Source organism: Hippopotamus amphibius, chromosome 12, assembly GCF_030028045.1.
Source record: "Hippopotamus amphibius kiboko isolate mHipAmp2 chromosome 12, mHipAmp2.hap2, whole genome shotgun sequence".
NCBI lineage: Eukaryota > Metazoa > Chordata > Mammalia > Artiodactyla > Hippopotamidae > Hippopotamus > Hippopotamus amphibius.
In genome coordinates this window covers 23,035,276-23,141,475 of record NC_080197.1, presented here as the reverse complement: position 1 = coordinate 23,141,475, position 106,200 = coordinate 23,035,276, and the positions used below count along the sequence as shown (strand labels likewise).

The window sequence follows — 106,200 nt, the reverse complement described above, 5'->3', positions numbered from 1 at the left end:
TTTGAGCACTGGCTCTGCCTCTCACTCTGTGTGACCCTGTGTGTCGTGTTTAACTTCTATTTTCCAGGTGGAGCTAGAGGTTCAGAGAAGCAAAGTGATTTGTCTAAGATTACACAGCTTGTGCCTGACAGAACTGGAACTAGAAATTTTGTCTTCTGATTCCTATAGCTCCCTTTCCTCTCCATCCTTCTGCTTCAGGGAGCTCAAACTCTCACTAGGACAACTGGACAGGTAATTTTCATATCAGTTCAGTCCACTGTGAACTGTCTGTCCTCTGAACACCTTCAGCATTTATTATTTGCATCACTGAAACGTCTCTCTGAACATCATTCTCATCCATTTCCTGCCTCACTGCTCAAGTAACACAGTGCCTCTTCAATGCTGAGTACCCCTTTAACTATTTACCAGACAACAACATAGTCGTAGGGTTTTGTGGAGGGACCTCAATGCAGAATTAGGGTGGAGCCCCAAGCTGGCAGAGGAGGATTAAGAGGCACTAAGGACAAGTCTGGCTACATTAAAATTCTGTAACAGTAGGATTGGTGCCTGTGTCTGCTGTTGGCCAACAAAAGCACCTAAAAACCACACCCCTGGCCATTCTGCCATAGTTCAGGATGTACAACCCTGGGCTGGCATAGCCAGGTAGTAATTTACCAATCAAAGTCCCTACTTAACAGTTCTTTCTCTCAACCCTATTCATCACATCCTTTGAGGCTTAGATCAGGGGATCTATCTGGGTTAATTTCATTTAAATCTTATCATTACTTTATATCCCAGTTGTCCTTTTAGTTTTTTTCTATTAAGGTTCTCAACATATTACTTGCATCTTTTTTGATTTTGAGGTAATGGACACACGATAAACTGTACATGTTTAAAGTGTATAGTTTGATGATTTTGGACATATGTATGCATGCATGAAATCATCACCACAATCAAGACAGGGATCACTCCCCAAAGTTCTCTTGCACTACCTTGTAAATTCTCCCTCCTGCCTGACCCACTTGACTCCCACCTCGAGGAAACTATTGATGGGATGTTACTATAGATAAGTCTAAATTTTCTAGAATTTTATGTACATGGATTCACAGAGCATATCCTCTTTTTATCTGGCTTCTTTCACTCCGTATAATTATTTTGAGATTCATCCAAGTTGCACAGTGTATTAATAGTTCATTCCTTTTCATTGCTGAGTAGTATTCTACTGTGTGGATATACCAAAATTTGTTTATCCTTTCATCTGCTGACGGACCTTTGGGTTGTTTCCAGTGCTTAGTTATTACAAATAGAGCTGCTATGAAGCACTGGTATACAAGTCTTTGCATGGACATATGCTTCATTTTTACCTAGGAATGGAATTGCTCGGTCATGTGGTAAGTATATATTTAACTTTGTAAGAAACTGCCAAACTGTTTTCCAAAATGGTTGTGCCATTTTCCCACCAGTGGTGTAGGGCAGTTTTAGTTGTACCATATTCTCCTCCCCAACATCTGGTATTACCTTTTTATTTTAGCCATTCTAGTGGGTGTATATTTGAACCTCATTGCAGTTTCAATTTGCTTTTCCCTAATCACAATGATGGAGCATGTTTTCATGTGCTTATTTATTTAAAATATTTATTTATTTATTTATTTATTTAGGCTGCTCCAGGTCTTAGTTGTGGCATGTGGGATCTTAGTTGCAGCATTTGGGATCTAGTCCCCTGACCAGGGATTGAACCTGGGCCCCTGCACTGGGAGCGTGGAGTCTTAACTGCTGGACCACCAGGGAAGTCCCTTCATGCGCTTATTTATAAACCTTTGGTGAAGTGCTATCACAGATTTTCTCCCCCTTTCTTTCCACATTCTGTTCTCAGCTTCCTTAGCTCTTTTAATCTGGATATTGAAAAGCCATGCACTGGGATGGGTCATGAGAAGACTGGCAAATGCCTTAAAATTCTTCTTTCTTTATGATGAGGCTGGCTTTCTCCTCAGCAGAACTGCCTTTCCTCTCGGTTGTTGGGAGCAGCACTCCTTTAGCCCCTGCACATGGTCTCGTGGGGACTCTATAGACTTGTACAATGATGTACTGATCCCTGCAGTTTTCTCATGGACACCAGCTATCCTTAATTCTTCTAGGCTGAACCCCTTGCCAGACCAAACTTCAGTTGATACCTGACGGTGGGTATTTTACTACTAGCTGGACAGATCCAGGTGCAGGGCATGGGGGAATTCAGTGTGCTTTTGTTGTCTGAGACTTGCTTGTGGATCTTCTGAGCTGGTGGGTTGAACCATGTGGCAACCCACTGCTGCCAATTCTTGTGGAAGTGGGACTTTGGAATCATGCCATTTCAGCTGAGTGCTATGGCTGCGTGTAACCCTCTTCCCATGGAGCAGAGCCAAGCAGAAAGCTGCACTCATTCTCAAATCTGCATTATATTGTTCTGTTCTCCTTGATGTATTACTTGGAATCATTTTGAACCTATTTATGAGGTGTAGTCACTTCCAAACTAATTGTAAACTCTTGGAGGGCAAGGAATAGCACTTCCAGGAAATTTGTGTCCTTTTCAAAGCACCACAATGTTCTGTGTACAGAAGATCTTTGATACAGTCTATTGCTTAACAAACCTGTTAGCTGGTTAGCCTTCAATTCTGAAAACTAATCATAAATCTAATCAGCCTCACGGATCTGTGGGTTGACAGTGAGCTGCTCATTTTTCTGAAGTGTATAAGAAATCTCAGATTTGGAATTTTACAGAAACTGAAGGGAACATTACACAGATGAGAAAACCAACGCATCAAAAAGTTAAGTGCATGCCTGTGTTCATCACCTCTGTTCTAAAGGCCTTCTGTATCCTTTGACGTGGAATTGACCACTCACATAGCAACTCCTCTGTGCCCTTTCTATACCTATTTAAACTTTTGTTACAGCCCCTGTGACACTTGATTGGCTGCAGGAACAGGGATTATGTCTTTGTTGACCCAATTCCCAGGACACTGATTCAAACTGTTTAGCACTTAATAAGGCAATGAATGAATGAGTTAGTGGCAGAGGGTGGCTGGAGTTAAGTACAAATAGGACAAAATACAATAATAAAAAGGATACAATCATGCTTCTCAAATGCAAATACATGTTAGGTACTGTGTTATGTGGCTTAGCTTTGTGAAGTAGATACAGCTATTGTCATTTCAGTGATGAGGAAACTGAGGCACTGAGGAGTTAGGTACACTCCCAAGTCACACAGCTAGAAAGAGGCACAACTGGCGCCGGAACCTAGGCATTTGATTACAGAGTCTGCCTCAAAACTACTGCTTGGTTATGCAGCATTGTCTTTGCTGAGAAATTCAAATGCTGTTCCTCTCCTTTCTGTTCCTCTTTTAATCAGCTTTCAAGGGTGATTATATTTGCGGAGTACCCTCAGTATTTCTCCTCTTTGCAGAGCTACTGATATGAGAAGAGGTCGAGGGAATTGATATTATAGGTGAAGCCAGTAAAAATTTTGTTAGCCAAGTCACTGAATTTGCATGGTACCAATAATTTGTGTTAGGGTCACAATACTTACATTTAGCATATGCACAATGTCTGCTACATGGCTGTGAATGAATGATTCTGTGGTTTCATCATCACGTAAAGTTTGGCTGAGAGAAGACAAAGATCTTAGGAACGTCAGCTTCTCAAGTTCACTCTGAGTTTGTAGAAAAATGACAAAAACACAGTTATACATTATAATCTCATTTGATCATTGTAAAGGGCTTTTGAAAAGTTTCTCAGAATGTTGTAAACAACTGACATCTCATTCAATCCAAGTTTAGTTTTTATTATAAGGAATGAATATGTTACAGAGGAATAAAATTCTTTGTCCACTGGCTCTGCCTGGGTTTGGGACCTCATTTTCCCTCTCAGCTAGGTTTTACTACGAGCTCCATGATGTATCTCCCCACGTTGAGTCTTTGCTTCCCCACCTACCTGCCCTGTGAACTGCTGTCTGATTAAGTTCCTAAAGGTGACCTCTGATGCTGTTACTTCCAGCTCTCCTGATGTCATATAAAGATTCATTATTTTGAGTCTTTGTTTCCTATTAAAATGCAAGTTCTGATTTAAAGAACAAAATCTTTTGTATTATTCTCTTTTTCTATGAAAGCAATATCTATCATAGAAACTTTGAAAAAATAAAGAAGAAAATAAAAGACACCAATAATTGTACATATCTTGAGAAAGTTTCTTCCAGCCTTTCTTCCTCTGCACATAGATGGTGGAAACTGGTATAAGCTCTCTGGACAGCAAGTGACAAATATCGCAAGAAGCTGACTGCAACGGCCTGACTCTCTCTCACCTGGACTAGTATAATAAGCCAACACTGGGTTACTCTGCTCCAGTTTTTGCCCCCTTACAATGTATTTGCCCAGCTATTACCAGATTCGTCTTTATAAAATACAAATTTGATCAGGTAACTCCCTATTGAAACTCTTTTCGATAGCACCCATGGAAGTCAAGGCTCTTCTCAAAGTGACCGCAGCTAACTTCTTCAAATTCATCTTTTGCTTTGCCTGGTAGCATTCTGAGCTTTAGCGCAATTAAGTTTCATGCTGCCCTTTCTTGCTTCTGGGCCTTTCCACCTTTTGAATTCTCTATACTTTTTGTTTATGACTGAAATCCATATATGCTTTAAGACTTGGATCATGCATTTTCTCCTGAAGCAGGGTCAGGTACCCTTCTAAGTGTCTCCATAAACCACATGTGCATATTGCTAACATGGTATTTGTGATACTCTGATAAAATTACCTTCTTATTCATCTATTTCCCTGACGGGCTATGGATTTAATTCAAGGCCGAGAATGGACTTTTTTTTTTTTTTCAATTCACAGCAGCAATCTAAGCCCTTTATTAACTACAAAGAAATCCTTTATAAAGCCCTGCTGACATGAAGTATAAAGAATAGTTCAAGTTAAAAGTGAAGACTAACATTCTGGCTTTGAGTCTTTTTAAAAAAATTTTTATTGGCATTATACATAGAGAAAATGTAATGCTTGTTGAATTTGCACAAACCAAAAACATCTGTGTATATATATTCAAGGGAGATGAAACCTGGATAAAGAGGAATCTGCACTCCCATGTCCACTGCAGCACTATTCACAATCAAAAATGGAAACAACCTAAGTGTCTGCTGACAAATGACAGACAGCTTTGACACTGTGATTTAGATGTACCAGGCTTCTTTTTGTTCATCAGACATGCTCTGCTCCTTTCTACCACAAGGTTATTAAACATTTCATTTCCTGTTTCTGGAACACTCCCTCCAATTATAGCTTCCCCTAGTTTCTCCTATTCATTCCCTAGATTTGAGCACAAGGGCTACTTCCTCAGAAATGCCTTCCCTTACCCCCAAATCAAGATAAAGTCTTCTGTTATGTGGTCCCATGGAATGAATGACTGTTTCACCTAAACAATGAATGCTGCATTAAGTAGGATAATATAGATCTATAGTTATTGACCTACAAAAAATTTTTTCTCGCACCATCTCTGATGTGTGTTTTTTCTATAATTATATACGTTTGTATGCACAGAAGAAAGTCTGAAAATATATACAGCAAAATGTTAAGAGGAGTTATCTTAGGAGAGGGGGATTAGGAAAGATTAATCTGTAACTTTTATTATAGTTTTCTTGTTTTTATAGGAAATTTATAATTTTTATCAACATAAGTATAAACATAAATATAACTTATGAGGATGTATAAATATATTTATTATAAATATAAAAGTATTATGGACAAAGAATGTTGCCCTGCCATTTCAGTAAACAAAGGATGCTCAAGCCATCAGCCACTGCGGCTGCTCCACAGCTTCCCATACGTAGACGAGCACTAAAATCATTAACTTGAGATGTCTGTTTTTGTGATTAGCAGTAATCTTTTGATGTTTCACCACGTGTTTGTTTTTCCCAGCAAATACTCCTTTTTATCCTGGCTCCTCCCTTACCTCTTTGGAACAGTCCCTCAGAGCTGCCTGAGAGACTGTCATCCCAGGCTATAGTCCTCAGTAAGGCCTCCAAAAAAATCTAACTCTTAACTTTTATGTTGTGCATTTTTTTTCAGTTGACAGTATAAATATAAAAAAAATTATAGCCTATAGCATGTTATTTATATAATAAATGTTTAAAATATTTGTTAGAATAGAAGGATAATTTGGATGACTTGGAAGATTGCTGTGCATACCTTTAGTTCACCATTAAAACACTCCTGGATGGATTGGATCAACCTCTCAACAGTGACCTCACCGAGGGGGTCCTGGTGGGTCAGGTGTCTGAAGTTGTCTGTGAGGGATTCCTGAGGGAGTCCAGGGATGTCTGAGAAGTCCGAGCCTAACACATAAAGAAAGACATTGGATGACAACTCTGTACTATGTGAAGTCATACCGTTTAGTGGGGGGAACCATTGGACATCAGGATAGATAGGTCCTATTCTATCTAACAGGTCCTGTTACTATTTCCTCTGCAACTTTGGACAAGTCCCTCCCTCTCTTGAGTCTCAGTTTTCTCAATTACAAATTCAATGTTTTTTAAGGGTCTCCTAAGCTAGGAAAACCTTTAAGACTGAGCTGTAGGACTTCCTAGGTGGCACAGTGGGTAAGAATCCGCCTGTCAATGCAGGGGACATGGGTTTGATCCCTGCCCCAGGAAGATACCACATGCTACGGAGCAACTAGCCCGTGAGCCACAACTATTGAGCCTGTGCTCTAGAGCCCGTGAGCCACAAGTATTGAGCCCATGTGCCGCAACTACTGAAGCCCACGCACCTGGAGCCCGTGCTCTGCAACGAGAGGCCACCGCAATGAGAAGCCCGCGCACCACAAGGAAGAGTAGCCCCCACTTGCCGCAACTAGAGAAAGCCCGTGTGCAGCAACGAAGACCCAACACAGCCAATAAAATAAATAAACAAATAAATTTATTTAAAAAAAAAAAGGACAGCTGTAGCAGGCTGGTTAAAAGCAAGGACTTAGTTTGAGACTAGTTTGAATCCTGGCTCTACCACTTACTAGTTATATGACATTTATTAAATTAGTTTGCCTCTTGAAACCTTAGATTCCTCACCAGTAAAACAGGGTTATTGGAAGGATTAAATGAGATAATACATACAAAAGACTTACCCCAGTATGTGGCCTATAGTAAGCACTTAAATGGTAGATATTATCATTCAAACTCTAAAATCTTTGACCCTGTGGTGACTAGAGCTTAAAATATAGCAGCCCTTGGTGCTGATCTCTTCCCACTGGAGCAGGTCGCAGAGTAAGTGCTTGAGGTATCTCCTTCCCAACCTGGAATATACTTTGATTAAGGGCACAGGCTCCAGAGACTGCCAAGGTGCGGATCCTTGCTCTCCCTCTTTCTAGCATTCTGACCTTGTGCGACCTTACTTTCTCTGGGTCTATTTCTATGTTTCCAAAATGGGGATGATAACAGAATCTTCTTAATTTGGCTGATACAGAGCTGGCTCCACTAAAGTGCTGGTGGATATTGTTCTTTTGCTCACTGAGTGACAGTGATTATAGTGGCATCATTTTCCTCTTCGTGTAGCTTTACATCCTTGCTGCCTACATTTTCTAACAGGAAATTCTTATTCCTATTGTGCAGTCTTCCTAGTTCCTCCCTAACATACCTACCTCCTGAGGGTTTCTACCACTCTACTTTTGTACTCTTCCTGATTTCCTGAATGGCTTCCTCTGCAAATTGCTCCTACTCCCTGCCACATGCCTGTCATCCACTAGAAGCAATGTTCTCATTCACCTCTGATCTTTGCACAGGCTTTCCTTCTGCCTGTATCTTTCTTCTTCCTCTCCCCCGCCTTCCCTCACCTCGCTTTGCCTTGTTAACCCCTACTCATCCATCAGGACTCAGCTCCAGGATGCCTTTCCTGAATCCCCTCTTTGCCCATTTTAGTTAAGCATCCTCCTAGCTGCTAATAAACCTTTCTCCGTCTGCTCCCTACTCCCTCCCCAACCCTCAATCACGCACATTATATTGAGTTCCAATCATTTGTTTATTAAGTACATTGTGTCTGCTCTGCAGCTAGATCACTGTTAAGAGCACAGTAGGATGAATGTAACAGAGGAAGAACAGGACTAACACCATGTTGAAACTGCCTCCCTCACTCTTCAGCTTATATAATCTTATATATTACTTTAGCCCTGCACATAAAGAGTTAAATATTAGAAAAATGTTGCTTATGCCCAAATAGCTTATTAAGTTCCCTGAAGAATGTTCCCATCCCAAAGCCCCGGGTTAGTTACGGCTGCTACTTGCTGTAGACAAGTTTGCTGCCAGCCTAGAACCCTTGCTAATAAGCAGAGATAAGAATGGTGAAGGACAAATAACTGCTAACAACTTGAAGTTTTTGCAGGAGCCTTGTGATCCGGCCTATGGGAGCAAGCAGAACAACAAAGAAATGTTATGCTTCCCTTGAAGGCCAGGTGGCTCCAAGAGGTCTGACCGCTGCTTTCACCCTTTAATCTTGAACCCTCCCACTTCCCCTTTTCCCTCAGAATAAAAGAAGCCTGAGTTCTTTAAAAAAAAAAAAAAAGAGCACAGTAGGGCTTCAATAAATATTTGTTGAATGAATGTACAAGTGAATGAATGTAGCTCCTCAACACACTGTAGGCTTTGCTGTCTCATGCACATGCTGTTCCAACCACCTGAAATGTTCTTCCCCCTACTTCTCACCTGGATTGGTCTTTCATGGCCTTGAGGCCTCCTTTAGCTTTAAACATCACCATCTCAGACAGGTGTTCTCTGACAACCATAGTCTAAAGTAGGTTTCCATTGCCCTTATTTTTCGTCTCAGCCCCTTGTTCAATTTTTTCATAGTATTTACTATAATTTGTGATTACTTTATTGTCTGTTTACTTTTTTTGGTCCTTTTCAGCACTATACTGTATTCTATGAGGGCAGAGACCATGTCATTGTTTTATGCCCAGCAACTGGTCCTCAATAAATGTTTGTAGAATAAATGAAAGACAATTATTTTGTAGCCCCATCCAGCTTCCACCCACACCTACCTTTCCCTTCTCAGAATCCTAGCACTTAGACTCTGCACAATTCTTCAGGATTATCTGTCTCAGGGCCAAGTTTAGATTCCTATATGTCTAGAATAATGTATCTTATCTCATTTTGCCATATCCTAAGGTCTTAAAGTCAGGGACCAAATCTAGTCAAAGTCTAGTCAATGGCTGATCACCCGGCAACTTGACTTGAAAGGAGATTCCCTCTTTCCTGCCCCCTCCCATTTTATCCTTTCCCCTTTTCACCTGTAAGTTCAAGGCTACTTGGGCCTTTTTAAATATCTTCTAAGTTGCTCAGCTGCAAATCCACACTTCCTGAATCATTGTCAGAAGCACAAGGGATCACTACTTCTTCCTGACTACAGATCCTAGGAATGAAGAGGGGATTAGAAAAATCAGTCTTTCAGGACAGCTTCTATCGCATCACTCAAGTGAAAGCTTAAATGTCCCCTTCTCAGAGAGGCATTTATTGTGCCTTTTTTTTTTTTTTTTGGCACACGGGCTTAGTTGCTCCGCGGCATGTGGGATCTTCCTGGAGCTGGGATCGAACCCGTGACCTCTGCATTGGCAGGCAGATTCTTAACCACTGCGCCACCTAGGAAGCCCTCAGAGAGGCATTTATTGATCACCAATCTAGATTAAGTAGCTTCTCTCCACCCCAGTCCCACATTTATTTGTTTATTTTTTTATAGTATTTAACCATTACCAACAATTACCAAGTTCATTTGTGTTTGTTTACTGACTGTCTCCTATCAGAGTATAAGCTCCATGAGGGAAGAAACCTTGTCAACATGGTCACAGTTGTATCCCTGATAGGGACAGAGTAAAGGGACAAAGTAGGTGATTAAAATAGTTAATCCTGACAAGAGGGCAGACAGCAGTATCAAGCAGTATCAGCAGTATTTTGTCGTGTGGAACTGAAAACCACAGCCACAGAAAGACAGAGAAAATGAAAAAGCAGAGGACTTTGTACCAGATGAAGGGACAGGATAAAACCCCAGAAAAATAACCACATGAAGAGGAGATAGGCACCCTTACAGAAAAAGAATTCAGAATAATGATGGTGAAGATGATCCAGGACTTTGAAAAAAGACTGGATGCAAAGATCGAAAAGTTCACCAAAGACCTAGAAGAATTAAAGAGCAAACAAACAGACATATGCAACACAATAACTGAAATGAAAAATCCACTAGAAGGAACCAACAGCAGATTAACTGAGGCAGAAGGGTGAATAAGTGACCTGGAAGACAGAATGGTGATCATCACTGATGCGGAAAAGAATAAACAAAAAAGAATGAAAAGAACTGAAGACAGCCTAAGATTCCTCTGGGACAATGTTAAACGCGCCAACATTCGCATTATAGGGGTCCCAGAAGGAGAAGAGAGAGAGAAAGGACCCGAAAAAATATTGGAAGAGATTATAGTTGAAAACTTCCCTAACATGGGAAAGGAAAGAGCTACCCAAGTGCAGGAGGCACAGAGAGTCCCAGGCAGGATAAACCCAAGGAGAAACACACCAAGACATATAGTAGTCAAAGTGACAAAAATTAAAGACAGAGAAAAGTTATTAAAAGCAACAAGGGAGAAACAACAAATAACATACAAGGGAACTCCCATCAGGTTAACAGCTGATTTCTCAGCAGAAACTCTGCAAGCCAGAAGGGAGTGGCACGATATATTTAAAGTGATGACCAGGAAGAACCTACAACCAAGAATACTCTACCCAGCAAGGATCTCATTCAGATTCGAGGGAGAAATCAAAAGCTTTACAGACAAGCAACAGCTAAGAGAATTCAGCACCACCAAACCAGCCCTACAACAAATGCTAAAGGAACTTCTCTAAGCAGGGAACATAAGGGAAGAAAAGGACCTACAAAAACAAAAACAAAACAATTAAGAAAATGGTAGTAGGAACATACATATCAATAATTACCTTGAATGTAAATGGACTAAATGCCCCAACCAAAAGACACAGGCTGGCTGAATGGATATAAAAACAAGACCCATATATATGCTGTCTCCAAGAGACCCACTTCAGACCTAGGGACACATACAGACAGAAAGTGAGGGGATGGAAAAAGATATTCCATGCAAATGGAAATCAAAAGAAAGCTGGAGTGGCAATAGTCACATCAGATAAAATAGACTTTAAAATAAAAAATGTTACAAGAGACAAGAAAGGACATTACATAAAGATCAAGGGATCCATCCAAGAAGAGGAGATACCAATTATAAATATATATGCACCCAATATAGGAGCACCTCAATACATAAGGCAAATGCTAACAACTATGAAAGAGGAAATGCAAGGCAGAAATAGAGACAGAGATGTAGAGAACAAACACATGGACACCAAGTGGGGAAAGCGGGGTGGGTTGGGGGGGAATGAATTGGGAGATTGGGATACCAAATTGTACACTCTAAATATATACTGTTTATTGTCTGTTAATTGTATCTCAATAAAAGTTCTTAAAAAAAATAGTTAATCCCACGAAGGGATCACTAGTCAAGGAAAAAGTATGAAAGACCCATAAGTTAATGATCACTCAAGAAAGCAGGTTTGCTTAACCACAAAACCAAGCAGGCTTGCTTAGCAACAAAACCATGCAACAGAAGCATGAGATATGCCCCCAAACAATAAAATGATGGTGGGATGAGACCCATATCCTGCCCAGTGAGCTCAGAAAGTTAATGATTCTTAGGACATGCTCCTCTGAGCACACTAAAGACAAAAATGTAAGGACAGGTGACAGTATACTGAAACCTGAGATGATTTACCATTATTAATATGTGTTACTGCCTTTTTGCTCATTTTCACTGCACCATGACAGTCCCAGTTTGACTTTGTAGGGACAAGAAAACTCCCCTGCCTGATGTGGAGGAGGAGGAGGAGCTGATGATGGAAGCTTGCCGTCTACCCAAGAATGAGGAAGAAGGTGGTCTCCTCCCCCTCCCCACTTTTCCTTTGATTATAAAACTGTAGCCCACTAAGTTCTGAGTATGGCACCCTTCTGCCCACCCACTTGTAAATCTCATAAGCGTCCTATTCTAATAAATCACTTCATATCTATCATGTTGGCACTCACTGAATTCTTTCTGCATTGAGACATAAAGAACCAGAGCTCCTTGGAACTCCCCAAGAAATGCATTTCTGTGGCTTCATCCCCAGTACCTATCATACTGTCAGCCTCATGAGGAGTGAATGAAGATGCTATACCACTGCTAAAGAGACTGAGGTAGAACACCACCCCCAAACTTTCTCAATCCCCTTTACTCTTTCTTTTTTCTTTTTGCTATAGCACACAACACCTTCTAATACATCATTCACTTATTAACAATATTATTTATCATCTCTTTCCTCCTGCTAAAATGTAAGCTCCATGAGGGCAAGGATCTTTGGCTATTTTTAAGATTTTTTTAGTTTTTCTTTCTTTTTTTTTTTTTTGCTTTAGTTTTTTAAATATATTTTTTCTTTTCTTTTTTACTTTTTATTTTTTTAAATTTATTTTATTTTATTGTTTGTATGTTTGGGTATTTTGTTCATGAATGTATTCTAAGAGACTGGAATCGTGCCTGGCACATGGTAATGTTCAATAAATACTGGTGCAGTGAATGACTGAATAGATATATATTTGCTGAATGTTTAGCACAGATTAGTGAATGAAAAAGCAAGTTGCCAATCTGTTTTCCAAAATAGCTGCAGCACTTTACATTTCTTGCAGCAGTACACGAGAGTTTCAGTTGCTCCACATAATTGCCATTATTTGGTATTGTTGGTCTTTTTAATATTAACCATTCCAGTGGATGTGTAGCAATATTTCACTGTGGTTTAATCTGCAGTGCTGTTTGGTCATCTTTTTATGTGCTTATTTGCTATTTGTATATCTTTGATGAAGTGCCTACTCAAATCTTTTGCCCATGTTTTTTACTGGATTGTTTGCAAGGGTATGCTGGTATATGTTTAAAACAGACTCTCTAAGTGTAGTTCTAAAGTTTGATATTTTCATTTATATTGATGAATAAGATGTAATTGAAACTCTAGAAGTGACTTCTTTTCTGAATTGGAGAAGAGTTTTCAAACACAAGAAGAATACTTCCTCAAGTTTTGTGCTATTCACAATGTAAAATCAATAGATGCGATATACTAAGTTTAATCTCTATTAACGTTTTCTCCAACATTAACTTTACACAATAGCAAAGCAATAAGTCAAATTCTGGTTTGTAGCATTTGCTGATTGTATGGTGTGAATACTTCCACTGCAGCCAAAATTAACCTATCAACGTTACTGGGAAGAGATGTGTAGCTGCACAACATGATATAATATTTTCACCATTCAGATACAACAGATATAAGCTACCACAAAAGCATAAACAATGATAAAATATAACAAAACAACTAGGAAATGATGAATTTGGTTTTCAATATAACATTTCATTGTGTGTATAATTTAATTTTTCTAAATAGCTGTATCTAATAACCAATTTGCAAAATTCCTTTTATTTATATATATATGTTTATTGAAGTACAGTTGATCTGCAATTGTGTGTTAGTTTCTGGTGTACAGCAAAGTGATTCAGTTATTTTACATATATTTGTATGTATATGTACATGTGTGCATATATATATAAAACACACACACACATATATTCTTTTTTATATTTCTTTCCATTATACTTTATTACAGGATATTGAATATAGTTCCCTGTGCTATACACACATTTGATATCAAAATTCCTGATAAATTTAACAGTTGACTCTTGCAAGCCAGTATGAGGTTTTAGCACATCACTGGTTGTCTTATTATTGAGTTGAAAGAGTTCTTTATATATTCTAGATCAGTGTAGTCCAAGAGCATTTTCTGTGGTAATGGAAACGTTCTATAATTCTGCACAGGCCTATATGATCTCCACCAGCCACATGCAGCTACTGAGTGCTTGAGATGTGGTTAGCACAACTGACAAACTGAATTTTTTTATTTAAGATTTTTTTTTTTAATGTGGACCATATTTTTTTTTTAAGTCTTTATTGAATTTGTTATAATATTGCTTCTGTTTTATGTTTTACTTTTTGGCCACGAGGCATGTGAGATCTTAGCTCCCTGACCAGGGATCGAACATGCACTCCCTGCATTGGAAGGTGAAGTCTTAACCACTGGACGACCAACTCCCCTGAATTTTTAATTTTAATTAATTTAAATTCAAATAAAAATATCCACATATTTAATGGCTGGTATACCATATCCAACAGCACAGTACCAAACATAGAAAGAACTGACTCTCCCCTATATCCCGATAACAATATCTGGGACACTAACGACAGAAAGAGCTATCACATTGTGAATACTTTATGTGTTCAAAATAGTTACAAGCAGATTATGGAGTGAGACTGTTGGGGTTCAAAGCTATTACTGAGTTCTTAGATGAATCACTTCCAATCTTGAGCCTGTTACCTTGTCTGCAAAATTGGCCTAATAGTCTCCTCACACAAATGCTTTGCAAATCAGTTAAAAAGTCACTCACAGGTCAGTTTTTAACAACCAAAGAAACAATTTTTGAAGAAAATGGCCATAATTTTCTAATAAAAAGCAAAACGCCAAACCCCTCCAATGTTGCTTGCCCCTCCCTACTGGCTCCTTCCCATTCCTTTAAAACCGGCCGGGCTGCAGAGACAACTGAGTGACGGTGCTACCGGCCAATCATAGGAGGCCCCGTCTCGGGCCCACCCTGAGGTCTCATCCAACCGCGTGCCGGTAGCGCCCGGAGTGGGACCGTTTCGAGGCGGTCGGTTCCAAGTGGGCCAGCGCGGGGGAGAAAGCGGGCCTGTACGCGAGGACCGCGGCGCACTTTGCACGCGAGGACTGGGATTCCGGCCGCGGCTGCTGGGACAGGTCTGGCCCAGCGCGACGACGGGGACTGACCTGTGCCTAGAGCCCATCCCAGCACGCGGGGTCTGCCGCGAGTCCCCGGCGTCCCCTCCGGCGCGCTCTTGGAGCCACTTTCCCGAGCGGAAGTCCGCCTGCGGCTCGGGCCTTGGTGGGACCTGCTCGGAGGAATGGCGCCGCCGGGTGAGGCGTTGCGCATGGCTCGACAACGGGGTCCCGCGGCCCGCACGCCTTGGCGAGTGGGCCGTCGCCCGCGGGAGGCTGGTGCTCGCCACTCGGGAGCCGGCCAGACGGGATTCCCTTCTCCTGCGGGGCACGGGCACGGGCTCGGGCTGTTTTGGGGGTCGAGGGTCTGACGGAGGACCGGTCAGCGGGTGGGAAGGTCCGCGAACGGAGGAGGGGGTGGGGGTGGGTGCGACGCGGAGCTACGGGTCCCCCCGAGGCCCAGCCGGGGACCGCGGCCGCGGAAAACGCTCGGTCTGGCTTCAGTCATTCATTTAACTCTCGCGGGCTTCCGAGCCAGGCGGCCTAAGAGTCAGCTTTTGGCCAGATCCTCCTTCTTTGGACCGTCGTTTCATCTGTAGTGAAAGGGGCAAGAAAACCAGTCACCTGACTTTGGGAGCTTAGAACATGAGTTCTGAAGTTAGAGTTTCTGGGTACAAACTTGCAGTCTGCCACGTATTCATTATGGGACCCTGGGCAAATTACTTAACTGCTCTGCACATCGGTTTCTCCTCTGTTAAATAGGTTAGTCACATTATCTGTCTCATAAATTACGGTGAGAGTTAAATGAGATAATCTCCCTGCATAGGGTAGAACGGTGCGCGGCACTCAGTAAGCTTAACTTTATTGCTAGGTATTGAGTGGACACTGTGCGGGATGGAACCTCACGTAGTCTCACACAACTTGGGAAATGTGTACTATTGTTATTTCCATTTGGCAGACGGAATCCCAGAGAAGGCCAGTAACTTGCCCGAAGTGACAATGAATAAGTCAGTGAGCGCCCTGCCCCATTATTTGAGAGGTTGAGGATAATAGAATTCCTGAAGTTTGATTCTCAGCTAGTTAGGTGTCTTGGGCAGGTGGTTATTTCTGAGACTCAATTTCGTGGTCTGTAAACAGCACTCACTTGAATGTTGTGAGGACTTAAAGGCTAAATGCATGCAAAATACTTTGCGTAGTGTGGGCGTACCGACACATGTTAAGGGCTCACATTTTAGCCCCCAAAGTTGTTATGATAATATGAGATGAGAAGATCAGGATGCTGGCACAGGTGCTGTGTTAGGGGAACTTACAGTCTAGCTGGGAAAATGCTAGTCATAGTTACTTGCTAGATCTTAATGTGAGTATATTGCATATATTCAAGGCACTGGCGATTCAGCATTAGTATTTTGATTCTTCTTTTACATCTTTCCACCCCTTAGCAATTCTAATTAACTTTGAATTCTAGCCAGACTCCGACCACTTCTCACCACCTCCATTGCTGGCACCCTGGCTTAGACCACCACCATCTTTTTTCTTGAGTTATGGCAGTAGTTTCCTAACTGGTGTCCCTTTTTCTGTCCTTGCGCCTCTGTAGTCTCAACACAGTATTGTTTATTCTCAACACAAAGTTCCTGTTAAAATGTAAGTCAAATCACTCCTCTGCTCAAAATTTTACTGTGGCTCCCATCTCACTTATGAAAGCCAACATGCCTATAAGGCCCTCCGGATTTGGCCTCTGCTATGTCTGTCACCTCATCCCTATTTCTTACCCCTTGCTTAATCCTCTCCAGCTATATTGTCCGCTTTGCTAATGCAAAAAACACCATCTGCACTCCTGATTCAGGGTCTTTGCACTTGCTTTCCTTCTTGGGATAGTTTCCCTTCATATATCTTCATGACCTGCTCCTTTTCCTTCAGGTTTATACACAGTGTCTGTTTCTTAGTGAGGCCTTCATAGGCTACAGTACTTAAAATTGCAGCTCTTGCCAGATATCCCTTCTGTTCTTTATTTTCTCCATAGCACTTTTCACCTTCTAGGATGATAAATAATGTTTCTTTATTTTTGTGTAATGTTTTTCTTTTCCCACTAGAATGTAAGCTCCATGAGGTTAGGGGGTTTTATTCTATTTCCTGTTATATTTTTAACACCCAAAATAGCACCTGGTACCTAGTAGGTATTCAATAAATATCCAATGAATGATGATCCCTATTATAGATTTCTTTCTAGTTTTTTCAAGAGCTTTCACATTCTTTAGGTTATTTAACACACACGAGGCCTTAAATAGCACTAACACTCATACCCCTAGTGTAGGCATGCCTTCTACAACATTCTCCAAAAAATAGTGGCGTGTGAACTCTATAGACCTGGGTTTGAGTCCAAGATTGTCTATGTCCAAGTTGTTCTGGCCCTCAGTTTTCTTATTTGTAAAATGCCTTTCTTAAGGGATTGTAGTTCAAACTAAATTTGATACTACAGGCAAAGGAGCATTAATCATTAATGTTAGTCTTATGATTACTGTTACTTGGAAGGCAGGTAGTTCATGAAGCTACCCATTTGGAAGTGTTTTTTTTTCCAAATGAAAAGTAGAAATGTTGTACTCCTGTCATTTCTCTCCGTCCCCTGGGACATGGTAGATGAGGATTGATTTTTCTTTTCCTCTATTAAGCAAATATTAATTCAGTACTACTATGTGTCAAGCAGTGTGCAAGACTTGGGAATACTGGGTTGGATAAAAATAACAGTCTATATCCTTGTGGAGCTTACAGTTGAGCAGAGAAATCAGACAGTACACTGCTAATTTTAGTTGTGAAAAATACTACATAGAAGTACAGGTTGCTGTGAGCAGATATAGGAACAGCAATAGTAATGTAATAGAAGGAGTCTCTAACATTTATATAGCACTTGTTCTGTGCCAGTTACCGCATCTTTCTGTATCAACACATGTAATCCTGCAACCCTGAGGCGGATACTGTTATTAACCCCTTTTACACTTGAGGAAACTGAAGCACAGGCTGGTCACATCGTAACTGCCACAGCCACCTTGTTAAGTGACAGAGCTGGGATTTAAAGCTGGCCCCAGAGGCCTCATTCTTCATTACTTTGTAGTACTGGAACCTCATCCAAAGGAGGGCCATTGGGGGCTTCTTAAGGAAGAGATACTTGAACTGAAATCTGAAAGTACAAGTTAAGCAAAGTTGAAGTAGGGGAAGGCATGCAGAAACTGGGTAAGAAAGAGTAGGACTCTAGAGGAACAGAGAGGAGGGCAGAGAGCCACAGATGAGCGAGTGGCGGAAGAGATCCGGTTGGGAGACGGGCAAGGCCACGGTGAGGGTTCAGGATTGCGTTTGTCCTAAGAGGCATAGGAGTTTGTAAACATACTTGAGATGGGGATGACATGATGAGTCCCTTGCTTTAGATGCACAGAGGCTGCTGGGTGGACTCTTGTCCAGGTAGTTGAAGACCGTGCCCACCACTTCCCCAAGACTTCTCTCCAGGTTGAACCTCCCAGTTCCCTCACTCTTCTTCATATGATTTGGCTCCCAGACCTTGGTGCGCCTCATCGTGGAACTTTATATAGAACTTTGGACTAGTGTGGAGTATATTTATTTAATAGTCATTTCCCCCTAAGGTTCAAGCACTGTCTTCCTGTTGGCCCTGACAATCATAGCCAGCGCCCAGGCTCTAACGCCCACTCACTACCTCACCAAGCATGACGTGGAGAGACTGAAAGCCTCACTGGACCGCCCTTTCACAAGTTTGGAATCTGCCTTCTACTCCATCGTGGGACTCAGCAGCCTTGGTGCCCAGGTGCCGGATGTAAAGGTAAGACCACTTTTCACTTTTGTCTTGGTGGCCTCATCCCTTCCCTAGGTTCCTTTCGTATACGTCAGAACTAACTCTTGCTCATTTGAGAACAACCAAGGCTGATCCAATATAGTAAATATTTATATAAATCTGACAGATCCTTTTTTTTTTCTTTTCTGAGTGCCTAATATATGTTAGGACCATGCCAGGTGTTTTAGTAGAATATAAAGAAAAGCAAGTCATGGGTTCTGTAGAAATTTTTTCTCTAGCTTTTACTAAAACTTTTACGGTGGGACTGTGCTTGTTAAGTGTGCTATGTGTGTGGTTAATAAATAATAAAGGAGGTCAAGATGGGGAGCATTCACCTGTATTGAACACTGACAGTCACAGCATCAGGCATATATTTTTTTAAATTAAATTAAATTAATTAATTAATTTTTTATTTTTGGTTGCGTTGGGTCTTTATTGTGGCACGCGGGATCTTTTGTTGCGGCACACAGGCTCTTCGCAGCAATGCGTGAGCTTCTCTCTAGTTGTGGCACGTGGGTTTTTTCTCTGTGGCGCGTGGGCTCCTGGGCGCGTGGGCTGTGTAGTTTGCGGCACGCACGCTCTCTAGTTAAGGTGTGTGAGCTCAGTGGTTGTGGTGTGTGGGCTTAGTTGCCCTGTGGCATCTTAGTTCCCCAGTCGGGGATAGAACCCACATCCCTTGCATTGTAGGACGGATTCTTTAGCACTGAACCACCAGGGAAATCCCAGTATCAGGCATTTTAATATACTTTTTGGACCTTTGATGAGGAAAATGCATCATGACTGAAACCTTTCCTGGATTTCTGAACAGTCTTAAACTGTGAATTTACATTTGTTCATTATAGCAGCTTGGAGAGCTAGGGTAAGGAATTAGGGCTAGGTTTCTCCCATAAGCCTTGTTTATTAGTTTTCTATGGTTGTGTAACAAATTACTATAAACTTAGTGATTTAAAACAACACTCGTTTATGAGCATATAGTTCCATAGGTCAGAAGTTCAGACAGGCTTGGCTGGGCTCTCTGCTTAGTGTCTCATAGGTTGAAATGAAGGTGCTGGCCAGGCTGGGCTCTTACCTGGAGGCTCTGGGGAAGAATCTGCTTCACGCTCCTTCAGGTTGTTGGCAGAATCCACTTCCTTTCAGTTGTAGGTCTGAGGTCCCTGTTTTCTTGCTGGCTGTCAAGCCAAGGACTGCTCTCTGCTCCTTAAGGCCACTGTGTTTCTTCTTGTCTTGCTCCCTCCTCATTTGTCAGTAATGGTAGGTCGAGTCCTTATTCTTCAGATCTCTCTAACCCCCTCTTCTGCTACCAGTCGGAAAAACTCTGCTGTTAAAGGACTTACCTGCTTGGATCAGGCCTACCTGGATAATCTCTAAATTTGAAGGTCAGCTGATTTGGGACTTTAATTACACCTGCAAAATCCCTTCATAACAGTTCTCTGTTAGTTTAAATAAATAATCAGTAGATGGATATCTAAAGATGGCATCTTTAGAATTCTGCCTATCTTTTCTTGTATTAGTTTAGAAATGACCCCAGATCTGAATGCCTTATGACTAGAGTTTAGTTTTTGCTCTTACTTTATGGCCATCAAAGGTCAGCTGGGGCTTTGCTTCATGTTTCTTTAGTCTAAGATTTAGCCTGGGGACTTCCCTGGTCTTCCAGTTTTTAAGACTCCGTGCTCCCAATGCAGGGGGCATGGGTTCAATCCCTGGTAGGGAAACTAAGGCCCCACATATGGCAAGGCACAGCCCCCCTCCCCACCCTCATCCCCCCTCAGAAAAAAAAGATTTAGCCTGATGGAGCAGTCTCTTTCTGGAGTGCAAATGAAAGCATGGCTTTTAGAACTTCTGCTCAGAAGAGATACTTGCCGCTTCTTTTATCTTTCTCAGTTCTTTGCCCAAAGCAAGTCCCATGGCCATGTCTGGGTTCAACAGATTAGGGAAATGTAATCTTCTTCAGAGGACAGTGCATCTTGGTGAGTGGTAATTTGTCCAATTAGCTGCTTAGTCCCTTTGCCCCAAGCTTGTCCTGGCATCCTCCCTGGCTCTCAGAGCTTCTGCTCTTTGCTTCCTTCAAGACCAGTGGTTCCTCTTGTGAGGAGGGTGGTGAGCACCTGACCCATTGGATTGACAGTTTAGTTCACTTTTTTTTTTTTTTCTTGCTTGATCTTTTTATTATTATTTTATTGACGTATAGTTGATTTACAGTGTTGTGTCTATTTCTTCCATACAGCAAAGTGATTCAGTTATACATATATGTATATTCTTTTTCATATTCTTTTCCATTATGGTCCACCACAGCAACCAGATAGTCCTCGAGTTCTCCAGTCCATTCTCTGTATCTGTGTCCTTGTTCTTGTCACTGAGTTCATCAGTACCATTTTTAGATTCCGTATATGTGAGTTAGCATACAATATTTGTCCTTCTCTTTCTGACTTACTTCACTATGTATGACAGATTGTAGTTCTATCCACCTCATTACATATAGCTCCATCTCATCCCTTTTTATAGCTGAGTAATATTCCATTGTATATATATATGCCACATCTTCTGTATCCATTCATTTGTTGATGGGCATTTCAGTTGCTTCCATGTCCTGGCTATTGTAAATAGTGCTGCAATAAACATTATGGTACAAGTTTCTTTTGGGATTATGGTTTTCTTTGGGTATATGCCCAGTAATGGGATGACTGGATCATATGGTAGTTCTATTTGTAGTTTTTTAAGGAACCTCCAAATTGTTTTCCATAGTGGCTGTACCAACTTACAGTCCCACCAACAGTGCAGGAGAGTTCCCTTTTCTCCACACCCTCTCCAACATTTGTGGTTTCCAGACTTTGTGATGATGGCCATTCTGATTGGTGTGAGGTGATACCTCATTGTGGCTTTGACTTGCATTTCTCTGATGATGAGTGATGTTGAGCATCTTTTCATGTGTTTGTTGGCCATCTGTATGTCTTCTTTGGAGAAATGTCTATTTCAGTCTTCTGCGCATTTGTGGATTGGGTTATTTGCTTTTTTGGTATGAAGCTGCATGAGCTGCTTGTATATTTTGGAGGTTAATCCTTTGTCCGTTGTTTCATAGGCAATTATTTTTTCCCATTCTGAGGGTTGCCTTCTAGTCTTGTTTATGGTTTCTTTTGCTGTGCAAAAGCTTTTAAGTTTCATGAGGTCCCATTCGTTTATTCTTGATTTTATTTCCATGATTCTAGGAGGTGGGTCAAAAAGGATCTTGCTTTGATGTATGTCATAGAGTGTTCTGCCTATGTTTTCCTCTAGGAGTTTTATAGTGTCTGGCCTTACATGTAGGTCTTTAATCCATTTGGAGTTTATTTTTGTGTATGGTGTTAGGAAGTGTTCTAATTTCATTCTTTGACATGTTGCTGTCCAATTTTCCCAGCACCACTTATTGAAGAGGCTGTCTTTTTTCCATTGTATACTCGTGCCTCCTTTGTCAAAGATAAGGTGCCCATATGTGTTTGGGCTTACTTCTGAGTTCTCTATTCTATTCCATTGATCTTCCTTTCTATTTTTGTGCCAGTACCATACTGTCTTGATCACTATGGCCTTGTAGTATAGTTTGAAGTCAGGAAGCCTGATTCCACCAACTCCATTTTTCCTTCTCAAGATTGCTTTGGCTATTCGGGGTCTTTTGCGTTTCCATACAAATCGTAAGATTTCTTGTTCTAGTTCTGTGAAAAATGCCATTGGTAATTTGATTAGGATTGCATTGAATCTGTAAATTGCTTTGGGTAGTACAGTCATTTTCACAATGTTGATTCTTCCAATCCAGGAACATGGTATGTCCCTCCATCTGTTTGTGTCGTCTTTGATTTCTTTCATCAATGTCTTAAAGTTTTCTGCATACAGGTCTTTGCCTCCTTAGGCAGGTTTATTTCTAGGTATTTTATTCTTTTGGTTGCAATGGTGAATGGGAGAGTTTCCTTAATTTCTCTTTCTGCTCTTCCGTTGTTAGTGTATAGGAATGCAAGAGATTTCTGTGCATTAATTTTGTATCCTGCTACTTTCCTAAACTCATCAGTTAGTGCTAGCAGTTTTCTGGTAGAGTCTTTAGGGTTTTCTATATATAATATCATGTCATCTGCAAAGAGTGACAATTTTACTTCTTCTTTTCCAATTTGGATTCCTTTGATTTCTTTTTCTTCTCTAATTGCTGTGGCTAACACTTCCAAAACTATGTTGAATAACAGTGGTGAGAGTGGACACCCTTGTCTTGTTCCTGTTCTTAGAGGGAATTCTTCCAGTTTTTCTCCATTGAGAACGATGTTGGCTTTTGGTTTGTCACATATGGCTTTTATTATGTTGAGGTAATTTCCTTCTATGCCCATTTTCTGGAGAGCTTTTATCATAAATGGATGTTGAACTTTGTCAAAAGCTTTTTCTGCATCTATTGAAATGATCATATGGTTTTTATCCTTCAGTTTGTTGATATGATGTATCACGTTGATTGATTTGCGTATATTGAAGAATCCTTGCATCCCAGGGATAAACCCCACTTGATCATGGTGTATGATTTTTTTAATGTGCTGTTGCAGTCTGTTAGCTAGTATTTTGTTGAGGATTTTTGCATCTATATTCATCAGTGATATTGGTCTGTAGTTTTCTTTTTTTGTGACATCTTTGCCTGGTTTTGGTATCAGGGTGATGGTAGCCTCGTAGAATGAGTTTGGGAGTGCTCCGCCTTCTGCAATATTTTGGAAGAGTTTGAGAAGGATAGGTGTTAACTCTTCTCGAAATGTTTGATAGAATTCGCCTGTGAATCCATCTGGTCCTGGGCTTTTGTGTGTTGGGAGATTTTTAATCACTGCCTCAATTTTTGTACTTGTGATTGGTCTGTTCATGGTTTCTATTTCTTCCTGGTTCAGTCTTGGAAGATTGTATTTTTCTAAGAATGTATCCATTTCTTCCAGGTTATCCAATTGATTGGCATATAGTTGCTTGTAGTAGTCTCTCATGATGTTTTGTATTTCTGAGGTGTCCGTTGTGACTTCTCCTTTTTCATTTCTAATTCTGTTGATTTGCATCTTCTCCCTTTTTTTCTTGATGAGTCTGGCTAATGGTTTATCAATTTTGTTAATCTTCTCAAAGAACCAGCTTTTAGTTTTATTTATTTTTCTTATGGTTTCTTTTCTTTCTTTTTCATTTATTTCTGCTCTGACCTTTATGATTTCTTTCCTTCTGCTCACTTTGGGGTTTCTTTGTTCTTCTTTCTCTAGTTGTTTGAGGTGTAAGGTTAGGTTGTTTATTCGATCATTTTCTTGTTTCTTAAGGTAGGACTGTATTGCTATAAACTTCCCTCTTAGAACTGCTTTTGCTGCATCCCATAGGTTTTGGGTTGTTGTGTTTTCATTGTCATTTGTTTCTAGATATTTTTTGATTTCCTCTTTGATTTCTTTAGTGATTCCTTGGTTGTTTAAGAGTGAATTGTTTAGCCTCCATGTGTTTGTATTTTTTGCAGTTTTTTTCCTGTAATTGATATCTAGTCTCATGGCATTGTGGTCTGAGAAGATGCTTGATATGATTTCAATTTTCTTGAATTTGCTGAGGTTTGATTTGTGACCCAAGATGTGATCCATCCTGGAGAATGTTCTATGTGCACTTGAGAAGAAAGTGTAGTCTGTCGTTTTTGGATGGAATGTCCTATAAATATCAATGAAGTCGAGATGGTCTAATGTGTCATTTAACGCTTGTGTGTCTTTATTGATTTTCTGTTTGGATGATCTGTCCATTGATGTAAGTGGGGTGTTCAAGTCTCCCACTATTATTGTGTTACTGTCGATGAGAGGAGGGTGGTGAGCACCTGACCCATTGGATTGACAGTTTAGTTCACTTTTGTATGAACTCCATTGCTAGGTTGTTTACTGCCCTGGGCTAGGTCCCGGGCATGCAGTGGTGGGCCAACCAGTCAAAATTACTGCCTTCGGAGGGCTTACAGTCTAGTGCGAGTTAAAAGAACAGCAAGCCTTTTTGTTTCAGTCTTTTATTATGGAAGTTTGCAAACATTCACAAAAGTGGTGGGAACATATAATGAGCCCTCCTTGTACCATTTGCCAGCTCAAAGAAGTATTCACATTTTGCCGTTTTTATTATGTTTACTCTCTCTCTGCTTATTTTGTTTTATTTTTTTGCTGGTGTGTTTTATAGCAAATACCAGACTTATCATTTGACTTGCATCTATACTTTTTTTCAACATGACAGTCCTTTCATTGCACCTAGTATGATTAATTCTTTAATGTCATTTAATTCCCAGCCTCTTTAGTCATCTTGAGCTAACAAAAAATGTTGCTTTGAATTAGGGTCTAAACAAGGGTCCACACATTGCATTTGTTGATGTTTCTCAAGACCCTTGTCATCTATAACAGTCTTCGTCCCCCCCCCATTGGTGCCCCCCCATCTTTTATTTATGGAACAAGCCAGGTCACTTGTCCTGGAGAATTTTCCATATTCTACCTTTGGTTGATTGCATCCTCATGCTGTTTTTGAACATATTTCCTTATCTCTTTAATTCTTGTAAACTGATAGCTGGTTCTTGAGGCTTAATTATAATCAGGGTCAGTTTTCTTGGCAGAAATAGTTCATAGGCAGTGCTGTGTGCTTCCTTTCAGTGGATGCATAATATCTGATTGTTTCATTTTTAGTTATGATAAGGTTGAATCAGTGGATTCAGGTGCTGTCACACTAATCTATCTCTTGTACACAGTATATAGTAGGGACTTGTTTTTTATCCATTCTGACAATCTTTGTCTTTTAATTGGGGATTTAGTTCATTTATATTTTTTGTAACTATGTTGTTGAGTTTAAGTCTACCATCTTGTTTTCTATTTGTTTATCCATTCTTTCCTTCTCCTTTCCTGTTTTAGATTGAATCTTTTTTTTAATATTCTGGTTTATCTCTTCTATTGGCTTTTTAGCTTACTTATTTTTGAGATTGCTCTAGAGATTGTAACATGCATCTTAACACAGTATACTTTGAATTATTTTGCCACATCACAAATAAGGAAAGGACCTTATAACCATATATTTCTCTTTTAACTCCCATCATTTGTACTACTGTGATACTTTTTAGTTTCTTTCAAGGGTCACAGCCTTCTGCTCTCTGTTGTCCAACATCTCAACGTCATCTGTTTTGTTCAGTTTTATAGTTATTTATGACAGGCTGGTAAGTGCAATACATTTAATTCTGTTGTGGTCAGAATTGGTAGCCCCCGTTGATGTCTTGCAGTCCACTGCAGTTGTTACTCTTTTTGATGCTTAAAATGTCCCCCTTTTTGCCAGTGGGCCAGAATGTCTCTCTGTGTATTTTGTTTGTTTTTATGTAATCCAGTAGTCTTTGAGAGTTTCTGATGTCCTTCTGTGACTTGTCTTTTATATTTTCTGGCTGAGACTAGAATCAGTAATTGCTGTTATTTATTGAATGTCTTATATGTGCCAGGTACACTGGATATGTTATCTTGGGTTGTCTTAATTCTTTTTGGCCAGAAATATTATCCTGTGATAGAGGAGGAAATGTAGGCTCAGAAGAGTTAAGAAAATTGTCCAATGTCTGCCAACCATCATCTGAATAATGGGCCCCAGGATCAAATCCAGCTTGAAGCCTGTTTTTGTAAATAAAAGTTTACTGGCACACAGCCACGCCCATCACTTACATATTGCTTATGGCTGCTTTTGCAGTTTAACAATAGAGTTGAGTAATTACTAAAGAGACTTATTTGGCTCCAAAAGCCTGATATTCACTCTCTGGCCCTTTATAGAAAGTGTGCTAATCCCTGCTATATAAGAGCTGTGCTTATTCAGATTTCTTCTTGACAGCTATCTGTTGTTCCTGCCCAGTGTTTCCTTCCTGTGTGTGACTGTTAATGAAACAGACTTTCCTCATGTTGTTGTAAACCCTCCAGGTCAATGTACCTCCTAATAAAATTAGTTTTGCTCAAGAGAAAACGTACAGGCAGCAGAGTCAGTTAGCCCAGTTTTTAATTCTGGCACCATCTTGCTGTAAAATGGGAGTTGTGATGCCTTCCTCATAGGATCATTGTAAAGATAAAGTGAAATCATGTTATGCCTAGCAAGTGCCCCACAAAAGGCCCTTTGAATGGTAGCTGTTATTATAATTAATATAATTATAATTAATACATTTGAAAAGTTTTGCTTCTATTTATAATATAGTCAGGTGAGCTCAAACAGTGCTGGTGCAGATACTATATGGAAGGCCGACAGTGTCTGTAAAGGGCTTGGGGAAGAGAAAGAATAAACAATTGGAAGACATAGGGTGGAGCAGTCTTGACCAGTAGAGGTTTTGTACTGTAAGGTGTAGGAGATAAAATTGAAATATTACGGTAATGTTCAATTTTGGTGGATTTGAATGCAGGATGAGAGGTTTCTGCTGGTCAGTTTCAAATTTTTGTGGGACCATAGGGTTCAGTCCAGGGGTTTCCTGGAGAGTGAGGAGTGAGGTGCTTTCACTCTAACTGAAATGATACCTTTTTTATGTGTCTCATGATTTGGAGGTGGACATGGATTTAGGTTGAACTCATGCCCCTGCAGGTGTTCTCTGCTTATGTCATGAACTTGAGGGGACATTGGTCAGGGCTGAAGATGTAAGCTGAAACCACCCAGACAGCTGCAGTGCAATGTGATTTGGGGATAATTGTGTGATTAGCTGTGGCTTTTTGTTCCTAATACCGGCTCTGAAGTCACACTTGTTGGCTTCAAGATCTTGACTTAACAACTGCACTATTGAGTAACCTGTACAGCTTACCAAACCTTTCAGAATGTTTGTTTTCTCATCTGTAGGATGGAGATAATTATAATACTCAGCTCACAGGTGATAGATGTAGGGTGGTTAGCATGGTAATGGCATGTAGTACGTGTGTAAACAGCATTAGCTCTTAGTAGTACTATCATATAGTAGTAGTGGTTAGTGTACATTAATTGACGTTTTATTTTTTCTCACACCGTCACCCCCATTGCTTAATGCCTAATGAACAGAGGGTGTTCCACAAATATTTGTTGAATGAATGAATTGTAAACTTTAGCTTAATAGAAATGAAAGCTCTCTAAATGTGCCTCTTGATTGGAAAGTAAACGGGTTAATCACATACTTCATTCTAATCACTTATGAAATGTGCTGTGGTGATGATGTGATGTGTGCATTGTAAGCAATGGAAGGAAGGAAGTTGTATGGACGTTTCAGAGCTGGTGAATTTCCTTATTAGAGGTGCACACTAAAGAAATCCACTGAGAGGACTTCCTAGGTGGCGCAGTGGTTAAGAATCCGCCTGACAATGCAGAGGTCACGGGTTCGATCCCAGCTCCAGGAAGATCCCACATGCCACGGAGCAACTAAGCCCGTGTGCCAAAAAAAAAAAAAAGAAATCCACTGAGAGAGTCTCCATCACTGCCGCTTCTGTGTAGTGGCATGTGTCCTGCTCAGCTGTTGTTGCTTTCAGCTGAGTAGAGAAAACTCCCCCCCAGCTCTGCTAGATGCACTAAGTTGGTTGCTCTCACAGATAGATCCTTAGGGGAGATTTTGGTTTTTTTGTCATAAGAGATTCAGCAGCAAAACTGAGAGGAATAGGGTTTAATAAGAATATGAGAGTAGAGCGCAGCTCTGGGAACAGTGGAGTGTGGAATGAGAGTTGATTTTAGGTGTTATGAAGACTGAACATCTTTCGTTTTGGTATCAGGTACTGTGTATGTATATTTTAAAAACATAAGCACATGAGAATGGCAATTTTATAGATATTATTGCTTAGCTTTTTATAAGACTTTAGAACATTGAGGGTTAATTTGTATTCATTTTAATGAAAATATTAAGTAAATGGGAGACATACTATGCAAAAATCGTGATGGTAGATTTAATTCGAATGACTGAAATCAGGACACATTAGACAGTGTTCACAGGTTGTTGGTCAGTCAGGCACTTTCCTGATCTGTGAAAGGGGAGAAGAATACCTACCTTATAGAGTTGTTGTGGGAATTAAATGAGATAATAAGTGTAAGTGCTTAGCTCAATATCTGGCATGCGGTGAGTGCATGCAAAGGTAAGTATATCTGTATCCATTCAGCAGGTACTGAGTGCTTGTTGAGGGCCAGGCGCTCAGCCAGTTACTGGGAATAGAGGAGAATCAGGAACTCCTTCAGGCAGTAATCATTTTATGGAGCATCTGCTATGTGTGAGGGCTTGTGCTAAGTGCAGAGGAGCTTGTTATCTAGTGAGACAGGAGCCTTAACAGAGAGACCAGGTGTGAGTACAGACATGTGTAAGATGCAGTGTGTGGAAAGTACCTGGGGAGTCCAGCAGAGGGAGCTATTCACTCACCCTGTCTGCTGAGAACACTTACTCTCTCAGTCCCAACTCTCTAGAGGGGGAATTGCCCTCTGTGCTGGCTACTGTAGGATTCCTTTAGTCATTCATCACATATCTAGTGAGTTTCTGCTGTGTGCTGAGCCTGGTGCTAGGCACTGGGGATTCAGTGTTGAACAGAAAAGAGAGCCTCTGCCTCTTGGAATGTATCCTCTAATAGTGGAGACAAGTGTTAGTCACATAGTAAATATATATGTGAATATTTGTAACAGTGGTAAGTTTTATGAAGGTGAAGTGTTATGGTGTTATAGGTGTGAAATATGGGACTTTGACCTGGTTAGGGAAGGCTTTTCTAAAGAAATCTCTGAGCTTAAAGTCTCACTCTATAGCCCCTTCAATTACTGCTCCTTGAGGGCAGGAACTTTGTTCATTTTATTTGTTTTGTATCTCCAGTACCTAGAGAGCACCTGGCATGTGGTGTAGTACTCAGTAGCTGTGTATTAAATGAAGGAAGGTATGATGAATCTAAATTCTAAAGGGAAAGTAGGAGTTAACCAGGAGATGGAAGGGACTTCAGCCAGAGGAAATAGCATGTGCAGGTAGGGAGCAGATTACATTTGAGAGACTGAGAGGAGGTTGTGTAAGAGCAGAGAATGGGAGACAGCCTTTGGCAGGGGAATATGGGGCAAGGTTGAATGCTGGAGGGGTGCAAAAGATAACACCTGGCCTTCTGATTTTTGCCACATGGATGGATGGTTGGGCTGTTCCTTAAGATAGGAACACAGGAAAAGAGTTAGATTTGTGCAGGAAAGATCATAAATTTGGTCTCAAAGATGTTGAGCTTAAAGCCTTTGAGTCATGTAAGTAGCCTTGAGAGAAGTCTGGGCCAGGGGTACAAACCTGAGAGCTACCTGCATCGTTGTTCTAGATGAAGCCATGGGTGGATGAGATCGCCTAGGAAGAGAGGGGATGCTTGAGAAGTGGGCCTAGGAGATGAAAAACTCCAGTGTTGAATGGTCAGGCAGAAGATGAAACTTGAGGAGCAGCCGAGAAGGAGAAAGAGAGCCAGGGGAGGGCAGGGGAATCCTGAAAGTGACAGGAAATGAGTGTTTTAGAACAAGGAAGGTTCTGTCCGGTGTTGAGGGCATAAACACTGGAAAATGTCCTTTGACTTCCATAATTTGGAGGTCACTGGTGAGAAGAGGGAAGGTAGCAGCTGGAGGGGAGAGGAGGATCAAGGAAAGTTTTACTTTAAAATCAGTTGAGGGACTTCTCTGGTGGTGCAGTGGGTAAGAATCTGCCTGCCAGTGCAGGAGACACAGGTTCGATCCCTGGTCTGGGAAGATCCCACATGCTGCAGAGGAACTAAGCCTATATGCCACAACTACTGAGACTTCGCTGTAGAGCCCATGAGCCACAACTACTGAGCCCATGTGCCACAGCTACTGAAGCCCATGCGCCTAGAGCCCGTGCTCCACAACAGGAGAAGCCACCTCAGTGAGAAGCCCGTGCACCATAACTAGAGAAAGCCAGCACACAGCAATGAAGACCCAAAGCAGCCAATAAATACATTTGTTGATACATTAGCAGTTACCAGTTGAGAGGGAGAAGCTGAACTGATGAGATGAATGGGCTTCCTCTTGGAGGGAACAGCCTATATACTAAGTCTGGAGGCTTAGAAGTGCTTGTGTTTTGGGGGCCATGAGTCCAGGGCAGCTGGAGCAGAGGGGTGGTAAGAAGTGCACCTGAAAAAAATGGGCCCAGTTACCAAGACCTGGTGTGAGGTTTGTGGCCAGGGTATGTATGCCTCAGTAGGCTGACACATAGCAGAGTCTGGCGAGATTACAGAGCCTAGGCTGAGAGGAGACAAGAGTTGGGAGCTGTTGCTGGAGAGGAAAGGGCAGATGGGAGAGAGAGATTTACTGTTCTTTCTTGGTTCCTGATTCGGTTCAGGGAGTTGTAGGGAAGAATGGACTGAGAAAAGCACTGATGTTCTTCACTCAGGAGGATATTTAGATAATTGGGCACAGAAAGTTGGAGGGGAACAGATAGGGGATGGATGTTTAGGAGGTAATTTTCAGCCTTCAGTTGGGAAGGTGAGTGTGGACCTAGGGCGAGGCGAGGTGCAGTTACTGATCCCCTGCAGGTGGCCAGCTGAAGCCTCAGATCTAGGTGGGCTTCCTGAGGGTCCAGAGCGTGTTTTGTAACGTCCCTACTCTTGCTGCTATTAAAACCAAGGTGTTGACTTTTTTGAGCTTTGAAACCTCTGACCACAGGTACCATTTACCTAAATCTGTGCAGAGAATTAGAATAGGCATGATGCTGGTTTTATTCAGGAACAGGTTGTTTTTGGTAGTCTCTTGAGAGAGATAGAGGTTGTGTAGCTCAGACTCTGGAGCCAGGCTGCCTGGGTTTGAATTCTAGCTCCTCCATTAAGAGCTGAGTGACCTTGGACAAGTCACTGTCCTCTCTGATGCCCCAGTTTTCTTGTCTGTAAACTTAAGGTAATAGGAGGACCTAATGCATAGATCCCCTTATTAAAAGAGAAATGCATATACAGCACTTGTCAGCAGTGCTTGACACATTTTACGTGCTCGCAAGGTGTAACAATGACCATAATCATTGTTTGGGGCCCCGGGTGTTGTTCTATTGTGAAAGCACCAGATGGCGACAAAGCACACGTCTTAAGCTTGCCAACCGTCTGGGGAAAGGTTTCTCTGAATAGGTTTTCTTCAGATCCCTAATTGGTGCAGTGTGAGGTATTTTCTTTCTTGTCTTTTTCTTTTTGCTTTCTTTCAGACTTCTGGTTGAAACTCATTTGTTTGAGACTCTTATTTAAATGTTATTCATAAAATTAAATACAAAAGTTTTTTGGTTGAAGCAGCCCATGTCTGCAGTAAAATACCACGTAACACGAAACAGCTATTAGTGAAAAGCAACCATCCATCCCGTGGCTCACCTGTCCTACTCCCTGGGAAGCACCCACCCTGCTTTTAACTGTTTTTATTACCATTTAATTTTGAATAGCTGAATTTTGTGTTACCTCAACCAAAGTGTTTAGAGCTATAACTAGCTATTAAATGATATTCCTTGATACAGTAGGAATAGCATGGGTTTCCTTATGTGCCCACTCTGTGCCAGGCAGTGTGTTGGGAGCCTCTCAGAGTCTCCGCTCTCAAGTAACTAGTCCCTGGGGGAAGTAGTTAGTACAGTGTGATAAGTGCTTCGGGGGAGTGCTCAGGAGGGAGGGCGCCTGACCTGTCCTGGGATGAATGTCAGTGAAGGTTCTCTGGAAGAGGTGACATCTGAGCACAGATGAAGATGGGACCTGGTTTGGCAGACAAGAAGGACAAGGGAAGGGTGCTCCTGGCACCGGGTGGAGGGTAGCAGGGTCAGGAACGTAAATGGTGAGGGCCTGGTATGTCTGGGGAGCTGCGGTGAGGTGGAGGGTAAGATATTGGAGTTAGAGGTCGGGCTGTGATGAGGAAGCTGGCACAGAGAGTGAGCTCCAGTCATGAAGGCATTTTATGCTGGATCAGAAACTTTGAGTCTTTGTTCTGAGAAGGATAAGGAACCATCCAAGAGTTTTAATAGCAGAGTAAGGTGGGTGTACTTGTTACCATGTCTAAGCTCGTACTTTCTCGCCGCATGACAGGCCAGTAATCAAGAGACAGTTGTTGGGGCAGGGACTTTGTTTGGAAAGCTGGCAGACCAAGAAGATGGTGGCTCCTTTTATACTAATAGGGGAGGGAGTAGTCAGATACTTCCTGGTTCCCATGGTGGGGGGGTGGATATGTTAAGTTCTTCCTCCCTGCAGTTATTCACAGGTGGGCCTGGTCAGGATGTTTCCTGTGAGCTAAACAAAAATATGTAGGCTCACTGCTCATTACCTGGGAGGCAGGGTTCCCAGAGCAGGGTCATTATGTATAATTTAAGCTTATAGGCAGTATCCCTTTAGTGATTAACTTGTAATAGGATACAAAAGATTCTTCCCTATTACACATTTGCATCTTGTAAAGATCACCCTTGAAGCAGTATGCAGAATGGATTGCATGGCTTGAGACCAGTTAGGAGTTGTCTAACGGTCTCCATGAGAAATGGCAGGGGCCTGAAATAAGGCAGGGAGGGAAGCCAGAGGGTGGGATTGGGTTTGAGAACCTAAAAGGAGATAGACTCAATAGGCTTGGAGGGCGAGGGGAAAGTCGAGAATGAGTCCTAGGTTTCTGCTTTAGGTAGTAGGTACATGGTGATGCCTGTACATGAGCCAGAAGGTCCAGATGGAGAAACAGAAGGTTCCCAGCTCACGTTAGATGTGTTGAACCTGACTTAGCTTTGGGGACATCTAAGTGGAGACACTGCCATTTATTAGCTTTGTCACCTCTGTTGTATTACTTACCAACTCCAAGCCTCAGTTTCTTACTCTGTGAAATGGGGATGATAATATCTACCACAGGGTCTTTGTATTCATTCAAAGAGGATCGTAAATACCCCACACAGGTTATGGCCAGAGCAGTTGATCAGTGGAAGTGGTTTCTTTCCTTCCTTTCTAGGGTCAGAAGGACTAGAGGGCCTTCAAGTGTGTTGCTCTTTCTATGAAGTTAGCATTTTGGGGTAATACAGTGTCCTGTGGAAATTACCTGTTTGATAAGTCATCATAGATTGCTGAGAATTCTGTCATCCGAAAACACGTGCTTTTCCTAATCGCTGTGTATATCACCACTTATCGTTGACTTTTCCCCCCCCATTTAGCAAGCATGCACCTTCATTAAATCAAACCTTGATCCCAGCAACGTGGATTCCCTTTTCTACGCTGCCCAGTCCAGCCAGGCCCTCTCAGGGTGTGAGGTGAGTCCAGCTTCTTACATTTACATTAAACTGTAAAGTGTATTTTTTAAAATGGAAGGTCATATCAGAATATTTTTTTCCCTTATTTTTTTTTTCTTTTTCACTACATGGCTTGTAAAATCCTAATTACCCTACCAGGGATTGAACCTGGGACCCCTGCAGTGGAAGCGTGGAGTCCTAACCACTGGACCACCAGGGAATTCAGAATTTTATTTTATTTTATTTTATTTTATTTTATTTTATTTTATTTTATTTTTATTTTATTTTATTTATTTTTTTAGCAATGAAACCCCATTAAGTGTGGGTAGGAATTCCATTCTTGTGATTTTTTTTTTCTTTAAATAAACAGACTTTATTTTTCCCAAATTTTCACTTTTCATGGATTTTAAGTAACTTTTTCCTATAGTTGCCTCAACTCTGGGGAGTCTTATTTTTTTCTTTCAGTCTCCCTTTAACATTTAAAAATGTTTAAAGTGAGGGAAGAATGCCTCCACACCAGATTTATAGAAATCCATTTTTTTGAACACAGGAGAACCAGATTAGTAGATGAGTGACTTGCCAGAATCTTTTCAAAAGTGTTGTGCTGAGGTTTTACAGATATTTAATTCTGGCATCTGAGATGTCGAAGAGGGGTGATCATAGCCCCGGCGGGTGGTGTGACCTTGGCAGTTGCTCTGCCTGCCATCTGTGGTGTGCCTGCCACTGGCTACCAGCCCCTGTTCTAAACTCTGTGTCTGCCCGTCCTTTCTTAGATCTCTATTTCAAATGAGACCAAAGATCTGCTTCTGGCAGCCGTCAGTGAAGACTCCTCTGTGGCCCAGATCTACCATGCAGTTGCAGCGCTAAGTGGCTTTGGCCTTCCTTTGGCTTCCCAAGAAGCACTCGGTGCCCTTACCGCTCGCCTCAGCAAGGAGGAGACTGTGCTAGCGTAAGTCACCATCTTGAGCGCTTCTCAGGCTCCTATCCTGAGAGGCTTCATCCATTGGTTCTGCAGATATTTTCTGGGGACCTGCTGTGTGCCAGGGGCTCTGCTGGTACTGCAGACGTCATATTGTGCTAAGGCAGGTGAGGTCCATGTCCTCGTGCAGCTCACTGAGACACAGTCTCCCTTAAGCTGTCCCGGCAGAGGCAAATCCTGAGTCCGAGCATAAACACACTGCCACAGAGACACGGCTGCCTTTGAGGTTAGGGACTGGAGCAAGGGTAGGAGTGACCTAGGGAGAGTGAGGCCAGGGAGCCACGTATATCTCTTAGTGAGGTCTGGCCAGGCCACGGTGAGATGTTGGCAGTGGAGGCTCTGCCCTGGAGGGGGGCTTATGGGGTCCATTTGAGGTGTGGGAGACAGCAGTTGGTGGGGGAAGTAGGGTCTTAGAGGGGAGAGTGTTCTAGGGATCAGCCCCTGCTCCTTTGCAGAAGGCTCAGTCGAAGGAGAAGGACCCTATAGGAAGCGACGCTGAGCAGCTTACCTGCTTATTATACGTTTAAATGTTGTAACTGACTTAAGGATGTTTACTAAACTTAAAAGTAATAGTATATTTAGTTTTTTTTCCTTTGACACTGAAACTCCCCATTTAACACAGTATATTTATTTTTTTGTTTTCTATGTGTCCCCCATTTAATTGCAACCCAGAGAGAGATTGGAGCACCTGGACTCCTGTTCATCATTCAGCAAGACATTAGTGACGCTGGTTCCCTGCTGCAGAATAGTTCAGTTGTTTCCCAGAGTTTCTGTTTATTTGTTTGTTTGTTTTTGCTAAAACCGAAATGTTTCTAAACTTGAAGTTTTGTTAAGGGCAAGGTTCACAGTCAGTTGACATTCTCCCTGTCACTGTCACACCCTGCTCACAATCATGTAGTCATTAATCAGTGACTCTGTGGCTAGTCGTTTTCCCAGGAATGACGTTTTATGCACACTTTGCCCAGTGCTTGGCCATTGTGGTCCTCCAGTTTCAGGTCACATCACTTTGATCTCTTCTTGTAATCCCTTGTAGAATGCCTCTCCAGTCACCACCGTATCTCCTGGCATGAAACCACTGTCAGTGCCTCACTCTGATGCCACCCTTCCACAGAGAAATCTTTCCATGTCCCTCTGAGCAAAAAGGAAAATCTCCCTCCTCTAAACCCCAGAACAAAAAGAAGTACAAAGAAAGTACATCCATTTTGGAGTCAGTTAGACTTGAGTTTGAACACCATCTCTGTTTCTTCCTTGCTGAGTAACTTTAGGCAAGTTACTAACCTCTCTGAGCCTCATCTGTAAAATGAGACCAATAATCCTTACATCAGAGAACAAATGTCAAGGTTAAGTAAGATAGTACGTGTGATGAGCCTAGTGTAGTGCCTGGTCTTTGTGGGCACGGGACAGATGGAGTCCCTGCTCTCTAGAGCATTTCCTTCTTAGGTCCCTTTCTTAGGGAGCTAGTTACTTCCTTGGTTGTATTAGAGTTTTTTCAGTATCTGATTGTAAGCTTCTTCATTTGTAGAGCTCACAGAACCTGGCACATGGTAGGTGCCAAGGAAGAGTTAGTAAAGGCTGAAACTATACTTTTGTGTTTCTATTTTATCCTCTTGTAAAAAGCTTCAGGTAGAAAGACCAGGTGCTTGGGATGAGAGAGCTCTGTTCAGTTCCAGACTCTTCTACTCCATACCTCTATGACCATGAGCAGGGTGTTTAACCTCCCTAAACCTCAGTGTTTCTGTATGTAAAATAGGGAGAATGATATCTGTCTCATAGTGTTGTTGTGAAGATCAAACTGGCAGGATGCCTTGTATAATGTTATTACTAATTTGCCCTCTTTAAGGAAATTGGATGTAAATAAGGACTCTTCTAAATGGGCCTTCTACATTTAACTGGACTTATTCTAGGAAATTAATGTTCATAAACTTGTCTAGAATGGAAAAAAACACTTGTAGGTTTGAATGAACAATCTGAAAAGATGCTATTGTGGTATCTCATAACCCAGTTTCTTTGAATCATCTGCTATATATTAGCAAGACAGGATCTGCTTTCTTAGGGTTTGAATACAGTGCTCCAGAGGGAGAGAAATTGCTGACTGGGGAATAAGTAATTAAAGCCAATGACAAAACTTTTCAAAAGCTAAGTGGGTTAATTTCATTCTGAAAACTTCTGAGGTCATTGCCAGCATGACACTCACTGGTTCCAAGGAAGAGAAAAATGATATCTTAATTGAAAGGTTCTTTCTAGGCTATTCTAGCAGCCTCTTCTGGGCTCAGCATTTATCATGCGAAGATGTGGGATTTTTATCTTGTTTGGAAATTCGGGTTTCATTTTCTCAAGTGCATTCTACCAACAAGCATCCCAGAGGGGTCATTGAGCACTCCAGGGCTTCCCTCTCGGTGAATTGTGACTCCCCTGTTCTCCAGCTTGCCACCTTAATGGAATTCGTTTTCCATGGAGAGAATCTAAATTGTTGTGATCGCTACGAAAGCAGACAAATTCTTGCTCTACCTTCCCCAACACAGACTTGATAAATGGTGGTTTTACACAAAGGCCTGGTCATCTTTTGGGAATTAGGGAACCTTTCTGGGGTTGAGCAGCAGTCGGCTTAACCACCGGGGGTCCTCAGCTTTCTCCATTGCACCCCGAAAAGCACCGTTCCTATTTTCCAAGTTATCCACATTAAGAGGATGGAACCTGATAAAAAGACTTCCGTGAACACACTACATTCTGCCTTGAAAAGTTTATCTTACAGAAATACGCTCACAAGTGGATAAAAATATATGAATAAACCATAAAAAAGAATGAAGTACTGATACACGTTACAGAATGGATGAGCCTTGAAAACGTTATGCTAAGTGGAAGAAGCCAGACACAGAGGACCACATTTGTATGATTCCATGCATATTAGACATCCAGAGTGGGTCAGTCCATGGAGACAGAGCACAGGTCACCGGGGGGCGGGGAGAGGGCAGGGGTCAGACACGGAATGAAACTGTTTAATGGATATGGGGTTTTATTTTGGACCGATGGGAATGTTTTAGGACTGGACAGAGGTGGTGATTGCACAACATTGTGAAATACACTAAATGCCGCTGAACTGTGCACTTTCAAATGGCTCATTTTATGTGAATTTCACTTTAATAAATTAAAATGTATATATACAGTCATGAGTAAGGGTTAACAGTTACAGCATTGTATGACCTAGTAAAACATCACCAGTTGGAGACTGAGTAAATTTGGGTTCATCTAAGTCGTGCAGTGCTATGTCGTTTGTAAGGATGAGATCCACTTACATGCACTCATGGAGAGGTGTGTGCAGTCTATTAAGAAGAAATTGGAGAACAGTTATCTTCTAGGCATAGGCATTACAGGAATTTTAACTTTCTTCTTTAGTAATGTATTTGTGTTTTTGACAAATATGGCTTTCAGGTCTCCGAGCAGGATGATGACAGCACAGGCATTAGCTGTGTGTTTACTGAATGCTTGCTGTTTATATTGTATTAATAATCTGGTTTCAGAAAAGTTGCTACAAATTCTACCCAGCGACCTACACATGTGGATTTCACAGTGTTTCTTTGGTCTTGGAGTAAGAAAAGTAGAAAATTAACAGGCAGCCAACTTCTGCCTAGCACAGTGCCTCGTACAACACGGGGATGCCAAATATACCTTGGTCAAATCAACTCCTGTTCTCCCTCAAAGTATATCTCTTCTAAATCTAATTAAGTCTTAGTCTACTGTTCTATATGTGATGCTGTTAGGAACCAAACAGATTTTCAGAGTGGGGTGAACCGGTGTGCCCTATCTTCTGTCTGCCCTCAGTACTCCTGTAGATTCTGTTGCCCAGATTGCCTTCTCTCTAGCTGTAGTGAACTTTGTAATGTAATGGTCTTTGTTGCATCTTTCCCAACTAGACTGTAAACCAGCTTCTTTGGGGCCAAGACTGTCTTATATTTCTAAAGAACAAGAGTGGGATATTTGTGCAGGTATCCTGATATAGGAAGGGGTGAGTTTGGGAACTGGAGACTTGCCATTCATTGGGGTTCTACTCTCTACCTTCCAGAACAGTCCAGGCTCTACAGACGGCCTCCTACCTGTCCCAGCAGGCTGACCTGAGAAGCATCGTGGAGGAGATTGAGGTACACATTTATTTTGCTAAACGAATTTCCCAGTTCCTGTCTTTGAAACCCTTTAGAAGAGTCTTGCAGATGGAGAGGGATGATTTGCTGTGGCCAGTTACCTTTCTTTTCATATCCATGGCACACTTTTGTTCTTTGTATCAGAGCAATATTTCCTAGGGAATATTTGTTAGGCTAGTATAGTTACACCATCATGTAGGCAACAAACTACTTCAGCCTTTTGTAGGTGTGGTCTCATAGTCCACAGATTTTAGAGCCTTAACAAACCTGAAATTAAAAATTTTTTCTGCTTCTTACTACTTTGTCATCTCAGGCAAATTATTAATGTCTAAGCCTCAGTTTCCTTCCATGGCAGTGGTTAGGAACAAGTGACGTTCTAAAGTGCCTGATACAGAATTGGTGCTCAGTAAGTGGTCACTGTGGTTTTTGTTATCCCTCTATCCTCTCCTTTGCTCAGGACCTCCTGCTACTCAGAGGCTGCTCTTAGGGACCGAAGAGCCAGTGATGACAGGCAGTCTGACAGTGTCATCACTGGATGCCCCACAGGCACATTAGCTGCCTCGTCATATTGCCCAGGAGAGCAGTGTGTCTCTTCATCCTTTAGAGCATTGAATAAGAAAGAGAAATGCTCTGCTCTGGAGGTTGTATCCAAATGGATGGCCATCAAATCCATCTGTGTCACGATGCTTCCTGGGTGCACTGCAGCTGGGCCCACTGGCCTTTTGCCCAGAGCAGTTGCTGCCTTCAGTGCCATGACTCCCGGGCTTAGGCTTGGGCTTGAGTGGAAGGGGTCAGGGAAGGAGCACTCCCAGAGCTGCGAAAGATACTGTTCTCTTCAAGTGCCTGTATGATGTACTTTACTCTCTGCCTGAGCACCTTTTTTGAGAAAGCAGTAAGTGACTGAGGTGGTCTGCAGACTTAGAGTGAGATTTCTGGAAACCGTGTCTGCCCTGGGGTGATGGTGGTTTATACATCTCATCTCTGTCATCGCTTGACTTCCATCCTGCCTCTGTTTTGTTGTGACAGGACCTTGTTGCTCGCCTGGATGAACTGGGAGGTGTGTATCTCCAGTTTGAAGAAGGACTGGAAACAACAGCATTGTTTGTGGCTGCCACCTACAAGCTCATGGACCATGTGGGGACTGAGCCATCCATGAAGGAGGTGCCTGTCTATATACCAGTTCTCGGGCGTGAAACCCAAAGGCATCATTGGCTTTATTTGCTAAGGATAGATTTTTTTCAGAGAGGGCAATTCAGTTAGCTTTGGGGTGTCTTGGCTTAGGCATTGAGAATGAGAAACAGAAAAATGTAAAGCCTGTTCTTGAGAAACTGGCTGTCCTTGGGAAAGGCATGTAAACAAATTGTTACACTTGCTTTAAATGGGGTAGGACATGTCATGAGGTAGGGGCAAGAAGGTAAAGTGTATTACTCTCGATCCACCTCCCTTTCCTCCCTGATGCTCCTCACTGCTTGTCTCATGAATGCTTTCCATGCTGGTGGCCTGTGCAAATCCTTTTTCTCTGGAGAAGTGCCCTGTACTTCAAAATTGCCTGTTCTCCTCTCTCTGCCCGACCCTCAGCAATGGCTAAGTCTGAGCTAATATGTGCTGATTGACATGGTTTCCTGAGAGGCATGTGTGTCTACCAGACATCCCCCAAGAGTTAATTCTTTTCTTTATTTCTTTTTTCAAGAGGCGCTTGTTAACCTGCAAGAACCTTTAGTTGGAATGTGTGTGGGAAGTTCTGTGAGTAGGACCCGCTTTGTACCGCTTGTTTGTAAGGTTACCAACCCTTGATCTAAAGGACTTAAAATATAAGCTGCTGCTGTTTTAATTTTAGGAGGAAACATTTGGGTTCCAGGTTAGAACTTTCACTTTTGTGCATTATGAATGCATTGTGAGTTCTGTGCCGAGTTTCAAGTAAACAGTAAATAATTACCTATCCTGAGTAATTTGAATTAACTTTGTATTTTCTCTGGAGGATATGATCTAATAATTTATTCACGTATTGGCATTTTTATGTTGTCTTTTCCTTCATCGTAAGTTTAGGAGGTCTAGAGATACCACAGTATTTAAATTTCTGTTATGGGTGAAAGTGCAAGAATGTGGGTCTTATGATACAAATCATTTAGGGGTCATCCTGTACACAGTACAGTAGATGAATTAGCGATATTCTACAGAAAACAACTTAAACTTTTTCTTGCTTTATTCCCAAGCTTCTACTAACCAGGTATTTGGCTGGGATAATTTTGCTGTCACTGCTTTTGACATAAGCATTCTGGAGGACCGTCCCCCATTTTAACATGTCAGCAGCTTAGTGATGGAAAATGTAATTGGTACAATTAAAGAAAATTATTTCATGTCGACTGTGGATAACACTGTCGGGAACAAGAGAGCTCTTTTGTTAGATGGTAGATTTTAAAAAACAAAACTGATTGAAGTGGAAAATGCTTCCTCTTAAGCAAACAACCTCTAGAATTTTAATAATGCCTTTTAGGTTCTACTTTTTTAAAAAATTGCTTTCGGTTTTCTCCTCTAAGCAGCCCATTAGTTCTTAATGGAGAGTTATTTTAGTTTCTTTCTAATGTACATTTTGGCTGTGAAGTTTGGTCTTGTAAACACCAGCTTAGCCCCAGCACACTGCTCAGAGGTGGGTTGGGAAGGAAGGGAGCTTGGCTGGGAGGACGAGGGGAATCAGGAAGGGACATAGTTTATTGTGGGAGAACTTTGGAGACGAACAGACCTACATGTGACTTTTGGTCATTCTTCTTTTCTTTCTGTCATGACTTGTAGGAGTTATTTAACTTCCTTTAGCCTCAGTTTCCTTACTTGGAAAGGATTGATATCAGTCTTTTCAGGATTTTTGTCAAGATCTGAGTTAATGCTTATAAAGCACCTGTTACAGTGCCTGGCACCTACAGGCATGGAACAAGTGGGTACTGCTGTAGGTGTTTTATAATATACTTTCATATGTCAGTAGTTATCCAGAAGTACCTTGCATTTGTAAAGTAAGCATCCATAAATGGTTGACAAATAAATGCAAGAATTTCAGTTTGTATTAGGAGATGGAAAAAACCAACCAAGTTCAAGTTTCACACTTAAATGGAGAATATTTGCTTCCCCCACCCCTACCAATTCGGGTTAATGGCTAAAAGACCTTCCAGGTGAACACCTAGAAACAGATAAGGAATGACTTGAGCCGGGTAGAGAGGGAGAGGTGGCTGTCCCACCTGCCTGACTGAGGAAGATCTCATGCTTTGTTTCCCTTTTCTTTCAGGATCAGGTCATCCAGCTAATGAATGCCATCTTTAGTAAGAAGAACTTTGAGTCACTCTCAGAAGCCTTCAGTGTGGCCTCTGCTGCTGCTGCGCTCTCCCAGAATCGCTTCCATGTGCCCGTTGTGGTTGTGCCCGAGGGCTCTCCTTCCTACACTCAGGAACAGGCTATCCTGCGGGTATGACTTCCAGGCCCCCACTGTGCTGCTCTGATTGCCATTTCCAGTGTAAGGCTTCCAGAAATCCAGAGGCTGTACACAGCCGATTGTAACCCCCATGAGGACAGACCCCTTAAATGAAGAGCCAATGGAGAGGGCCACTGGGTGAACTAGTCACAGAGTCCTTCAAGCGAAAGTGCGGAGTCCTAACCACTGGACCGCCAGGGAATTACCATCTAGAGTATTTTAAATAGAATGGCTTTCAATAAATTAAGTGCTAGAAAATTGCATTTCTGGATTCATAAGTCCAGATGTATAGAGAAGTCTTACTTCTAAAATGTGTTTTCTAGTACCCAAACTTTCTATATACATTATTTTAAGACAGCTTTAGAAATTCCCAGGTAATTCTGCTACTTATAGTTGTTAAAATCAATATCAGATCTCATCATCCTTGGAGCCAGCAGTGTATCTTCCTGCCTCTTCTTAGCGTAGCCATCCCTCTCGCTCAGCGGTAAGCACGGAAGGTTTTTGTGTGTTAACTCTCTGAATAGAGCAAAATGCCCATGCTTAGTTTTCCATTCAAAGGAGATGTTTGTTGCTGTTGTTTGGAAACCAATGAGAAGCTAAAATCTTTAGAGGAAATTAGCATTTTATTTATGTTTAAACACACGGGTTCTACATAAGACAGATCCATCTGTCCCATCAGTTCTTCTGCTTTGGAGCCCTTAGAAGCTCTCCTGAAGAAGTGCTCCATACTCCAAAGTTGCCTCTTCTCTCCCTGCTTACAAGTCACGTCCCCTCAGCAAAGACTGGGGTGAGAACTAACTTGATTAACATAGTTTACCATGAGTCAGGGGGAGCTAAGAGAGCAAAATAGAAAAAAAATAATGGCTTTTGAAGCTAGATGGGCTGGGGTTTGAGTCTTTAGCCATGTGGCCCTTGGTAGGCCCATAACCTCTTGTGGCCTCAGTTTCTTCGTCTGTAAAATAGAGATTATGCTATCTCTGTGTGTTTCAGACAGTTGGTGGAAGGATATGTATAAGGGCCTAGCCTGGTATATGGCAAATAGTCGACTTTCAGCAAATGAGTGTTATTAATGTTATCCATAGTCCCATTGCCCATACCGTCCTAAAGTAATTTTTCTTGCTAATGATTTTTTTTAAAAGGTATTGTAGTAGACTAATAGAGTGGATAGATCAGGGGATCAGACAGAAGGAAACGTGAACTGTGTGATCTGGAGCCATTTTCTTTCCCTGGGCTCTGGTTTTCTCATCTGAAAAATGAGATCATTGGGTAAGATCATCTTAAAGATCTTCCCCACCTCTAACTTTCTATCATCTGTCCCATTCCCAAACTAACTGTGTTTTCCTGTATTTGACCTCCCATAGATAGTATACAAAGGTCAGTAACAGTTTCTTAAAACGAGATGGTTCTTCCCTGGCAGAGCTTGCTCTCTATGAATAAAGCACCACCCAAGAAGCAAAATCTGTACGCCCTCAGCTTTTGTTGCTACAGATAATTTTAAAATTTATTTCCAGTTGCAGGTCACCAATGTTCTGTCCCAGCCTCTGACTCAGGCCACTGTTAAACTAGAACATGCTAAATCCGTTGCTTCCAGAGCCACAGTCCTCCAGAAGACATCTTTCACCCCTGTGGGGTAAGTCCTGAGCACATCTCTGCAGGGTGCCAATATACTTGTTTTGGAAAATTAGCCTGCAGCCGACATAACCCAAATTAACGTGGTTATTACCAAGATCATAAAACCAAATTTACCTAAATTTAGGATTATGCTTTATTTATAACAATATGTCGTGAACATTTCCCCCGTAGGCTTAATATTCTTCTATAGTCTTATCTGCAATGGCTATGTTATTATGTACATTTTTTTAAAAATTAAGGGTCAGTTTTTATGTGAAACATTGTTAAAAGTGTTAAATTAGTAAGTTAATGAGATTGGGAACTTTGAGTTTTAGAGAGAGTGCATTTCTTACACAGTCCTAAAGATACGTAGGCGATATGTGAAATTAAAAAGCAAAATCATTTTTACAAATGAGCAGTAGAATGGTAAATGACGTTGGGGATTTTGCGATGGGTAGTTAGAGTTAAGAATTCTCTACCTTTTTTTCCCTTTTAAAATAAAAATTATTAATATTTTTAAGTGAAATTAAAAGTAAGATATGCCCTTTTTAGGAAATTCACAAAGCACAGGAAAGTAGAAATAATACAGAAAATTACCTACAATTATACTACCTTACACCAACCTCTTTGAACATTTCTACTCTTTTTTTTTTTTTTCATGTAATTGTATCCTACTGTAGACTTATTTGTTTTGCATTTAATTGTGGAAGACGTACCCAAAGGAGGTGGGACTTTTAGGAGCTGAGCGGGGGGAAGAAAGGAAAAGAAGACTTTGGAGACTTGAAAAAGGAGGTCATTTTAGATCATTTTGAAGTTTGACCCCCATTATAATTTGTGATTGAGCAGGAGGAGGCCCAAGGCGGGTGGGAAGTCGAAAAGTGAAGTGGTACAGCCCTGGACTATCTCAAGGAATGCCTCACTTTGTAGCCCGTTTGTTACATCCATGACTTTCCTATGGGAGTTCTTGCTTAACCCCGCTGTCATTCTTGACAGGGATGTTTTTGAGCTAAACTTCGTGAATGTCAAATTTTCCAGTGGTTATTATGACTTCTCTGTCAAAGTTGAAGGTGACGACCGTTATATTGCAAATACTGTAGAGGTAAGTGCTTTTCTTGTCATCCCCTTTGCCATGTTAATATACCCAAGGAAATGACCAAGTAGGCACACGGCATTAATCAACTGGTATATTGACTTCACTTACGACCAAGTTAATGTGAATATGTTAAGAGAGGGGTAGGTTTGAACTATGCTGTTTGACAGACTTAGCGAAGAACTTGATCATCATAGCAAGTTTTCTTTTATTTGTAAATTATTCATTTTCCATCATAATTTAACATTACTATCTTACATAAAATTTAGGAAGTAGAAAAAAATTAAAATCTCCCAGAATTCCACTGAGATATAAATATTCTTAAGATATTTTCTGTGGTCGGCCTTGATTTAGAAAAGTGCTTGATGCTAATTAGGGGACTAAAAGCATCAAGTGACCTGTAGCACCACAGTGAGGCTGTCTGGGTAAAATATAGAAGAAAATTGGTCTCCTTCTTAGTGAACTGTGTTTCAGATATTTAGCTGACTCTAGTTGTGTTGAAGATCCAAGTGGTTTTAAGGATGGAAAGCTATGCCTCATATATCTGATGCTTTGGGGGAATGAGGTATTTCACATTAGTGGTTTGCCAAGCGAATTGAAGTTTGCCCCTTCAGGCACTGGGGCTTTCATTTTAACCTTTTTGGATAGAAGTTTATTTAAGATGAATTACACTTTTTTCCTGCTTTCTTACACTATGAGATACGGTTTAACCTTTCTTATTCTGGCTTAGGATCATCAGTGTGAACCCTTTATTAAAAGCCTGTGACATGAGCAGCACAGTTCTCTATGCTCTTGCTTGTATTATTTTATTCTAACAAGAATCCTAACAGATGCGTGGAGTTCTCCTTTCACAGATAAGGCTCAGAGGGGTAGAGTAACCTTGTCCAGAACCTCCAGCTTATCTGTACTTGGGTGGTCCCCTGCACAATGCTGGTTTAGTCAGCGTGCCTTGGTGAATATTGAGCTAGCTTTGAGGCTGCAGAACTGTGTGCAGCTCCAGCCCTGGCCTTTTTATAATATTACTTTGTCCTTACAGCTGTCATTTCTCAGTATTTCTGCCACTATGTCTTTGTTGCATCTACTTGACCACATTGTAATGCATTCTGTTGGGTCAGGGGGACTTGAAGTGGTACAGTGCCTTTCCTGAATAAATATATACTGTTTGTGACAACTATTTTCTTCACTATTCAAATGTCATTTTCCACTCATTTGTCTTTTTTAATTAAACTTTTTCATTTTGAAATAATTTCAATCTTAAGTTGCAAAGATAGTATGAAGAATTCCTGTATACCTTTTAACCAGCTTCCCCAAATGTTAACATTTTATGTGGCTATAATATAATTGTCAATGTGAGGAAATTAACAATGATACAATACTAATTTGTATAGACTTAATTCATATTCCACTAGGTATCTTACTTATGTCCCTTTTCTAGTCCCGGATTCAACCTGGGATCACATATTCCTTTAGCTGTCATGACCCTTTACCCTCCTCCAATTTAGGATAGTTTGTCTTTTGTGACCATGATATTTTTGAAGCGTACTGGCCAGTTAGTTTGTAGAATGTCCCTCACTTTGGGTTTGTCTGATGTTTCCTCATAATTAATTCAGGTCATGCACTTTTGGCAAGAATACACCAGAAGTGATGCTCCTTCTCAGTGCATCCTATTAGGAAGTATATGCTGTTGATATGTCTCATTGTTGGTGATATTAACGTTGATCACTTGGCTGAAGTGGTGTCTGCTAGGTTTCTCCATTGCAAAGTTGCTGTTTTTCTGCTTTGTAATTAAGTATCTGGTGGAGTGGTATTTTGAGACTCTGCAAATACCCTGATGATCTTGCCTGTAAGAATTATTAATGTGGTGTTTGCCAAGAGGTGATTTTTCTCTTTCTTTTATTCCTTCTACATTTATTAGTTAGAATTCTACTGTAAGAAAAAGCCGTCTCCTCCCCCTGCATTTAGTTATTCAATTATTTATGATACTTTGGATTCATGGCTACTTATTTTACTCTACAGGTTATACTCCATTACTGTCTTTTTTTTTCTCCCCCCACTCATATTATCCCAGATTTGGCCTTTAGAGAGTTCCTCAGATTGGCCCCTATGTCACTTTCTATATATATATATATATATATATACACACACACACACACACACACACACATATATATATATAAATTATTTATTTATTGGCTGCATTGGGTCTTTGTTGCTGCACATGGGCTTTCTCTAGTTGCAGTGAGCAGGGGCTACTCTTCTTTGTGGTGCACAGACTCCTCATTGCAGTGGCTTCTCTTGGTGCAGAGCATGGGCTCTAGGCATGTGGGCTTCAGTAGTTGCAGTGCACGGGCTCAAGAGTTGTGGCTCATGGGCTCTAGAGCTCTGGATCAACAGTTGTGGCACACGGGCTTAGTTGCTCTGCAGCGTGTGTTATCTTCCTGGGGCAGGGATCAAACCCATGTCCCCTGCATTGGCAGGTGGATTCTTAACCACTGCGCCACCTAGGAAGTCCCCACTTTCTTTTAATGAAAGGACAAGGCAGCTATAAAGTTTGACCTTTTCAAAAGTGGGGTGTTACTTAACATAGGTGGATTAAACACTTAAAAGTTTGGCAGAAAGGAGGCTATTTTCTGGAACTCTAGTCTCTTTGGCTTTTCTCTGCCTCGCATCTGACTTTTTTGGGCAGGAGACATCTGATCCTAGTCCATTCACTAACACAAGATTTGGATAGAAATTATTGTAGTGTGTGCCTTGAACCTTTAAAATCGAGATTCTTCAATTTTACTTTCCTTCATTAAAAGGCCTTATTATTTGCAGCTGAATTCATTGAAAGGCAAACTTTTTTCTTTTTTTTTGCCTGAAACCTCCTTCCTTCTACGGATACAATCTTGATAACAATGTATGCAGTTTAAGTGCCATACCCACACATCGCAGTCATTTTTAACTCTTCCTTTCTTTCCACTTCTGACTTCTGGTCAGTCACCAGGTCCTGTTGATTCCACCTTTGAATGTCTTTTGCATGAGTCCTTTGTTCTTCAGTCCCAGTTTTCCTATTCGGGTAGATCCTAGGTAGGTAGATAGGTAATTTCCAGCGAGTTTCATTGTCTTCAGTCTCTGCCCCTTCCATTTAATAAGCACCATAAACACCACTAGAATGATGAAGTCACATTGTTGCCCTGGTTAAACATTTCTTTGGTTCCTTATTGCCTGTGAGTAAGGTCTAGACTCCTCATTGTAGCTTTAGAAGGTCTTCTACAAGGCACATGTGCATCCTTCATTGTGGCTGCATCCCCATTCCTCAGCTCTAGCTGCTGTGGACCATATACTCATCCTCATATACACCTTAGGTGCACATGCCTTTGGACTTCTCTTGTTTCCTCCCTTGCTGAACTACTTGTCCTGTAAGGTCTAGTTCAAATGTTGCTCCTTCATCAGTGCTCCCACAGAATTTTATTTTTGTTTTATTTTTTAGTATGGACTATTTCAAATATATAGAAAAGAAGAGAATAATATAATAATTGTCATGTACCTGCCGACCACTCATCTCCCTCAAACCCTAACATTTTGCTATATTTTCTCCTTTGTTTTATTTTGGTGAGAAATAAAGCCCTGTAGATTGAATTTAAGCTCTCTGTATATTCATCACTTTTTCTTCCCTCTTTCCCCAGATTTGAGGTGTATGTTCCAATGCCAGTTTTTATATTTCTGCTACATATGTTTTTAAGTAATATATTGTATCGATTTGCATCTTCCCAAAATTTATAAGCTTCATGGTACTGTATGTATCCTCTTGCAGTTTGTTTTCACTGAAAATTAATTTATGACAATTAGCTGTATTTGTACATGTAGAACTAGAGCTATATACATAAATATGAATGATTTTCTTAAAATTGTCTTCCTTTTATGAATGCCTCAGATTTATTAATTCATTTCCTGTTGTTGAACGTTTAGACTTTCACTATTACAGACAGTGGTGCTGTGAACATCTTAGTACATTTTATTTATCTAGAATGAAGTTGTGGGATTGTAGGGTATGCTGACCTTCCATCTTTATTAGGTTTTGCCAAATTGCTCTTTTCTTCATATTCTTGCCAGTATTTGGTAGTTTTGATAATCTCATGGATATGAAACGTTATCTTGTTGTTTTAATGTTTTTCTTTGGTTGTTAGTGATATTGAGCATCTTTCCTTGTGTTTATTATCCATTTAGATTTGTTATTCTGTGAATTGTCATATATCTTTTGTCTTTTTCTTTGTTAGTCTTCTACTATTGATTTCTAGGAGCTACATATATTCTAGAGTTATATAGATGAGTAAATTCTTAGTTATAAGCATCAGACATTGTTCCTCAGTGTTACTTTGTGGTGTCTTTTGATGCACGGAAGTTAATTTCAATGAAGCCTAATTTAAAAGTCTTTTTTTCCCTAAATTTTTTGTACTTTTTGTGTCTTCTTTAGAAAATTCTACACTGCTCTACGATCAAAAAGATATTCTCTGATATTTTCTTCTAACAGTTTTAAAGGTTTTTTTTCCCCTTATATTTAGGGCTTCAGTCTACTTGGTTTATTTTTGTTGCCATAGTATTTTACACCATCTGTAATTGTTCTTATTGCATTGTATTACCATTGTTTGCTTATAAGTATTGCTCTTTCATTGGGCTGGGTGCTCCTTTTGGGCAGAGACCAGATCTTATTTTTTCAGTGCTTGGTTCCATCTCAGACAACTTAAAAGAAGAAAAGGATGGAGTGGTCTAAAGATTAAAGATGTTTTCCCATATTCCAGGGCCCTTAGAACTATGGTAATTCATCTTCTAGGGATGAGCCTTTTACTCTACACACAAAGTAGCTTTCTTTTTTTTCTTTCAAATAACAGCTTTATTGAGGATATATGTAATTCACATACCATAAAATTATCCATTAAAAGTATATAATTCAGCATCTTTAGTGTACCTACAGAGTTGTGCAGTGACCGCCACCATCTAATTCCAGAGCATTTTTATCACCTGGAAGAGTAACCCCCTGTTTATTTGTAGACACTCCTTATTCTGCAGGAATATATCCTCCTCCCAGTCCTGGCAACTACTCATCTACTTTTTGACTCTATGGTTTGCCTGTTTGGTACATTTCATATAACTGGAATAATACAATATGTAGCCTTTTGTGTTTTTAACTTAGCATAGTATTTTTAAGTTTCATTCATGTTGTAGTGTGTATCAGTACTTGATTCCCTTTTATGGCTAAATAATATTCAATTGTGTGGATATATCACATTTTGTTTATCCATTCATCAGTTGATGGACTTTTGGGTTATTTCCACATGCTGGGTGTTGTAAATAATATTGCTATTAACAGTCATGTACAGGTTTTTGTTTGAACACCAGTTTTCAGTTCTTTTAGGGTTATGCCTAGGAATGGCATTGAGTTGTATGATAACTCTACATTTAGCTTTTTGAGGAACTGACAAACTGTTTCTCAAAGAAGCTGCTCCATTTTACATTCCAGCAATGTATGAGGGTTCTAATTTCTCTGCATCCTTACCAACTCCTGTTATTTATTATCTTTTTCATTTTGGCCATCTGAGGTGGGTGTGACGTGGTATCTCACTGTGATTTGATTTGCATTTCTCTGATGCCTAGTGATGTTGAGCATCTTTTAATGTGCTGATTGGTCACTTATATATATTTTTTGGAGAAACGTCTGTTCAGATCTTTTCCCCATTAAAAATACTTTGTCTTTTTATTTCTTCCTTCGTAATCTGTACCTCTTATTTCCTTTTCTTATTACATTGTTAGTCTTTTTATATTCTTGAGTTATAAGAGTTCTGTATATATTCTTAGTACAAATTCTTTGCTGCATACATGATTCGCAGGTGTTTTCTGACAGTCTGTAGGTTGTCTTTTCCCTTTCTTGATGTTGTCTTCTGAAGCACCAAAAAAGGTTTTAATTTTTATAAAGTCCAATTTCTTTATTTTTCTTTCTATAATTTTAGCTCATGCATTTAGGTTTCTGATCCATTTTGAGTTAATTTTTGTACATGGTGTGAGGTAGCGTTTCAGCGTCCTCCTTTTGCATGTGGATGTGCAGTTGTCCCAGCACTGGTTGTTGGAAAGACTGTTCTTTCCCTATTGACTTGTCTTGGCACCCTTATCAAAAATCAGTTGATCATAAATATAAAGTTAATTTCTAGACTTGCAATTCTATTCCATTAATCTATATTTTTATCTTTATACCAGTACTATGCTGTCTTTTTTTTTTATTGGAATATAATTGCTTTACACTCTTGTACCAGTTTTTGAGGTACACCAACGTCAATCAGCTGTATTTATACACATATCCCCATATTCCCTCCCTCCCTCGACTCCCCCCCACCCTCCCCGTCTCGGCCCTCTAAGGCATCATCCATCATCGAGTTGATCTCCCTTTGTTATACAGCAACTTCCCGCTGGCTATCTCTTTTACAGTTGGTAGTATGTATATGTCTGTGCTACTCTCTCACTTCGTCCCAGCTTCCCCTTCACCCCCTGCCTCTCCCAACCTCGTGTCCTCCAGTCCACTATGCTGTCTCGATTGTTGTAACAGCTTGGCTTTTTGTAGCATCAAAAATCTGGTGTTTGTTCAAGTGTTTCTGTGGTCATTAGAAAAATTAAATAAGTACAAAAGAGCAGAAATGGCTAATAGCTATTACTCATGCAATGGTAATAAGATCCCATTGAGACCATTGCTGTCCTTTTCCTTCCCGGTGATGGAGTAAGTGTTAAAAATCTCCTCTCTTCCTCGTCATTATGTTAAGCTTTATGCCTCTCTGTGTGTGTGTGTGTGTGTGTGTGTGTGTGTGTGTGTGTGTGTGTGTGTGTGTGTGTGTGTGTGTGTATGTGTATGCCTATATGCACGTGCATGCTCTAACCTCTGTCACATATGCAACTTTACTTTGTAATTTCAGTAATAGTCACACTTAGAGCCTCAGAGTAGGTCAGCAGGTCCTGTTTACTCTCCTGAGAGATGCTTGACATTGGTCAGAGTGCATTAACGGTGGTTTGGTGTCGAAGGCCTGTAATAGCACTCATTGACATTGGCCTTGCTGTCAGGGGAAGCATGGGTTTTAGAAGCTGTCATTAGCATTAATTGCCCCTAATGCACCATCATTTTTGACAGTAATGAGCTAAACAGGGAGGTTATTACTCTCAGCAGAAAGACTGCATTTCCTGGCGTTAAAACATTTTTTGAGGTGTATGTGGCGTGCGGTACAGGCAAAGGAAGGACTAGCTGATTCACTGTAAAGCGGGCTTAGCTCTGTTTAAAGTGGCTAAACAAGTCCCTTTCCTATTATAAAAACTAATCCTGCAGTGTTAGTTTGAAGGAAGAAGCAGCTAACCAACAGGGGTCCTACTCTGAACTCTTTACAGCAGGGCTTTGAAAAAAGCTATGATGATTTCTATTTCTCAGTTTGCCTTAAGAGAGTAGCATAAAAATGCTTTTCTTTTAAATGTTCCCAGAGACCCATTTGTAGTAAGCTTTTTGGAGGAGAAGGACTTGTTGTAAGTTCTTCCTTATTTAAGAAGAGCCCTACAGTGTTTCTGTGCAACACAGAAAGCTGTAACTTAGCAAAACCCCAATGGACTTGAGTTCACTGCAGTTTGCCCTTTCATTATCCCATGTGTCGGTATTGTGAATGCTTATAATGTCTTCAGAACAAACACACAGTTGAATCTTGATTAGCAGACCTTAGTGACCATGTTATTATTGAAAGTTTATAGTCAGGGTTCTAAGTAAAAACCCACAAGTTGATGGCTTCCTTATCACTACAATTAGGATACACTGAGAAGCCTAACACAAGTCTTTAAACATCTGTTTGTGTTTATCCATCTGTTGAAAGGGACAGTGATTATCTTTTAAATCATATTTATTGGGTGGTACTTTTTTTTTTTTTCTGGCCACACCGCGTGGCATGAGGGAACTTAGTTCCCCAACCAGAAATCCAACCTGCGTCCCCAGCATTGGAAGTGCAGAGTCTCATCTGCTGGACCACCAGGGAAGTCCCTGCATGGTGCTTTTTTAATACAAAAATGTTTATAAAGAGAAAAGTATTTGTCACAGGATGTCATTGCTCAGATAATTCCTGTTTTTTTTAAAAAGGAGTAAAATACGCATGTAGTTAAAAAAAGTCAAAGTACAAAAAGGTATATAAAGAAATATAAGAGCCTTCTCTCATGCCTTCAATCCAGTCCCTCTCCTTAGAGGAATCCATTAGTAACAGTTAGGTATGTGTGCTTTGAAAAAGAAGGATGCCCCTATCCTTGAATGGATGCGTATCCTTTCTTATTTACAAAAAAGCGATCATTCTATAAACAGTTGTAGTCTTTGCTTTTGTTGCAAAGCAGAGGCTCCCAGCTTTCCCCTTGGGGTCTATCCAACTTGATGGCCTCCCCCCACCCACCACGCCCATGCTCCCCTGCCATAATTCACCCAGTTGCCTGGACTCGGTGATGGGCAATGTTAAATATAATTCTGCCAATAGATGGCTGGGTATTCAAGAGTTGGAGGTAGTATCTCCATATCAGTCCATAGACACCTACCTTGTTCTTTTTAATTGCTCCATAGTAATTCAGAGTGTACACATATGTACCGTTATTTATTTAACTAGTCTCCTGCTTATGGACATTTAGGTGGGATGGTGATTTTAAAATCACATTTACAGATTAAATGAGTGAGTACTTAAGAGAATGAGTCACAGAAGTGAAGAGGGAATCATCTAGTTAATGTTGATGCAGATTGCAAAGTAATTACCTATGAAAACAGATTATTTTTATAGCATGGAGTATTGCTAAACTCCTGCCTCTCCCAAAACTGGAGGACTGCCTAAGCTCTCCTGCTACACATTTCCCCTCCCCCAACCAAGGGCTGCTGGAGGCTGACTTGGGTCACAGTTCCTCCTGCTGTGTTTCCGTAGCACTTTGTCCATCCCTCCATTAAAGCAGCAGCCTGGTGTGTTAAAATTTACTTTTGCCTTTATGCTTCCCTTTAGGACAGGAAGTGATCTTGCCACCTCTGTCTGTTCCTGCACCTAGGTGCTCCAGATGCTCTAGGGGATGTAGGGAAGTGGTCTCAGTGGGGTGTCTTGCTAAAAGTCTTGCTAATCAAAGTGCTTTAGCTACTCCTTTGCTTGAGTCTTCCACTCCAGTTTTTCTTCAAATGGAAGTACTGTCAGTGCCTCTTTGGGTTGAGCTATATAATAGCAAAGGTGGCTCTTGTTCCAAGCCCTGTATGAGTTGTGAAGCTGTTTGCTCAGCAGAGTGCTCAAAGAGCCAAAGTAGAGGATCCCAGCTCTCTCCTTGGTGGTTTATTCAACTTGAAGGCTGTCTGTCCCCACTCCCTCATAATTCACCCAGTTGCCTAGATTTAGTGACAAGCTGTGATGCTAAGTATAATTCTGCCAATAGGTGGCTGTGTATTCAAAAGTAGGAGGCAATAATATCCTTATAGCCTTTGGTAACAAATCTTTTACTTTTAGGGCTTTTTTTTTTTTTTTTAAGCAAAGCAGAACACCCCTATTCAACGTGATAATTGAGGTGGTTGTCACAAAATAGTTGTTATGGAGGCAGAAGAGAAGGCTATTAAAAGGAATTGCTTGATAGCTGTCTTTATCCCTTTTTAATTTTTCTTCTTTGCCCTTGATTTGAGGCTCTCACACCTTGATAGTGCATTTTAGAAAAATGCTGAAGCTATCCTTCAGTTATTTGCCCAGCTTTCTCTATTCCTTGATCCTGACTTAGACTATAAACCAGTGGATTTGGTGAGGATTTCCTTAAACATTACATTCCAGCTTATCAAATATTTAGAAGTCTCACAGATATGTTTACACATTAAAAGTGCCTTGGGATTGCATAATTTGCACATTTAAACTTAGATTTTAAATAAAAAATGTCCCCTGAATAGACTTGTAGCATGTTTTCTGTCTCTTTTGGAATTTTACATTTATTTTCATCTAATTTTCAAAAATTTCTTGTTTAGTAGCATTGCCTAGCTCCTCTTTTAGACTGGTTATGCTTATAACAAACTCCAAGTCTCAGTGGCTTAAACCAAGTTTCTTTTTTGCCTTAAAACAAGGTATCTTTAATGTGTTGGCTGGAAGCTCTGTTTCACGTTGCCCTTGCTCCAGGACCCAGGCTGAAGTAGTGAGCCCCTCTGCACTGTCCATGTGCAGATATGTTGTCTATGTCCATGTCAGAGGAAAGGAGAATCACACACTGACTCTTAAGCTTCCACTTGGATGTGACACCCTTCTGGTCACATTTCACTGGCCAGAGCCAGTCACAGGGCCATACCTGACTCCAGGAGGACAGGGAAGTACTCTTCTGCCATATGCTCAGAAGGAGAACAGAAGTGCTTGGTGAACGGCACAGTGACTGACATAGCTTCTTAGATCTTCCTGCTTGGCACAAAGTTAAATGTTGGCTGGGAAACTGGACAGGAAGGTGCCCAAGAACATGGACTCTTTAGTCGGGATGCCTGAGCCTGAACCGTGGCTCTTACTCTATCTGAACTTGAGCGAATGGCTTCATCTCTCTAATCTTTAATTTCCTCATCTGAAATAGCACTATCTTAGAGTTGTGAGGATTAAATGAGATCATCTTTAGAAAGCCAGTGTCTTCAGAAATGGAGACACAGATGTAGGGAACCAGTGGACACCAAGTGGGGAAAGCGGGGCGGGGGCGGGGGTGGTTCTTGGGGTGGGATAAATTGGGAGATTGGGGTTGCCATATATCCATTACTAATAAGAAAAAAAATCAAATTGTACACTTTAAATATATGCAGTTTATTGTATGTCAGTTGTATCTCAATAAAAGTTCTTAAGGTAAAAAAAAAAAAAGCCAGTGTCTTTCACTTAGTAAACGCCCAATGAACATTAGCTGTCATTAGAATTGAGTGCTTATTGATTTAAATTATTTGAAGGTTACTACTTATGGATTTTTTTCCCCCTTGTTTATTTTAAAGTACACATGAAAAGATCTTTTTTTCTTTTCGTTGCCTTTTTAATATATACCATTCATCCAAAGCCAGAGAAGGCAAGAAGGGCTAAGAAGCAAGGAGTTACTTTTAGGCCTCAGGATGGAAAAGATAGAAATATAACCTGGCTGGATCAGTTTTACTAAAATCATTGAAGATGCCTGTCCTAGGATTTTTTCATGCCTTTACTTACCAGTAAGAGAAAAATTTGGATATGTATGTTAATTCCTCCCGGTATTTTCACCAGTTGACTTGGCGATTTTCTTCTGTGTTTCACTGTAGCTCAGAGTCAAGATTTCCACTGAAGTTGGCATCACAAATGTCGATCTCTCCACTGTGGATAAGGATCAGAGCATTGCACCCAAAACCACGCGGTAGGTGGGATGCCTCCTGGGCACAGGGAGAATCCAGGCTTGAGCTGGGAGGAGCACGCATAGGCCCCGAGCCCCTCCAGACGTCATTTCCATGTCAGCAGTGACCCTGCTTGTGCTCCAGATTAAAGAGGCACTGCATTGGAGGTGCTGCTTGGCATCCAGACAGATTTGGGGGTTGTCTGTATCTCTGATCAGTCCTTGAGCAAACTGTTTATTAACGGTCTGCAACGAGGTAAGGCACTTACCTCAGAGTGTAAGTCCACATCAGTCAGCTGTGTTACCAAGCATATTACTTAGTTCAGATGACAATTATTTTTAAAACACGATTTTCTCAGTGGAGGAAGCAATGTATTAATTTATTTTCTGATGTCATCTCTTTATCTTCACAGTCTTGAACTTGCCTTTAGGGGCCTCATGGCAACTCTCTGGCTCACAGTGGGTCTGAAATCAGTTGTACGTCTCACAGGTCCTTAGAAGTGAGATGGCAGATACCCGATGCTAGGGCTGCGATTCCCTTTCTCAAGTACGTGGAGGGCATCACTAGTCAGTCACAGCATTTCTTCCTGCTGAACTCAGCGTCTTTTTTAACACAGACTTCTAGGTAATCATTAGTAGTTGATGAGAGTTGGGCCAGAACATCTTATGAAGCTGATTTCTCAGCCCTCTCCCAGATCCTTATTGGTGAGGGGGGTAGGGGTGTCATCTAGACCTCAGGGTATAGTTCAGGTCCCAGATTTACTCAACAGGGATGGCAGTAGATGCCAAAGACCCTCAAGGCCATTTTGAAGATGGGTTGTTAACCAGAGACTAGAACCCAAGCAAAGCGTTTACTCCTTTTAAATCATGTTGAAAGGGCCAGGCTTTCTGCCTCTGGCTTGGATATGTTTCTAGTGACATTGGAAGTGAGAGTACTGTTGAGAATCCACTGAAATAATGTCTGTAAGAGTGCTTTGCAAAGTTTAATACTCTATATAGATGAGGAGTTGGTATTACTCATGAGTAAACATAAAGCCTAAGCATGGGCTTCCTAGGTGGCGCAGTAGTTAAGAATCTGCCTACCAATGCAGAGGTCACGGGTTCGATCCCAGCTCCAGGAAGATCCCACATGCCGCGGAGCAACTAAGCCCGTGTGCCAAAAAAAAAAAAAAAGCCTAAGCATGAAGTATGACCCGTTGTGAGCTCTGTAACCATTTGGCCTATTTTTTATCCCCTGGCCATCTTAACCTAAAATCCCAGGAGATAGCTGTGAAAAGAACAGTTTTCTCATCAAATCTGCCTTTTGAGAAAATGACTTTTTAAGGCTCAATTTCAGGCAGAAAAATAAATTGAAACAGTGTCCAGGGAAAAAAATGCAGCATTAAAAAAAAAGAAAATCTGTTAATACCATTCTTTCCTTTGCATCTCCTACCTCCTGGTCTCCCGACCTTGCTCACATACGCTGCTAATGTCGATCCTGTGATTCATTTTCTCCTTGTGGTTTTGCCAGCCCAGCTCTCCAGCCTGCCTGTGAGCCTGCAGCGGGGCACTTGAGCCCCCTGGTGCCTGACTTGGCTGAGTTGATATCCTTCGGTCCTTGAAGTGAAAGCCTGGAGCATCTGCACATAGCATTTTCCCCAGACCCCAGTGAAGGTTTATTCTGTGCTTTTCTGAGTCCTGGCTTTATCAGTCCAATTTGCCCTCAAGCCACAGACAATTCTCCATGCTGTCCACAACAGGAAAATGTTACAATTGGGAGATACCGTTGGGAGAGGGAAGATCAGGCAATGAAGTGCAGTTTGTATTCTTCCCTCTGTTCTCAGAGATCTGCAGATCCTCTCTGAAGACTTACTGTACAAATATCTCTTTCAGGGTGACTTACCCAGCCAAAGCCAAGGGCACATTCATCGCAGACAGCCACCAGAACTTTGCTTTATTCTTCCAGCTGGTGGATGTGAACACGGGTGCCGAACTCACCCCTCACCAGGTCAGGAAAAAGCCCAGATGGTTCTTTTGGCCTGAGGCATTGATGTACACGGTAGTTGTTGGTGTGGTGTATCACACTGAGTTGAGAAAATTTGGAATTCCTGCTTTCAGATCTTCACTCCGAACCCTGATGGTCCGTTGGGTTCTCCCACATGACACTCTGCCCCTCTCATACTGGTTGTAACCCTGAACTTGGAATACACTCTTGTTTTAAAGAGATTAGCTGGTATAGAAAAGATGTATTTAAGGCAGATTAGCACTTGATTGAGGCTTTTTCCTTTCTGACTAAAAAACATATATTGAAATAATTTTTAAAAAAGGAAAACAGGCAGTGATCCCAAAGTGTGTTTTTGTTCAGGCCAAAGCAGGTTTTCTTTTATATTTTGTAGGTATCTGAAGATTGACACTTTTTAACTTGTGCCTATTTCGTACTATGAAAGCAGTAGGCTTCATTTTTGTTTTCCATGTATAAAATAATGATAAGTACCATTTAAAAGATTTTCACCACACATCTTTTCCCCAGAGAATCTGATATGGCCCTTGTCCTCTCAGATACTTCCTCTCCCGCCTCTGTCATCCCACTTGATTGAGCATAACTACTCTGAGCCCTGCCCTATCCACTGTTCTATTGTAAAGGGAAATTCAGAGAAATACTTTAATGTGGAAAGACAGGAAAGAACATGGGACCTAGTGGCCTTGGGTTAGGTGCTTTGCAGCAGTACTTTAGCAAGAGCTAGCGGAACCTGTATCCATGCCAAGAGGCAACTTCAGAACAGACCATGGAGGTGAGTGGATTTACTTGGAAACCTTTTTGCTTTCTGTTTCTTGTAGCTGCAGCAGCTGCGCTTGTGCCCAGGCCCAGAGTGGCTGCCCCCAGCACCACCATCCTGGCCCTTCTCTGCTTCTCTCCCCTTCACACCCAAGCTCCAGGGAGCTTGATCAGGCCACTTAGCCATGACTAACTCTTCATCCCCTTAGCATTTCCCAGCTCCTTCTCAGAATGACATTTGCCAGTGAAACAGCACAAGGGAAGAAAGAATATGAAGAGAAGTAATTACAAGACAAAATTGGTGGGATTGGGGTTAGGGCAGCAAGAGTTAGTGAGGAAGTGTAACTTTAACTGAATGCTTGTCTCATCCAAGATTCTGTTTTAGAAACCGTGGCTTACAGACCTCCTAGGTAGAGATGGCATCTTGCAGATGAGCCTGGCTGCTGCCTGTGCTTGGCTGTGACAGGAGGAAGATCAGGCATCCAGGCTTCTAAATCCCATTCTTGGCCAAGACTGCTGGAGTCAGGAGGCTTCACAGCTCTGGGCCTCTTTCCCTAAATACTTCGATGGTTGTTCTTTGTTGCCCAGGTGTAGAGTAACAAATGAGATTTGTGTTTTTTCTGTGGACCCAGCACTGGCTCTGTGACCATGGCAACTCATTTAATCCTCCGTGCCTTATGATCTGTAAAATGGAACCAATGTACCTACTTCGTTGAAATTCTTTACTTTGAAACACTTGAAAGAAAAGCTGAGTGGATATTAAGTTTTTCTGCAGTTCTAATGTGCGGAAACCTTAGTTCCTTATGCCATTGGAGGGATAAGGTGATTAGACGCGTACTGTCATAATGATAAATGTTTGTTGACTAGCTAGTATGTAGCAGGTCCTGCGCTAAATGCTTTGCATACATTATTGTGAATCTTTACATAGATACACCACATGTAGAAGTTAATCTTTCTATCTTAAAGATGAAGAAATCAAAGCTCAAGGAGGTTAAGTAACCTGTTCAGCTAATAAATAGTGGAACCAAATCTGTCTGTCTTCGAGCCTAGGCTTTCTCTCTGATGGTGGGCTGCTCTGCTCGATTAGAACACTGCCTTGCTATCAATCCCCAAGCCTCCTCTCCTAAATCTTTAGCTGGAGGCACTAGGAAATTGAAAATGGGCTTCTTACAGTTCCACCTCATTTCCCTTCTTTTCACCCTCTGATGAAGAAGTTAATTGGGCAGCAAAGTGGCCAAAAGGCTGGCAGGAAGAAGAAATTACAGCAACAGCAAAGGGCTTAAATCATCCACAAACTGGGCATTCAGCCTACAAGTCATTGAGAATTGGCTAGACCCCTAAGTTAAATTTCTTATTCTAGCAAAAAGTTATCTCTGATCTCTGCTCTAGTAAGCGGGGTGGGGCAGCCACTGCTCCTGCTTTCTCAGGCAGACCTGGCAGATCCCAGAGCTCCCATGGGGGACGAAAGAGCTGACAGCCTGCTGCCTTGTTGATTTGATGTTGGGCCGGGAGGGAGTTTTGAAATGATCAGATGAAGGGTTGCGTTATTGTTCCACGCAGACGTTTGTCCGCCTCCATAACCAGAAGACTGGCCAGGAAGTGGTGTTTGTTGCAGAGCCGGACAGCAAGAACGTGTACAAGTTTGAACTGGATACCTCCGAGAGAAAGCTCGAGTTTGACTCTGCGTCTGGCACCTACACTCTGTACTTGATCATCGGAGATGCTACTTTGAAGAACCCAATCCTGTGGAATGTGGTAGGTGCCTCCATGCATCTTGACCCAGGCAAGCGTGGCTGTGCTGCAGTCAGACACAGACGGCTCCTCTCCAGGGCGTGGGCTCTCTACCCTAGCCTTGCCCATGCCACCCAGGGCCCATAAGTATACACTGTGAGGTGAGGGGCTGTGTGCTGTCCCCGTTAGTGGTCTTAGGGACATGCACATGGCCCGGCATGTGGTAGGGGTGAAATAGTGATTGAGTGAATGAATGATGTGCTGAGTGTTGAGTGAATGAGTGACGTATAGATTTGCCCTTGTGGGTTCTAGCAAATTTCTATAAAAGTTGTACTAGAAGAAGGTTTTCATATTATAGCAGAGTACTATGGTGGGGTACATAGATATAAGAGAGAAAGGCTTTGGCCTTTGAGATATGGTGTGGCCTCACAGGGTGGGCCAGGGAGGGGCCTAAGATTTGAAATCCAATTCCAGTTAAGGATGGTGTGGGATAATGAATTGTAGGATGTGCAAAATGCTAATAAACTAATAACCGACATCTGCATGGTGTATTAGTAGTTTGCGTAGTGCGTTTCACTTACATAACTTGCTTTTGATTGGTGTGATGAGAGAAAGCTTCTGGAAAGACGTGGCATTTGAGCTAGGGGTTAAATATCTAACAGTATCTGGGGGACTATAGGGTGATTTCTAGGGGACGGCCTGCAGGAAAGCTCGAGGTGCTTTCGGAGAGATGTGAGTGCATCCATTTTGCTGGAGCACCTGAATCTGGTCAAGAGCAGTAGGCGGTGAGGTTGGAAAGGTAGCAGAGGCCAAATTGCAGGCCTTGAATGGTGGTTGGCTCCCTTTGCAAGACAAAGGGGCAGCTGCATTTTCTTATGTTGTATTCAAAGCTCCTTTTCTTCTCATGGACTTTGGGCTGTTTATTGTATGAGAGCACATTTTCATTTCTTTTTTTCTTTTTCTTTTCTTTTTTTTTTTGTCTGAGACTAAATTACACTTCCCAGGGATGTGGAGCAGTTTCTGATTGCAACTGTAACAGCCTGAGTACCAGCTGGGATTTTTGTATTAAGCAGCTCTGTGGGGCTCACCAGACCAGTAGAAAATTGGAACTCTTGCTCTAAAAAGTGTTTTCAACAAATACTTATTTTGTTCTTGAAATTTTTACTGCCTCAATTTGCCGGCTAATGGATCAGAAGTGATTGAACTGCTTGGAGCTTTTTTTAGTTATGGTCCTGGACGTGAGCTAGGAGATACTATCCTGCTGGTGAGTTTCACCCCTTCTCTGTCCCTGTGCCTTTAATGGCTGCCTTTATTTTTTTAGGCTGATGTGGTCATCAGGTTCCCTGAAGAAGATGCTCCATCAACTGTCCTGTCCAAGAACCTTTTCACCCCCAAACAGGAAATTCAGGTACATCCTAAAGGGCTTCTTCACTAAACATGGAGGAGAAGTGTGAAATGGGCACAGTGAGGAAAGGCAGCAGGACCCTGGACACAGGCTCTGGTTCCCGCTTTAACCTGTTTATATGATATTTTATAGTTTGGTCTTTGCCACTATGTGGATCAGGCAGGGCAAATATCAGCCCCATCCTAGAGCTGAAAAAACAGACTCAAATTGCCCATTAACCATCTCCCAGAAAGCTGATGGTTGGAGACAAAATCAGAACCTGAGTCTCTTTTTCCTAAACATGCAGGAGGTTCAGCCCTCAGGTCATTGCTTGATACTATAGCACAGATGGGTCTAGCTTTGTTCCTCTCTGCTCCTGCATAGACCAGGGCTGATGCAGCCCACAGGTGGACAGCTCAGCTGGAGAATAGGCTTTCCTCCACTAGGCAAGCCCTTCCTCTCTCCTGGGATTCACCTTCCTTGCACACAAATATCAGCAATCCCTGCCCAGCCTAGCCCATAGGACTGTTGTGAGGATCAAAATAGTTCATAGATAAGGAAAGAAAAGCTTTGAAAAGTTTCTAAAGCAGTTTACCAAATAAACGCAGTACTTACTAAACAGTTTGAGCACTGGTTAAGGAAAGTGAGGTGGAGCCACTCACTGGACTATTTTGCAGTCATGAGAAATGATCATAACTGCAGAAACAGTGAAATCCACATCTGAATTAATGTTGAAGTGTTCCAGGCAGACAACTTACTCTTATTTCACTGTTAAAAAAAGGACAAGTATCCAAAAGGTAGAGACGTAGAATTCTTTTTTAAAATCCTCCTAATGTTGCTATAGCATTGTTTAAGAATGTAAAATGCAGTTAGACAGTGGAAGGTATAACCACGATGACAGAGGGCGCTGACTGATTTACAGGGTGGAGTAGGCCGCAGCGACTGCCACAGGCCTTGTTAGAAGTCCCTTCATGGCAGTGGCAAAGAGGAGCTGAGGTTAAAAATCTGGGCACAGGAGTCTTAGGTGGAGCTACCCTTTGTCATGGAGCTGGGTTGGCTGGACATTGGCAAGCAAGAGAATTTTTAAATTTTAAATTGTTATTATACACCAGTTAGCTAACTTAGGTTGGTTGGCAAAATATGATAATGCCACCCTAGGAACCCAGAAGCATTGTGTCTTCCAGAGTCCTGCCTTGGACGTGTCACCCCAGCCATCCAGATACCCGAGCAGCATCTTTGCTACGAGTCAGACGCCACTAGATAGGTTGCGTTCTCCAGCCTCTAAGTGGCAATATGTCTTGGAGTGAGAAAGAGGGTTGGTCAGTGGTAAGCTGGGACTGGTGTAGTGTCTTTGGAAGGAGACCTCTGGGAGCAGAAGGCAGTGTTGAGAAGAGGCAGAAGGCCAAGTGGCCACTCAAGGCCAGGAAGTTTTAGCCTCTGGACGCATTTCCTCTTCTTGACTGTCATGGGTGTTTGGTCCCTAGTACATACACGTGGTGGCCCCTGCTGGGAAGAGCGCATTTGAAAATATTCCTGGGGTGTCTTCTTTTGGCAGCACCTGTTCCGCGAGCCTGAGAAGAGGCCCCCCACGGTGGTGTCCAATACATTCACTGCCCTGATCCTCTCGCCCTTGCTCCTGCTCTTTGCTCTGGTGAGTAGCCGTAATTAGCATGGGCAGCGTGTGTCTGGCACCACACTCAGCAGACGTAGCCGTTCCAAAGGAGGCTTTGTGCTCTGGCCTCAGCACAGCTCCAGAGGGGTCCAGCAGCTGTGACCTGAACCGGTGGTCAAAAAATTTTAGAATAACTAAAATTCCCCACTATGGGGGAGCAGCCCAAAAAATGGATCCGTTAACAAGGGGCATGAGAAAGTACCTAATAGCCATTAAAAATGGTAAAAGTGTATAGACGGGGATGCTCTGTAGGAATGTTCAGATGAGGTCAAGTGTGAAAAAAGCAAGGCCAATGCTGATAGCTGTAGGAAAAGTGAGTACAGAGGCTGCGCATTTCAACACTGTTTGGAGCATAAAACTATAAACAACCTAAAGTCCTCATAAAAGCAAGTGTTACATAAATTATGGTACATCCATGCAATGGAATAATATGCAGCTCATTAAAAGAAAGGATAGATTTATGTACTTGTCAACTGATATGACAAAGTTACCAAGATGTCCTATTGAGTGAAGACGGCGAGGGGTAGGATAGTATGTTTAGTACTGTCCTCTTCATTTAAAAACCTTACAAAGGCATTATCTATTAGTGTTGGTCACCTTTAAGGAGAGGGCCTTTTAGGGAGTAGAGAGGAAGGACATTTTTACCTTTTATACTTTAACATACTGTTTGAATTTTTGTTTTAACCAACTTTTTTTTCCGCTTGTCTCTTTTTAAAAATTATAAACATAGATGCAGATCCTCAAAGTTCAGAGAATTTTGAGAACTATATGGAAAGCTCATTAGATCTTACTTTTGGAAAGTTGCCTGTGTTCCTAATTCATCCATTGATTTTAATAAAAGAATTATTGGTCAATCTAAATCTGGAAGGCATGTCACAAGCTTTCAGAAACCAAACCTAGGCGATGGGCACCTGTTCTTTTGAGTGATCAGAATTCCAAAAAGCGTGGAACCCACAGCAGGAGCATACCTCCTCCCAGCTGCCAGTGGGTTTATCTCACCAATACTAAGAGAAATTAGCAGGGGTGCCAGTTACTTCATCATAAATACAGTTTCTGACCTGTCAGCTTCATGGTTTCACCTGTTTTAAAATAGAAAAGTTTGCTGTCCTCAGAAATGATGTTCAGGTTTAAGTTACTCAGGCACATTTGAGAGCAGGTGTTGGAAGGCCTTTCTAAAGGAAAACGGGAACAGTTTTTCCTGAGGACTTATAATAGGGTGGTTGTCACTTGGAAAAATTCCCTGTGCTTCAAGTACACATGAACTTTTAAGCCCTTAGGGCTGTTTATTGGATTAGCATTGGCATGGCGTGGGTTGCCTCCCTTTCAAGTTCTAATGTCTTTTTAATTTATTTCTCCCCACCGTTCAGTGGATCCGGATTGGTGCCAATGTCTCCAACTTCACTTTTGCTCCTAGCACGATTATCTTTCACCTGGGACATGCTGGTAAGCGCCCCAGGCTGCTAATTCCATTTAACCTCCTTTGACATTTCGCCTGCCCACGCAAAAGCCCTGTTAAGTAGACCCACAACCTATTAACTATAATGACTTAATAGCATAACATTTCCCTCTTCCTCCTGGTCTTTTACGACAGTTAATATGATGATAAACCTGTTTGGCCCATCAGCTTAGAACAGCTGTCATTATATTGGGTTTCGTTGTACTCGGCTGCCGTTGGCAGGCCATTTTACCCTCATTTAATAGCTCTGTTCATTTCCAGAGAGTACTCACTTATCGTATCTTTACATTGAGCCATCTTCCTGGGTGGAAGAGCGTTAATGCAGTTTCCAAAGGTTATCTTCCCCCACCGTATCGATCTTCACATTTGCTGGCGGCTGTGTCTGGACAGTAATAGAAAACAGTCCCTTCCACAGTCAGACACGCTGTCCTGCATTGTTCTCTTGAGAACTCAGGACCTCAATGTTACACGATAGTAAATTCACAAATCAGTTAAGCGTATCAGGAACTTGCGACACTGTTGGATTGGTGACTGCTGCATTTCACTGAGACTTCTTTTCTGATTTCTTTGACTCTTTCAGGAGTCACCCTCCCTGTGTCCATAGTGTGCTGATTCTGTAGGGGTCTACAGACGAATCCCTTGAAACTCCAGGCAAATGTGTATCTCTGTTTTCCTGGGGAAGGAGAGCATCTGTAACTTTGATCAAAATTCTGACATTGGTCCACGACCTCCAAAATGGCTAGGAGCGCCTGCTGTAGTTCATCCGTCATCCTTCTGGGCAGAATTGACAGGATGACCTTTCTCTCCAGCCCAGCTACTGAATTTGAGTGATAGCCCTCCTGGGTCAGGTTGAGAACAAAACCTGAACATCAGTTTGTTTAGAGCCATGACTTTCCGTGCCGGAGTGCCTTTGGTGCACATTCCCCTACTTGACTCTCATCATAGCCCTGATGGGGGTGACCAGGGCAGGAGTTATAACCCTCGTTTGACGGGTGAGAGAATTTAGGCTCAGAGAAATTAAGTGGCTGCGAAGGGCAGAGCCTGGGCCAGAACGCAGGGCTCTCAGTGCCCAGACCTGAGCCCTTTTGACTAAAGCTGCCTCCACCATCCTCCTTGCTTCCTTCCTTAGTCGCAGTGGCAAATTAGCCTTAAACATTTTTTTAATACAAGGGAAAATTATTCGTTTCTTTAATTCTGTGGGCTTTCATTCAGAATTTGAAAAATCAGCTGAATCCCAAATATAACGACAGTAATTAAAGAAACAGACAAAAACAAACCCTGCGTTAAAAAACAAAGATGCAGGCTGGAACGTGGAACCAAGTTGCTGAGATCTGGTTTTTACCTTTGGATCTCTTGGTAGCCAAGGCTGAGAAGCAAGTCTATTGAGCTGTTTATTTTCTGGCATCAGATGAAAGGAATAAAACAAGCTGCTCTATAAACACAGACCTTTTCAGGGTCTGCAGTTACCGGCTTTTAACTGTGCTCTGCCCAGGGTGACGTCACTGTTTGACTTAATTGGCTGTCGCGATGCCTGTCCTTGTAGCTCTGCTGGGGCTCATGTATATCTACTGGACGCAACTCAACATGTTCCAGACCCTCAAGTACCTGGCCATCTTGGGCAGCGTGACGTTTTTGGCTGGCAATCGGATGCTGGCCCAGCAGGCACTCAAGAGGTAAGGTTGGGGACGGGCCAGGGACCCAGAGTGGGGTTAGAAGTATTTCCGTCAGCTCTGTCCACCCAGCTCTTTGAACAACGGTATGTGGCAAAATGCTTCATACCCTCAGGGGCCAGCGTGACCCCTCAATCCAGCCTGATACAGACGCCTTTCAAATCAGACAAGAGCCTTGGTGTTAAGTTTTAAATATATTAAACACAACCGTTTATGCCCCGACACATTAGAACAAGAGAAGAAAATAATTGCTTTATGAGGATGAGAAAGGGTCAGGCCAGGTGGCAGGAGGTGGTGGTTTGTGTGCTGGCTGCGCAACCGCGTTCTCCTCTGCCTCCTCCCGTGCCTGAGAGTGGCTCCTCTGTAATCCCAACAGCCTCCCGGAGCTTTTCCTCCTAAGCACAAGCTCCATGCTCTTCCCCCTAGAAACTGCGTCGGGCTTCACAGAAGCCTCCAGCAGGGAGCACTGCTCAGTGGCCCACGTCACGTCCCCAAGAACCAAACAGGTTCACACAGATGGTCACACGCGATGGCCGCTCGCTGGCAGCTTGACTTTCAAACCTGAATTAGAAGCAAATTTAAATGTCACCTAGGTGTTTCTCATTGATTTGACTTTATTAGAACTTGGGTGATTTCAGCCACGTAAAGGTCCATAAGAAAAGGTCAGCATTGCTTTCACCTTTGGAAGTTAACATTTCAGCTGTGCCCTTCTCTCCAGGACGTTTGCTGAAAGAACGTAGCTCAATAGTGTGCCCTCCAGTGCAGCTGCCAGTTAAGTTGTCGGATCAGAGAGCGGCTTTCTCAGAGACCGTTATGGGCGTTATACGTCTCATCCCTGCCCGCGTCTCCATCGTGAGCTCTCTGAGTGCCTCACCAATGGATACTGGCCCCAGCGTGCTCCCTGCCTCCCCTGTGGTCGTCCAGCGTCCGCCAGAGCTTCCCTTAGCACCAGCAGTGGCCGCCGGCTCATTTCTCTGTCCCTCTAACAGCCCTAACTTGGCGGCTCCGCACTGCGTGTGAGAAAGAGCCGGAGACTCAGCTGTTTTCTCTCAGCGGAGCCCTGTTCCCTCAGAGCAGCCCATCCAGGCCCCGGGGAGCCAAAAGGCTGTCCTCTGCTGCGTTCTCTCTTTTCTGGAAGTTGCCCACACAAGACGAGCAAGATTAAGGGGAGATGGAAGTGGAAACCACTTGATTCAGATCCTGCTCAGTGGGAGTTCCTCATCTGGAGCGCTAACGTGTGCACTTTCTGGGGAGGAAGACCATGGTTCTCATCCCACCCTCCAGCCTCTGTAGAAAGTCATAGCTCACTCTCTGTTGCTGTCTGCGTGAGTCCTAGAACAAGCTCTGCCCAGGGGAAAACGGTGACTGTAACAGAAGCTCTGGTTGGGTGTTTGCCATTCTTTCCTCAGCTTATTTCTCGTCTTACTGTCCTTTCTTGACTCTCAAACCCTCTTTCCTTTGGCAGGATCGCTGCAGAGCAGAGCAGTAGATTGGCAAAATATAGGACACTACGGTAAAGATGAAGGGCGACTCATCCCAGGAACAGGGCCCCTTTTCCATCTTGCCCACCTCATGCATGTCAGTTATTTATCTAATTTTCAGAGCACTGGTTCCTCCCCATTGCTCCCCAAGCCGAAGCTGAATACTGAGGCCATTTGCCCACTTCTTGGACCAGGCTGTAATTGGACCAGGGCAAACGCCAAAGCCCCCGAATTAGCTCAGCTGACGATAACTTTGCCACAGAGCAACTTTGACCTGGCTTTGACTGTAAGACTCCATCCTCGCTTGTGTCCCACCGGGTACTTTATAGGCACAGCCCCTGTCTGTGTTCATAGGAGAACAGAGTTGAGGGTAGACAGATTCAACCTTGGACTTCTTTAAAGGGGACCCCCCCACCCCTATTCAGGACATGTAAATTCATTAAATGATGGTCCCATGGCAAATCCCGGCACACCTTGTCACTGTTCTAGGCCTTTTGATAACATTAACTTCTGGTTGGGCCAAACAGTGTGGTTTGGTGAGACACTAAATTATGAAGACTGATGGCCACACATCAAAGCCAGCATCAGAACCCAGGTTCCTAGAGCTCCGGATATGGTTCAGGGCTGCTCCCTGGGTGACTAAAATGTCACGTGAAATATCACCCGTTCTCCATTGTGTCAGTCCTAGGATGAGAATGGGAGTGGAGGAAGGTGAAGGGAGGAAAGGAGAGAGAGTGTCTGATGCTTCACTGATCAGCTCCTCTAGACCAGGGATTGGCAGAAATTTTCTAGAAAGAGCCAGATAGTACTAAGCTCTACAGGCCACACAGTCTCTACAGTTGCAACTACTCAACCTTGCCACTTTAACGTGAGAGCAGCCGTAGACCACGTAAACAAACCCACGTGGCCATGTTCCAATTAAACTTTGTTTACAAAAACAGGTAGTGGGCTGGATTTGGCCAGTGGGGCTCAGTTTGTTGACCCCTGTACTGGACCAACAAAGAGGAGGGAGGTATTTTAGTTTTCAAGTCATGTTCCCTCTCTTCCTTTTCCATGGAAATGGCTTTCCATGCCAAAGCAACGAAGCTATCTAATTTTTACTCCTCTGAAAACAGGAGAAATCAACAAAAGCATAGAATGTAGAGCCTTTTTACTGATGTGTGAACATAAGCTGGAACATCTAGTTCTCAACACAGAAAGCAACTACATTTGTTTTGGTTTTGGTTTTCAGGATTAATTCACATATAGTAAAATCTACCCTTTTTAGTGTACAATTCTATGAATCTTGAAAAACATAGACAATCTTGTAAACACTGCCTCAACCAAGATACAGACTTATTTCCACACTCCAGCAAGCTCCCGTGTCCCTTTGAGGTCCGTGCCTTCTGCCCACCCCCATTCCTCAGCCGTATCCATTTGGTTTTGTCCTGAATTATAGTTGCTCCGTCTGCTTTCAGAAAACTAGTCCTTTCTGCTAAGTATTGAGCTCTTTAATTCTTTAAAACTAACTGGATTGGCTTTGTTTTTCTTGATTTTTAGATAGTCTACCCCTACCCTGCTACCCTCAAACCATATTGCTTGAGAAAGAGGAGAGTCACTTGATCATTTGGACATTTGGGACTTCCTGAGGTTGGGACCTTGTCTTTTAGAGGAAAATCCCTGGTAGCTGTGTGTTTTTGATCTGAGGACAGGTATTGATTTGATCAGGTGTAACACAGGGCCGACTTCTTGGCCAAGATGGAGGCTTGTGGGTCACTGCCCTTTCAGCTGTTCTCATTTCATAATTACACTGTCCTCTCTGCGTGAACATTTCGGAGCATACACATTTGAATGTGCCTGGGAACCTCTGAACGTTAGCAGAGAATTAAGGGTACTCACTTCGGCCCTCAGGATGAGTTCCCCTGCCTGGGCATGCGTGCCCCTTGGAACTCTTGATTAATTGGTTTGGAGCCTGCTGTTCTGCAAGGCCGCCTTCCTCACATAAGCCCTCACCACTGGGGACAGCTGCCTGCCGAGGATGGCATGTGTGTGAGCACCTTACCCCTGCTCACCAGAACTACCCGAATCACCTACTTGGTGCTGTCACCCCCAGGTTGCACAGTGTCTGTCTAGATTGTCATTTTCCTTCTTGTGTTTCTCCATCATTCCTTAGAGCCTAGGGGAGATAGCCACGGAGAAAGAAGGAATAAAGAGAGTTAGTGTTTTTATCCCCTCTTAAAATATTTCTGTGAGCTGAGTCCAGTTTTTGAGAATCATTTTCTTAAGTTTAGACATCGAGTCTGATCACTGGCAGGAATATGGTGCAGATTTCTGTACCAAAAGGCCAGAATGTCATCTTCCAAGCTACATGAGGGCCACATGTTGCTTGGCAGACCTGGAGTCTGGGAAATTGAAGATGAGCATTCTTTAAACTATTCATCTAGTTGAAATGTACAGTCTTTTTGGCCTTGTACTGTGAGAGGTGTGCCTGGAATTACCTCATCTTGTGTTTTCACATACCATGCTTACTTGGGTATCATCAGGTGTGTTTCATTGTTTCCGTTGTCACCAGCTTTAGTTTGAGCTATCTGTCTTACATCCTTTTGTGAAATGAGATGGGGCATAAGTAAATAGAATTAATAGTTGAATGATTATTCCCTTATAAATGGGATCTCCTAGTGGGAGACTACCTTGGTCTCTCTGTTGTCACCAGTTAGGAACTGTAACAGTGAATTGAAACCGTCAGTAATTTTGTGTTTGTCTCCATTTTCTTTCAGAACAGCACATTAGTTCCAGGAAAAGGAAGGACATTCTGAAAGCTGAAGTGAATATCGAGAAAAGGAGTCAGGAGCAATTCACAGTTTGAAAAGAGGAATGAAAAAAGCCTTTATTTAAAAAGAAAAAAGTCGAAATTGTGGTTATACTTTTGCTTGTTTTTCTGTTTCCCCAACACAGAGCAGACACCTGTGAGCCCAGATACTCTGTTTCTTTGGCATGGTGCCCTAGCAAGATGCTGTGAATATTCTAACTTACCCACATGCTGCATTGAAAAGTTGAAATCTGTAATTAATCTGTTATAGAATAAAGAAAATAACAGAAACGAAGACCTGAGAGTTTCTTCTGGTACTTTAGGGCTGATGGGATCCCTGGGGCACATTAACATGAGGCCGTAGTTGGGAAGTATGCTTGACACGATGACCAGGGTATTTCTCCAGGACATTTTACTTGGTCCTTCTCACCTCTTTTTTTTGGGCGTGGGGGGTGGGTGGTGTGCTACACGGCAGGCGAACTTAGTACCCCTACCAGGGATCAAACCTGTGCCCGCTGTCATCTCTTTCTTAACAGAACTGAGAATTGCCTGGAAAAGCCAGCAACCTTTCTTCATCTCCAGCACTGGGTACCAACTATGCCCTGTCGGTATCTGAAGAACCCGCTGCTTTTGCCTTGAAACCTTGGTCCTGGCATGCAGTGGGGAAGGGAAGGGATTATCTTAAAAGAAGGCTGAGCCCATGAGTTATTTTAGGTTCTCAGAAGGACACACGCATCTCAAGAATGCCCCTTTGGAAGTTGTGCCCAGGACCACCATTGCATGGAAGTTATATGATGTCACTTAGAGAAGTAATTTTTTTTTGAATTTTTTTAATATCTATCAATCTATCTATTTTTGGCTGCTTTGGGTCTGTTTCTGTGCTCAGGCTTTCTCTAGTTGTGGTGAGCGGGGACTACGCTTCGTGGTGGTGCACAGGCTTGTGGTGGCTTCTCTTGTGCAGCATGGGCTCTAGGGGCACGGGTTTCAGTAGTTGCGGCGCTCAGGCTCTAGAGCGCAGGCTCAGTAGTTGTGGGGCATGGGCTTAGTTACTGTGTGGCATGTGAGTTCTTCCTGGACCAGGGATCGAACCTTTGTCCCCTGCGTTGGCAGGTGGATTCTTAACCACTGTGCCACCAAGGAAGTCGCTAGTGAAGTAATATTGAGTAGTGTGTTTATGTGTGCAGACTTCAGTGTTGGGCAAGCCTGCTGTTACCACTTATAGGGTGAAGGACTTTGGGCAAGTGGCTTAATGTCTCTAAGCCTCCTTTTTTCCTTCTGTAAAAGATAATAACAGTACCTCCTCATATGGCTGAAGGAGTTTCATGCATCTGAAGTGCTTGGCATCTGTCCTAATTGGCCCATAGTTACGTACTTTGGCTCATTGCCTCTACTTCTATTAATTGAAACATAATAATAGATAACTTTTGAAATGCAGGTAATCCTATGAGTATTTATTGGGTTTGGGGGGTAGAAATTATTTTCATCAGATTGCTTTCCAACTTAGCTGGACTTCACTGCAGTGAGGAAATGGGGATTTTGATTGGGGAAAGAGGAAAGAAGATTCTGGAACTTTGGGCTGGTTCTGGATGGGACTCTATAGGAGGGAGGCCAATATGGGCAGTTATGGGGGTGCCTCTAAGATGGGAAGGAGACCTCACTTTTCCCAGAGCTTGCAAACCAGTGGCCCATGTTTTATTTGATCCATAGTGGGTTTTTTTTTTTTTTTTAATTGAGTTCATTGCTAACATTTACAGATTGAGAAAATCCATATAAAGATCCAAGTTTGGGGCTCCCCTGGTAGTCCAGTGGTTGAGAATGCACCTTCCAATGCAGGGGACGCGCGTTTGATCCCTGGTCAGGGAACTAAGATCCCACATGCCATGGGGCAACTAAGCCCACACGCCACTACTAGAGAGCAGCCCATGCTGCAATGAAAGATCCCATGTGCCACAACTAAGACCCAACGCAGCCAAAAATAAATACATAAATATTTTAGGGGAAAAAAAAAGCGCACACACACACACACAAATCCAAGTTTACAGTTTAGAATGATTCTCTGGAAAAAGAAAACCAGAGCTGGCAACAGTGGGCGTGATTCCTGCATGGCAACAATCAGCTATAGTTGAATAGCAACTCCTGCCTGGGTGGGGCCTGCACTCTCCAGTCCACCAGAGTCCTGCCCCCACAGGTTCCACCTACACTAGCACTGTTCCTTCCACCAACTGCTTGCAATTGGTACCTGTCTGCCTCCTGTAAACATGACTTTGAGAGCCTCGCTTTTAAATTTTAGGTTCTTATCCCGTCCTCATGGGAAATGGTGATGTTGGTCTCCCACTGCTGTTGGATGGCTCCTAGTGTCCCTGCTTAAGGACGCTGGGACTTCAACAGCTCAGAGTCGTGGGGAAGGGAGGAGAGCCCACCCAGCTGGAACTTTCACACCTATAACCAGACCTGTACAGTTCTGGAAGACAGACTGATTGAGGCCTGCTGGACAGAGGTGTAGAGAAGGGGCAGCAGGGCCTGAGAATAGAAGTACAGTGGCTGGAGGGAAGGAGGTCAGGAAACGGCTTCCTGGAGAAGGGATGGGCAGGGCTCCAGGACGCCATGGCTGGTTCAGCGCCAGCCTGCAGACCCAGAGGGGCTGGAGAGTAAAGCACAGCAGACATTCGCTATGTGCCAGGCTCTGCCCTCGGTGGAGCTGTGGCAGAGAGCAAGCTAGAGCATTCCCTGCCCTTGGTCCACTTACATCCTGGAGGGCACAGGAGAGGGAGCAGCATAATCACAAACCTGAAAAGGAGTTCTTATCTACAGGGCTTGGGAAGGCTAAGCTGACAATCTTTGCAGAGCTGGGGAAGAACATTCCAGGCAGAGAAGCAACACATGCAAAGGCACTGGGGCAAGAGCCTGGCATATCTGCAATGAAAGCCGGCAGGTGTAACTAGGGCGGAGTTAGCGAGGAAGAGAGTCTCCTTGGGAGCCAGAACAAATGCGGATTTTAAGGGCTGTGGTAAAGGGGATAGATTTTATTTTAGGACTGCCAGCAAGTTAAGGGAACCTGGATTTCATGCTGAGATGTAGCAGAGGCAGAAACACCTCATATGCTGTCTTTCTGGCGCTACCCAGAAAGGGTAGGGAGAAGCCTCTTGAAGGCTGCAGGAGAGAGTCTGCTTGCTTATAGCCTAGTGGTGGGTCTGGGGAGGCTGCAGTTGAGAACAGGCCTAATGAAATCCACTGGATTTATTGCTCAAATTATTTGCTACTGGCAAAGATCCTTTGCTTGACCAAACTGTAGTCAGGATCCTAAAATTTCTGCTACACCCATCTGTGCCCTTTCTTTTAAAATCTAGTTTTAGGACTTCCCCCGTGGCGCAGTGGTTAAGAATCCGCCTGCCAATGCAGGGGACACGGGTTCAATCCCTGGTCTGGGAAGATCCTAAATGCCGCAGAGCAGCTAAGCTTGTGCACCACAACTACTGAGCCTGCGCTCTGGAGCCTGTGCTCCACAACAAGAGAAGCCGCCACAATGAGAAGCCTGCACAGCACAACAAAGAGGAGCCCCCACTCGCCGCAACTAGAGAAAGTGCACGTGCAGCAATGAAGACCCAAAGCAGCCAATGAATAAAATAAAAAATAAATAAAAAATTTTGTCATATAAAACATTTTTAAAAAACACCTAAAATAAATAAGTAAATAAATAAATAAATAAAATCTAGTTTTAGCAAGAACCTTGCTAAGCAGTTTACCCAGATCCCCACCACTGTGTCTGATCACCTTGATGTCTGGTCGGATTCCTCACCCTCCACCATCTCCCGGGTGACATCTGATCTCCCTGGCCTATATTCAGCCAGAATCCTATTAGATCAGCTTAGCTAGAATCCTCTTACCCCTGATGTATCCTCGTAGTAAGTGTCTACCCATTGATCCCCACCCACCCTGCTCCTTGGCTATCAGTTTCCACTCGATCACGCCATATTCAGAATTAAGCCCACTTCTCTATGAGATTCTCTTTTCCCCTATTGCAGTAGTCCTGAATAAAATCTGTTTTTACCACTTTAACTGCTATGCAGCTCTGGGTTTAATCTGACACCACAGTAGTGCCTGGGTCTGGCCTTCTCTAAAGAGTACTCAGCACAGCAGGTCAGAGGCCAAACCGATATTTCTTCACTCCCTCTGTGCCTTAGCTTCCCATCAGTAAAAATGGGATAATACCACTGAGAGCTTTATAAGGATTAAATGAGGTCACATCCAAAACACATACCACAGTGCCTGGCACTGACATTGACTCAGAGTTTGCTCAGATTAGTATAGATATTACCATTTTTATTTCCTGTGTGTTGTTAGCAGGAGCTCAGTAAGCAGTTTGTACCAGGTCCACGTTTCTTTGTTTGTTGCTTCCCCAGCTCTCATTTCCTGAAGGATTCGGAGTCTTGAAACAACACAAGAGCACTGCCCTGGAAGGAGGAGTCAGTTCCCAGCTTTGCCCCCTCCGAGCTGTAGGACCTGACCTCTTACCTCCGCTCTGCCTTCCCCCAAGGGCTGTGGTAGGGAGCGCGGTGAAGCGATAGATGGGAAACCTCTTTGTGAACTTCAGTACAAACATAAGGGATTATTATAAGCAACAAGCCCCCATTGATTAGAGCATTTCTTTAGGGGGGAAAATAATAGCATTCCATCTTAAGTGGGACCCCCCCAAGGGAATGGGAAGCCCCCAGCTCCTCGGTGGCGAGGGGTTAAGTCCTTCAAGCCACCATTCGTGTCATAGTCAATGGAGATAAAGCACCGGAATTGTCTCCATCACTGGTCTTTTCCTTTATAACGGCATTCACCTCGAAAACCACGCGTAGCAGCGGGGCCCAGTGGTCATTATTTCATTTGAAAAACGAATTGGAAGTTGAGAGAGCCCCCAGCCCTTGCTTTTGTGGGGACAGGAGGTGAGCAGGTGGGTCTGAGGGAAGGAGGGGGCTCGGGTTGGGCAGGCGAGGCCACCGTTCGGCAGCCTCCTCCTTTGTCCTCCTTCCCTGGCAGGTTCTCCGCGGCCCCGCTCGGCTTGGTTGAAGGGGACCTCGGCCCTCAGAGGCCAGCCTTCTCCTCTGGAGGGGGCTTTTGTTCTCCACTGTTGGTATTGTCTCCTCTGCAGTGGCCCCCTGCAGAGCCTTTCCCAAGCTTCAGTTCTTTCTTGGAGGGTAAACTGGGGACTCCCAGGGAGAGCAGGTGGTCTGAACCCGTTGAAGCCCTGAGCAGACTTTACAGCCCCTGTGCGGGAGACAGGCCCACGGGACGCCGGTCCAGCACTGTGTGTCTCAGGCTGGAAAAGGACCGAGATGGGACTGTTCACCTCTGAGTCCCCATCAACTCTGAGATGCTACGTATTTTCTCATACTTTCAATCCAAACACACATCCCATCATCCAGACTTTTCAGTTTTTTTTTTTTAGATTTGTTACCTATAGTAAAACACACAAATCTTAAGTGTATATAGCTCAATGAATTTTTACATTCAAGTACACTAGTGTAGGGCTTCCCTGGTGGTGCAGCGGTTGGGAATCTGCCTGCCAATGCAGGGGACATGGGTTCGAGCCCTGGTCCTGGAAGATTCCACATGCTGCGGAGCAAGTTAGCCCATGCGCCACAACTACTGAAGCCCGTGTGCCTAGAGCTGGTGCTCCGCAACAAGAGAAGCCACCACACTGAGAAGCCAGCATGCCACAATGAAGAGTAGCCCCCACTAGCCACAACTAGAGAGAGCCTGTGTACAGCAAAAAAGACTCATAACAGCCAAAATAAAATAAAATAAAAATAAATAAGTACACTAGTGTAATCATTACCCGTCAAAATATAGAATATTTTGATCCCTCCACCCCAGAGTGTTCACAGACTCTGAGAAGAGGCCATGTGTGGGGTGATGTGTGATAGGTGTAGGTGATGTGTGGGGATATCTGGCCCAGGTAAAATGTTCATGAATAGAAAAAGTTAGGTAATCACTGACATAGGCACCTCTGGTCAGTGGCTTCACACCCCCTGCACTGGAAGGTGAAGTCTTTATTTATTTATTTATTTATTTATTTATTGGCTACGTTGGGTCTTCATTGCTGCACACAGGTTTTCTCTAGTTGCGGTGAACAGGGGCTACTCTTTGTTGCAGTACGGGGGCTTCTCATTACAGTAGCTTCTCTCGTTGTGGAGCACGGGCTCTAGGTGCATGAGCTTCAGTAGTTGTGGCACATGGGCTCAATAGCTGTGGCTCATGGGCCCTAGAGCATAGGCTCAGTAGTTGTGGCGCATGGGCTTAGTTGCTCCGCGGCATGTGGTATCTCCCTGGGGCAGGGATCGAACCCATGTCCCCAGCATTGGCAGGCGGATTCTTATCCACTGTGCCACCTAGGTAGTCCCGAAGGTGAAGTCTTAACCACCGGACCGTCAGGGAAGTCCCCTACCATTTGCTCTTGAACCCACTCAAGTCAGACTTTTGCCTCCACCATCCACTCAATTTGTTCTTGCCAAGGTCATCAGTGGCTTCCACAATTACTTTCATGTTCAGTTCTCAACTGACTTAACCCATCCACGGCATTTGGTACAGTAGATCATTCCGTTCTTGAAACGCTTTCTTCAGTTGGCTTCTGGGATTTCTCTCTTGTGTCAGTAGTTTTCCTGTTATCTCACTGCCTGTTGCTTCGCAGTCTCCTTTGCTGGTTCCTCATCTTTCCTCCAAGCTTTAAATGCGGGTAGTCCTTGGACCTCTGCTCTTTCTGCTCCTCTTCCTTAGTGATCTAACCCACTCTCCTCACTTTAAAGACCATCTAGAGGGTGATAGCTACCAAGCCAAACCGGCTGCCCAGACCCCTCTCCTGGCTCCAGACGTGTACACCCAGGGGCCTACTCAACATCCTCACCGAGGCCTTTACAGGGCATCTCGGACTCAACATGTCTAAACCCAAGCTCCTAATTCTCTCCCCACCCCTAAAGCTCCTAAATGGCAACTCCATCCTTCCAGTTGCTCAGGCCAAAAACTTTGGAGTCCTTGACTCCTCTCCGATCTGCACACCGTGTCCATCAGCGAATGAGTTCTACCCTAAGAGTGTATCCAGAATTTGACCCTTTCTCAGAGTGACGTTAAATGGAAGTCAGATCGCGTCGTTCTGCTTAAACTCTGCAATGCTGTCCGTCTCACCGACAGTGAGTTGGCGTCCTGCTCCTTTCCTCCCCCTGCACCCTCGCGGCGCTCCAGCTAGCCCCACTGACCTTCTGCTCCTCCTTCCTCCGTGCTCTTGCTTCAGGGCCTTTGTGTTGGGTTTTCACTCTGCTTGGAATGTTCTTCAGCCAGATATTCTCAAGGCCAACTCTTGAGAGACTTTTACTCAAATGTTCCTCTTCAGAGACGCCGTCTCTAACCACCACACCACATGCATACTCATTATAGATTAAATAATCCCCACCAGAGCTCCCATCCTGTTAATTTTTTTCCCTTTGCAATCGCCACCATCTTGCATATTCTATACAGTAAGTCCCCTACATACGAACCTTCAAGTTGCAAGCTTTCAAAGATGCTAACATGCGTTTTTATGTCCAATCATGTAAGTTAGTTTACGTGTCTGGCATACATTGTCACGTGGGTGCATCCTCTACAAGTGATTGTGCTTTGGTGTACTTTACTGAACTGTATAGAGTACAGTAGTTCAGTATCTTTATTTCAAACCCAGGATGTCCGGAAGCAAGGGTAAAAGCAATGGTGGTGTAGTGGGTACTGCTAAGAAGGGCCAGCTGCTGTACTTTTCAAGGTACTGTACCGTAGATTAAAAATGTTTTATTTTTTGTGTTTGTTTGTTCTTTATGTATTATTTGGGTGAAAAGTATTATAAACCTATTACAGTACAGTACTATATAGCTGACTGTGTTAGCTGGGCACCTGTGCTAAATTTGTCGGACTTACCAACAAATTGGACTTAGGAACGTGCTCTCAGAACGGAACTCTTTCTTAGGGGACTCACTGTATTGACTTGTTTTTATTATTCTTTCCCCTGTTAGAATATAAGCTCCATGAGGTCAGGGGCTTTGTTTGTTCACAACTGTATTCCCAGTGCCTACAACAGCACCTGGCACGTTGTGGGAGCTCTAGAAATATTTGTTGAATGAATAAATGGTATTGCTCATAGATGAACAAGGCACCCGTGGATGGAGGATGATTTTTGCCCAGAGTAGATGAATATGGTTAAGACCCTGGTTCTGATCTGGACCCCCTGCCTTTGAATCCCAGCTCTCTCCTTGTCGGTGGTGACTGTGGCAAATCAGTTCATCCATCTGTGCCTCAGTTCCTTGTCTGTGAAATAAGAAGGATGCCAACACCTCCCATTAGGCTCTGTGAGGAGCGCATGAGATTCTACACGTGAAGCTGCCCAGCTGGCACTCTGAGTAGTTTGGTAAATGTTAGCTTTTTTTTGTTTTTTTTTTTAATACCTTGCAAGACCACTTTGGGAAATCTAACTATGTAAAACATGTAAAAAAAATTAGGTTGAAGATAAAAGAAAATTGAAATGCAGATCAGTATGAGGGAATTTTATTGTATTTATAAAGGAAAAAGTCGGTCAGAAATTAAATAGGATTAACTGGATGCATGTGTCTCAGCTGCAGGGAGCAGAAAATATAGGCAGAATCTTCATCCTTGGGAATTCCTGTTGCAGAAAGAAAGATAAAGTTCAATCTGGGGACACTGAAGTAAAGGCAAGATGGGACAGGACGCCTGGAACTAGGGTGATGGAGACTCCAATGTTAAGACTGACTGTCTGGGTCCAAAAGGGCTTAGCACCAGTTCTCCCAACCCACTGCCAGTGAGATCCTGGATAGTCACTTGCTCTTGAAGAAGCTGCTTCTAATCCCCAGACAGGGCTAGATTAGGTTATTCTTTCCAACACACACATTTACTACACCCTTTACATCTCTTACCATTTATCACAGATGAAATAATCCACTGTCCATGTACTCAATTAATTTCTGTCTGCCTCAGTGCGTTATGAATTCCATGAGAGCGGAGACCACAGCTGTCTCATCCAGCACGGTCCCCTCAGCCCAGAGCCTGGCCATCTTTGGATGATTTTTAAGGGGTGGGAAGATGGAGAAATCTGAACTTGTTACCTTATAGGCCTGTTACGTGGACATAAAGTGTGGAGGGTACAAAAGGATGCGATCTCCTGAATCGTTCTACTCTGCACTCTTAAGGTATAAGAACTCATTCTGCTGTGATGTTTTCTCAGGCCCACCAGTGCTGTCCTGGTATTTGCAGCAGTTGAGCTGGAGGGGGAACAATGGCTGGAGCAGCCTCCAGGCCACTTCCTGCTGCTCTGTGGCTTCAAGCTCTGTGACGCCTCTGGCTTTTAACCTGCAGGAACAAAGCCTGTATTCTTAGTTCTTGGCCCTCCTTGGGGCCACTCTGCCCCACTGGGGCCTGGTGGGAACCGTAAAGCAGGTGAATGATGACCTAATCCCAGCGTGAGAGGCACAGGGGAGGCATTATTCTTCGGGGCCTTCTTTTTTTTTTAAAGAATTCTCGCCTTCGGGAACCTTGGCGGTGATTGGCGTGAACCCACTCCCTTCGCAGAGGAGGGACCTGGGAAGCCGACTTGCTGTGTGTGGAGAGTTGGCTGCAGAACCAGACCTGGGGCTCAGGTGTCCATCCTGCCTCCCAGGCTGGTTCTTGCCCCTCCTGCACTCTGCCTGTCAGCCTGCTGCTGCTCGCATCTCCCCAGGACTGTACTTGGCGAGATCTCTGAGCTCTTGGTGTCTAATTAGGCGGGTGAAGGGGCACACGGAGAGCTCTGCTGGGAACTGGATTTGCTTAATAGTTTGGTCCAGAAGTGCCTGGCAGAGTCATGCTGCGACACAGTTCAAAGTCGGGCTCTAACATACAGCAGAATTTCTCCAAACAGTCGTGTCATTTTGGGGAAACTTTGTTGGCGAAGCAGAGCTTGTGCAAAGAACTCCAGGGAAGCAAGGCAGGTCTTGGGCCTGCTTAGTCCCTGATTTGGGGCCAGATGCTGCCCCTCCTTTGCCTCAGTTTTCCTCCTCTGTAAAATGGGAAAACTCATTTCTGATCTCTCCTGACTCCCCATGGGATTGTGAGGGAGATGGAGAGTGACTGTCGTTCCAATCTCTCCCTCTCACACGTGCTGCTCACCCTCGTCCACCTGAGGGTGTTGGGAGGGGCTTTACAATTGTGTGAACTTGGCAAAGGATCCAGGGTATGTCTCCCACACTATCAGCATCAGAGTCCCCTGGGACGCTTGTGAAGATTCAGATTCCTGGATCCTATCCCAGAACTGTTGAGGGAGTAACATTTCTGGACACAGACACGGAGTCTGGCCCCTGGCTACACGCTGGACATACAGCAGTGGATGAGATCCAGACTCCATCACACGTTTGCCTCCCCTTCTTCCAGTTCTTGATGTGTGGAAGGAGGGACCGTGTTCCCGGTTTGCTTGGCAGAACCCCCCACCTTTGGAGAGGAGGAGATTCTTTCCTTTTCCTGGCCACTCTCTGAGAAAGAAACCTCTGAGGTTCCTAAACACACACACACACACGTGCACATGCATGCGCGCACACACACACACACACACACACACACGTATCCCCACCTGTGCTCCTGCAGCAGGGTCACCAGGATGCTCTCCAAGGCCATCTGCTTTTGGTCTGCCCACATGCCATCCACCTGACGGCCAGGCCGTACCTTTGCTCCTTGATCCTGGTTTTTCTCTCTATTCGATTAAAAAAGAGAAACAACTGAGATTGCTCTTTGAGTAGGGCGCAGACAGGCCTGGGAAAGGCCAGGGCAAAGTGAGCAGAGCAGGGTGTGTCCCTAGGCCTATTCCGATATCTAGCATAGACTCTTGCACCCAACTGAACTAGACTCAGCAACATTTAAGAAGGCAGTACACATAGGAGGGAAGACTACAGCCTGTGAAGTACACATTTGCACAATATCTTCCCACAGATGAGTTACTAATTACAAAGGAGAAAACATTAACTTTACAGAGGAGAAACCTGGCAGACATCATGTTCACCAAGTGATCAACGTTACCATCACCAAGGCGACAAACTGGCATCGTGTGCCTCCCGATAGGATGCACTGAGAAGAATGCAACCTCACTTCTGTTGCATAAAGTGAATCCAATCATGAGGAAGCACCAGGCAAGTCCAATATGAGGGACATTCTATAAAGAATTGGCCTTTACTAATCAAAAATGTCAATGTCACAAGAGACTAGTCCAGATTAGGAGACACGACAACTATGATGCCACCTGTGATGCTGGACTGGGTCCTGGATGAGGAAGATCAATGATTGTTATAAAGGACATTTTGGGAAAACTGGTGAACTTTGAATGTGGACTCTAAATGATAATTATATTGTGATTAAGTAAGAGAATGTCCTTTGATGAGGTATTAAGAGACACAGGCGGAAGTACTTAAGGGTAAAGGGTCATGAGGACTGCAATTCACTCTCAGATGGCTCAGCAAAATAACAATAATAATAATATTAATACGTACCTGGGTTTGTGTGTGTATGTCTAGATCTATATCTAGGTATAGACATAGAATAAGCAAAAATATTAGGAACTGTTGACTGTAGGGAAGGGTATGTGAAAGCCCTTTGTACTATTGCTGCAATTTCTCTGTAAGTTTGGAAATCTTTTAAAATAAAAACTAAAAAGTGTTCAGGCTGTGGAGTCAGGCTGTTTGATTGCTACTCTGCCACTCTTTGGTGTGTGTCCTTTAGAAGCTATTAATGTAGCTTCTGTAGGATGGGGGTAAGAGGACCTGCTTTGTAGAGTTGTTGGAAAGAGCACATAAGAAACTGAGAATAGGGACTTCCCTGGCATTCCAGTTGTTAAGACTCCGAGCTCCCAATGCAGGGGGCCCGGGTTCGATCCCTGGTCAGGGAACTAGATTCCGAATGCTGCAACTAAGATCCTGCATGCCACAACTAACAGCCTGCATGCCACAGCTAAAGATTCCGCACGCCACAACTAAGACCTGGCACAGCCAAAAAAAAAAAAGAAATATTAAAAAGAAAAGACAAGAAACTAAGAATAATGGCTAACACTACCAAGGGCTTACTGTGTGCCCAGCACCGTGCGGGGTGTGTGTCAATGTCCCAAGGCAAAGTCTTTGTTTCTGGCACAGAATCACAGTCAAGTGGTGATGACCATTGGTGTTGTTACTACTGGAACCCATCACAGGGACAGGTGCTCAATGATCATTTATTAGTTAGAGGTAAGCTGAGGTTTGACATTGGAGCCCTTCTGCTATGGTGAATGCAGAAATGACAGATGCTGTGTGAGGGGAGAGACCAAACTCGGTCCCTCCAAGCCGTGATGCACTTGGGGTGCAGGAAGAAGTCACAAGAATGTCACCTCACCCCTGCTGCCTGCTCATGATGTCGTGGAGTAGCTTGCGGGCAGACAGCTGGCCCAGCACCTTCCGGTAGCTGTTGGTGAAGATGGCGTCTGCGTACCGTGGCATCCTAGTGGAAGGAGTCAGAGGTCAAAGGATGGGTTGGGATGCCCAGGGGGCCATGCTCATCAGGTCTCCGTAAGGTCCTCCTGTTGCCATTTGCCCTGCTCATTCCCAGAGAGAGCTGGAAGCTGGGCTGGGTGGGTGACCTCTCTGGGGCTCAGAGTCCACCGCCATCCCAGAGATGAGCAGTGGAGGCTGCCTGAGGAGATAGCCGGGGGCCAGCTCATGGCTTGATTCTGCATCCCTTAAGCAGCAACTTTGGCAGGGCTGGCTTTGGGGTGGCAGGAATCCAGGCCTGTTGTCAGGACTGCTTACCTGAGGGCCTGGGAGGGTGGGGAGCCATGGGAGCCGCTGCTGAGGGTGAGGGTCACGAGGAAGAACACCCAGAGCAGCATCCTTCACCCCTGTGCTGGCACCTGGGAAGTGACAGACAGGAAGAAAAGGTCAGGTACAGCCATAGCCACTCGGATGCCCTTTGCTGGCTGGGCCCAGCCCTGGGCTTGGCTCTGTGCAAGCTTTGGTCCTTGTCCTTTGGAAGCTGTGGGGTAGCAAAAAGAACACAGACTCTGGAAGTCAGACACACCTGGGTTCAAGTTCTGCCTCTGCCAGTCGTAAGCTATACCTCATTTTCTCCATCTGTAAAATGGGCATGGTAAGGCTATGCTGCTGACCTCACAGGGTTGAGCATATAATGAATGATAATGGTAAAACAGCCCCTCCTTGTAAGGCATTATACATGGGATTCAGGCCTCAGCAAGGAATAGGGGAGGAGCAAGCACCTTTCCCTAGTCACCAAAGTTATCCACAGCCCCAGTGTGGCTCTGACAGTATTGAGCGGGACTAACAGCTGAGGCTCTGAGTCAGACAAATCTGAGTTCACATCCGGGCTCTGCCATCACTAGCTGTGCATCCCAGGACTAGTGGCTTCTCCTTTCCGGACCTCAGTTTCTCTGTCCATAAAATGGACTCAATAACTATACCTACTGCATAGGATCCTTGTGAGCATGAGGTAAGATGGGGCACTTGAAGTGAGTGCTTGGCACGTGGGCCATTCTCCACACACCTCTGCTCTGATGACCTAAGGCTCGGAGGGCAGGCTGTCCTGGTTTCATGTGGAGCTGGAGGGAAGGGAGGAAGGCCATCTGGACTAAACCAGGGATGCCTTGAGACCCCAGGAACCAATGCTCACTGCTGGGGACCGCTCAAAACTGCCCGAGCCCCCCACAAGCTTCAGAGCTGAAGGAAGCAGCCACCCAGGCCTCAGCCATCAGCCCCTCTTTTATGTGCACCCCTCCACCCCCGTCCCCCAACAGACAGTCCTCCAGTTTTAGCTCAAACACTTGCTGCCAGGGAGTAACAGGGAGCTCACTGCCTCCAAGCCAGTCTGTCCTATTTCTGGGCAGGTCTTCTTATTAGGACGTTTTTGTCATTGCGTCAAGTCCAAGCCCCTTATCCTGTGAATAAGCTTTTACTATTCTGGTAAGGATTGGGGCCAAAGAAAAGATGAGACAGTGGTATCTGCCCCCGTGGGCTGCCCCTTTGACGTCCACCTGCTGTGCCTCCCAGACCTTCTGCACCTTCATCCGCACCACAAGCCCTTTAGATGCATTTGCAAGTGACTTGGACCTTGGCTCCCCAGACCAAGGATCTTCAGTCTTCTGTCCTCCTCATCACACACTATCACACCTGGCTCCCCTTTCCGGACCTGGTCCACGGCCGGAGTTTCCTAAGCAGGGAGATCTTTGGAGGCAAAGGTGTCTCCTTGACACGCACTGCTTTTTCTGTCTCCCAGCTGCAGCCTGGGCTTTCACACCTTCTTTCCTGCTGCTCCTTTAATGACCTGAGCATATCCAGGCCCCCAATCCACCTCACTCACCTCTCAGAAGCCCTTGGTACCCCATCCCTACAGAGTGAAGCCCAAACCCCTGCTTTTGGCCTAAGCTCCACCTCAGCCTCCCCACCCCCTGCCCCTTCTCCCAGGGCCGGCATAAGTGATTCCCAGCCCCTGTGTCCCCCTGGCCTGCACAGCCCACCCTCACAGTCGCCCTCGGGAGCAGGTATCACGACCTCCAATTTTACAGCCAAGGAAATGAGCCCAGAGAGGAGAAGGGCCTTTTTCCATGGTCCTCCATCAAATTAGCTTCGGAGTGGGCACTTCAGAATGGGCCTCCTGCTCTGCGCCGCGGCCTCTCGGATACAATCCGCTATTCACAGCACTCCCTATTCATGGGGCGCTTCAGAATTCATCACCTGCACGTGGGAAATAGTTCTGAGAAGACGGGAAGCTTTTGCTCTTTGTTACTGGGCCTCTGGGGAAGAAAGAAGGGGGACAAACAGGAACACCTGCTTGGCTGGCGTGTCCCTGTGCGCATCCAGTGGTTTTAGAGAGTTGAAAATAACCTGATATTGGCAGACTTTAGTGGGGGCAAGTTATAGTAAATCCAGTAACCCCTGGTCATTCAGAATGGAAGCTGGGCAACCTCATAATCTGGTCAACCAAGAGACACAACATTTGCCATAAAGCACCTGCCCTGGGGACGGGTCAAGACACCATTGTAACCTCTGGGCTATGAGAACCTAACCCATGGGGTTGCAGAGTCCCATTGGACAAAGAGGGCAAAACGAGAAGAATTATCCAGTTTCTGGTATGGTGAGAATGGAGGTTGTGTCACTAGGAATAAAACAGCTGCTGGCCGACATCTTCCACACGACCAGTCTCAGGAGCTAGAGTTCACTGAATTAAATCGAGCTAGAGCCTAAGAGCACCACCGACCCCTTCTTGATGGCTCTGAAGGCATTTTAGGTTTTATCATCCATCATTATGAGTATTGGTTAGCTCTCCACAGTGCTTACGAACTAATTCTATGATTAGATATATTTGAGGTCGGCTGGACTGAGGATAAATGGGCACTTGATCTATAATAGTCGGCACTTTCTGCCAGACTTCACACCAGGAGTGCTACAAGAATTCTGCAGATGGACCTTCGGCTGACAATGGAAGTCAGGTCTCAAGTGCCAAGCTAGCAAGGCCATTTTTGAACTCCTGGGAAAAAAATCTTTTACCTTTCTTAAATATTCTGCTGTGTAATTTAAGAACCCTAAAGCAATGACATCCTGTTTCAGTTTATAAGCTGTTTCACCAATAGTGTTCCAAGTCAAAGGAGATCTAAGTTTTTCATGAGGAAGCATCTTGAATGGTCATTCAAAAGAGTGACATGCCACCTCCTTCCAGAAAGGGTTTGAGGTGGCTTATGGTAAAAAATGCAAATACTTCAGGACAGTTAAAGCCCGGGTGGAGAGACAAGCGTGGGGGTAATGGAAAGATCCAAGGGCAGGTAATTGTGTCCAAAACCTAGAGTAAGGAGCGTGGCTGCAATTGAGCAAGAAAGCAAAATGTTATCAATTTCCAGGCAATTATGTTGAATCGGTTCTGAGCGATCGGTGCACAGTATTGATTTGCACAGCCATTGATTTGCTTCCTTTCTGGTCCGTGGCAGAATCCCATGGTTGACAGGAGAATCTAGCCAGCTGAGGTCTCGCCCCAGAAGCCCACCTGCACACCCTCAGAGGAGCACTCAGACCTCATCTGTCCCCAACAGACACCTGGCACATGTCTGCTGCCACTTCTCCACCGATGGAGGTCCACGCATTCGAGACAACCTCAAAATGGCACCCATGGTCAAAAGCATATTCCAGAACCCCTAATGAAGGGCTCAAAATGTACTCACCAGTCCCAGCGCAAAGAGGACGGCAGTGGGCCTCCTGGACGTGGTGTCTCTGAGTTGGTGAGGACGTCAACTTTCTCACCCCCGTCCAGCCCAGCCCCCAGGGCCGCCCGCCCCCCTCTCACCTCCGAGGTGGCGGGTCTCCCTCCGCTCTGAGCCGCTGCTCCAGCTCCACGGGCCCCGGGCTCGGCGTTTGCTCCAGCGGCTGCGTGGCGCTGCCATCATTTATACCTTCATTTTCCTGAGCGTTTGTCAGCGTCAGAGAATCAATTACTCACAAGTCCACCAAAGGATCATTTTTAGCATCACACCGACAAACCCTAATAGGGGAAAGGGGTTTTGCCCCTTGCAAATTAAGACTCGTATTGAACTTACCCTTTATCTTTGAGAGAACGGACAGAGCGGAAAGTTATATTATTCCCAGAGGAACAGAGAATATTATACCGTCCCTCTAATAATTGGAGTACTCCTAACAGTGAAACACCAAGGGTTCATTTACTCTCTGAGATAAATGAGCCTTTTAAAAAATTCATATAAGCTTGTTTTGTCCTTGTGCAACTTTATGTCACTTGAGGGCAGTCAACTTTACAGACTAAGTGTTTTTCTCCCCTTAGTGCGATGAATTGTTTGTGATTTCCCTTGCCATCCAATTATCAAGATGTTCCTCTGTTTGACTTAACCCACTGTGGTCACAGGCTGGTGTAGGCGGCTAGCCCGGGGAGCGTCTGTCGTCACGTGTCTGGGTAGCCAAACGTGGATAGTTGCCTCAGAGGTGTGCGAAGTGGGAGGGAAGAGAAATGGGAAATCTTGGGAGAGTCGTGTTTCCAGACTTCTCTGGCCTGTAGCTAAAGAATCCTCAAGAATGGCATGAAAGTGTGGTTTCATGCCATTGGCAGAAGCATTGGTTTCCCACATGGCTATTGTGGACGAGTGGAAACAGCCTTAAGCTAAGCAGCCAGACACCTGCTGTCCCGCCCGTGCCTGTTCATCACGACCTCAGTGACCCTCAGCAAGTTACTTCTACCCTCCAGGCCTCAGTTTCTATACCATCCGTTCCTACGCCCACCCGCAGCAAAGCAGCCGAGAACAGCAGCTTTCAAACTTTTAAAAGAGCTTGAAACTTCGGAAATCTTCTATGGAAGTGCAGTATATAAAACAGATTTTTTTAAAATGGGGCTGCTCTGGTTGAAGAACGGGGACTGGAGGCTCTCTTTGCCTGCCCCTGGGCCACCTCTATGGTTCTCAATTAGAACCAGAAGTTTCTGGAGGAAGCTCCTAGCAGTGGCACTTTGTGATCCTGCCTCTTAGCCTGCACTGAGCCATACTCTTGGCACAGAACAAACATGGGCTGTCCCCCAGAGAAGCAGGGGCTGAGCAGCACGTCACCCTGCAGAACTGGACACAAAGTGGGCAGGTCAGGCCAGATCCCCAGGGACTAAAAGTGGCCTGACGGGTCACAGCAGCAGGTGGCAGACGGAGGAGCTGGGAGCTCCCAGGGCAATGGGCTTTCATACACACAGGAGGTGTGGGGTTATCTCAGTAAATGTGAGGTGGGGACCACAGAGAGCTGGGCACCCAGAATGGACACAAGGCCAGGGTGCAGATAAAGGACACACAGAGTTGGCTGAAGAAACCATGGGGATCAGAATTCAGCCCCAGCTGAAGCTCTGTGCCAGGGATTGTGCTAAAGACTTCATGCCTGATCTCAGTTTCCTAATCTGTGTAATGGGAGTGAGGCTTATTAGGCTGTTGGGTGAAGATTAAATGTGACAGTGGGTAAGGTACAGGCCTGGAATAGAATAAGTCTCATAAATTAGCTCCTGCCGCTGCTATTACTGTTGTTGTTATAAATGAGGAAACAGGCACAGAGAGGTTGCCCACAGTCACATAGTCACACAGCTGACCAGTGGTAGAGCCAGGACTCAAAGATTTCTGACTTGCAAATTCAGTGCTCCACAACAAGCTAATGTTCCATGGCCCACCAGTTCTTACTCTCCTACTTGAAGAAGAAGAAGAAGAAGGAGAAGGAGGAGGAGAAGGAGGAGGAGAAGGAGAAGGAGAAGGAGAAGGAGAAGAAGAAGGAGAGGAAGGAGAAGAAGGAGAAGAAGAAGAGAAGAAGAACTTTAACAGTTCTGTTGAAGTACAAGTCACATACCATAAAAGTCACCCGTCTGAAGTCTACAGCACAATGAATTTTCATGTTTATCCAGTTGTGCCACCATCACCTCAGGCAGGTAGACCTAGAGAGGGACACACCATTAAATGTTCTAAAGAGTCAAGAGAAGGGAGAAGTCACAGTAAAGCTGGGAGAGCATCAGACAGGAGCAGAGAGAAGCCTAAAATGGTAGCATGCATTTGGGGAACAACTGGATTTGCATTTGAAAATAGGCTCTGCTACTCACAAGCTGTGAGATTCAGGGCAAGGCGTTTAATCACTTTGAGCCTCAGTTACCACATCTGTATAATGGATGCCATAATACAAGCCTCCCCGGGTTGTTGTGAGGGTCAGAAACATGTTTGTAAAGTGTCTGACACACCTGGCCGATGTTAGCCGTTACTGTAGTTCTTATGAACTGAGCTGAGCTCTGAAAAGGAGAGCTGGGAGCCATCCCGTGTGATAAGCTTAATTTGCTGTAAATTCTCAAACCCATCAAGGAAGAGGAGGGAGGGAGAAAGCCAGGACGAGCCTTGAGGATGACAGCCCAGCCCCCTCCACCAGTTCCGGCTGCCAGCCACCTCGTCCTCGTCCTCCAAGAGGGGTGGGAACGGCTCGTTCACCACCCGGCTCTCTTCCCATGACGGGTTTTCCCCCAGCGTTAATTAGCGATCGTGCCTGTGTGTCAGGGCTGGGGGCTTGAGCTGTGGGAAGAAAGCACCGCAGAGAAAGGCTGACTCCAAAAGGCCCCAAAAGGCTGGGGCAGTGAAGCCCGCCACCCCTCACCCCCACCCCAGGAGACAAGCAGGGCATTTGTGTTGCAAATTTCCAGTGTGTTGGAGCCAGCCATTCAAACAGGGTGATGCTGAAGGCAGGGGCGTGGGGGTGGGGAGGACAGAGGAAGTCGACAAAGGGGGCCTGTCCGAGGGCCTCAGACCCCGCTTTGTAAAAGCTGCTTTCATCGCCCTCTCTGGATGATGGCAGTGTTCCCAGCCTGAGGCCACTGTGCAGGGATGGGAGGCCTGGACCCCAGACTCTCAGATTCCCTTGACACCCCCTGCCCCTCCACTCCGTGCCTTCTGGGCCTGTTTTTATGGAGTCAGCAGTAGCACAGGAGTGCTCATGAGTGCTGTGTCAGAGTGAGGGGCTAGTGGTTGGCCTTGCTGGATGGCCTCAGGCAAAGTCATGTGACTTCCCTGAGCCTCAGCTTCCTCTTCTGTGAAATGGGGCCAATGGGGTCCTTTCTCCTACTTCACTTCCTACCCAAGCAGAAAGGCCTGTGATTGGAGGGTGATCCAATCACCACTACAGGTTCATCTCTTTCTGGAAAAAACTGTTTGGGAAGGTCATTAGAAGAGCTCTTTTTAAGAGGTGAGGTCGATAATACTTAGCAAATCAATTAAGTGACTCTGGGTTGCTCAGAAGTGTTACTCCCGTGAGTATGTTAAACAGTCACCTTGCTTAGAATCTTTGGGCTGCCCCAAGTCAGTTATTAAGGCTGTTAACCAGGTTGGTTTCCTGGGTTGGTAGATGCCGTGCAGGTGCCAGGCATGCGGCACAGGAAGCCTGTTCCCGGCGGATCCTTCCGGCAAACTCTCCCTGCTGAAGATCTGTGTGACCACCCTTCCAAGCACCCTTGGGATCCCGCCTCTCCAAGAAGCATTCCCTACTGGTCTTGCCTTGTGATTCACAGATTTTATGTGTGGAAAAGCATCTCCCTCCCTGAGACCCTTGGGATGTCTGGGACCAGATCTGATTCATATCTAAGCCCCCTAAAGCTTTTAATTTCTTCCAGCTTTATTGAGATATAATTGACATATATAAAACTTTCTAATCAAGGTGCCGTCCCTAGCCAGTGGTATCAGCGGCTTGCTAGAAATGCAGAATCTTGGGCTCCACCCTATATGACTGAATCAGATGCCAAATCCTCTTTGTTCCAGGATTCTAACGGCATCCCGCACCTACGATGGTCTCTGAATGCCCTGTGGTTCTCCAACCAGGGAGGAGGGCCGTGGCTGCAGGCAGCCGGGAGATGTCGCTGTTCCCCAGTCATTGGCCACATCGGGCTTCGCTAAGAAAGCCAGAGACCCCAAAGCCAGGGCTTTGTTCGTTGTGAAAGTCGGGGAGCACCAAGGGGTCCAAGTCAATCACATCCATCAGGCCATCCCCTCCTCAGCCACCCGGCCCCCGCCATCTTTCTCTGCCTGGTTCTTGCCCTGGGTTCTCACCTGTGTTTCCAGTTAGGTGATCCTCAAGCCCAGCCCCTACCCCAGGATCCCCAGGAAGAAGTCCAGAGGAGAAAACTCAGCACTTGGAGCCTCCCTCTGGCCTGGCTCATCAGGCAAGAACATGGCCTGGTGAGGATGAAGACATCTGTTGGCAGGCCCCTTCTCACTTGGAGTCTGAGTTGTTGCATCTTAGAGACAACAGGATCTGCAGACACAGAGAGAGGAAGTTCCCAGTAACTGAGTGTCTACAGGAAAAATCCAAGGCCCACCTGGGACTCTAGTTTCCAGTTTCTCATCTGAAATTGGCACCCAGTGCTAAGGGCCGGGTTATGGCTTCACTTTCCCTCTGCGGTTACAGTGCAGTTAAGGGAGCTCCATTAGCCGTGGATGCAGAAAACCTGGCCCAAGAGCCCTTACTTTAGACTGGAAGCAGAGTTGCTGGAGTTTTCCTCTGGGGCCGAAGCTCCCAGTCTGGCCACCATCCTGTTGGCCGTCCCTCACCCTATGTCATTGGTCCCTGAACACCCAGGCCACAGAGCAGAATGAAGATCAACTTCCAGCTTCAGCCTCACCGCTGGAGCTGGAACTCTCCTCTAACCCGGAATCCATCCCTAGTCGATCGCAGAGACTTGGCTTCCTAACTCCTGTCATTCCAGCCCCCGAGTCAGCCCCACTCACCACCACCCAATCGTTTACAGGAATCTAGTTGTCCTGGGTCACAGCAGTGTAGCAGTGTCATATCTTGATGCTTACTGTGTGCTAGTCATGTAACATACACGATCTCATTCAATAACCTTAAGGGTTAGGAGCACAAAGTGATCTCATTTTATGGTGGAAGAAGCCATTGGCCTTGGAGCCATTGGGTAACTTGTCCAATCTTACACAGCCAGGAAATGGGGAAGCCAGGGCTAGAAGTGGCACCTATCTGCCTCCAGAGAAACCTTATGGCCCTTGGTCCAGCAGTGCTACCCCCTGCCCCAGCATTTTTTTTTTTTTTTTTTTGGCTGTGACACAACACATAGCTTGTGGGATCTTAGTTCCCCTACCAGGGACTGAACCCAAGCCCTCAGGCCTGAAAGCACAGAGTCCTAACCACTGGACCTCCAGGGAATTCTCTAGCCTCAGCATCTTAAGGCTGATTTCTGCCAGCTCCTCACGACAGATATCACATTTCCCTTTGAGCAGTATCAGTAGGTTCTCTGTGGACCCTGTGAGGTAGAATGATATACGTGATAAGTGAGGATTTCCTGTGGCTGATGCTGGGGAAGGTGTGTTGGAAGATGGCCCTGTACTTTTCACATGCACTCATCATGGTGATAGTGACATTTCTGGTTAACGTCAGAACTTTGGTGATGTCAGTGGTGAACCTGGAACCAAAAGCCCTGGGCTCACATCAGACCTGATCCACACATCCTTCAAGTTAGAGATGTCTCAGGTATGCACAGGCATTCCAGAATACTAATCAACGATGAAAATTCATCATTAGGTTATTTGCATATTTCATCATTCATTTCAGGCTCTCATCTATCCTTTGATAATTCATCCATCAGACATCAATGTAATAAAACCTGTCAGGAGCCCAAGCATTATGTTTAAGATCCAGGAGCCGAGAAATAGTAAGATACAATTCAAATTCATTAATGTTTATCAAGTGCCTGCTGGGAGCCATTCACTGTGTTGGGGGCTCCAGACACTCTATAGACTTGCTTTGGTGGAGACTTCATTCTAGCTGGGAAGGCAGGCAGGCAGCAAACAGATAATTATATACAGTGTGATACACACGGTCTACAATAGAGGTGTGTGCCTGGTGCTATAGGAGCAGCGTGGGTGGGGAATTCACTCCGCTGGGAGACAGGAGAGGCTTTGCAGAGGAGATGACATTTGGGCTAGGCCTTGAAGAGACAGGAAACATGAATACAGCATGAACAGAGGCCTGGAAGCAGGATCCAGGCAGGCAGTTTAGTGTGGCTAGAGTGAGGGTCCTCCGCTTTTGTGTGCATCGTCCGGGCTAGACCCCCAGATGCAGGTGTCTGCGGTAGGGCCCAGGGTTCTGCATTTTTCACCAAGGCCCCAGGTGATTCTGATGCAAGTGTGAGAGATGGCAGTCTGAGAAAGCCAGGCCTAGGGCTTCCTCGGCAGGGAATGCAGAAGACGATTCTGGAACAACAGGTGGAGGCCAAGCTGTGCAGGGTGTTAAATACCGTGCTAAGGAATTTGGGCATTTTCTCTTCTCAGCGGAGAGAGCCCATGGGATGCCTTCAAACCCAAGAGTGATGGTTTTGGAAGGAGAGTTTTGCCAGTAGCCTGGAGGGGGTACTGGAGAGAAGAGCGGCCCAAGGGAAGGAGCCCGGGTAGGAAGCTTTTACAGCTGGCCAGGCCTGCGGGCCTGAGGGCCTGAGCCAAGGCCCACTGAGGAGGTGGGGGGGCGGGCACCTGAGGTAGATCTGAGGGGGCTCTGGGAGATGGGACCTGGGCCTGAGGTAGCCAGGATGAGGGAGGCCGAGGAGGGGGAGGGGCTGGGGGCCTTGAGGGGTGATTGGATGCTTTGGGAGGCAGATCGGGAGGAAGAGCCATGAGTTCCACTTTACAAGTGTTGAGTTTTTCCAGATTCATGGCACCTCCAGGAGGAAGTGGGTTCAGGCACTTGGATCCAGTCTGGAGCTCGATCTGGGTGGGGGGTTGGGGGGGGGGGTTAGCCAGCACAGAGAAGGCAGTGGAGGACGTGGGAAGAGCCTCTAGGAGCCAAGGTGCTTGGGTGGGATCCTGGAGATAAGACACGTTTTCAGGGCAGGTGGAAGCAGCATTAGAAAAAGTGGAGGAAAAGAACAAATCAGAAAAGCAGGCAGTTTGTCGTCCGTGTATTATCTCCACTTTGCAGGTGGGAAAACTAGAACTGAGACACTGAAATGGCTTGCCCTCAGTCCCCGTGCTCATCAGGGTGGAGCTGGGGTTTGGAATCTAAGCCTCTTTGGCTCTGGCACCTACATACTCTCTTCTCTGCTGCGACCCCAGGAGGCAAATCCCATCCCCAGATATGAAATCCACAGATGCATGGATTGGCAGAGGGGAAGAGGCAGCAAAACAAACTTACAAGAGAAAGGCAGTGGAGAACAGGGTATTAAGGGAGTGTGTTTTTCTTTACCGCTCCCCACAAGAATATTTTGAAGCAAATCCCAGACTTCATATCACATCATCCATAAATATTTCAGTCTGTATCTCAACAAGATAGGGGCTCTTTCTTTAAGAGCATCACAATACCATTATCACACTTAAAGAAAAATCTAACGGTAATTCCTATTGGGTGAACCTATTGAGGGCAATTTGACAAGACCTCAGAATGTGCTTCTATCTTGAGCCGGTATTGTCACAAAGCCACGATAAAGAATTCAAATTTTCCCAAGATAATTACAGCGAAGGCTGAACAGGGGATTGGAAGTGCAGGAGATTTGAGAAGCTTTAGGGGCCCTGGAAAGAAAATGTTATAAAGAAGAAAAAAATGTCTGGAAAGGTTTGCAGAGTACAAAAGAGAAGAATCTTCTTCACGACTTCCCCTTTCCTCACCCAAGGGCCTTGAGTCATAAATGTGAAATAGGAACCAGGTCTGAAGTGAAACCAAACAGGTAAAAATAACACCAGTAGTTGCTAAACGTAACAAGACAGATTCATCTGGCTGGTTTTCCACCAAGGCTCTCCCGACCACTCACTTCGTAGATAAGGACTGTCTTGCTCCTGCTGTGAGAATGTTAGCTTCCTGGGAGGTCATGTATATTGTTTCTTGCCTGGTGCATTAACTGGACTCCGCCCTTCCACTGGGCTTCAGGAAACCTCCTTTCTAGGTCCAACTCCTCTACGAACTTGCTCTGTGACCTTGGCCAAGTTACTTCACCTCTCTGAGCTGATCTGCAACATAAGAGTGTTAGACCCCAAGATCCCAAAGTTCTCTTTTAAGTTCTTAATTCTGTGGTTCAATGAACACCTAATGAAACGCGCTCAGCCCCTGGAGTTTAGAAAGTGTTACCAGGGTTTGGTTTCATGTTACCCTGTGTCTGCAAAATGCTTGGCGAACCTAGATGAAGGATGCCACGGGGACGCCACGCTTTCATCAGGCAGGTTTGTGCTCCACAATCACCTGGGGTTGCACTTGGCTGAGCCCCCGGAGGAAATCCAAAAGGCAGCTCCGTATGAGTTCTCAGGAAACCAGCAGTGGATGGAGACCAGATGGAAACTGCACAGAGCCATCCACAGATGGAGCTGGTTGCCTGAGGCCCAGGAAGCAAATTGTGGAAATAAGTTTAAATGACAGCCCGGTGGTTTTTTTTATGGCAGGTAAAGGGGTTGATGGATGGCAACCAGGGATTTGGGGCTGAGACGGAGCTAAAGGGAAGGGGCCAGTGAGAAGCTGTCAGATCATGTTGCCATATGTTACCGGGATTCTGGGCCTTGGCCTAGGGAGCTGCATTCGAGCAGAATCTTAAGACCTGGGATTGAGCCAGAGGAAGATACATGAGAACGTGAGCCAGAAAGGGTAGGGGAGAAACAAAACAGACCTCACCCTGGGCCAGAGAGCAGCCCTTTCCAGAAACCCTGCCCCCCACCCAGCTCCTTCCCATCCTGCTGGGAAGGAGAGGATGTGTAGCACTCAGCTTCAGAGTCCCTGGTTCTTTTCTTCGGTGCCTCCAACGTGCTCTGCTCTTTCGCATGAACAGCTTTTGCCGGAGCTGTGTCCCCCACCTGGAAGGCAACTCTCCTCCTCTGGTCAACTTTCACTTAGACCTCAGCTCAAACCTGCTGCCTTCAGGAAGCCTTCCTTGACCTCCCTATCTAAGACAAACCTCTCTGTCATTAGGTCCTTACACTACTGCGTACTTAAAAAAAATTATAAACACTCTTCACTGTTTATAATTTGTCATGTATTTATGTGAGCCTTTTTAATTTTATCTTTTGAATATTTATTCATTTATTTATAATGAAATTATGGTCTAAATATTTACAACATATAGGAAACCAGAGAATACGTTTATACAAAGCCAGCCTGCAAAGTATTCAAAGGTGCAAAGATGATAGTTCAGTATCTCAAACTACTCCTGGTTCAGCAGACCAGGTCCTTCACTTCCACACATCAATATTTGACACAAAAAAGTTCTTTTGGCAAAATCTGTAATGCTAAGAAAAAGGACAAGTTGCAATTTCAGAATGTGATCTTTTTTAAGTTTCTAATTTTGAAATAATTTCAAGCTTTCAGAAAAATCATAGTACGAAAAATTCCCTCCCATATACTCTTTGGCCCAGGTTCGACAATTAACATTTTGTCACATTTGCTTTATCATTTTCTCTCTCTGTGTGTGTGTGTGTGTGTGTGTGTGTGTGTGTACGTACGTGTTAAATATAATCATACATGTATAGATAATATAATATATTATACATGATTTTTTTTTCTGAGCTTCTTGAGAATAAGTTGCAGACATCTTGCCCCTTTACCCTTAAATACTTAACCATTATTTCCTAAGTACAAAATCATTCACTTACATAACTACAGCACAATTAAACTGCCTGATTCTTTGAATGATGTCTGTCTCCTTTTACTTACGTGTAAGCTCCATGAGGGCAGGGGCCACTCTTGCCCACCACCCATGTGTGCATCACCCAGCTGAGTCTGGCACACCACTGGTACTCTAAAAATACTTGTTGAATGTACAAGACATCCTGAATTTGGAGGGACTTGTCACTAATATCTCATTCTGCCCCAGTAGTGAGCTTTCTCACTTGGGATGCTGTGTGCAGTGGATGGGGTTGGGTGTTTGGGTTTGTCTGCCTGCCTGTATTTCTGTGGGAAATCAGAATCCCACTGCAGCAAATTATAGTCCCTGAAGATTTGGCTTCTATCACTTTCAAATCCTCTCCCACCAGCTCTGGCCCTTGCTCAGCCACAGTCGTGACTGGCGGTCGCCTTTCCTCTGGCCCAGTGATACCTGTTGGCTGCCACACCCAGTTAATGCGCCCCATGAGAGAGTTCTGGCAAAGGCAGCTGGAATGCCGGCCAATCTTTCCATGCAATTGCTTGTATGAGGCGCTGTCCTCGGCTTCGAAAGCTACCCTCTAAGCTCTTGACCCACCAGGTGCTGTGGGCCACATTACAACCCATGCTGGGCGCTCTGTCAGGATGTTGTAGCTACTTAGTTAACAGAGGAGATGATGGAGGAGGCTGGATGTGCTTTACCCCTAAATACTTAAGCATGATCTCCTCTTTCAGGGTGAGTGGGAGGTGGAGCCCACAGCCTACGGAATCCCGAGTTGGAGAGGCCTTTAGAGATCATTAGGATGGTAGTCCCCAAACCTCAGTTTCCACACCTCCTGGGAACTTGTTAGAAATGCCCCACCCCAGACCTACTGAATCTGAATCTCTGGGGATGGGTGGAGCAATCTGTGTTCTAACTGACCCTCCAGGTGATCTGGCTACATGCTCAGGTTTGCAACCCTCTGCTCTAGGCTGATCCCACCAGTTTTCAAGGGGAGACCTCAAGCTCCAGGAAGGTCACCTTGATGCCTCCTCTAATGCGGGCATCTTCTCTGCTCATTGCTGCATATCTGCAGCTTGCTGGTGGGTTTTTTTTTTTCTAATGTTTTCCGAATCGTAAATAAGCTTATCACAGGCTATTACATTACCATGGCAACCTGGCAGCTGGCTAGAAAGAAGCAGGTAGCACAGCTGCCTTGGGGTCTCAGTGGCACTAAAGTAATTGTGGATCTTTTTCTCTGCCAGTCTCTGCCTGGCTTCCTTGTTTTTCTCCTCTTTTCCTCCTCCTTTCTTCTCTGTTTGGCCCTTATTTCTCCCTCATCTCATTAGGAGCAACATGTGTTCTAATTGTTTTAGATTTTCCAAGCGCTGCCAAATCTAACCTCTCCTTTGAAACTAACAATAATACCATCAATGGGCCAATGTGAACCTAGCTATATGACTGCTTTTGTATCCCCATCAAAATGTTGTATTAAAATGTTCTTGAATTGATTAATTTATGTTTTGATAAGGTACGTGAACAGAGTGCAAAATTCAAAAGGTACAAACTGGCACACATTAAGAGGACGCCAGATTTCCCTGGTGGTCCAGTGATTAAGACTCTGTGCTTCCAATGCAGGGGCCACTGGTTCGATCCCTGGTCGGGGAACTAAGAACCCATGTGTGGTGTGACCAACAGAATTAAAAAAAAAAGTTACCTCATGACTCCCTGGGGTCCAGGCCTTAGTGATCCTTCTCCAGCACTTAGAGTTGCCTCATGCTTTTTAATAGCTGCTTATTCCACGGTGCAGATGCACCATCACTTATTTAAGTGGTTCCCTATTGATGGGTACTTAGGTTACCTCCAGTCTTTCACTATTTTCCCCCCTATTTTGCAACCAGGAAAACCGTGATTCAGAGAGGGAAGTGGTTTGTGGAAACTCCCAAAGCAATTGTGGGCCTCTGTAGGCATTGCTTAGCTACAGAATCTAAGAAAAAATGAAGAGTTGACTGACTCCTGAATTGCTGACAAGAAAGCCGTTCGAGATTTCTTTTCTTGCCCTGCTAGTCTCTTATCTAATTCAGTTAAATTCTGCTAACATTGCCTGATGCCTGATAGGTAATTAAGTAATTATTTGTGGAAGTGTTTCAAATCTGTCTTCCCTGCTAGATGACAATCTTTGTTAGAGCGTGTTTCCCTCCCTACTGCATCCCTAGCAAGTACTACTCTTAACAAGCACTGGGTGTACAGTAAGTGCTCAATAAATACTTGTTGAATGAATGAGTGAATGGGCCAAGATTGTGTGTCTATAAGACAATGGGCTTGGATGCCTGGGTTTGAATCCAGACTCTAACACTTATTAGTTGTGTAATCCAAGACCCATCACTCAGCTTCTCTGTGCCTCAGCTGTGAAATGGGAACACACCCTCGGGGTTGTCGAGAGGATCAAGTGAGTGAATGCAGGTCAAGTATCCATCACAGGGCTCTGCACACAGTGAGGGCCCAGCCATTTCTCTCAGCTTCTTCCAGGGTCATGTATGGTAGGGAAATTCTGATGGGGGAAGCAAAAAATCTTCCAAGATGAGGTAATTTGAGCTGGGCCCCGAGGGAGGAGTAAGATTCCAGTTTATGTGGCTAGGGCCAGATCTCTTTACTGAGTCCATCCAACTACAAAATAGAGATGACAACACCCAGTTTCTGGCTCCCTTTGGGGAGATGGTCCCACTTAAAGTCCCCCAGGAGGAAGATAGCATACAATTAAAAAGCACCATTGGGACTTCCCTGGTGGTGCAGTGGTTAAGAATCTGCCTGCCAATGCAGGGGACACAGGTTCAATCCCTGGTCTGGAAAGATCCCACGTGCTGTGGAGCAGCTAAGCCTGTGCACCACAATTATTGAGCCTGCTCTCTAGAGCCCACGAGCCACAACTACTGAGGCCATGCACCACAACTACTGAAGCTTGAGCACCTAGAGCCTGTGCTCAGCAACAAGAGAAGCCACTGCAATGAGAAGCTCGCACACCACAATGAAGAGTAGTCCCTGTTTGCCAGTACTAGAGAAAGCCCGCGTGCAGCAAGGAAGACCCAATGCAGCCAAAAAAAAAAGGAAAAAAAATTGGAAAAAAAAAAATAAAGGCACCATCATTATTCAGCTGGAAAAGCACCTTCACAGGACAAGTGACTGATCCCCACCAAATATAATTCTGTTTGCACTGTGTGTAACTGAATATTTAGTGTGAATTTAACCCAGGGAGCCAACTATGCTGTTGGCTTGAGTCAAGTTTAATGGGGCGCTTCATAAATGTGGAGGTAATTAGTACCATCCAGATGCTGGATGGGTGTGAAATTTTTGCTGCTTCTGTGGCTGAAGCACTTTCAGGGAGATGAAGTTCTGGACTCTTTCTTCAGGGGGACCTGGAAATATAAGGCCCAGCCTGGGCCTTTGCTTCAGTTGTAACCTCCTCTTGGAGATTCAATGTCACCTACTCTGGGAAGCCTTCCATGATCACCACAGGCAGAGTCTGATGCTTCTCCTGGGTTCTTATGTCATTCTGCACACACTTCCTTTGTAGAACTCAAAATATCCTATTGTATTAGTTTGTTTCTATGTCTGTCTTTCCCACCAGAGCCCAAGATCTTGTCTCCAGTGTTTCCCTGACATACAATTGGCTCTCAACGAATGTCTGCTGGATAAAGCTTTTCAGATTTCAAAACTTTGGGAGACCTTGGGTCTCAAGGACAAGTTATGGCATTTAGATTTTCCTGGGAAAGGCAAACCCTCCATGGCATTGATGTGTAATCTACCTTCTGATGGAAATTCTGCTTGATGACCTCTCTAATGAGCCCAGCATTGAAATGTGAACCTCTCCTTCTTTGCAGCAGACCTGCTCCTGGAAGACCCTAGAGCACAGGAATAGGACCTGGGTACCATGGGTTTACAGACACCCAAGTGTGGAAGCCAGCCCTTAGTTCACACCCTGTAGGAAGCAAGAGGACAGGCCTCGAACTATCAAAGTTGGTTGTCTGCTGGAAGGCTCCTGGAGGCCCAGAAAAAGAGTCCAGAACATGATGAGCCTGCACTGCTGTTTGGGCTCTGCTGGCTCTAAGATGAGTGTGTGGCTGGCCTTTCTGGAACATAGAAGATCCTCACTGTTTGGAGGAAAGCGGCCCCTTATTTTGGTCCTGCATTCTGGATTCCTCAGGAAACCACACTCAGCATTCCTGGTTTCTCCCTGGAGCTGAACATAAGGGCAGAGAAGGAGTTGATGGAACACTGCAGAACTGGGCTCAGATAGGAAACACCCAAGGCCAGGTGTGGCCAAGATCCCTGCTCTGAACAAGGTCCTGGACTCAGAACTCACTACAGTCTCTGGCTGACCCTTGCAGCTGGCATTGCTGCCTCCAGGTTCAGAGTCTGGGGTGGGGGCTTCTGATGGGTCATGGTTAAGTTCAGCATCTTTGCTCCAGCAGGGATTGAGGAGAGGGTGTGTCCATCCCATTCATCTGCCTCTTCCTACCTCTTGGGATTCGCACAAATGGGGGTTCAGATGTTGGGCAGCCCAAGTGACAAATACCAGCTTTCCCCCCACTCTGTGAATTCCATACTGTCTTTTAGTACTCTTCAGAAGGGCTCCATCTCCTGATCCCAGTTAGTTACTCAACAAACATTCATTTGAGCCTACATGTACCAGGCAGTGTGCTAGGTGCTGGGAGGCAGGAATGAACAAAGGAAATAGAGTTTACATTCTAGAGGGGGGAGAGATTGGTGATAAATAGGCAAATAAGACAATTACAGATTGTGGTAATGCTATAAAGGAAACAGGCAGGAAGCTGTGATAGAAAGTAAGGAAGGTCCACTTAGAAAGATAATTTCTGTGATCTATACCGCAAAACATAATGGCTTAAAGTACCCATTTATTTAGTTCATGATTTTGTGGGCCAGGAATTTGGGAAAGACTGGGCTGGGAGGTTCATCTCTGCTCCATGTAGTATCAGCTGACGTGTCTGGGGCTGGGGAGTCCACTTCCAAGACGGTTTCTTTTTTGCCCACAACTTTGTAGTGAAATATTTCAAATATACAAAAAAAGTTGAAAGAATTGTATAGTACATGCTATCCCTACCATCTAGATTCTACACGTAACATTCTACCATCTTTGCTTTATCACACATCTGTCCATCTTTCCACTTCTCCAAGATGTTTTCTTCACTCCCGGATCTGGTGTCTGATGCTTCTCGGGTTCCCTTCTTCTCCACGTGGCCTGGGCTCCTCACAGCTCAGTGGTCTCAGGCTGGTCGCACTTCTTACACTGGTGGCTCACTTTCAGGCCAGTTAAGTGCCATGCCTGGAACAGACGCAGCATCTCTTCCACTGTACGCTATGGCTCCAAGCAGTGATGGGGCAGAAGAGCCCCTGTGGGATGGGCAATACTGCTGGAGCCATTTCTAGAAAAAATAATTAGCTAGAAAGGGCGATCGTGGAAGCCCTTTCTGAAAAGTAGTATTTGGGCCAAGCCCTGAGGGATGAGAATGAGCCTGTCTTGTGAAGAGCTGGGAGAAGAGAGCATTCCAGGCAAAGACACCAACAAAGGCAAAAACTTGGAGGTGAAAAAGCGAGTCTGGCGCCTCTACTTTCCTTTGTCCGTAACCAAATCCAGCCCATCATCTGGGACCCACATCGAGCCACCTCCCTCATGAAGCCTTCCCAGATACCTCATTATCTGCTGATCCTTCCCCTCGTCCTAGAGCACTCATACCTGGAGGCTCATCTGGCCTGAACAGCTTGGTTGGGTGGCGAAGTGGTTATGCACACAGTCTCTGAGGCCTTGGGGAAGTTGCTTAACTTCTCCAGCCCTAGGTTTCATCACCTGTAGATGGGAATAAGAATAATATCTGCCTTCCAGGGTTTCCAGGGGGAGAATATTGATATATGTAAGGCGCTGGGCACCTGGCGAATACTCAATACATGGCAGCTATAATTAATCATTTCAAACTGCTTCACCCTGTCGAGTTAATCTAGTTTAGGAATTTTTCTCAGAGCAGACGCCATGCCTTTTTCAACTTTTCTCTTTCATCATGCAAGCAGCGTGCCTTGCACAGATATTATGGATAGGAACAAGCCCTCCACAGAGCTCTCCACCGTGTTGTGGTGCTAATGAAGCCATGCAGGGCGAAGAGATGAGTAAGACTCAGCTGGATCCCTCCAGAAGCTTCCAGTGAGTAAGAAAGTATCCATGCTTGCAGCAGCCATGCTGGGGAGCTTTCACATTTGGATACAGTTAGTAACAGGTTTCAAAGCACCTGCACATCTGCCTTTGTTTGCTAGGGCTGTCATAACGCAGTACCACAAACTGGGTGGCTTAAACAACAGATAATTATTTTCTCACAGTTCTGGAGGCTGGGAATCAGAAATCAAGGCTGAGGACGGTGGGGAAGAATCTGTTCCTCATCTCTCCCATAGCTTCCAGTGGTTTGCTGGCAATGGTTGGTGTTCCCTGGCTTGTGAAGCATCACCCTGATCTCTGCTTTCGTCTTCATGTGGCATTCTCCCTATGTGTGCCTCGTGTCCAAATTTCCCCCTTTAATAAAGAACCCAGCCATATTGGATTAGGGCCCATTCTAAGAACCTCCTTTTAATTTGATTACCTCTGCAAAGACCCTGTCTCCATATATGATCCCATTCTGAGGTACTGGGGTTAGTTCTCCAACAAATCTTTTTCGGGGGGACATAATTCAACACATAAGACATCTCTGTCTCCTATGACCCTCTTTGTCCACACCGCACAGTAAGCCCCTCCAGGAAAAGTATCAAGTCTTGTCATAAAGATCTGTACCTTTCCTTCTTTCTTTCCTTCCTTCCTTCCTTCCTTCCTTCCTTCCTTCCTTCCTTCCTTCCTTCCTTTCTTCCTTCCTTCCTTCCTTCCTTCCTCTCTCCCTCTTTCCTTTCTTTCTTCTTCTTTTTTTTTTTTTTACTGTTCCTTGCTGCTTGTGGGATCTCAATTCCCCAACCAGGGTTCGAACCCGGGCCTGCGCCCACGGCCGTGAAAGTGCTGAATCCTAACCACGGGACTGCCAGGGAAGTCCCCTAAGTATCTGTACCTTCCAGGCTTCAGCTTCTCCCCACTGTCTTATGCGCCAAGCCTTTCCCAACAGCCTTTCCACCTCGCACTATGCTTATTCCTTTTTGGCCTGGCAAATTCCTATTCATTCTTTGTTTCTTAGTTTAAATGTTACCTCCACAGAGGACTTCCCTCATCACCCTTTCTTGATTGTATCTCCCATGTTACTCATTTTCTCATGGTTTCCTCTTCTTTCCTCCCTACACACCCCATGGTTCATATGTGTATGTTTCTTTGTGATTGATTAATGAGGGTGTCAATAACCCCAGGTCTGTAAACACAGTGAGGATAGGGACCCACCTACTCATTGTTGCCTTCCTGATTCCATAGTGTATGATGCAGAGTAGAAACTCCATAAATACTTGTTGAATGAATGAATAAATAATACATCTTTTGGTCCTCCAGGCCATTTCTAGTATTAGATTACTGGATGTTGAGTGAATTATAATTATTTCTGTCTGTGTCCTCCAGGAGAGAGTGAGCTCCTTGAGGCTAAGATTAGGTCTTATTCTTTTTTTTTAATTAATTAATTAAATTAGTTAATTAATTTAGTTTGGGCTGTATTGGATCTTCGTTGCTGCATGCAGGCTTTCTCTAGTTGCGGAGAGCAGGGGCTATTCTTCGTTGTGGTGTACGAGCTTCTCATTGCAGTGGCTTCTCTTCTTGCAGAGCACGGGCTCTAGGCGCGCAGAGCCCTAGAGTAGTTGTGGCAGGTGGGCTTCAGTAGTTGCAGCTCTCAGGCTTTAGAGCACAGGCTCAGTAGTTGTGGTGCATGGGCTTAGTTGCTCCACAGCATGTGGGATCTTCCCGGACCAGGGATGGAACCTGTGTCCCCTGCATTGGCAGGCGGATGGATTCTTAACCACTGTGCCACCTGGGAAGTCCAGTCTCATTCTTTTTTTTTTTTTTAATAGCTTAAGTATTTTATTTGTCTGCAACTAAGCTTGTTCACACTATATAATGAAAATGTACAAAGAATAATATTGCAGTTTTTGGTTAGATTTACATCAAAGACATTCATTAATAAGGAATCTTCGAATGTGAATATTCCAGAAATTTCTCTAAGCCATCTGATCAGGGCAACTGTCTCTGAATATTACCTTACTTTGGAAGGTACTGGCATATATTTGAATTAAACTCAATTTTTTTTTTTCAAAATAAGCCTTAATTAAAAAAACTATTCTATATTCAAACTAAAACAATTTTAATAGAACTTTCCTTTCCAGAAACAATAATAAAGGAAACAAGGCATTTTGTAAAATGTGGTCCTAAACAAGTCACAGTAAAAAATAAATGTATACTTAACTTCCACCTCCTCAAAACAGAGGCTACTTTCTGTTCCTCAGCCTTGGAAATAAGGTGAAGAACAGTCTGTAAGCAACTTCGGGCAGGAGGTTGACAAAACAAAGCTCAAGCAGTTGAACATGGACATCTCTTAAAAGAATTTGTGGGAACCTGACCAAAGGATCCAGATTCTATTTTTAATAACTGATATAAAGGTGAAGTGGCTCCTCCCAAGTAGCAGTGCCTGCGGGGCCTGGCCCAGCCCCATG

The 106,200-nt window shown here is 43.9% G+C and overlaps 2 protein-coding genes across 5 annotated transcripts; one reads left to right on the top strand and one right to left on the bottom strand.

Annotated features, from left to right (window-relative positions):
• The first annotated feature begins 14,782 nt into the window (after positions 1–14,782).
• On the top strand, positions 14,783–71,725 carry RPN2 (ribophorin II). Of its 3 annotated transcripts, XM_057701074.1 has the most exons (18): positions 14,805–15,092; positions 18,524–18,717; positions 33,794–33,889; positions 34,642–34,817; positions 38,908–38,983; positions 40,010–40,144; positions 42,258–42,434; positions 43,952–44,070; positions 45,045–45,150; positions 56,426–56,517; positions 58,366–58,480; positions 60,809–61,003; positions 62,301–62,387; positions 63,919–64,014; positions 65,403–65,478; positions 67,035–67,164; positions 68,627–68,674; positions 71,399–71,725. In XM_057701074.1, the coding sequence occupies exons 1-18, from the start codon at positions 15,080–15,082 to the stop codon at positions 71,409–71,411; spliced, it is 1,944 nt and encodes a 647-aa protein (XP_057557057.1). In that variant the 5' UTR covers positions 14,805–15,079; the 3' UTR covers positions 71,412–71,725. The 3 variants fall into 3 exon arrangements, with proteins under 3 accessions (XP_057557058.1, XP_057557057.1, XP_057557059.1); XM_057701075.1 differs by lacking the exon at positions 68,627–68,674 and having other exon boundaries at positions 14,783–15,092; XM_057701076.1 differs by lacking the exons at positions 68,627–68,674; positions 71,399–71,725 and having other exon boundaries at positions 66,984–67,118.
• An 8,233-nt stretch (positions 71,726–79,958) lies between these two features.
• On the bottom strand, positions 79,959–87,823 carry GHRH (growth hormone releasing hormone). Of its 2 annotated transcripts, none has more exons than XM_057703540.1 (5): positions 87,659–87,823; positions 84,246–84,346; positions 83,833–83,937; positions 82,052–82,171; positions 79,959–80,095 (listed from the first exon to the last, which is right to left on the bottom strand). In XM_057703540.1, exons 2-5 carry the CDS (start codon positions 84,323–84,325, stop codon positions 80,080–80,082), a joined length of 321 nt encoding a protein of 106 aa, XP_057559523.1. In that variant the 5' UTR covers positions 84,326–84,346; positions 87,659–87,823; the 3' UTR covers positions 79,959–80,079. The 2 variants fall into 2 exon arrangements, with proteins under 2 accessions (XP_057559523.1, XP_057559524.1); XM_057703541.1 differs by having other exon boundaries at positions 87,781–87,823.
• Positions 87,824–106,200: the final 18,377 nt, after the last annotated feature.

Excerpts from the sequence above, each read along its gene's own strand:
- RPN2 (XM_057701074.1), top strand. Across the intron at positions 18,718-33,793 it reads CCCAGGTGCCGGATGTAAAG|CAAGCATGCACCTTCATTAA; the intron begins GTAAGACCACTT and ends CCCCCCATTTAG. Across the intron at positions 65,479-67,034 it reads CTTTCACCTGGGACATGCTG|CTCTGCTGGGGCTCATGTAT; the intron begins GTAAGCGCCCCA and ends CTGTCCTTGTAG.
- GHRH (XM_057703540.1), bottom strand. The coding sequence starts at position 84,325 with ATGCTGCTCTGGGTGTTCTTCCTCGTGACCCTCACCCTCAGCAGCGGC. Across the intron at positions 83,938-84,245 it reads CCACCCTCCCAGGCCCTCAG|GATGCCACGGTACGCAGACG; the intron begins GTAAGCAGTCCT and ends TCCTTCCACTAG. Across the intron at positions 82,172-83,832 it reads ATCATGAGCAGGCAGCAGGG|AGAGAAAAACCAGGATCAAG; the intron begins GTGAGGTGACAT and ends TTAATCGAATAG.